Source organism: Psittacula echo (genome assembly GCF_963264785.1).
Source record: "Psittacula echo genome assembly, chromosome: 6".
NCBI lineage: Eukaryota > Metazoa > Chordata > Aves > Psittaciformes > Psittacidae > Psittacula > Psittacula echo.
Genome location: NC_137743.1, coordinates 7942954 through 8068839, shown reverse-complemented (window position 1 = coordinate 8068839; position 125886 = coordinate 7942954). Strand labels below are relative to the sequence as shown.

General features: G+C 40.5%; 2 protein-coding genes across 2 annotated transcripts; one reads left to right on the top strand and one right to left on the bottom strand.

The window, feature by feature from the left end:
* Positions 1 to 33672: 33672 nt before the first annotated feature.
* On the top strand, positions 33673 to 55847 carry ENO4 (enolase 4; the record flags this gene model as incomplete). Its single annotated transcript, XM_080621125.1, has 14 exons — positions 33673 to 33816; positions 36338 to 36466; positions 37361 to 37551; positions 39136 to 39269; positions 41364 to 41533; positions 41835 to 41960; positions 43427 to 43492; positions 44487 to 44549; positions 46455 to 46622; positions 48284 to 48409; positions 50662 to 50857; positions 51787 to 51854; positions 52414 to 52531; positions 55738 to 55847. The coding sequence occupies 14 exons, from the start codon at positions 33673 to 33675 to the stop codon at positions 55845 to 55847; spliced, it is 1809 nt and encodes a 602-aa protein (XP_080477251.1).
* A 2303-nt stretch (positions 55848 to 58150) lies between these two features.
* SHTN1 (shootin 1) lies at positions 58151 to 122522 on the bottom strand (the record flags this gene model as incomplete). The annotated part of the gene is made up of 17 exons (XM_080621183.1): positions 58151 to 58361; positions 66817 to 67000; positions 67883 to 68003; positions 70666 to 70719; positions 71327 to 71436; positions 74919 to 75001; positions 76554 to 76659; positions 78958 to 79111; positions 80389 to 80535; positions 93990 to 94084; positions 95488 to 95569; positions 96531 to 96628; positions 99149 to 99317; positions 101445 to 101539; positions 105922 to 105982; positions 113104 to 113156; positions 122465 to 122522. 17 exons carry the CDS (start codon positions 122520 to 122522, stop codon positions 58151 to 58153), a joined length of 1881 nt encoding a protein of 626 aa, XP_080477309.1.
* Between the last annotated feature and the right edge of the window lie 3364 nt (positions 122523 to 125886).

Here is a 125886-nt window from a genome sequence, read left to right as displayed (position 1 = left end):
CAGGCAAGAGCAAAATGGAAATCAGCTCCTTACAAAACAATTATACATTGGCTTTGAGTTGACAGACAAGGCTGAACCCAGTAACATTTTTGGATAAATGTCACTTTGATTTGCCCCTTCAGGCTCAAACACGTCACATAGATACAGTTAGGAACCAAAACCACAACTGCCAACATGTTGGCAATGAACTGAATACATCTTAAAACCAGAAACAGAGCCATGCACAAAACCCAAATGCAAGAACAAACCACAGAAATCAACAATAAAAGCTAAACTGACCAAGGAAACATAAGACTGTGATCCTGCCCCTACATTTCACAAAAGCAACAACTTACATAGAATCCCAGACTGGTTTGTGTTGGAAGGGATCTTAAAGCTCATCCAGCTCCAACCCCTGCCATGGGCAGGGACACCTTCCACTAGAGCAGCTTGCTCCAAGCCCCTGTGTCCAACCTGGCCTTGAACACTGCCAGGGATGGGGCAGCCACAGCTTCTCTGGGCACCCTGGGCCAGCGCCTCAGCACCCTCACAGGGAACAATTTTCTTCCTAATATCAAATCTAAATCTACTCTCTTTCAGTTTAAAACCATTTACCTTTTCTTCTTCACCTGGAGGCTACATTCAGTGGTCTACAGAACCTCTAAGCACTCAATCACTGGCAAAATATTACTACCTTTCCAGTGTTATTCTCACTCTACCTCTTTTTTGATCATCCCCATGCATGGCATATGATGTACCCAAAAAAATGTTATGACAGGAGCTCCAGAAACAGCCAGTGCTTGCTGCATAGTTAATGACACTGTCCCAGCTGATTAATTTGTGCCTTTCGATGTGACCTTTATCTTCAGCCAAGTTAATATGCAAGCTTAACTGTGTGGAGGAAATCAATCAGGTTCTGCTTACAATTCCAAGAGTGTAAATGTGAAGCAAGCTCATTGTTCTATTCCCAGTGCTACAGGAACACACAGACAATATTTTAGACCTACAGTACCGTGAAATATGATGCATATCTAAAATCAGACAATAGTAATGCAGAAAGATTACATTTTAGATTAGCAACAATGTCCCAGCACCTGGGACAAGGAAAACAAATGCAAGGCAGCTTCAGGAGGAATAATTTGAATATCCTATAAACACTGCTTAATTCTAAATTAACCCCAACCAAAAAAAACTTGCTGTCATGGTGAACACACCGTTCAACAGCTATCAAGAAATGAGAGAAAGTTAAAGTAGTACAAAGGAACAGAACAAAAAATCAGACACGAAGCTATGTTAAACATGATGCTCTCACCTGGAATACTGAATTCAGTTCACACTATTATATAAGGTGTATAAGAACCAAGCAGCATTCAAAGTGCATTATAAGAGTGTTTAGAGACACTTTTCCATAGGAGAAGAATTTGTTAAGATTGGGATTGGACATGAGGACAGCCAACTGTAGGACAAATCTCTGTTGAGAGCTCTGCCTGATTAGACTCACCAGGCAGTGTTCAAAGGCAGAAGACAGAACCTAAATTCCAACCTCTACCAAATGTCTTGAATCAGAAAGAACCCTGAATAATTCTGAATATGCTATGTAAGCAAAGAAACTAGAAGAAAATACATGCTGCAAGAACATCAGACAGTGAGACAGAACATTCCCAAAGAGGAGAGGGCTAGTAAACTGCTAAAATAATCACCTGCCTTTCAATGCCAGCACACGCACCACAATCATGCTACTAGTAATGTCCTTGTGTCTTGAGGATGTCCTAGGTATTTCTGAGGTATTTTTGTGCAGGTAGGAGACACTTTTACTTAGGCCCAAGTGAATAACAGTGAGTTCCCACACTCCAGCTAACAGGTCCACTGCAGCAGCTGAACGGCTCTTGCAGAAAGCTTTGAAATGAGAAGCATCCAGGCATACGAAGCAAAACTGGCTGGGATTCAGGGGTAGCAATCTCACAGACAGCACCTGCCCTGACATCTCCATTGTGTTGATTAGCTTAAAGTTTTCATTTCAAATTCTATAGCTTTTACTATATTTTTTTCTTCTTTTTAATTTTCCACATTAGGAGGTACAACAGCTCTGCGTTGCAGCTGTGCCAGGAGACAAGAATTAGGGCTAGCAGTACAAACACGTCAAAGAAGACACACAGAAGACGTGTCATAGAAGGCATAATATGGTTGAAATTTAAGTTGAAGTGCTACCACACGCCATAGAATTGCTACCTTGTGAAGTACAGTCATTACAGTTTATTTGTAATCTTGCATATTCTTGTGCTAAATCTCAATTGCTTCCATTGCTTCTGATAATAATCCAAATCTGATGTCCTAGTTACACACTCCAGTAGTTTCTAGGACCCTGGGGAGTGAAACAAAGGACACAGCTGCATCATGTCACTGAAACTATTTACCTTCCTACTCAAAACACAAGTGTCAGCTCAAAAATGCACCAGAAAGGTGCCCACTGCTTTTGCCACCTGCAAACTCTCACCAGTCAGAGGCCACGAACAAAGAGTTCCCAAATGGAAGTAGGGAATGAACAGTCTCCAGCTGCATGTGAGTGGGAAAAACCTGACCTTTCCTAAACTGACCCGCAAGATCCCCTGTGTCTAATATATAAATATGTGAATAAACATCAGTTAAAACCTATATCAACAGCTCCTTGTTGCCTTTTCATATAGAAAAGATTTTCAGAAGCACAGGGACAGATGAGCCCCAGATTCTCACCTTATTTTGGAAGGTTCTTTTCTGTTGAAATGTCACTGGAATCCACAGCTAAATATATCTTGTCCTTAACTTTCATCACGTTTTGCATTTCTTATTAACTATCCTGTAGATTTAGTTTGTTGGAAACTCTTAAATGTCATTTTTCTGCTATGAAACACATTAGCACTGGTGTTTTCTCTGGATGGCTCCTTTAAAGGCTTCATAGCTGCCCTTCTGCTTTATTATTTCTAAAAGTTGACAGCCTACTTAGAATCATGCTGCTCTTTCCAACTCTTGCTGAGCCCACTGTTCTCGTGTTATGATGTTATGTCTTGAGCTACATTAAGATAACTTGGAAATGGAGAAACAGGATTAAACCCTTTTTATTATTTACGGCTGTAGCAAAGCCTAATGGGAAATTGGAGGGAGGGAATTCAAAGAGGGAAAATGATTAAGATGCTTCAGTAAGATGCATCTAATTACTTTCAGAAGGCAGTGGCTACCTAACATGGGTGTAACCAGTGCTACCAAACCTTCAACAAGAATCTGATCAATATGGGGGCAGACTCACCATAGTGGTTTTTACTGTTGAAAAAGCTGTAATGGGATGAAAAGGTGAAAAATTGTAAATCTGAAATTCTAAACACATCAGATGGGAAAAATTAGGGCAAAAGAGCAAAAACTATTCCGCAAAGGATTGTATGATGTTGGCAGGAGGAAGGAAATTACCTCATCAGTTATTGCTTTTGTGTGTTCATCTAGGATTTTATCACTCTTCTCTGTTTTTGTGTCAGTGTAAGCCAATTCTCATTAATCTGTGAGTCATTCTTGTGAAAAGAAGAAAGAGATTAACAAGTCTGGAGCTGGTTAGAAACGTTCTTAACTCTATCTACAAAGTGATATGAAATTCAGGTTTTCAGAACACAAAACTTCAATTTTTTCTGGAAGTTTCCTAATCATGTCCCATGTCCTAAGCTGATTTTTGTTCAGAAAATAGGCAAGTGTCCAGAGGGTTCTATAGCTGGAACGTTGATCTTTCTTCAGAATTGGTCACCTGTTGTAGTGTGCAGGCAGAGAACTGAGTTCTCTAGAGAAGATGACCTTATTGGCATCAGACATGCTGGAAACATAGAATCACAGAATAGTTAGGGTTGGAAAGGACCTTAAGATCATCCAGTTCCAACCCCCCTGCCATGGGCAGGGACACCTCACACTAAACCATGCCACCCAAGGCTCTGTCCAACCTGGCCTTGAACACCGCCAGGGATGGAGCATTCACAGCTTCCCTGGGCAACCCATTCCAGTGCCTCACCACTCTCTCAGTAAATAATTTCTTCCTTAGATCCAATCTAAACTTCCCCTGTTTAAGTTTGAACCCATCACTCCTTGTCCTATTACTACAGTCCCTGATGAAGAGTCCCTCCTCAGCATCCTTATAGGCCCCCTTCAGATACTGGAAGGCTGCTATGAGGTCTCCATGCAGCCTTCTCTTCTCCTTCAAGGGACATGTAGAGAAGTCCCTTGGTACTGATACGAGGGAAAGAAGGAATTGAGTATTTTAATTACTAAATGAAAGAAGGGGCCTCAGCTTCATTGCTGCTGAATGCAACCACATTACAGCTTTTTGATGATTAATTCCACCAACTAAACCCACTTCTTGGCAGATAACTCTTAAAGGCCGAGGCCAAATGAGAATGTTTGGGAAGAAAATTTACTGATAAATTCAAAGGATAAATCTCTGCTTAATATAATATGTTTGCGAAAAGGTCCTAAAATGACGGGCAACAATCAAGAGACATAACAAGATAGGCAGAAAATACCTTTCTAGCCTTAGCAAGAGCTTCATGACCTATTCTGATGACTTAGTGTCCAGTCTTTCCAGCTGAACAGATCACATACCTTCTGCCTGTATCACACAGCGTGAGATTGCTACCTGCTGTGACCTTTCTCCTGGCACGTTGTAGCTAAGTATACAGCATCTCCATGCCTCTAGGAAATTCTGGTTCCACTGTACCTGCCTAGGTCTGTAATTGTCCATGGGAACTGAGTCTGCCTGAAGCTGCTCTACGTTTGTATTTACAGAGTTTGGGACAGATGGCAGCAGGGCACTGGTGACAGACTCCATGTAACCCGTTTCTGGCTGTTAGGTTTCTTCAATATCCCTCAGGCTCCAGCACAGAATTACCTGCAGCACACATGAATTATTCCAGTGTGACAGCTTCCTCCCGAAACCATTTCTTCTGGAAGACCCCAAGCTGCTGCACAGCTGACATCCTACTGGATGGAAATCAGCACTTGGCACTCACCATAAGCTATAGCCCATGCAGCTCCTATTGACTGCCACTAAGTTCTTCAGTTAATGTCTGTGTTTCCAAAACTGTCTGTAAACCCACAAAGCTGGGATTTTCCTACAGCTCCTGAAACAAGGCAAGGCTCCAAAACACAACAGGGTATAAAGCTCAAACACTTTACCCACCTTTGAACATCTCAGCCAAAACAGCCAGAAACAGCCCTGCTCTCCTAGCTGTGTACCAGCTAAGACTCAGCAGGCCATAATCTAACAGCTCTTCATGCAGAAGACAGAAAGGAAGGAGTCCTAATTCTGGAATTTTTATTGCCCCTAATCTACCAGAACTCGACTATCAAACCACACTGTGACACTCCTTCCTCACACACTGGAAGAAAGTTAAATTTCAACAAATGTGAGCTGGGAGAGATGGGCTGTCTCCCATGTAAAACCCTGTCCCGCTTTTTGCTGACATTGCTTTACAGTTCTTCATAAACTATGGTGTGGATTATGGATAGGAATATTTCAGAATAATAAATAAATGGGAGAGAGCGATTTTGCTGCATCATTTTTCCCCACACACCCTTTCTTTCACTTTACAGGAACAGCCAGGACCAATGCAGAGAGTGCTTGACTTGGCAGATAATGACCAAGGCAAAGGGTCATGTACAAAAACTTAGCTCCATGAAAGACTCATCTTAGCAGCTATCTCTGACACTGAGGAAAGACCAGACTCAAGCACTCAAAACACTCCATTTCTTCTTATCTGATGGTGAGTTAATTGCTGCCTCTTTCTCCACCTCAAGAGATGACAAAACCAGGGTGTCCAGCTTCAGAAAGAGTCACATGCAGCACTGACACAAACTTTCCCAAATGGCCTTTCAAAGGCTGCTCTGTGGTGCTTCTTATAAAACACATTAGAATTGTGATCTTTCTTTGCTGGCCCTAATGATAAGGCTAATCCAATTCAGACTAAATACAGTCACAGTTTTAATACCGGCTTCAGCAGGAGTGGAAATGCAGAGTTATATTTGGCATCCAGTGATGATCTACTGCTTACAAGGCCATGGAGCCTGGAATCGAGAAGAATCTGCAACTTCAAGTCACTCTCATGCTCTAAGGTTTGTTGGAAAGAAGCTTGTGTTGTTTTTCAAAGAGCTGCTTTGTGGATATATTTAACCAGATCCTTGGGAAAGTCCTTCTTGTGCTAAAATTAGAATCCCATGACCCTAAAAGACAAAAGTTTCTGTAGCACTAGGTAAAAGTACAAGCTGGGAAGCTGGATTTTAGACTCCTTGTCTTTATCCAACAATACACTGCCATCGTGTGGTTCAGTACATCAACGACAATATTAAGATACACTGATGCCATATTCCTAGGATGTTTTCACAGGTTTTATTGCTTTAATTTCTATTATGTTAATAATGTACCGACTTTATGCTTTCAGGGTATTTATTGAAAGTTTAAAAGGAAAGGAAATACTGGAATTCCCTTCTCAAATTAGAAGAGCTAAAAAATGTTCAATAACATTATTTGAAATTAACTGCATTTCATTTGCTTTACTTTAATAGTGGCCTGTTTCTAAATGCATATCACTTCCATCCTTCCATTTGCTTTAATTAATGCAAAAGGGATGAATTCTTGGAATAACTATATTTTATATATACATATATGTGTGTGTTTATGCACGTAACTTTATTGATCTCATGTTCAGTTGCTTCTTTGACTTGAGAAAGAGCAAATGGCTTTCTAGTTGTACCCTCAGTCCTTTGTTTTCTAATAATAACTTGCTGTCTTCAGCCTAAGTATTCAGCTATGGATCCCAATGGGCCAACCTCCTGAAAGCCTCTCATGTTGCTTTGCTCAGAGCTCTGCTCTAAGACAGCGCTGCACTTGAAAAGGTAAGCTCCTTAGAAGCTGAAATTAGGGAAAAGTAGTGCGAAGGAAACATTTCTTATTGCATCTGCTAATTGTTCTTTCAACATACAGAACAGTGAGACCATGCCTTGCCTTCCCTACAAGAGAAAAAAAGCATTACGATCACCATGAACATAACATTCACATGGGGCCAGTCATTTCCTCTGAAAAACTCATGCAAGGTCATGGCTAATCCAGTGATAAGCAGTTGGCAGAAGAAACTCACTGTTTCATTTTCTTCCCTGGAATCTTGTTTTTAGTAGCTAATCCTGCTTTAAAAAAATAAATCCATCTGGCTTCATAGTGTTGGGAAGTCAGTGCTGTCCAGCAAAGTCAAGACTTGTAGGCAGCACTTTATCTGAGATGGTAGAATAGGATAGGACAGGATATGATAGGACAAGACTATTTCAGTTGGAAGCGACCTATAATGATCATCGAGTTCATCACCTGACCGCTTCATGGCTGACCAAAAGTTAAAGTATGCATATTAAGCATATTAAGGACGCTGTCCAAATGCCTCTTAAACACTGACAGATGGGGCACCAACCACCTCTGGGAAGCCTGTTCCAGTGTTTGACCACCCTCTTGGTAATGTTTCCTCATGTCCAATCTGAATCTCTCCTGGTGCAGCTTTGAACCAGTTCCACATGTTCTGTCACTGCATCCCAGAAAAAAGAGATCAGTGCCTTCCTCTCCACATCCCCTCCTCAGGAAGCTGTAGAGAGCAATGGGATCACTCCTCAGGCTCGTTTTCTCCAAACTAGACAACTCCAGAGTCCTCAGTCACTCCTCATAGGAGGCTGCCATGCCTTCCAGCCCCTTCACCAGCTTTCTTGCCCTCCTCTGGGTGCATTCAAGGACCTTCACATCCTTCTTAAATTGTGGGCCCAGCACTGCACACAGTATTCCAGGTGAGGCAGCAGCAGCGCTGAAAACAGTGGGATAGTCCCTCTTTTGACCAGCTGGTTATACTGTGTTTGATGCACCCAGGATGTGGTTTGCCCTCCTGGCTAACAGAGCACACCACCGACTTCTATTGAGTCTGCAATGATCAGCACCATAGATCTCTTTCTGCAGGGCTGCTCTCCAGCCACTCCTCTTCCAGTCTGCACCCAGCATTACTCTGTCCTAGCTGCAGAATCCAGCATTCCGACTTGTTAATTTTCATCCCATTAGTCATTGCCCAGTGCTCCAATACATCTAGATTCCCCTGCAAGGCGCATTGTCCCTCAAGTGAGTCAACAGCACCTTCCAGTTTGGTATCATCAGCAAACTTGCTAATAGTGCATTCCATCCAGATCATTGATAAACACATTGAACAGAACTGGTCCTGAATTGAGCCCTGAGGAACCCCCTGATGAGTATCATGCTGGTGTGGTACTTTTTAAGGATGTACCTCTGATATGTAGGCTGTTACAGATGCAGACTCATAGCTGTGACTGCACACTGAACATGTAATAGCTTGCTTCAAAAGGCTGTCTTTATTGTTATTCAGAAGGATTGCACCGGCATCTCTAAGGGACACTCAGCTGTTGCTTCAACTAAGCAACTTACTTGGAGAAGACAGCATTCAAAGCTCAGACCAGGTATTTGTTATCGTATGTCCATGGAAAAAGGTCTTCCTGACTCAGTTAGTAGTGCAACTACATTATGTCCTGGAATGTAGTAATAAGTAGCTTTCTGATATAAAGTTAATTAAAAAAACAAATCTGCTTTCCTTCTGGCTCTTATATATATAAACCTATATATAAACTTGCAAAACTCATTGTATAAATTTATATATACACAACCATGCAAATTTACATTACCTATTACTAATTACATTCGGTTTCTTTTTTTCATATAGTGTAGCCCTTAGCTGTCATAGTGAGAAGATTGATACACTGGAATATCCCACAGGTTGTTCAGTGTTATGTCATATACTGTATTAAATCACTTTTATGTTTCACATAAAATACAATTTATAAGGAATATATCAAATAAGTTTAGAAATTGTATTAGGTTCCACAAAATACAATTTATTAGAAAGGCTTTCAAAGACCCTCATCCTCTCCATCTCCCTCATTTTGCTGTTTCTGTATCACTGTTTGAATGAAGCGTGTGCAGATGGACACAGCAATCCAGAGGAGGGCGTCCTATGGCTTTGTATAATGACCCGGGCTCCTGGAGTCCAGAGAGCCGTGAGGACGACATGCGGAGAATCAGGGCACTATAGGACAGCGTAAAATCAGGAGTGGATGCAGCACATACATGTAACAGGAGACAGAGGAGAACGCTAAGAGAAGACACCCTGCATCCATCAGGGATGAATGGATTTCCTCCTGGGGAAACCTGAGTGCTCACTACATGCCTCAGCTCTGGAAGATGGCTGCCCCGCTGGAATCTGGGTGCTCCCTAAGTTTGCCTGCAGCCCGCTCCTATGTCCTGGCTCCCAGACACCACTGCACCCCACAGTCTTTCACTCGCTCCTCCCTTGACTTCTCCAAGAAAATCATCCCACAGCTCTTCTAAGAGCTTTGGGGAGTTTTTTTGCAGCATGAAAAGTCTGGAGTGAGTAGTGAAGATTTCAACCCGAGTCAATTGTCCGAGCTGCTGGGCCAGTCTTACTGCAAACTCATATTTAATACTGAAGCTGAGCCAGTGCCTATCAGAAAAAGGATCCTATACCTCTTATGAAAAAGGCTGGTTCAAAGTCGGACACCTTGCAGGTCATGCCGTCATTAAAACCAGCTCTTGTGTGAACAGATACCAAAATGAGTGAGAAGAAGCATCCTAAAATATCACAAAACTTTTGGGACAGCAACCAACATAAAAAGCTGATCAGAGAACCTGAGTTCCAAAGGAAACACCTGCGAACCCCGCCCCTTCTCAACAATTTATGAGCATTACTTTACCAATCCTGTGCCTGGGGAAGCCCTGAATAAATCATGAGTGAAGGAAATCCTGCCTCTGAATAAAGGTTCTCTTTTAATCAGTATCTTTATAACAAGAAATTGTTCTATTCAGTTTAAGATCTTTCCTACAGTCAAAAAATGTTTTTAAAGGAGAAAAGCTAGACGTGAAAAATGCTTTGCTAACTGCTGGGAGGAGCATGTTTGCTTAAAATGGAGCAGATGTATTTCAAATCATTCAGTGATGAAAATAAAAGATCTACCAGAGGAATGGTATATTTAAAGAAAATTATAATGTATCTGAATGTCACACTATTTCGAGTATAAATTATTTATAATGTTATCAACTACCATATAACTATATTACAAAGAAATAATATTAGAGGTATTTTTTAACATTTAAATTCTATTACATTTCAATGGCTTTAGTTGGGATGGATTTTTCCTGAGTGAAAGCTGTGATAGATTTCATGTCTTCTGCATTCTGCTGCTGTATTACTGAAGTCAATGGGAGCTTTTTCACTGACTTGAGTAAGAACAGAACTTTACAGCTCTAATCAAAGGGAAGGATCTTAGATCATCTTGATGAAAGGTAAGCATTTTGAATTGCTAAATACAGTTTTCCACAACTTCTGGTCAAATGAATGTCTCAAGGCAGCTATCAAAAGAGTAAACAGTATCATACTCTGCTGCCCTGGAAACATACACCACTACATTTTCAAGGGGTTTTAAACCTGAATTTCCTGTCTTGATCCATGAACTGTTACTACCGATAGTTAAACAGGTATGACATTTCATTCCTGTGATGTTTCATTCCAGAAGACCTGCATTTCAACATCAGAGATGCTGATGCTGCATCTGCAACAGAGCTTGCAAAGTGCTTCGAGTTCCTTTCACATGAAATACAGCACGGATTTCAGATGATCAAGTTGACTGATGTAACCATGATACACCTGGCATAGTCAGTTACATCTGGCCGATAAAACTCCTCATTCTTCCTACAGTATTCAGTAGGTTCTGCAATTTTTCTCTCTACAGGAGACAAAATGTTAGGTTACAGAACCCTTAAAATTCCCTGCTGGATCTCACAGAATGGGCAAGTCCCACCCTGTGGGGAATGCCACTTTCCAGCAGTCTCCACATATTCCCTGAAAGAGTTCAAATTCTTTACCCCAATTGAACGCATTTCTCGTCTGGTTTGAATGGCAGCCTGAAAGGAGACACTTCAGAGTTCTTGGTCGCAGACATTCTAATTGATCTCTTGGCTGCAGTATACTGTAATTTGTATGGAAATATGCATTTCTTTGTGTAGGCTGTCCTGCAGTGGACTAAGCATAGTCATGTCACCTAACAAGAGCACTTTATGAACCATAATTTTCTCTGTTTAAATTATATCTCTCAACTTAGGAGGTACATGAAGCACCTTTCCATATACACACACACAGGAGAGAACCTGTCAAAACATGTAGCTTTGATAACATTGACTCAAAACCTGAATGTTTAATAAGAGCTCCCTATGAAATATATGGGTAAGAGCCTAAAAAATCATGTTTTCCTACGGCTAACATGCTTTCCACACTATCTGTAAGACAGAATGGGCTGTGGCATCAATGTTGCACATCTCATCAGGTAGGCTGCTAAGTTATGAATGCAGAAACAGGCTTCTAGGAGGAAGAATTGGCAGCACAGAGAGCACTTCTCTTCCTGCTTCCTATGCTGTGGGATCTGGTGCATCCCCAGCTGTGCTATAAAGCAGACCTGTCAAGGCTCATGCACTGCCTCATTCTTTTCTATCACACTCTGTCAGTGCCAGCACTGCACATTTTTATATGGCAGTACCGTGGCTTCTCTCACACTTTTGGATCCCACACATCAGATGCAGGTGGTCAGTCTGCTCTGTGATTATCTGACCAGCTGCATCTGATGTGTGGGTCAAGGAGCACAAGAAAGGTCATGGTACTGGCACTGCAGCTGGGGAATGTGCTGTTTAGCAGGAGCCAGGGCTGACAGGAGCCCTCCTAGAAGGCATGCCCCCCTCTCAAGGCTATGTGCTGCAGGATTCAGCTCCTTAATGACTGGACTTCTGTTTATCACCTAACCTTGCACAGAAATGTGTGCCCCAACACATGGAATCTCACATATCTGAAGACCAGAAAGTTAAGAGGTCTGTCTTTTCAGTCTTAGTTTTCTCATGAAACATATGCAAGAGGAAGAGATAGGATGACAACTCTGAGATATGGCTGATATTTCCTCAAGAAACCTTTTGTTCACCCTATCTCTTCCCTTTAGTTATTATTGGTTTGCTCCTGAAGATACAGAAACAACAACATGAATTCTAATCTTTTTATTTTTCCTCTCCTTGATTTACAAAATATAAAGGCAATAAGGAAGTACTTCTGGTGAAGGTAACACCTGTGAACTGATTTGTGTTTACTTATGAGTCTCTCTTTGTGGCAATCAAAAACTACATTTCATAAGTACACACTTGTATGCAGTTAATTGAAATGAAAAAGGTGAGTATTTCATTCTGAGGTTTTAAATGTCATCCACCCCAAAAAAGCACTGTGAACGTTTTAGCTGCTCTCAGTTGAGAAGGCCAGTGACTGACATTAAAAGCCTTGAGGCTGCAGTTACAAACTCTGGTTTTCTAGATTCTTCCACACATTTAATTCTTTTCCCCATTGTCAACCTTCCCAGGCATGTTAACGACATTCTGGTTATTCCTAACATTTCTTTCTCTAGCCTGATTTCTCATCACTTCTAGAACTGTGCCAAGGACTACCAAGAACTGAGAAATACCTCTATGTAGAGAGCTTCCATACAATCTTGTGTATCATTCATTCCACACTGATGGACGCAGCAGGCTCTCGTTGATGCACATGATCCTCTGTAGGATTCCCATAAAAATAGGAATGGCACTGCATAAACACAGGCATAATAAATTAGCACATTTCAACAATTTTCCTCGCAAATACAGCCCCCCAAAATTGAGTAAAATAAGGCTGAGGAAAAAATTACTCTGTGCCTTTACAACGATTAGGATCTTATGGCTTATCTGACAGAAGAACTCCCTGTGGCACAATCTTCACTGACCACTATTTGCTTAGAGTACCATATTTGTTGGAACACAGACATCTGTTCTTTAAGGCATTTAATCTTTCACTACACATGAAACCCACAGTTCTTACATGTAAAGAGGACTTCTGATCTTAAAGATAGGTCATTCCTGTTATATTGCTTGGCTCTCTATTAGTGCAATTGCATTTATTCTTTATGTACTGAACCCTAAACGTCTGCTAGGGTGGAAAAATCTTTGTGCACTGTTTTTACTTCATTATATCCAGAGATGCAAACACAAAAACACGGAAGAAACAATATGCAGTTTACCCTATCTCAAGTAATCAAATGCAAATAAAATAATAATGTTATTTGGAATATGACTGGATAAATCCAAAGCAGACGTGCTGTTTAAAGCTTAAAATACTAACTCATGTTAAAACCTTTCAAATGGAATGTATATGTTTTGCTGTCCTTCATATAAGGCAGTAAGCAGAGACAACAAAAAGAAGAGTCAAATACTTCAAGGATTCAAAGTATATTTCAGAGACAGGTACGGTTATCAATACCTGCTGCCAGTGTGTAAGAAAACAACATGAGCATTCAGAGAAGCCATGAATTCAGCCCACGCTTAACCTTCTATAGCAGTCTATCAGCAATACTGTTCTGCAGAACATAACATCTATCTGCTTTCTCCAAGTATTTTCCTCTCTAGTTACAGCATTTTCAGCTATGGTTGCTGACTGCCGTTTCTGATGAAAAGTGAAATAAAAATCATCCCCTAAAGATATTGTTCACCCTTTCTTTTTTCCTCTCATCAAATAAACCCAGCATTCACAAGTGAAAACAGCTTTCAAGATTCCACACCAGCTCTAAATCCCTGCTTACCAGTTTCCACCCAAGAACTCGAACATTCCTGATCCCATAATGCCTTGATTTTATTTGCCACATTACACCCATAATATTCCACTCGCTGTTCCAAAGAGCAATGCAAATATTTTCACCTGTGCTACCACCAGCTACAAAAGGGGTTTGCTACACTTATTTCACTGACTCTAAAGGAACTGAACTCAGTCTTTGAAGCGATTATACTAGTGGAGTCTTAGGATGCATCTACCTCCCGCAATGTACCTTCACCAAAACAAAACAGATGGAGCTAGCTTGGTATTTGGCTGTACATAAAGTTGTACCCTGCATACAAGAAAGGCTTAAGAAATGTTAATGAGTTCTCCAGAACAAAACTCCCCTTCTAAAACCATTCCCACCAGTTCACTTCTTTCTTAGTTCTACCAATAGTTGATCTTACACATCTACTATAACATCAGTGGAAGAAAGGGATCCACATTTCCAGTCCACCTTTGAGTAATGCATCCACATTCTTCCATTTAGAAGGTAAAATGTGCTTGGAAATATCTGGCAGATGAGCTGTCTTGTGCAAAAATCGATGCTTTATACATCACATCGCCTTTGTGTTCCCTGCTCTGCACACACTGGAACTAAAACCAAAGCAACACCCTCACTTCCCAGTCCTCAACAATCTCTCCTCTTCCTCCCCTCTCCCCCTGTATTTCTAGTAGCTTAAGCAGTTCTCCCACACCAGCACAGAGGACAGCCATAAGAAAACCTCATTATTACACTGGGCAATAGATTACAATGGCAACAAAAGGGGTAACTCTGACCTAACCTGGCTTCTATATTTGCAGTCATAAACAGCTTAATTTCATGGACCAGATGATTCTTACTACCTTCCCATCATAACAAAGGATTCTGATGTTACATTTCTGCCTTTAATAACTGATAATCTATGTTATTTTGGGCGTCCAGTGCTTTATTTACTTAGCTTCTCCAAGAGAGAATGAAAAATTTAAGTCTTGAAAGGTTTCCGATATTTTCCCTCCACCAATTTATTTGCTTTCATTCTGCTATTGAATGTGAAACAAGAGCAAAAAATGGAGGGACAGGGTGCTCTAATGGCCAGAATTAATTAATTCAAGAAAGAGGATATCCATGCCTCCTCTGGGCAGGTTTGTACCTCTATTTTGCTTCAGAGGATCCTTAGCAAAATCTAGACATAGACACAGGACAGGGAAACAAAAAACCAAGAATGCAGAGGCTGCTCTTTGTTTTGGGGTTGATCCTAGCTTCCTCCTATTCTTTTCTGTCTTTCAAAATAAGGCAAGAAAAGATACACAGCACATGACCAAAATTTATACTTATTATTACACTCATTATATTTATTGCCATTTTAAAAGAAGATTCACTCCTCTTGTTTTTTCAATACTGTAAAGGTTGAACACTCAAGTAACCCACGGTGTTTAGGTTTCTCTGAGTGCTTCACAGAGATTTGTTAAAGATATAACGTAACATAACAAACAACGAAAGAGCTTGTTTCCCCAACCATTTCTGTTGGAAGCTACATTGTATATGTTCCTACGCAACAAAAAATTAAGTTTATGTGTAGGTGTTCCATGTTTTTACAAACTCTACAGTCCTCAGTTGTTATAAGATTAAAACAATTTTCTCCCTCAGTAAATGCTTCCCCTGAAAACCACTGGAAGCACATAATTCATCTGCCCATTTAAAGATTCTATTTTCTTCTAGGCACTGAGAAACTGCTGATTGTGATTGCTGTTTTCCCTTTTAAGAAGCCAATGTTGAACAAGCGACAGATAAGACAATTTAATGTTTCAGTGACCATACAGATCAATTTTTCATTTATTCTGAAGTTTAAAAGAGGGGGGAGAAAAAGGTGAGCAACCAAGGTACGATTGCAGGGATTTTGTTTAGCAAATTATTCTTCTCTACCCAGAAAATTTAACAGGCTGTCTCATTAAACCTGCAGGGAGTTTCAAGGTAGCTTTAGTCCTAATATTTCTCACAAAATGCATTCAAATACTTTTCCCCTGAATCATTTTCTTCTCTATGGAATCTATCAGAAAGGTTTGGAGATACAAGACAAGACTTTAACTGCAAATAAGAGAAAAAAGAAGAAAGAAAAGAAATGTATTACCACAGGCTGTAGAAGATCTCAATAAGAACAAAAGTGAAAAGGCAACATTGCACAGTTTCTGTATTGGATACAGAAATGGAAAAACCACGCATAGTTGGGAAAGTGTTTGTATGGAAAAGGTATGGGACTGGTATCACCTAATAGCACTTACCCATTGTCATTGTAGGGTGTGGAACACCTGATTTGCTTTTTCACTCACTTCATTTCTTCCTGTTTTTTCCCCCTGTAGACCTCTGCCTTCTGTTCCTGCAGGACACACACGTGCCATCTGATGTACAGCCCTATTAAGCCAGCTAGCATTATAGCATTATATGTGGGCTGGCAAAGTGTGTGAACTCAGCCCACTCACGATGGGTCCTAGCTACATGATAGCTGCACACTTTAAACAGGTTCAAACATAAAGACACTAATTCCTGGTGCAATCTGGTGTTCCACACACAAGTGACCCTTCTGGAAAGAGGAGGGGGCCTTAGGTATCTGATCTGGCTGTCCTCAGGAAGGGTAAGGAAGAAGAACATCTAAGTCAGAATCTCCCTCTTTCCATTTATTCAGGAGACTGAACTCAGATGCCAGGACTGTCTACCTGTAGCTGATCCTGCTGCCAAATAAGATGGCACTCACAGGAAGTTATGCAGTCTTCATGCTATCATCCCACAAAAGTAAAAACTGAAAGATAGTTTATCAACAGTGAATAGCCAACAGTGACACCTAAATTGCCATCAGTAATATTCAGTGTTTTCAGCTTCCTGAATGCATGAAAGACACTTAAAACTTATGTCAAGGATTTTACAGCAATCTTACAAAAGTCCTGCAGATACTATGTTGGTTTATATTCCCAGGTCCTACTGGTGTTGCAACTGTAAACATCAGGGAACCACTGTAAAATACCCCAGAATCTTAGCTTCAGAAATGTAAAAAGAAACCCTAGAGATAAGCCTGGTCACTTTTTTATTGTTATTTTATATATATATAACATGAAAGCTACTAAAAATAGCAGAAAATTCCCATCTTTGTACCTTACAAGGCAAAAGATTTTTCTGCTTTTGGGCTAAGTCCTGCTCATTTTACTGATGGGAAGTAGAATTTGAAATCCCAAGGATGGATATCTGTGAGAATAATATAGAACGTGGGTCTATAGGTAGTGGTTTTGTCCAAGTATTCACTATGAGATTTTTCCATGGGCTTAACAGTTATTCTCATGTTTAAAAACATTACAAATCTTACACTGTATGAACGAATGTGTTTCTAGGCAAGTTTTGCAGTATAACATTTACATCACTATCAGTACCCTGTAAATAACATGCTAAACGCTAGAAGTAGATTTTATTGCCTCATATACTACTCTCGACCACTTAATTAACTCCCACAAAAGCTAATTAATTAGACATCACAGTCTCTAATCATTCTGGAATTTGCTCTATTATGTTCAGCTGGAATATCCTCTTTCCTCAACAGACCCCCTAAAGTTTAGATGAACATAATAAAGCACTCTGGGTTTTTCATTCTCATCTTTCCAGATACTCAAGATCAGGGTGGGAATATTTAGGCTGATTCTATTGCAGATTTTCCCTATTTAACTCTGTCTTTACTACAATAGATGTTTTTGTGAGCTTGGAAGGCTTCAACCTGTTTCAGTGCCAGGGTTCTGATATTTAAACTAACACTGTCAAAAAATGTTTCTTAAGAAGTCAAGAAGAATTCCAGCAGCTTAACTCGATGACTGCCTACTGCTGATATATCACAACATGCATATCACATGCACAGGTATTTTATGAAGCAACCTATCACTTAAACTCAAAAGTTGTACCTCCAAGATTATCAACTGTTTTGTCAACAAGATGCAGCCAGTCTGTAAAGTCAGCCTGTCTCGTGCTGGAATGAAAGTCTCAATGAGAAACAAGCTGATAAATTGGTTTGGCTGATCATTAAAACCCATCGAGTATAATCGTTTTAGCTGATCTCGTCTAAGTCATTCTGTGAAGCTGCCAAGAGAGTTCAGGGACAGGTCGATCTTCTGTTCGCATCATACAAGGATCAGGCAGATAAAATCCGATCAGTTACCTGAGCATTCTTGCATTTATATGTAATTATTCCCTGTTGTTTTAAGGCTTCCATCTGGAGGAAGGAAATCTGTTCTGCTCTGACCTTTTCAGGCCTCATGTCATTGTATTTAGCTGTAACAGATGGATTCTACCAAACTGATATGAAGACAGAAATAAAAGACTGAAACGACGAGAAGAGTGGAAAAATATAGAATCATTAAAGCCTCGAATCACTGCTAACAGCAGGTCAGTGGGTGAATCTTCACTGCATTCATGGGTCGTTGATCACGCTTCACGGTTTGTTCCTGTCCTAAACTGCAAAAGAATTAAAAGGGCTCTGTTAAAGAGGTGACTGGCACTACCTTCCTCTAATACACGTGTCGGTGAGAGCAGGAAGAACCGCTAACACACACTGTACCTCCAAGGTCATGACTATTCCTAACAGACAGCTATAGTTTACAATCAGCACCACCCCTGAGCAACACTCTGACCTACCTCGGAGGAGCAAGAGCAACTGCTCTGAGTGGTGCAGATTTCTGCAGAAGAGCGGAATCCTTCCTATCTGTCCATGTTTTTAATTCCTGTTGTCGGTCAGACCAGGTGAATCAACCATAACTTTCTTGCAGATTCATATACAAACCACTTCAATAAAGGGGTTTATTCTTCATTTTAAAAAAGGAAAAATTACAACAATCAATAAGAAACTAAGAACTCAGAACAATACACACATGAACTAGCCAGTCACAAAGAAAGGAAGCAACAGGAATATTCAGCTTGGGCATGCATTAAACTGGTGAAGAAACATTTCTGAATCGTATAAATGGAGAGCAATTGAGAGAAAACCTGATTCTCTGCCCTTGGTTCTGTTCACTTTGTCAACTCTATGAAGATAAACTGCAAGACAGGACGCTTGGATTGATGTATGCTGCTGTTTAACAGAACCGTACACAGTTTGGAGTAAGCTACAGCAGCATGAATTTCTGGGCATATTCCCAGAACTGTACAGAGCACAGGGAAATTGCTTGTAAAACAGCCTTGTCCCCTCCACATACCCATCTTAAGATTCCTGAATTACACATTTTAGGCTATTTGATGTGCTGCAATCTGTGGATATAATAAAACAGGGAGACAAAGACAGATTTCTGTCTAAAAAAACCCCAGCATTACCTTCACGGTGTTCTGCATTTTATAACTTTCCATCATACGAAACTTCTCAACACAGCTTCACCTTTGCAAAACAGCACTTTAAGATGTTAAAAATGTGTGTTTGGTGTGTACATTTCTTCAGTGACTGATACGTATGTTACAATGTGAACACCAAATCAGAGTTTTCAGCATGCAACAGAAACCAAATCACCTTCTTTTTCCAAAACATGCATTCCTGAAACCTGCTGAGGATCTGCATATTTTATGACTGCAGACATCAAATCAAACTACATATGAAGACAAAGGACAGAATGCAGGAAATTATGATCTGGGATAACAAAATAGGTAATTGGCATTTTTGGTAATACCAAAATCATAATGCTCCCATTGGACCCATCTGGCAAAAAGTCTGTGCTACTGTCACTGTCACCAGCTTCCCCAAAACAGTCAACACTACTAAAAGAAGGCTAAAATTCTTTCAGACTGCAGGACACTAGTAATAAAGGCACAGCAAGCATTCTGCTTCATGCTCTTTGACTAGCAACGAAATAGCTTGACATAATACAAGTAAAACTACTTTTCCCAAAGAAATCCTACCAATCAAAAGAAAGAAATATCCCGCCTGGAAATCACCTTGTGGGCTTGCACCGAGCCAGCAACTGTCCTGCATGCCAAGTTCTTTTTAAGATGATAAAACAAGATGTACACTACAGAGCCAGAAAGTAGATCAGGCAGGATATTGACTGATATGATTCATTATGCTTTCTAGTTTAATTTTCTCCTGAAAGAAATGCCTGCCTTGCCATTACCTTCCTATTTCAATATTAATCTCTTTCGAAAGACAGGAATATTGTCTTAATAAACTATGTAACATAACTTTTAGGTCTCCCCATTGGAAACATCTGGCTGTTATAATAGTTGTCCTCACTGAAAAATAACTTTTATTAAAATATTGGAATAGAATTAAACTTCAGTTGTCCTTGCTCTCATAAAGTATAACTGCTCCTCAGCTGAAAGTTCAGATTTTATAGTTCCAGTTCTGGTGAATAGAGCAGAAGAGGATTTGTTTGCTCCAGAGCTGAATTTGAGTTGTTTTTTGGATCAGAGATAAGGTCAAATTAATAAAATAATATTAATTTTTTAAGTGTTTGACATCATTAATAATAATTAATAAGAAAGGATGCAACTGTTTCCTGTTACAGTCTTCCTGTTTAAAAAGCCCCTAACACACTCTGGCTACAGCTATCAAATTATATAATTTCCTTTATTGTTTCCTGTTCTTCATATTATTGAGAGTTATTAACTAGTTGTCTATTATTATCCAACTGCTACCTTTTACTTCAGCAGTGATTTCATTCCACGGAGGCCAAAGCAATTTCTGCACGTAGTGACTTTTTTGTACATAGGGAACAGTTAAATACATCAACTTAAACTGAGAAGTCCAAAATCTGGTTGAGATCTGAAACACAGAACATTGCCTGAAAATTAGATTAATCTTAAAGAAATCTAGTAAATTATTTCGAGCTTGATCAGTCTAATGCTTTCTGCCATTTCTTGGTAAAACATATTGAAATACGGAGTTATTTATGTAATGGTCAGCAAGGGTTTATGTTTTAAGGGCTATTTTCTCAGTTAACATAAACTAGCATAACTCTGCTGAAGTCAAAGTGCTATTGATAAACTAAGTGAAGATATCCATTTTAAAAAGCCAATTCCCCAATATGCTGATGATCTGATTTTACAGACACCAACTGTCAAAACACCTAAACCTGGCCACCAATCAAAAGCATGTGGCCACATATGAATATTGTCAGTGTGCTACTAAGAAACAGGTGAGGACAAGAGAAAACTTCATTTATTCTGGTTTTCTTGTGTTTTTAAGAAAATACCTTTACTACAGTACTGATGAAATAAAATTTTAAACATGTTCTAAACCTTTCTTTGTGATTGTGGAAGCATTTTGTGTTTTTTGAGGGTTACTCAGGGTGCTTTGATTGAGACATTTAACGTATATTAATAATATGGAACAGGTTTGCAACACAGAAGTAGAAAAGATTGTATTTATGGAAGGCTCTGCACTTATTCCTTCTCCTTTTCAGATCTGGACTGCTCAATGCCTGGTTTCTGGAACCAATACTATTTCTGCACCACTGCCTAAGGTTTATTTGGGGAGGGAGGGGGGAAAGACTGCTAATGATCTCCCAGAGATAAACTAAATTGCTGATTTAGTCAAGCTCATTCTTGACCTTGACACAAGATAGGACAGGCAAAGGGAAGAGCTCAAAATAGAGCAAGTGAAAGAAAGGAAGATCAAACGAATGCTCAGGTCTGGCCAAGAACCCCCCTACATTCAGCTAACACCTGGCTGAGTTAGAAAACATGACCAGCCCAACCTTCCTGTTGGAGCCGATTGAAGCTGTCAGCTCCCGGCTTGTCACCCACTGCATCAGGAGGCCCCTGGGCTGCCACAAGAGCCCTAATTAGGCAGAAATGGCACTTGGGCAACTGACCCGCCAGGACCTTTGGCAAAGCATTTAACATCATTAGTTAACATTTTTATTAAAAAAAGTGTGAATGTAAATGAACAGCCAATGCATTTCAATAGGGTCTGTCGGTGGCATCGCCCCCCCCCCCTCCCAACCACACACACACTTTTTTGCATGAATAGTTCACTTGTTTTCTCTAAAGGGGGATGGGGATGTAGAGAATGTTTTTCCAAGGGAACTAGACACGTTCAAAGCAGAAGGAAGGTCTAAAACAATCACACACAAACTCTTGCCTTTTGGGGAGGGTGTTGGGGAGTGAACAAACAACTAAATGCAATCTTACCTGCACCATGCCTAAGGGGACATCTGAAAAGGAAAGCTTACAGACCCCACACTGGAACAGAGATACACAATCACATATTCACCTGATTGTTCTAAGTGTATTCATTGTATTTGTGTTCTTTTCTGCTACATCCAAGAATAGATAACTAATCCAGTAAGGCTGCAACCCTTTGCCAGAGTTATCAAATGGTACAGCAATGTAAAAGGATGAACATCTAAGAATACTCTGTCCTCTTCTTTCAGTATAATTTCTTTAATCTTTGCACAATACCTTTGACAGAAGATTATAAGAAAATACCACTCAGGCATGTTGCTGACTTACCTCAAATAACTCTCCACTGGCAGGAATTTACGTGTGGAAAGGTATTCATTCATACAGAAGAGAATGCAGCCTTGAGACACTTTATTAGTACTCAATTTTTCTGCAGGTACTTTAACTGCGGAGTTTCTGTAATTTATCAGTATTTGACTAAAATCCTGGCACAGGTTTTTGGAGATGAGAGACACAAGAAAACATAATAATTACAAACATACTTTTTAATAAAGAACTGGACAGGACTTGGAAGAGTGTCCTGTCCTCAGCCATTTTATGTCCACTTCCCATGAACATGTCTCAGTCCATGCTCCTTTTATTTCCTTTGAACCCATTAGCTCCTTCTTCCTCCAACGGAAGCCACAAAATACAGCACTGGGGCTGTCTCCCGGATAAAGACTATCTTACCTTAGGTTCTTGAATTTGCTCCCTCAATCTCTAATAGACATATGTTACCAACAATACTTGTTCCACCAAAGAAAAGACTTTTCCTTTGCTAGGAAATCATTCTATTACATTGTAGCTGCACAGACTATCACTTATGCCTTCTAAAATATAGCACAAAAGTACAGATTAAAAGAGATCTTCCACATAAGGTATTTGGGATGAAGGCGATGAAGATGTCAGTTCAAAACCCAACTCATCAGACTTGCTCTGCAGCCAATGGAAGGTTATCCTGTTTCTCAGACCCATGTGTTAGAAACTGAAATAACAGTATTGTCATTTTCTCACACACTGGAATACACAGAGGTTCTGGTCCCTGACTGTTTCCAAGCCACATAAATGCAGTACCAGGAAAGCAAAAGACCAAAACAAAACAAAAAACAACCCCAAACTTGGCTCTGCACCTTTTCCCTGAGTGGTTCAGTTCGTTAAATAAGCCAATCTTCCCTTTCAACCCTGACCTCAGTACAAAGGAAGAAGCACTACATTTCCATACCTCACCTGAGAGGGAAAACCAGAAGACCATACCTTCAGACTACGTCAGACGCCTCACAAATCTCTTGTTCTGTGACTGAGACACAGTAAAGTTTGTGTCCAAAAAGCCTGAATAAGGCCACACCAGGACATAACTCTACCCCACAGTGCAGCTGCAACCAGTGTTAACCTTTTTAGTTTCTTTGCAGGAAACTTCTGTCTTATCTTTGTGCTATGCCTAGCATAAAAAGGTCTGATCGGGACTCCAAGACCTCTGCACTAATAATATGCATACACAGTAAGAAGATTTGTACATGCAGAAAGAATAAAAAGAATGTTACACATGTACATGGTACACATGAATATGTTCACACACAAAAGGACTGCATGTTCACAGGATGGGTAAAACCTTCTCCTTTGCAAACACTCTGGTATCTAGAGGTGATGTCAGGAAAGTTCTTACTCTGTGTGTGTATGTATAAACAAATAAGTGCTTTCATTATCCTTTTAAACAAGTATGTGTAGCCTTTGAGGACACTGTAGAAACAATAAAAGAATATGGGCTTCTAAATACTGATTTTGGCAGTATTCAAATCATTTTTACCAGTGAATTAACAAAACCAAAATCCATGTATTTCTTTCTAGACCAGGAATATGAAAAGATAAATATTTTTTTAATATATTTGCTGACAATATTCATACAGTGATTTGCCTGTCCCCATGATGCAGTGGTTTAGAGGTCATTAGTTTAAAAGCAGTACCAGCAAAAAGAATAAATGCTCTTTAGGAATTGCTCAAAAAGCTGAATCATTCAAGGCTCAGAAAGTTAGTAACAGTAAGGTGTCTGCATCTGACTCCTTTTCTCCATCACATGACTATTTTCCAGTCTAGTTCTTCAGTATGGCTTCTCCTCTCCTGCTGGGAACTAGAGGGGTGGGTGAAGGGAGAGAGAGGTGACAGCTTATTGAAAAGCTTGTGCTCCCTGCCTGGTTTTGGCACATTTTCTGCAGGTGCCTCGCACTATAGCCACAATAGGCTCTGGAAGAGAGGATTCAGACCTGTCAACAGCTACAGGAGGCAACTCCACAGCTTTGTCTTACAGGCTACAACTTCATTGTCTGCTGCTCTGAACCCTGCAGCACAGGCACCCGTTAATGAGATGAGCCCCTTTTTCCTCTAGTTGTTCCTCCCTCTGTTTCTCTTGCCTTTTTGTAATGATTTAACTTGATCGTATTGGTTCCTTTCTAGTGGGGATTGCTCCAACGATCAGATAGATAATTGCCTGCAGAATACTGCTCAGCAACAACTATTACTTCCTTTGCTGAAAATGTCAGAGCAATTGAAAGCTCTTAGTGAAGTTCAAGAACAACCAGGCAAAACCGAAGCACCTCCTATGTATGGATGTACCTGTGTATATATGTTTGCATATAGAGTAGCCAGCTCTCCTGGAAAACCTGGTTTTCTAAGCACCGCTTTCAGCACATTTTATATTTTCAGAACTTTTTTAAGAAGCTAAACAACATAAACATACACACCCCAATTTACATAAAGAAGTATTTATCTCATTCATTTTGGATTTGTATGTCATTTACTTCAGCTTTGGAAGACAATATTGTATAACTGCTTGATTTGCACTTTCCCCACTTCCCATTCCATTTCTTAGAAACCAAAGTAATGCAATTTATTTTAATGTTTAAATATTGTCTGCACACAGGAGATGCTGACAAAAAGCCTGGAACGGCTTGAAGAAATGGGTGGAGTTAATGAATAGTGCTGTGGCTTAATGCTCTTCTGATTTAGTCACTTGCTAGCAACAGTGACTTGCTAAACATTCAAAAAAGGCCATGTTTTGTGTTGCTCTGCTCTGTAGCTTCATGAAGTGATAGCTGATAGGAAAATGCTATACCAAGAAAAGTAATGTAAACATCACACTCTGAACCTCAGCATAATTACATAATTATATAATATAATTATATTATAATTATAACAGAAATAGTTTGTGCCAGTATTTAATTAATTTCTTCACTGGAAACATATGAACTTCTACCAAACACGTGATGTTACACATTGATGATCAATTCAAGAGCACACCCACGGACATAACGCTTTTTACCACTAAGGTAGGTCGGCTCTAGAGATTGTGTATGAAATCAAGATCTACATTTATTTGACTTATAGTACAAATAAGCAAGAAAAAGCCTGCACTTGTAAAAATGTACTCAGAGTAAAAGCAGAAAAACTGCACAAAACCTCATCCCTTTATCATTTTCCAAATCACATTTTTGCTATATGACATATGCACTATCACCAGTAACACACCATCATAAAGTCATATTCATCAAATCTTTGTACCACAAATTCCATAAGGAATAAATAGCTTTTTGAAGCTTCTTAGAGCTTTGTAACAAGGATGGAGAGCTGGAGCAGCAAATGGATCACTACAGGCTATTCATACACTGAGTTAGTGAGGAAGCACCAGAGGGAAATCACTTATTCTTTGAGAAGGAACTCCAACATAGCCAACTACATGATGGTTGTTTTATTACAAGCCCCCAAATCAGTGTGCCTGATATCTGGAGAGACCCAGGTTCCAATCTGGCAATATAACTGAACCAGACTTACACTAGTTTAACTACATGCAGAGAACCAGATGCATACATTGAAAATTTCAGAAACTGAACTACTATTTTAAAACTAATTTCATGGCTACATTTTGATACAGAGCTACATGCAGTAGGGCATGCCCCCTGATCATGTGAATGAATTATAGTATAGGTATCCAACTCAACTAAGCAGTAATTTCTAAAGTCCAACCTATAACTTGTTCAGAATTACTTTAAAGCTTTTGCTGGATGAAGTAAAAGGATTCAGCAGACACATGAAATATTGTTTCCTCTTACTCTTTTGCCAAGTATAGTTTGAAAACTTGATAATTGCAATAGGATCAATTCAAAGAGAGTCCCACAACTTGTCAAAAATAGAGTGGAAATTCTGTCTAAAACTTCAACATCAAGAACTGTGACACAGGAAACTGAGAATAACTGAGCTCTCTTTGTGTCTGAAGCACAGGCTAGCAGCCTGACTCTGGAGCCCTTGACACAAACTCACACTTCTAGAGAAAAGCTGGAAGTGGTAATTGCTACTGATGCTTGTCCTGAAAAAACATGGCCTTTTAATGAACTCCCATTACAGGGCAGACTAGCGCTGTAGCTTCACAAACACTTCATGGCCGTCCTGAAAAAGTGACTATTTACAAGTAGAAACACAAAAGAAAAGCTCTACTATCTTCTGACAAGTAGCCAGGGCATTTATGATGTTCCTGTGCTCTTTTTCTTGCTTGTCATAGTCAATGCTCACAGAATATGGGTAGAATTAAAAGACTAAATTGCTAATTGAGAGCTATGCTGTTTATTAGGATATATTGTTGTAATCAGGCAACAATTCCTCTCAAATTAAAGCCTAAAATATTTCAACTTGTAGATTATATGCACAGAAAACCCCAATGCAGCACTTGGTATACACAGAAGGTCAAGAGTAGATGACCCGATAGCCCTTTGTGAATTTAAGCTTGTAAGTGCTAGGATACCATTCAACTTTGAAATTAAGCAATAGTGAGCACTACTCAAAATAATTTCATTGTGCTATTTACTCAGACACAGCTTGCACTGCCAGAATGCTCTAGGTTGTGTGTGATCAACTGCTTCCCTCTCCATGAATGGAGGAGGAAACAGAATTCATAAACTTGTACAGTCAAAAAATGTGAAGGTTTTACACTCTGACAAATACACTTACATACATTTTGGTTCTTTCCATCAGGTCTTCCCGTTGTGTTGCTCTCATTAGCTGTTTGTAATAAACAGAAACTAGAAAGCAGCTGTCCTCTATCACAGTTAAAGGTATATTCCTATGCAGTGAGTAGGGAACATTTCCAGTGGGTAACATGCATGGGTTTTAATAAATATACAAAACCTGACAGAATTTAAGAGTCTGATGCTGAATTCTATTCTTAGGCACAATTCTAGTTACTCTCCATCAAACCATAATCTTACTTACAGTAATATAATTAAACATGCCATATCAATACACCGTAACCAAATACAGCTATGCAAGTCCATCAGTGCAATTAATGCCAGAAAGGAATGAACTTGCTGGAGTGAGTCCTTTATACAGTAGAAGGATGGCTAAGGAACTGCAGTGCCTTTCCTATTAGGAGAAGCTGAGACAGCTGAAACTCTTCAGCCCAGAGACAAGGCCCAGGGAGCAATCATCAATACATATAGATACCTGATGGGAGGGAAGGAAGAGGAGGAAGCCAGAACATTTCAGTAGTGCCTACTGGCAAAACAAAAGGCAATGGGCATGAATTAAAAAATAGCACATTCGGTATACGACAACAATATAATTTTTGCTGTGAGTGTGGTCAAACACTGGACAGGTGGCCCAGAGACATTATGGAATTTCCCTCTGGGCAGATATTCAAAACCTGGCTGGACATGGTCCTGGGCAAGATGCTCCAGCTGATCCTGCCTGAGCAGGGGAGATGGAATAGATCCTTTCAGAAGGTCCCTTCCCACCTAAATGATTGTGAATCTGTAATTTATATCATAGTATAGCTTCAAGAAATTAAGATAAAGATTTGTGAAAGTTCACTAGAGAGCTGTACCCTTGTGCTGTAGGAATATGAAATATTAGGCTAATATTAAACTGAATTGTTTTCTAAACATCATCATGTTTATTACCTTAAGCACTTGTTACAGTTCTCAATCATTCTGTAGAACCAAAACTAGCTACCAAAACCAAGTCACATTCAGAAGTAGAATATTTGTACCTCTGTCCATATGTATTTGATCCTCGGAACATGTTTCTTAATGTCTGAAGAAGTAAATGAAGGGAGGTTTTGTATTAGAAACAGCCACTATCTCTATGTCTGTATCAACCACTGTTTAATTTTAGAAAAGAGAGATGTTTGAAGTATGAACTAATTCCCTCTTTGCAAATGGGCCACCATTTCTCCAATAATCATAACTTCTCCAAAACACCACAAACCCACCAGACTGACACCATCTTCACACACCTCTTTAATTTCAAGCCATTCTGGAAGAAATGTTATGGATTTACAAGTCTCATTGACTTTCAATGGAAGCCAAAGGTGTTCAAGCTCCTTCAAAATCTGCTGTTTTGAGACAAGCCACACAAACAGCTTTTAATCAAATTCTATCAGTACACAGAATTCATAAAAATAGTATTTAGTGGATGATTGCACTCCCACACAGTAATGCCAGTCAATAAATCCTTTTCTACAAAATAAGGGATATGACACAGCACCAGTTGGATGTTATTTAAATATACATCTTACTCAGAACTGTAAATATTATGTACTCTTCAGAAGTCAGACTCTGACAAACTTCTCAGTTTATAATCACATTTAGCTTGAAATCTGTACATACTTTTTACGAATATGCAGCAGCAATATTTCCTTTCTTATTTTTTTTAACTGAGTCTTGAACTAAAGAAAACTATTAAAGATAAATGGAAATAGGGGAAAACAGAGAATTTTATCTCTACAATTCACACAATATTTTCCTAGTCTCAGGAGAGCGATCTTGTTTATAGCAAAAAATAGAATCAAAATGGTTATAAATGAAATATGACTCATACAAAACCTGAAAATTTGGAGGTATTGTGCAAAAAATATCAGCAAGAGGAGGCAAGTTTTTTTTTTTTTTTTAATAATAACAACATATTTTTTGAATTAAGGAAGTGTAAATCAGCGCAATGGAAAAAATTAAGTCAGTTATAAAATCATATGATCTTATGGGCTTATCCTAAAATGACAGTCAGGCTTTTGCTCCAGATGGTGCAATAGTGTTTGTGACATCCACTTTGAACTGCAATCTAGTTATGTGTCAAGCAGGAGAGTCCATTATTCACAGCATCAGTGCTGGGGGAAGAAGGTTAAAAGTTCAAGACATGCCCCAAGTGATTAAGGTTGTAAAAATCAGGAGATATACCATGGGGGAAAAAAATGCCATTCTGCCTTTTCTTCTATGCTCAGTTTGTCCCAAAAAATGTGTTTAAGTTAAAAAAAGAAACAATCACAGGATGCAGGAAAGCTCCAGTTCTCAATAGTAATATAAAAATTACCTTTGTATTTGAACTCCTTAAACCCCCCTGCTACCACATTTGCTTTTCTTGGAAAGAAAGAGAGGCTTCTCTTAAAATCTGTCAGCAAGTTACAGGACTTAAGAACTCAATTAACTATCTCTCCCTCGTGTTATTCACTTCAGCTGTTACATACATGTAAGTAACTCTGATTTCCAACTTTATTTTTCATGTAGCCCACAGATGACCAGTTCATCTGCCCCTGCGAGGCTTCACTTCTCAGTCATGTAAAATCTGCTAACCAGTAACAAATAACCTAGAGATCACTTCCATCACCCCAAAACTTTCTGTATTTGGAACTGCAAGTGCTGCTTCTCAAATATTTGAGCAAATTTTCGGGATTTCTAAGCCAATACAAAAGGAAAAAAGAAGACATAAAGCGTGAAGGGAGAAGCTAAAAAAACCCTAGATTTAAAAAAATCTTCTGCAAAATTCTTTACTGTGAGAGTAATGAATGGAAAGATTTGTTAAAAAAAAAAAAAAAAAACCAAAAAAAAAAAAAAAAAAAAAAAAACACAACAAAACCAAACAAAACCACACACACACACACAAAAAAAAGTTGCTTTAGTGCTCTGATAAGATTTGATAATTTAAGAAGATATTAAATCATTCTTTTCAGAGGGTATCTCACTTCAACAAACCAGAAAAGTAGAAAAGAGTAATTCCCTTCTAACCAATACATTATTTTTTCTGTCTGCTGTTTGAACTGCAGATTCAAACTAGAACATCAAGAAAACCATTCTGACCATTAAAAATAAGAGCTGATGAACAGGACTAAATTTTGCTGATTTCTGTAAAAGTAAGATTTTCCTTTAGCAGTAATTACTCAGCCTCAGAACTAGAAAACTCAAGTACATGTTCCTGCTTTTCTAACTCTCTGCTCATCTTGGAATTTGATTGCTGGTTGGTATAAATGGCAAATGTATTATGGCCATGTTGCCAGATCATTATTAAAATCATGTAAATACCTCATCTGAATTAACTGATACACGTGCACACATTTTTCTTTTCATGTCATAGAAAGTATTTAACATAGATTTCTCAGAGCCTGGTAGAGCTTCAGACTCTGTATAGATTTGTAAGTGCATTCCCATTTCAGAGAATGATATTGACAATATACTGACAAAATATACAGACAAATATCCCTCTAATCCATCATGCCAGGGGCCCTGAACTAGGTAGGTTTCAATAATGCTCATCATAGTTATTTCAAAACGCATGCATAAGGAAATCATATAGTAAACTTCTGACACCTGAGACTAAACTCAGCATGCATCCATAACCTGTGCATTACATTGCACAAATCTACACACTGAGAAAACAATTGTATCACAGAAATTTGAGAACAATCTTCCATAAACTCAAAAATCAGCTGAAAACCTTTGTCTTTAAATACAAATAAATACGTTCCAAATCACCTTTAGAGTCAGAATGATAAATCAAAGCCTATCAGCTCTCACACTTGAGTTCAGCAAGCTCCTTTGGAGGAGGCTGGGCTTACCCTTGCACAGCAGGAGTCGAACAGACCTACAGAAAGAATCCTCAAACTTTAGAAAGAAATTAGTACTAAAACCCACTCAGCTTGAAGTAACCATTGGAGCGGAGCATGATTACTCAAGGCAAATGAACTCTTATATGGTACTCTGGAAATCAAAATAATAATGCTAGAGAAATTATTAGAAATTTATATATATACATATATATTGCTCAAGTTTTTGTATCTTGACTCAAAGTCCAATCTAAATGTTATGTTCAGTTGTGTCCTAGGACCAAAGCTCTTGTTTACTCTTGTACACAAAGTTCTATTTAGTTTGTACTAGAGTTTATCCTTCTTAGAATACAGAATACTAAGACTGAAAAGAAACACTTACAGAAGCATTTTAGGTGCAAAAAGGAAAAAAAAAAATAAAAAAGACCCTTTTATTTAAGAAATTAAAATGCCTCAAAACCAGTAATATAGTTGTACAAGACTGTTTGTATCACCAAGCTAAATAAAACGGCAATCCTGATTTTACTGGAAATGTCATGCAGGTTTTATGTACTCAGACATGGCTTCTTGAAGCCCCTGTCAGTGGAATGAGCACACATTATTCTCCTGTGGAATCCCACAAGAACACAGGTGGCAATGAGACCATGATCTTAATTGATTTAAGGGTCAAGTTTGTATCTTTAAAACAACATTTTATAACACCAGAAAGCAAATCCTTTATGCGACGCTCAAGCACGCCATGTTATACTTGCTTTTAGAGTGCCCCAGATTAACATCACATATAAATACTCACGTAAGATGCAAAGCATCTTGCAAAAAAAGGGAGGTACACAATACAATTTTATAAATTAGGAATCGTTTATCATAATTTATTTCCTGGCACAAGTTATAGTAAAGGCAAGAGGTGATACGTACAGCTATTTGCAAAAGAAACACAAGACTCATTCCTTTATCCGCCCAAAATACTATATGATCTCAAAGATTCTGGGAGAACATCTATTGAAAAGACATCAAAATACAGTGTTACAGGATACCTCTAGGAAAGTGATGATTGCCAGCTTATACGGCTGGGTTTGTATGTTTTAAATGCACATGTTGATATAAGTAAAGCATCTTTAGTGTTTAAAAACAACAACTACCGTAGGGCATCATTTTTACCTGATCACTTCTCAAAAGCCAGAGCCACACTAGTCACAGGCTTTTCCTCACTGGGTTTTTCCCTAGGGCTTGCAACACATACCTTGATTAGAGTTTTTAAATTACACTTTAGCCTGTTAACACCACAGGGCCAATAGAACTAAAAGAAACAGAACTAAATTCTTTTCATTCAACATAACTGTTAACTAAACACCAATTAATTAAACCCACACAAGCCTAATGAAGATAATGGGGTTGCAGAGAGTTCACCGATGGTATGAAGTGGCTTGCAGCATCCTAACCTTAATCAGTTAACTACTGCATAATAGGTAGCATCACAGGATAAGCCATCCTCTTTCTACATGCTTACAATTAATATTACTGTTAATGGAAATTACATGGCCATACAGATAATTCACGTAACATTCACTTGATCATGTACCAAAAGTGATAAATACTTGAGGGGAATCCTTACTGGTATTTCAAATGGTTTATTAAAAAATAGAGTGCAAAGTTATTAAATAAACCAAGCATCAATCTGTTTCAGCTCACTGCTGTCCTAAAGGCAAAGCTGAGGAGTTGTTTTGTTTTTTTTCCCAGATGGTTAATCAATACCGTCCGGAAAGAAGCTGTTTCTCTATGATGCATTTTATTTAGAGCCCTTTAAAAGGCACAAGGTGGGAAACTGATCTAGAGGCACTTGAAATGTATCAGAAGGCACAGCTCTTGTATTGGGTTGTATTATCTAGCATACTGAGGACGCTCTCGGAGCACACCAGTTAACTCCAGAAGTCTGTTCTTCCAGGAATACTTAATTAAACTGGAGCTTTCCTGACCAAGCATACAGACTGATACAGATCTGGGGCTAGTACACAGTAACGTACCCAAAGGAGCAGCCGTCCATCGTGCTAACGTGGTCTGAAAGAGGGAAACCTAATGAGGTATTCGCTGCCTGCTCTCCTCAAGGAACAGGTAGTGTCAGTTTAGAAACTTACTCTGAGGAAACAGCTTAAAAGAAAAGAGGGTTTAACTCTCTGGAGAGGTACCATATTATTTCTGAAGGATGTGAAAGGAAAAGAAAACGATTCAGTAGGGATTTTTCTTCATTATCACCCCACCCAGAGAAGTGATCACACAATGAGCAAAGGTCTACACATATCGATTTTAGAGCTGAGGAAGTGTGCAGCTAACAGCTTTTTAAGTATCTCCATTTTCAGTTACTTCAACAAAATTACCAATGAACAGTGTAACAAAGTGAAAGTTTTTTCGTAGAAAATTGCAGACTAAAAATGATCATTTAGGTTGTGAAACGTTTCTTTTCATTGAAAGTAAAGGGCTTTTAAACACAGGAGTTACCGGGGCACTTTGCGGCGTTCTCCTCACTAGACATTTCACAAACCATAATCTGTCTCTCTTTCAGGATGATAATTTCACACCATTTTGTTGCTCGGAGACTTTTAAACCTAAAGGGTACCTGCTCCCGGCATTCTGACTTGGATCACCATAGCCAGCCTGAGGGAAGCGCCGACACGCGCGGTATTAAGGAAACCAACCCACCCCACCGCCCAGCTCTGCAGCACCCACCCCAGCCGCACAGTACGGGCAGGGGGTTCATCAGCGGCTCCGCGGCAGCAAAACCCTGTTTACCGACATGTACCCCCTCAGCACCACCGTGAGGAGACACCGGTACCTCCGGAGGGGATGGCGGTACCTGCGCGCAGCTCTCGCGAGAGCTGGGGCAGCCGTCGCCTAGCAGCCCTCCCGGCCTTCACCGCCACAGCCGCGCTATGGAGGCCGAAGTGAGGCAGCGGCTGCGGCTGTTGCGGGTGGAGGCGGCGGAGTACTACCGGAGCCACGGAGTGCCGCAGCGGGTGGAGGACGCGCTCAACACCCTCTTTCCCCAGTGCCCCGCGGATCTCTACGGGGAGCTGGTAGAGCGGGGAGGGGAAGCAGCGCGCAGACTTCACGGAAACCGCGTAGAGCCGCCCCCCGCGCCCGGCTGAGGGGCTGCAGGGCCCGGGGGCTGCGCTCTTCGGCGGGCAGGATCCTCATTTTTCTTCCTGTACTCGCTTCAGGGGCGAGGAGCGGAGGGGAGGACCCCGATGCCCGCCGCACCGGGGCTCTCCATGACTCCCTCCCGGTGACCTGCGGGGTGCCAGGCTCTGTACTTGCCCTCAGGCAAAAGGGATGCTGCTTGCTCCTTGGGTTTGGTCAACCAACAGGTTGATGAGAGGTGTTCAACGTCTATGACTCATAGAGTCACAGAATGGTTTGGGTTAGAGGGAACTTAAAGCTCATCCAGTTTCAACGTCCTGCCACGGGCAGGGACACCTTCCACTAGAGCAGGTTGCTCAAAGCCACATCTAACCTTGGATGGGCTTTGATTCATTGCAGTGTTTTTACCTTTGTGACTGGTGGCACTGTGACACTGGGCCAGGTACATTTCCACAGCAGTGGGGCTTTTGTCCTGTGCTGGTTTTGTGTGCCAACACAAAACCAAAGTAAGGTCCCTTCCAACCCAAACCATTCTATGACTCTGTGTAGGCTTAAGAGGGCACAGATGAATGTCCTTAACAAAGGTGCTGCTCAGGGTGGTGGTGTCTTTGGCCAGTGGCAACAGGACCGTGGGTGCTGTTCATGCTGCATCTGCTCCTGAAAAGCAGATGGGCCTCTGGAGGTGTCAAGAATCACCAATTTTATTGTGCCCAGTTGGCAAAATACTGTAGACAGAAGTTCATTGTTAGTGGTGATACTGGAATTGCCATCGCTGCAATAGTGAGAAACTCTTGAAAAAAGAATAAATTTTGGTATGTTCTCTGATCTGAAAGTGGCTGTGGAAGTGAAATATTTCATTGCATCTTCCACCATTTCCTGTCTCCAAGAGTTTTGCTATCACAAGTGGAAGGGACTAGAACTGGTTACACCTTTGCCTGGTGTTTGGAGTGTCCCTCTTCTATGTAGCTGCAAGTGTTTCCTGGTTTTCCCATTTGGTATATTCAAGGTTTGGTGACTGTCTCTGATACCAGACTAAAGAATGAAACTAGTAAGGAAGTATGTAATAAACCTCAGGTAGCAACTTAATCCTTTTGTTAAAGCAACATCCGTGTTTATTAAATATGGGCAGAGCCCTGAATAAATTCACATAGTTGGATGATGACAGTTCAAAAGGCCCATTAAAGACCATGTTGGAAGCAGCAAGAGAGCTCTGCCTGCCAGAAGTCTAGGTTTGCATCTTTCTCATAGAGCTCAAAGCATCCTAACCTAAAATCCCAGATTTCGTATGGAGTAGTGACCCCTAGTTATATCCGTTGTCTTGAGTTTTGTTGCTAAGTGCAGCATAGCCACAACTCCTTAAAATTGTGCTGGCCTTGTTAGCTCAGTTCTGGCCAACCAAAAACCCAGTTCTAATTAGGAGAGTTGGTCATGGTGATAAATAACCTTAAACCAAGTATACTGTGTAAGAGAGGAATCTACAAAAGAAGGAGTTATCATAGTTATTGAGAAGCTTCCTGACAAGCTGCTCTTCGAGATTAAATCTGCTATGAAGATCTTTAATATTACATTAGTTGAGTGTTGAGACACATGAATATAAGAATGTATGTTCTCATGTACATATGTATTTGATGAAGCAACCTTGAAACATTGTTAGATATGTGGGACATTATGTACTTCCTATAAGCAAGAAGTATATTCTAAATATTGTTTTCCCTTTGTGCAGCATGTACACAATTTTATGCATAACATTTTACATGAGAACTTTCTCTAAGCAGGAGGATTTGGGTTAAAGATTGGTTCTGGTTTTATTGTTAGGGAAAAAATTGTGATAGTAAAGCTTAATAACTACATGTTAATAGATGTTAATAAATAAAAGCATTCTACAAGGATTTTAATATACCAGTAGGATCTAGTAGTGTTCTTTATGGATTTTAAAGAGTTACTCTTGGCCAGGATTTTTTTCTTTCCTTATGAGAGAGAAGAGACATGTATTCTTTCAAGATCTTATCCACAGACAAACCCATTATTTTAGAGCACCTCACTGCACAGGGGAGGTGGAGGCTATGTGAATTCTAATACAAATTAGTTTAATGAGTAGCACAATGACTAATTTTGGTATTCTCTATAAAGCCAAGTAGGCTTTGGATAAATGCCTGGGTTTTAGGAGAGTAAAGGAGATTTGAATACTCATCGCTAACTTTGCTAAATAAAACACATGTTCGTCTAACCTGGATGTGGCTTTGGACTTCCACACGTAGATATGTTGGATCTGTTCCCTGGAATCTCATTCTCAAGGAGATACTACAGAAGTAAATGTTCAGTAGCAGAAATATTTTGAATACTGCAACATATAAATGGATTTGCTCAATGGTGGATTTGATTGAACATACTTAATGTAATAAACCCCTCTTTGCATAGAAATTGACTTTTAACGAAGTTCTTTCTCTTTCATTTAAGGCTAACTACTTATCTAAATTTTCAAAAGCTCCAGTAATATCCAAGTTAGTTGGAAGAAAAGTTCTTGATGGAGTTGGTCAGCCAACATTGGAAGTGGAAACACACTGTACAGTTAAAAACTACGAGAGGGTATGAACTGCTTCTTCCTGGTTGATTTATTTTAATAAGGAATCAAGGGGAGGTACTCTTCTATTCACATCCTAAAGGAAAATATGTACAGGTGAAAAACAGTATAGGTCAAGGCAGGTTTTTACACTGAACTAATAGGCTGATGTGGGTGATAGTTAAGTCAAACATGGTCATCTAGCACCTGCAATGCAAAACTGGTGGTGCATTGCCATCTCTTCCCCAACCACAAATACTCAAGATACTGTGTTTGCAACTCTAGCTATTGTGGAGTAATTATTTCTGCTTTTTCTCAGTTAAACTAGGGTTCACCTCATTCTTGGATTAAATAGCATTTCTTAGCTATTCACACTATGTAAAGTTAATACTGTTAATGCAGGCAGCACTGATATTTGTAATTGATTTCTTCATTAAGCAAATTCTCTTTAAGTATCATTTATTCTTCAACAATACAGAAAGATAACTTTAAATTACTTAAGACAAAATGTAACTTATCATGAGGGATAACGTTAAGCATGAATGCTGATGAATCGTGGTACAACAGGCTACCAACAGCTGCAATAAAACATGGTCTAATGACTGTATAGTCTTTAAGATAACTCGATTCTGTTCTGATAACAAAATATATGTGTAAACCAGCTCTGTCAGGAGGTTTTTACCTAAGTAGTTGTAATTGAGATAAGAAACTTGAATAACGTCTTTGATTACCAGAGACTAGGAAGAAAGGGCCGGGTGAAAAAGTGAAGCAAACAGTAAATTTGGAGAAAAGTCCTTATAGAGTTGATAAGGACAAATACTTCTTAGTCTTTCAAATGCCATTTCCAAGTGAGAAATCAATAAATAGTGTTTTATTAAATCAAATAGTGGTTTAAGCCTTTTAACATTTTTATTTTGCAGAGGATTTGCTCTGTTGTCATGTCTTCTCATTTTCAAGCACTTGTAAATGCTTTACCTGAAACCATTGAAGCTGGTGAGAAAGAAAGGAATAATTCTGTTAACACTGCCATGGAATGGGTCAATGAATCACTGAGCACAATGTTAAGGGATGTGAAGCCTACTGACCAGGGTGAAGTTGATAAGATGCTTGGGTAGGTCTTGCTTATGCAAATTATTGCATCTGAAATATACACCATTAATTTATATTGTAAATTAAAAACATATAAAATATTAAATGTTTTCTACTGTTTTTTAAATATTTTTAGAACATGATGTCTCAGGTACATGCACCGTATTATTTCCTGCTTTTTTCACAATTATGATATAAAAATCATGCTGGTTTTTACAAGGTTTCATACATGGGATACAAAAATTAGAGTCTTTAAGAAAAAAATGCTTGGACATGTTCATGAGTCAAACTTTCCATTTATGAAACTCATTCAGTGCCAGTTTAATTCAGCGGGGATGTTTTTTCAGACTGCTACTCGCCTTCTTCTGTTCATTGTACTGCAAAATAACAGTGATACAAAAGGCCTCTGTGTGTGTCTTCTGCATTGAGGTAATCCACAGAAAACGTGTATGTATACAGTTTTCAAGTTCTGGTGAAGTCTTCCTTATGTGCAGGCTACTGCAAAAGGCTTCTTAGTTGAGGCAATTATTTTCTTTGGAAATATAGTTTCTGTAGTAAACATCCATATTATTTTTTTTCATACAAACATTTCTTATTGGGAGCATCCCAAAGTGAAAAACAATGGCCATGTTTTTCCATCTAAACAAATATGTTTGGATTTTATAAGTAAAAACCAAAAGAGGTAAGGTAAAATTATCACAGATGTATCTGAATGTGTTTTCACAGTAACATTAGAGGAGCTATCAGGCAACATTAGTGGCTTGCTTCACCCTGGAAGCAGTAATACCATCTTTTGTTGTAGTCAGAAGTGTTTCTTTCAGCTATATCACTGAGGGAGATGACACAGCGTTAAAGGTAAGGATTGAGCTGCCACACTTAACACAGTCTCAAGCAAACAGACCTAATTGCCTTCCATGTGGATTAGCTTTGGGGAAACCTTGATGAAGGGAGTAAGGACTCCACTGGGAGGAAATTCTTCCAACTGAAGTGAGTCTAAATAAGATTTTAATGCCTTGTTAACACTACTTTATATATCTTATATACTTCCTTTGCCTGAATTGGGTGAGTGTGACCCATGACTTTGGGCGTGTAATTGAAATTCTGCCACTTCTGAGCTTGGAGCTGCTTAGATAACCAGTATACAGCTGATCTATTGGATTAGCAACCTAGGGCAGGCTGCTGTATGTCATGAAGTTATGACAGGATCTGTTAATACAAAAAGCAAATACATCCCTCATGCCAGAATTGTCTGCTCAAAGTTGACTTTCCAACCACTGTTATTTGGAAAGCATGCTTTAAGGTTTATAATACTTGCTTGTGTTTCTTTTTGTTTAACGAACACTGCAGAAGACTACCAAAAAATGTCATTTATTAACTTCTCTAGCTTCACACAATGAGTCTATGGCAGAAGCTCAAGTAGATGCCCTTTTAATCCACCTCTTAGCATGTTCTTTGGCATGTATTCTGTGTCTGCTTGTCACATATCTAACAATATTTTGTTAATAGTGTAAATATGATATTTTGTTATATTGTTAATATTAACAAAATTAATATTAAAATATAATATTGTTAATAGAGACAATAATCTTTATGTCTCTTCTCTCAGTGAATACTTTACAAAAAAGGTAGAGGAAAAAGAAGAAATCCTAAAGCGAGAAGAAAAGGAAAAAGAAGAAGAGTTCCCTTCATGCATTCCACCAGCAACAGCATTACCTGGGAAAAACAAAGCAGCAAAACAAGGTTCTATTTTACTTGATTTTAATGTTTTCTGCAATACAGATATTGCTAAGGGTGCTAAAATATTTTCTGAAGGGTTCTGTGGACACATGACATGATGTCTCATGTTCAAAGGGTTTGGTTACTCTCTCCTAAATCTTTCTGATCACAGCATTTCTGCAGTTTCTACTGCAGAAATGAGAGGGGGGAAAATACAGTTTTCTCGTCATTCACATGCATTTCTGCCTTTGTTTTACAGTTGGCTTAGACAGGAGGTTATTAATCTTCAGAGTGAGGAATAAGAATGGAGGAGGATGCAAATGAATAATAAAAATGAAAATGATAAGGAAAGAAAAGAAAAGGGAATCACAGCACTGAACAGGGAAATAGAATTAAGATAGAAGTTGAGAAGAATGGAAAGAGGGAGGAAGGGAATTTTCTTGCTAACACGAAGAAAAGGAGGAGATAAGGTGAAAAGCAAAAGAGAAAGAAGGAATGGGATGAGGTGGGATTCATGGGCAGGACATAGTAAAAGCAGTAAACAATCCTACTAAAGGAAAAAATGGTGAGAGAGTAGAGAAGGAGGGGAAGTATAGTAGCCCGAAGAAAAATCCCAAAGGGAAAAAGCACCGTATGTTATCTCCGTATATGCATCACCCTCATAAAAAAAGAAAAGGTTTTTTATCATTTATTGGAAGGGCAGAAAATTTTGGCAAATTATTATTTCTTATCAGTTTAGTTTCCACTCTCATATACTATTAATAAAACCTCCCAATTAATAGGTTAGGTTTGCACACAGTAAATTCACCTTTGAGCTGAAATAGAATCATAGAATCATACAATAGTTAGGGTTGGAAAGAACCTTAAGGTCATCTAGTTCCAATGCCCCTGCCATGGGCGATGTATTATCTGCAGCTGTCAGGACCATCCAGATATCATTATGTTTCATCTTATACTTTTAGCCAAGCTTCTGTTGACATATATATTACTTGTTATCACTGTGTTTTCTTTATACTTGATTGTGACATTGACTGTAATATTATTGTTATTATCAATACCTACTAGTAACAGCCAATGATTATAAAGCTACTTGTTGTTTCAGACCACTAACAGATGGTGACTTCCAGTAGCAGATGCTTTCAGAGCATCTATGGTGTAATTTATGCAGTTTACAAAGTAGTGTAGTGTGAAGGATCTCTGCGAAACCCTGTGCTTTGTCAAAGTTGCTCAGTACTGGATTAGTAGCGTCTGTGTATGTAGCTTTTCATCCTCAATGCAAGAAGTATAGAGTCTGTTTATAGGATGAAAATTATATATTATCTACACAGCATATCTGAATTAAGGTCCTATTAAGAACATTTTATCATAAAATATCGGTTGTATCCTGTAGTATTTATCCTTTATTGAAATAAAAGCTTGTTCTGCACTCCTATTAGGAACCAAAGTAGTTGGTCAGGTTAACAAAAAAGTCCCCAGTGCAAAAGAGTTGAGAATCAGAGTACTTACTGTGGTTTCACATAGGTAGTTACTGTACAAGTTCCTGTAAGCACTGTAGGCAATAAACATGGTAGCGGAGACTGCTAAGTTTCAAGCATTTTGGCAGCAGTTACTCTATCTGAAAGGGAAATAATTCCTTTTGAAAATGTAGAGTATGTAAAAGACCTGTTTTCTCATTGGAAGACCCAAATATAATAGGACTAAATTTGTTTCACATACATTATTTGAAGAAATCAAGTATGGGATCTCCCAAAAATCAAGTTATTATGTCATCTAAGCTGGTTTTGCAAAAGCTGAGCATATAAAGGAGAAGGATAAAGAATACTGAAATCATGGTTATGAAAGGAACCTGAAAAATGGTACAACATTACTGGATATAAACATAGATAAATAAAACCATAAATTTTTGGCTGAACATCTCCAAAAGAAATAGATTTGAAATATATTTGAAACCAGAATGACCTTTGCTATTTATAAGGTCATTTCATATAAAAAAACCTGATTCTTTTGTGATACATTGGATACAACTGAAATGACAATAGCATATTTACATAGAACTGTGATACATAAGCACATGTTTTAAACCAAGAAAATAATTAACTACTAGTCTCTGTCTTGTAGGAAAGAAGGCGTCAGTTCCAGAGAAAATGATCCCACCTGCAGAACCCGTTGAGTCAGTGCTTTGTGGCAGCTTAGCCATTGCTGGAACATCCCTTGCTGTAGCTAAGGCTGGTGCCACCATTAACCGTCTCCCGTTGTACTTACATATCTCACTGCTGAAACATGATCAGGTACATGTGGCTCTTGTCCTTCTTATTTATTTTATCCCAGATATCACAATTACTCTGGACTTCTGAAGCCAGTAGTCCCTCATGACAGTGGTGTTAAATATACCTCATGGAATACACCTTTAAGACCATTGCCTGTAGCAGCCTTTGAACCCTGTGCCATAATTCAAATATACAAATTTTATATATATTTACATTTTATATAATTTTATGTAAATCTGATTTTTAACATTTTATAAACATTAAATATGTTACTTTAATATGTTCAATTAACAATTTCATTAATTGGTACCCCCAATTACAGGATTCCCCTAAAGAAATGACTCTACCACTCCCAATGGTTACTGTATTGAACTGTGAAAAAACTGCAAAACTGAAATTAGTGAAAGAAGTTATGCTTATACCACCAGTTCATTTGTCATTCAAACAGGTACTGTTTCATTTATGTTCATATATATGTATTCTATAGACTTCATATCAACTCTGTATGTACATGAGTACATGGAACTTTGCAGTATAATCCTCACAAACTGTATCTGTCATTTTTTTGTTTGCTTGCAAGGCCAAACTTAACAAATGTTACTGCAGGATTCTAATACTAGGAACACTAAAAGAAGTAAATGGATGAAGACTTAACGTACATGAAGATTTCAATTTAAAAATGTATGTGCTAGAGGAAAAAAAACAGTGCATTGAAGATGGTGTAGGGCAATTGCGTTACACAATCAGGAATTTTAATTTTGTTTCGAATGTGATTTTACATTAGTAGATTATAAAGAGTATCAGTTGGCAGACCACACAAAACAACAAAACTCTTAACAAATTCACAGGAGAGCCTAAAATCTTTGGGAATAAATTGCTTTTAAAATGACATTGTGAAGATAGAAGGGAATACGAAGCAGAACAAAATCTGTTCAAGGGGCAAGAAGAATGGTTGATCCAGTCTATCAGCCTGGATCAACCTTCTCTTTTTGTTTAGCCATGTGTTGCATTAAAGAATGTATCTGCACAAGATGCCTACATTAGGGCTGTGATTTCTACTTTGTATGCTGGTGACCTGAACAAATTGCTGAGCTCGATTTTCTTTTTCCTTTAACTTTATAGAATTGTCACCAAGAGCTCTGAATAAGGTTTCTAATTCTGTACCTTTCAAAGACAGGATGCCTCCTAGTGCTCATGGAAGAGTAGCAAGCTGTTTGCTGCATTGCAAAAACCGTAGCCCTTCGTCCTGTGTTGGTGTGTTGTCAGCTGTGACTGACTTCTGCCCCCTTCAGTATTCCTTTACTGGCACAGTTGAAGAAAATCTGAAATGAGATTTATGAAATTAGCATTAAACTTTTACTAACTAAGCAAAAAAGGGAAAAGGGTCTTACATTAAAAGCAATGGATTAATTTAATCGGAGTGTTCCTCATTCCAGTGTTTAAAAGTAAGACAGCGATTTTTTTTCCCTGCTTCCTGGGAATGTTCTGAAGGTAAATACATTCAATCTTGCCAGAGTTTCCAGTTAGGAAGTCTTAGATAGAGTTACAATTGTGAAAAGTGATTATCTACTTTCCATTCCTCAGGTATTACACAGACTGAGATAACACTACATGTTAGATTTGGGAAGACTTTCTTTTGGAGAAGAAGAGACTACTTTTCTTGCCATCCCATTCAGCAGCATAACCAAATACTCATGTTCATGCCACTGCTACTAACCCTTTCTCATTTGACACTTGTTGCATTTTTTGGGTGGGAAGGATTGCATTTAGGAAGCTTATAATAGTTTGGGGGGGGGGTTTAAGACTTTATATTAAGATCTACATTTAGAATAAGTGTTGTCTCTCATCTGATTTAACCTGCTAAAAAGGAAATAATTTATCTTCCTTTTGAAGATTACTGTTGTTTAATTTCAGGGCTTAGAAAGAGCTCTGGATATTCAGAAAGAATTTATGAGACTGTTGGATCCTCCAAGCAAAGAGGTACAATAAGAATGTGTAATAATAATGTGGTGTACTTCATTTGGTCTTTCTATTTCTATTCTCTTTTTAAGATTAAACATGGAACGTTTTGCCTGTTATCAGGCTTCATCTTATGGCACAGGTTAGAAGATGTGTTTCTCTGACAGATGAATAAGCATTGGCCATTTGGTGATACTAAATTAACAAAGATAAAATAAAACAATGTTCTAAGCATAGTAGGACTTGCTGGTTGCCTGAAAAAATATCCTGGGAGTGAACGGTATCATAGTGAATATACAATATGTGGTTCTGATCTTGCTAAGTCACACATAGCTACACACAACATGCATTATTCAAGGTGCTGTTACTGTTAGAGTCTAGATTATAATTTCTGAGATCCCCTGTATTTTTGATAGTCTTGGTGAGAATCTTTTGAAACAATGGATGGAGTGATGCCCATGTAGAAATGAACATTTCTATACAGGTTTAGGGGAGACCTTATCACCATGTTTCAGTATTGAAAGGGTGGCTGCAAAGAAGATGGAGACTCCCTTTTTACAAGGGGTCACATGCAAAAGACAAGGGGTCATGGGTACAGTTAATCCCAGGGAGATTTAAATTCAACACAGGAGGAAAATTTTTCACAATGAGAACAATCAACCAGTGGAATAATCTCCCCAGGGAAGTAGTGGATTCCCAGCCATTGGGCACTTCTTAGATTCAGCTGGACAGGGTGTTGGGACAACCAGTCTAGGTCATGGTTTTTCCAGAAAGGTTGGCCCAGATGATCCTTGAGGTCCCTTCCAACCTGGTACTCCATGGTTCTGAGATTTGAAATGAGTTACCACCACAAAATAAAAGTGGATAGCTGCTGATAGTATTCAAGACAAAACAGAAGCTACATCCTAACTTAAATATTTGCAATCTCTTTAGGCCAAAATTCAGCCACTTTATTTGTCTGACATTTTTGGACTTTTCCATGGAATTGATTTCTTTCTTATTTTACTCCCACCAGCCCAGTCCTCAAGCAGCAGACAGTAAGAAAGGCAAAGCACAAAATACAGGGAAGAAATCTGCGGTAAGAAAAGAGACTTTCATTTTAAGCCTTCATCATAGTAATAACAACAGCAGGGAACCAAAATGTTCTAAGGAAATGAAGCATTAATCTACATTACTCTTTTGGAAAGCTCAAGGCAACACTTTTATTAAATATTCCAAATGCTCATATCTTACATAGTAATTTGGATTCATCTGGCCATACCTTCCCTTCCTGTGGAACAATAACAGAAAGGGGAAATTCTTCTGGAATCTGGTCATTTTTTTCATATAGAAATCCTGGTAAATTATCCAAACAAGCATTTTTCAGGCCTATAGTGCCAGCAGAGAATGTGCCTTTTTGACCATGTAGGCCATAAAACTGTAACCTGTAAGATTTGCATATTGTGCTGTTTTCTGACTCAGGGAGCATAACTCCTCTCTTAATCATGCTGCATTAAGGTCTCAGTTCCTGTTTCAGGTTATAGATAGTGGCAGATACAAACCAGGAGCTAAAGGGCAGCACTCCCAGTGTGCACAGGACATTATTTTATATGACTCAGATCACTTCAAAGCCTGTAGTTTATAGATGAGTTTTGCATTTAATGGAATCGAAACACCATGTGGGTTTTGCTCTCCATTCTGAGATGATTAAAACATTATGAGGTGAGAATTGTTGGTCTTGTGGAGTACGAGCAAAAGAGAGGATGAACTAAAGTTTTCCTATTCTTTTGCTTAAACACAAAATTCATCATCATTAAGCAGTGGGTAATTTCCACATTCTTATCACAATATATACTGAAGTCACAAGTTAAAATAATTCCATAAGATCTGCATAGGGAAACAATGCATTAGATTCTCTGGAAAAAAATCCATTTATTTCCATAGGAGAAAGCCCAAGGAGATAGAAGTGAAACTGAATTTTAAACTGATAAAAGCACCATGTTGGTTTGAACTTTTTTTTTTTTGGGGGGGGAAGGAAAAATGACAAAGTAGGCAGTGAAAAAGAACTTGTTTAGGTTGTAGAAGGTTATAGTATAGACGGAAAGTACTATATGCTATAGTATGGACCAGAAATGGTTTTATAAAGATTATGCTTTTAATACGATGAACAAGGGTACCTAAGGGTACCTATGGAACATATGGGTACCTTGAAACTCACATGAAAATGCGGACTTAACCTCTGTAGTTCATTCTCTAATTCTCTTCAAAACTGATGCTTTCCAATTGTCATCTCCAGTCTAACCTAGGATTATATCCTGCTGCTTTCTGGGCAACTTAGGGTTATTCTTTATAATCCAAAATTCACAGGCTTTAAAGTCAAAAATCAATGTTTGAAAAACCTACAAAAAACTTGACAATAGAAGGACGCATGAAATATTTTCTTGATACAACTCTGCTTGCAGATCATGTCCAGGAACACTGTTCCTGAGGCAGACAACTCCATGCAGCTGTGCTTGAGGTATTTCCCCTCTATGAAATTTGTTCCCTCTAGAAGTCCAGGAAGATTCTAGTGTTTCTTGAACACTCCATAGAGGTAGTATCAAAGTTGTAGTTGAGGATAAACGAGTAAAAGCTGTTTAAAAGTAGAGATTATGTTTTTGTTGCAAAGAGATCGTCCACAGCACTGTCAACTTTTACATAGCATCCACAGCAATTCAGTGGTTGATAAAAGTGTGTTTAAAGTCTTTTTGTAAGCCAGTATTGGCCATGTAAGTACAAGAACTACATGACTAGGCGTATTTCCAGATATTCTCTCTCAGCTTATTAGCACTTGATCATCCCTAATTCATAGAGAATTGTCCTTAAAGTTGCCACTGCAATCTCTGAGAACAAATTTATGTTTTGATGACTGAATGGAGGCTGAAATGACAATGAAAATATATATACAAGTATAATATATATACATGTGTGTACATAAAAGTGATTATTTTTGCTTTACTTGCAGCAACAAGCCTCGAAAAGCATATCACACTTAGGATGCCCAGTAACAGGATGTGATAATCTAGAACAACTGCTATTCCTAATGCAAACGGCTTGCAACAATATAAGTCTGGAGCTAGGAAAAGATATGTACTTAGCAATAAATTGTGCTGCTCATGAATTAATGGATTATGTAAGTTATTTTCAACGTCTATTTTGTTGTTCTTTCAAAGAAATATAGCCATTTGTTAACATTATTTAGCACTACATTGCAAACTCACCTTGAAGCTTCTAACTCCATTTTTTAAGGTAGCAATCAAGCAAACCAAAAGAATTGCCTCTGCGTTTAAATCAGTCCTACAAGTGTAGCAAATGTGTTATCGGCTTGTGAGTGCAAGGGGATGAGACATGCAGACATCCTTCTGGTAGCCTGATGCGTTGGGAGCAGGAAGAATGGATGTATTCCTCCTTCCCAGCTGCACCAGCATACTGGTGGCATGGAACAAGGCTCACTGGACCAAGGCAAACCCCCGTTATAGCTTTGTCCTACGTGCATAAATCTCTGTTCCTTTCATGATTTAACTTTAATCATTGAAATGGTATAAGCCTGACTGCACCAGCCAGGTTTAGTCCTTTTCTTTGTTTAATTACTCATTCAGATTTTTCAGATCAGCCTGGGTCAAACATAGCAAACTCTTTAATGGGCGAACACCTCTGTTTACAAGCTCTGTTTCACAAATCAGCTTCATCTCACATCACATCTTAGACAATTTTGAATTCAAGTATTAAGCAGCAAATCCTGTTTTGATGTTTGTTGGGTTTTTTCATTTCACCACAAGGTATAAATGAAATAATTCTCTCCTATCCACCTTAAAGGATGAAGAACAAGAAACTGTTTACATGAGTGTACTTCTGCAATTCCTTAACACCCCTACATGCTTATTTCTCCATTGTACTACACTACATCTGTTGTTTAATTCAAACTACCTTAACCTTCTTCCTGTCATAGTATGATTCGGTACCCACTAAGATTCATCTCATTGTGTATCAACATTAACCTTTTAATTCTGATTTTTATTTGATAGTTTTTTTATCTGCAGCTGAAGTCTTAAAGTTCTTGCCCCTTGTTCCAAAATTAATCAGGTTTCTCTCTAAGCAGAAAAACAAAACTTCCTATTCCATTTAATGTCTAAAGAGATTAATTTGGGTGTACTGTAGTGACTAATACCTTTTGTCAAAGCAGTAGCTTTCCTGACAGTCTGGTGTCTGTATCCAATATACGGTCTGACAGTCTTCTCTTAATAATCCTGCAGTTTATGCTTCCCATAATGATGACACTCGTTTTAAACTAGCCTTTTTGAGAGGGGTAAGGGACAAGGAAAGGCAGCACCAATGTTTTGAGCACTAGGGGTGCACTCTTTTCCCCTAGCAATATTTTCTTTATGAACTAAGGACCCAAAGTTAGCTCTGGGGGCAAGTGATTAATGAAATTTTTCATGCAAGATTCAATAAAAATGTCAAAGATTGATAATTATCATAAAGTAGTGTAAAATGGGCAGCATTCCCTAAAAATGCTGAAATAGATCTCCTTTGGTTTAGGACTGGCATGGCTCAGAGATTTTGGCAGGAGCTCCCTGGCACCCACTGTTAGTTTAGGCAGAGTTTTCTATAACAATGTGCTGGGCACTTACATACGGAGTAAAGCAGACAAGTGAATGTGGGCTTACTGGAAGAGCACACAACCACTGCCTTGATAGGGATCCTAGTGTCACAAGAAGTGTGTGCTTACATTAGCACTCTGATTTTTAAAGCATTACCTTCCTTACGTTTTATGCTTTTTACTTTACTTTCTAGAGTAAAGGAAAATATGAAATACTCACTGGAACATTCAAAAGCCCTGATGAAATGATTAACATGTATGTGGAGCTGACTGACAAATTCCCTTTTATTATTGCATTAATAGACCCCTTAAGAAAAGAGGTAAGATACCACAGTGCAGTCCTTGGGAAGCTGCTAATACTGTTCAGTGGCAAATCACTGAACTTTTCACATGTTTACAGAAAAGAAAATACAAAGCTTCTGCTTTTGGAGTCATTAGCATAAAAATATCACTGGAAAAATTATCAATTCATTTGCTATTTGTAACTGACAATAACTCTAAATCTTTCTATACTTTTGACACAACTCCTCATAGAAAATAATCCTGGCATGAACAGAAGATGATCAGTACACACATTTTAAAGAATTACAAGAAAATGCTTTTTTTCCCCCTGATCCTATTTGCTAAACCACTATGCCATTTTTATTACGTTTTCCTTACATTTATTACATTTTGTTACATTATTTCCATAATTCAAATTATAAAATCAAATTATAAAATTCAAGTTATATTTTGCTATGTATATTATATTATAGCTAACTTTAGACATAGCTGTATATTCCTTAAAATCCCTCAAAAAAAAAAAGATTGCTGCTCTTCTTCATGACCGAGATTTATTCCCAAAGCCTGACCAAGCCTGTCACTGACAGCATTGTGTGATAGGGATTAAAGTGATTGTAAGGTCTCATGTATTTACCATTGTGATCAAAGTTAGAGGAGTTAATTTAGTGTGGCTAATAGATTATAACAATAAAGTAGAATACTGTTAAGCATGTTATCAAGTTAGAAATGGGTGAAAGAAACAGATTGCATAACTTTATTATCATTTCTACATAGCTAAGATTGTTTCCATGTATTACACAATAGATCAGAATTTAATTGTAGCAGAACCTACAATTGCAGACCTGGATTCTGCAGATGCAGAACTTCATTAAAATTGCTCTTGCTGTCGAATTTTACATGTTATCTTCTTTAAAATAAATATGAGGGTGTTGTTTTAATAGGCAAAACATAAGGGCTGTGATTAAAGGAGAAGCAGAGTTAGGTTGCCTTTGTGAATCTGCCCAGTGAATAAATAATGCTAAACCAGATGAACTGCAAAATCCATCTGATTTTATTCTTAACTGGAACTTTAGAAGTTCATTTTTCAAATATCTGTGTTAATTGTTACCTCACTGTAGTTAGCCCTGTCTTCCTGCACTGCTTCACTCTGACCCTGAATTACCCATGTTCCAAAACAGCAGCTTATTCCCCACTCCTGCCAGGGCTGCAAACTTCCGTGATAATCCTTATGAAGGAACATTTGCAATATGAAAATCCGCAGAAGAACTTCAACAGATAGTGAAGTGCAGTTGGGATTAGAATATTGCTAGACAACATGCTTCTCCTCCTCCTCCTCCCCTCACTCCCAAATCTATAAGGTTTGCCAATGCCACAGCTTTGCCTCAGATCAAGTCCTTGAGGCTTAGTTCTGGTACCAGTTCAGCAATTCATTGCCAGACAGCAGAGTGCTTGAGTTTTAATGTTTGTTCAAGTGTCAAAAGCTTCATTTTCACTTATGTGTGGGCTTGAAATCCTGAGAGGAATGGACCCTTACACAGATTGCAACTACATAGGTACAAAAGTCTGTCTGATCTGCAGATAAAGAATTATTACTGGCAGAATTATTAACTAGAATAGTAATGTTTTTCATGTGATAACTCTATGTTAATTGATAAATTTCTGCTTTAAAATTATTTACATATCCTTGTCCTTTATTTATCCTTAAATCTCAGTACCACGTTGGCAGGGCATTAAAAACCAAGAAACAAAACCCCTAAAACCCCAGGGCTTTGCTGAAAGCGAGCGTTGCATTCTGCTGTTCCCTCTGGGTCAGCCTTGCAGCTCTGGTCATCCAGTCTCTATACATGTCACTGAGTCTGTGACTGCCTTCAGTTTCAGTATTTTATATCCAAACAAATATTAGGACACTTAAAATATTAACATAAAAATGAGTCCTCTGAATAAAACAGTAAAAAAATTATTTGATACTCCATTAAAATGGAATAAATTTCAGGAAGGAAACCAAAATAGCAAACTCCTGGAGTTAATTTAAATGGAAATATTTTGAACTATGCTTGTATGCAGCAAGCTTTGAGTCATTCCAGATCAGCATTTATGTTTTCTAGCAAGATCTTAAAATCCAAGCAAAATTCCAGTAGCATGTTTTTCATAGCTGGACAGATTTAAAATACAGTATAAAATACATTTATATGAAGAGTATCTTTACGATTAAATCCAACTTTATTCTTTATTTTTATCTCCTTCAGTTTAGTTTTATAAACTCCAGTTATTTACCTGACTCTTTATGCAGGACAGACAACAATGGAGTAACATATGTTGTGCTCTTGGTTCCAAATGTTTCCTGATTGCTGAAGACGCTGCCACACATATTTCCAAACTTAAAATTGACCGAAACTTAAATGTACCAACATGCAGTGGTGTTGTCCTAAAGTATATTAACCAAACTAAGGTCTCAGACCTCATAGAACTTACTGGACTTCTAGATGGTGAGTAGAGTCAGGGGGGGAAGGCTATCTGTCAAAGCTACAATAAATAGCATGGAAATACTACATCATTTTGTGTAATTATTGCCACTTCTAATTTAGAAACTAAAGAAGAAACTAACATTCATGTATTGATTCACAAATCTCTGTTCAGGAGCTTAAACCAGCATTCAGTGCTTAACTACAGTAAATGAATACACTGATGTTTTCAGTGTGGGTGCCCTTTGACACTGCAGCCAAGTGACATACACTAGATTCAGAATTCAACAAAATAAAGACCTAGTTGAGTAATCTGAATTTTAACTACCACTAGTATTAATGATTAAGGAATCCAAACGAGTATAAAGTGTTTAAAACTGCAGTTTACTACGTTACTGACTACATATTACTGAGCCTGTGTGATAACAGTACTACGAACTTGTGCAGTTTCAATAGGGATTTCTCTTTCTATCCATTTTTCTTTATTCATTTTCATACAATAGATGGACAAATTTAATATATCTATTTGTTCCAAAAGCCCAGAATCGCTATGTCAGAGCAAGTAAATAGCAACTTAAATCTTTCATTCACTCAGGATGGTAAACTCCTTTTTTATAGTGAATAAAAATCATTACTGTAGTAAGGAGCACACTTCAAATGAACAGAGCAGCCTCCTAGCCTGTAAGAATACATTACCACACAGATCAGTGAGAGACAGGAATCAGGCTGAAATGTCAGAGGTGCCCTTCTCCATGCTGGAAATAAACCACAGTGTTAATGCAGCAAACTTACAGAGTTTACGTTTAGATGAGCTGGGTTTCGGTGGGTTTACTCCTGTTTGCATTTAAGCTTTGGTAGCCCAAGGGTAAAAAAGAATGCAAAGTCCAAACAATTTCTATGTCAGATATGTAAAATATACTCTAATGAAGGTTTTCCACTCCTGTTATGTGCAGGTCAGAGACAAATTACCATATTAGGAAGCCCAGATGGAGAATCTTCTGATGATAGCCTTGTGGATCTGGTACGTATAGAAAGCTGTTCAATTGCAGAATTGCCAAAACACTGCTTTTAACATGAACTGGTTTTTAAAGGGAAAGCCTCTTTCTGCTTGAGAAAGAAACAACGTTTTACAAAATGGGCTTTTTCTTGAGAGTTGCTTTTTTTTCTCCCCCCACGGAGTGTTAATCTTTGAGCTTAAAGAGAGCACACAGGAAATTTGCCAAAGCAGGGAGGATATTCAGAAGTGTGTGTGATCTGTTCGGTTGCGTAAAAACCCCTGAGTTACTTCAAACATTTCTGAGTAGTAATAATATTTTAGGCAAAAAACTCCTTCACGCCAATATATCGAGTCTTTTTGGATCAAAGCTACATTTGCAAATACAGTTTCATCCCATACGCCACTGAAAATTATTGTTTGCATACGACCAGTCTTTCACGAAGGGATTTTATTTCTCCTTAGAGGAGGGGTTTTATCTGTAGAAAGCTGTGAGTGTTAAATTAGGAGCAGGATACCATGTTTAATCAGGGAGAATGCCTTCACTTCCCCAACTGTAGTTTTAAACTGCACTTTCTCATTTAAGGCTGTCGGACTGGGTGCCAGGTTCATCAAGTTGGGAGGTCTTTCCCGCGGAGAAAGGGTGACCAAATACAACCGCCTTCTTGCTATAGAGGAAGAACTGGCCGAGAATAGAACGCTACGTATGAGCTTCTTTCTTACTTTGTTTTCAGCTTGCAATGAATACGGGAACAAAGATTGGAGGGAGAATGATTGAAACTGCACCACAGGAGGGAAGTGAAATCAAAAGACTATAAATAAGCGCTGACAAAAAAAAGTAGGATAGCACTTGCCACAATGTATATTGTTGTCCTAATGGATTATCTGTTTACTGAATGTTAAAATAGACCCCTTCTTGAGGAGTAGCCTACATTAAGCTTTTCTCCAGAATTAATTGGTTGGAGTCTTGAAGCCCACAGTGCAAAAAGGAACAAAACAAAACCCATGCATGTAACACGCCGAAAAGCTGCCAAAATGGAATTTTAGGCCAAATACCCCACCTCCCTGGAGCCCCTAAACAGATATTGCTAACAAAACTTCATTTCACAACCCTCCTTTGTGCGTTACATTTCCAGCAGAATGTGTTTGGAAAGCTCCAATTGCATAGGGAAGCAGGAAATAAAACCCAAGAAAACCCGAAGCTGGCAAGGCACATTCAGCCTGAGCCACTCGTACGCATCTGCCTGCGTTTCAGCATCTGCATCTTCTTTTTACACCCTTAGCTACCCTGTTAAACGCTTAACAGTTCATTAGAGGCACTGCTCACTTGCTCAGGTATCAATCAAGGCAGAATAAAGGCGTACAGGCTGAAGGGGAGGCAGAGACAAGGGGTGGAAGAAAGGAAGGAAAGGGTTTGCAGGAATTGCATTGTGCCAAAGAAAGACACATGAAGGAGAATTAAGTCATTTTACCCTCTTATTTCTCATCATTTTCAATGTGCTATACGCGGGGTAGCAGCACTTGACATGCACACTATAGAACAAAGTTTTTATGTCAAAAGAATTTGTATTGAAATCTGAGTTGCTGAAATCTCCCCCTTGCTCATATATAACCTGATAAAGAAATAGAAGAGCAGAAATTCTTCTTTTTGCTAAGAAAGTGGTTTCACAGAATGCACTTCTCAAAAAACAAGACAGATTTCAAAACAGAACTATAAATCTGAACTGCCTCAGGCGTAGTAATGTGTTCCCTATTCAAATGGTATAGTCTAAACAAAAGAGCTTGAGTTTGACAAATATTTAGACCTATATCTCATAAAATGAAAGAGCAACAATTCCCCATGCCGTTAATCGCTTGGCAGCAATAAAATCAGTAACTAAATCAACAGCAGGGAAATATTGAGATAGCGCGTCTGAGCTGCATACCAAGCTCTTCATTTGGCTGCTCTGCGAGCCGTGGAATACACCGGAGAGCTGGGAAGTTGAGGGCTCTGTAAGTGGCTCATGGATGGGAGGTTACACTGACCCATCAGGAGTCCCCACCCTCGTGTGGCTGCAGGGGGCCTGCAGCTGGGCCAGGGAGTGCCCCCCACAATGGGCAAGCTCAGCTCTCCACTGCCTGGTCCCTGCTCCCTACAGGTCAGTCCAAGCCTTAGCCTCAGTGCAGCCTTCTCAGTGCAGCCCCTCTGCTGGCGTGTGTTTCAGCCACTGGGTTCACGTGGCTGTTGCGTGTGAGCTGCTCGCAAGTGGAATCATAGAATCCCAGACTGGTTTGGGTTAGAAGGGACCTTAAAGCTCATCCAGTTTCAACCCCCTGCCACGGGCAGGGACACCTTCCACTAGAGCAGGTTGTTCAAAGCCATGAATCACATACTAAAATGTAGTCTGTAGTCTGTACTAAAAGGTAAGATACAGCTGAGCCATGGCGGGGTGAGCACTTGTGCCTGTGGCAAAGCAGGGAGTGAGGTGGTGAGGTAAGGGGAAGGAGTCTCACAGAATTGGAGAAAATGGCAGTGAGAAGAGGATGAAGTCTTAGTTTCAGGAGCAATGGCTGAGTGTGGGCTTATGTCCTGGGTTCAGCAGTAGCAGTCATTTTTTCTCCTTCTTAGTAGCTGTTGCAGCACTGTGTTTTTGACTTTCAGCCTGGGAACAAAGCTGATAACACTGATGTTTAGCCTGACCAAGGACTTTGTGAGTCTCATGCTCTGCCAGGGAGGAGGGGAAGCCGGGAGGAAGCAGAGACAGGACACCTGAGAGTGACACCTGAGAGGTATTCCATACCATAGCATGTCATGCCCAGGATGTAGAATGGAGAGTGTCCAGAAGGGCTGGATTGCTATGGGGTAGGGGGTGAGGTACCAGTCAGTGAGGTGTTGCATTCTCTTCCCTTGTTATTTTCCCGTATCATTATTATTATTGGTGGTAGCAGTAGTGATTTGTGTTACACCTTAGTTATTAAACTGTTCTTATCTCAACCCGTGGGAGCTGCATTCTTTTGATTCTCCTCCCCGTCCCTCCAGAAGCAGAGGGAAGAAAGGTGGTGGTGGTGGGGGGGGATGAAGTAGACTGCGTGGTTCTAATTTATGGCCTGCGCTTAAACCATGACAGCTTACATGAGGTTGTGACAGCCAGGGCAGAGAAATGGCATGGTCAGCTGAGGGGAACTTTTCACAAGCAGCATTGCAGAGCAAGATGGGTGTTCAAAAAGAGGGAAGCAAGATGATTAGTGAAGGGAATAAACACCTCGGCTCAGGCTGCTGTTCACCATGCCTTGTAATCAAAGTGCAGGACTGGTGCTTCTTTATTTCTAAGGACCATGAGGAGGGCCACAAAGATGCTGCGAGGGCTGGAGCAGCTCTGCTCTGGAGCCAGGCTGAGAGAGCTGGGCTGGGTCAGCCTGGAGAAGAGAAGGCTCCTGAAGGGGAGACCTGAGAGCAGCTCCAGTGCCTAAAGGGGCTGCAGGAAACCTGGAGAGGGGCTTGGGACAAGGGCCTGTAGGGACAGGCCAAGGGGAATGGCTTTAACCTGCCAGAGGGGAGACTGAGATGAGCTCTTAGGCAGAAGCTCTTCCCTGTGAGGGTGCTGAGGCGCTGGCCCAGGGTGCCCAGAGAAGCTGTGGCTGCCCCATCCCTGGCAGTGTTCAAGGCCAGGTTGGACACAGGGGCTTGGAGCAACCTGCTCTAGTGGAAGATGTCCCTGCCCATGGCGGAGGTTGGAACTGGATGGGCTTTAAGGTCCCTTCCAACCCAAACCAGTCTGTGGTTCTGTGATTCTATGACCAGCTTGTAAAGGTGTTTCCGGGCTCTCATAAGCATCACATACCCATGGTGAAAAAATCCGAGTGCACCAGAGAACATTACAGGAAACCAGATTCCAGCAAACATTAATTTCTTTTTTCTCTTCTATTTCAGGTGAAGCAACTCTTGAATTTATTGCTTTTCCTTATGAATCACAGCCAGAAGAACCTTCTGATGAACTCACTTCCTCCACAGCTCTCCCAGACAGCCCCACAGGTTCATAGCTTGTCTGCACAGCCCCTGGCAAGCAGCACACTGACTGACCCAGGTTGTCAACATTCACTTCTCCATAAATTCCTAAAGAAAACCCTGTTCTAGTAAGAAACTCGTATATTAACTCTTCTTTAATCCATTTTAAAGGCATTCAAATGGCAGCTTCCCTTTTCCACTGCTTTCAGCTGAAACGAAGTTAACTGAGCAGTGGCTGTAGTCTGAAAACACCCCCAAATTCTGTGCTGTATTTACAAACTGACCAAACAAATACCTCTGTGTTAAGTCCAAAACTAAATGTTTGTTTTGGGAAAGTGGAAATCTCTCTCCATACAAAGAGCAAGCTATTGACAAACAGTAAAAAAACAACAACAAAGCCCTTGACTGTTATCCTGCTCCATTCCCCCCCGCTCCGGCACTCTCAATGCTGCTCTTAGATGGAGCCTACATGGGGAGTTGTGCTCCAGTTCTAGTCACCATCAGCACAAGTGCATCTGTGCAAACCCCAAATGTAGGGCACAAAGCTGTAATTGGCATCACCAGGAAGCCTCAGCCACAGACAGGGAGTAACAAGTCAACTGCACAAGGTTTGGGAAACTTGTCAGGAGTCTTTTTAATAAGCACCAGAGATAAATAAGTAATTGATGTCCGAGGTAACAAACAGCTCAAGTGAAAGAAAGAGTTCTTAAAAAACTTGTGGGTTTGGTACCATTTGAAAATTAGAACATATATAATACAGAAGCAGTAATTCCAGGGAAAAAATACATATATAAAATGTTGCATTTTAAATTCAGTGTAACAGATACCCGAGAGAAAAATGAACCCCCAGACCCAATCCCCAACCCCCCAAATGAGGATATCAATGAGAGACAAATTTCCCCAAGTTTAGGAATTCTATGTAGTCCTGTAATTAGACCAAGTCCAAGATTTCCTCAGCAAACATGCAAAAAGCACCAAAGAAGATGTGAAACTACCACACTCATTACTATCATTTTATTGGTAAGGAAAGCACCAGACAGTTGCATGCAGAGCCAAACCACCGAACTCGGAACATTCACCCATCATTACTATCACTGTTTCAAATCATGAAATAAAAAAGAATCCAAGTGCATTCAAATACTTGACCACCCAATTTCAGTTACACCCACCTTTAGGTAAATCCCTGATTACATTTGTTTGTTCATTATAAAAGGCTGAGATACCGTGCTGGATTTAAGAGACTATAATGGAACGTGAGTTGGCAGTGGAGGAAGTGGGTTACACACCCATCTCACTGCCTTCACAGGAAGTAAGGGCTAAGGGAAACGGGGATTTGTGTTATTAAATACAGACATCTAAAGTGTTACCTCATCAAGTAATTAATGCCACCAATGTGTACCAGCTGCAAAGCAAAGGCTGATCTGTTAGTGCTGCAGCTTTCAGCTGAAAGCTCTCAAAATGCTGATGCCAAATAACTTGGTCTCAGAATGAGTGAATCCCAAATGTGCTCAGTGCTCAGGGAGCCTGGGATACGTTGTTCTTTTGCAGTAGCAAGTGCAGACTGCACTTGCAGCAGTTCCAACTTTGCTATGTACATTGAAACAAAACTCATGATGTAAATTATCCTTTGAAAAGCTTTTCATCCAAATGAGAGCACCAGCTTCAAGTCACACACTTCTGGCTTACCATCACCAGAAGTCTCGGTACCAAAATGACATGCTGCACTGCCTCTGCCTTTCAGTCCCTGACCTGGCTGGCCACTGGGGAGTCTGAAACAGACATGGTGTGCTTGTGCTTTGAGCTTCCTCACAACAGCCTCTGTGGAGAGGGCAGCAAGGAGACCTACAAGGTCTTGGTTTAAGTAGATACCAAAATACTTTCAAACCAATGTGTCCAAACGCTAATTTTTTTACTAATGAGTAACCCCCATTGTACAGCTGATATGTGTGTTATCACCTTCATAAGGTCTAACCCAGACCTGTGCAGTTCAGGAGGGCTGCAAGGGGCTTCTGGCAAGCTTTGGAATGGACAAGGCATCTTCTCAGTAAAAGAATGATTTTAAAAGCCTTTTCAAGTACAGTTTAAAGTAAAGGTAACCGATCCTATCTAAGAAAATAATAACCATACCTGCAAAATTAAAATGGAAATGGGATTTTGAGGGATACATCGTTATGGAACACTTTAAAGCATGTAACAAAACTGCAATACAAAAGACCATTTCAATGTCTTATTACTGAAAACCAGTTGAAGAACAGACCGCAGCCCCTAGTAACACACCTAAGCAATCCACATGTCCTGATAATGATTCCCAAAAAGTTACAGCCCTTCCAAACAACAACTAACAGTTAGAGCTGTCTGTTTCTTTGATTTTCCCAACAGCAGTTTCTTTATGCAGGGGCTTGCTTTTTCCTTCTCTCATTTTGTTCTGGCTCAGCGTGGCTTCAGACATCTGCTCCCCACTGGTGGAAACGGGATCTAAAACCACCACGGATTCTGTCTCTTTTTCACTGCTAGAAGCTTTTCTTGTGAATTCTGGATGACTAGTTGATCTAAAGGGAAAAGAACATACATACTTATACTTACATAAATATATATACTTATATAATACAGAAAACAGTTCACATATTTAGAAGAATATAAGGTCTACTCAACTAGTAAACAGATTTGTAGATTTAACAGCTGTTTCATAGAGAGTGTAGTGCACTAAATACAAGTCACATTAACCCCTTCTGAACCATGGAAGGTACTGAACAGGAAAAATGAACTCACAAGGCACTGAGTAAATCCTTACACTATGAAAGAATCAGTTTAAAGATAGTCTTTAAGAATTCATTTTCTCTCTGCTCATGGGTTTAGGTTCCCCCATGTCCAACAGAGCAGCTGCTCTGGGGGGAAACACTACCAGTTCCTAATAGTCCTGCACCCCAAAGCACGGCTGCTTCTCCACACCTCCATCCAGAGCAGCTCACACAGGGCTTTCACTACTATGCTCTTCCATACCGCAGGGAGTAGCAGCAGTGTAACCAGATCTTCCATGTGGCTCGGCACCAGCAGGCTGCTAGTGGTCTCAGTGGGAGCAAGTGCAAGTGATTTCTGAACATTCACCTGCTGCATTTGCTGGAACAGAAGGTGCAAGACCTGCGTTCTGTACTGCACAAACAGGGCTACACCTCGGTGCCTTGCCAGGCAGGGATTCATGCAGATTAAAAACTCTCAGAGCACGCAGAAGAAGGAAAGGTCAGAGACACCAGCGTTTGTTGTCGAGGCTAGCATCATGCTATAAATACTAAAAGCACTTGTCTGTATTCAAAAGCTTTGTACTAAGTGTTGAAAATATGCAGGCAAATCCTTACATTAGCTAAAACACACCAGCAGAGAATCAGAACGGTTTGGGTTGGAAGGGACTTTAAAGCTCATCCAGTTCCAACCCCATTGTCATGGGCAGGGACACCCTTACATCAAATACTGACCAAGCCACAGATGGGAGGGATCTCCATTGCAGGAGGCATGTGCTCCCCACACCACCACATCGCGCTTCCTGAGCCTGCTGGTCTCAGTGCCAAGGGTGTGCAACCGAGCACAGTTAGAGCGGTGCCACAGTGTGCCCTCCTGCTTGTCCTTGGGCAGGGCCACGCACACCACAGTGTAGGTGTCCATACTGACAGCCACTCAATGGGCAGGGGCAAGGACGCTTTAAGCAGGAAAGTCAAACTCACACCAGTGGGTGTGTGGCTCTGCTCTCCCCAGCAGCCTCACTGCAGAGCTGCCAAATACAACTGCATCTGCTAGTCCAGAGCCTTTTGTTTTTCTTTTTGCTGTTCTATTTATTCTTTACATTTTCCATGCTTACTGCTATGGAACATCCTTCCACACTGCTACAATAACACCCTCAAAAGGAAAAGCAGTAGAATCAACTGGAGGGCAGAGAAAGAAATTCAGCTACAGGATCCATCTGCCATGAACCGCCCTTTATTGTGACAGTCTTTGTCCTAGAGAAAATGACAAAGGAAAAAGAGGTCACCCCATGCCACAGCGCATGGGGCGGGGAATGTGCTGGCTCCCACCTGATGGAAGAAGGGAAAGGCACAGGTTAAAAACCAAGCGCATAATCACACAAACAACAGTTGTTGCCCTTTCCATTGCAGACAGGATTTACTCAGCTTGCTGCTGGATAGAGCAAGTGAAATTCCATGTTCAAGCTTTAATGACAAGAATTGTCTCCAACACTAGAACTTTGGTATCAGTTAATTAATGCGGAAATGGGTGCTAATAGACACAGTTTCACGCTCATTTGATTATCCTCAGAAGGCAGTGATTTCATAAGGAAAATAATGCTTATTTTATGCAGAAGTTGCCAATCATTCCAGAAAATACAAGCCGGGGTATTGGGAACCTTACAGCAAATTAAACTTTTTAAAGCAGTGTAACCAGAAGAGGGTTATTTTTAAAAGTGCTACCCTCTGAAAAGCTGATTGCCCAACACCATCAAAATGGTCAAAGCCATAAATGCCAAGTTCATTTTTATTTCACTTTGGAGGTAACTATCTTTCAAATCCCAACAGCTGGACTATTTAATACAATCTGGTGAATCAAAGTATAATTCTTCAGTGGGCTCACAGCGGGGAGTCTGCATTAGTGTATGGCAGCATTCCAACAACTGATGCACAGCCAAGCGCGCTCAAGTCTGTTTCATTTCTAAAAAAAATGGATAAAACTGCAATCATATTTACCACCTTCAAAGGACAGAAAAATGAAAGATTCCGATATAAAGTAGTTTAATGCAGAAAACCAGTGATTAAATCAGCGTTTCCAGCGTAAAAATAAGAATTACTATTCAGACTTTGTTGTACTACCATTCCCTTCTTCAAATCCCTTAGGGCACCCGCCTGATGGTGGTGCTGTTACAGCTGAGGTGCTGTTAAAATCATTAACCCTGTGTACCAGGTGTTCCCAGCTCCTTTTCAACAGACAGTCACAAGCAGAATGCAGGTAGAGTGAAGTTTCAGTGCACGAATGAGCATCATCTTGGTGCTCCCTTTCAATAACTGGGTTTTACTGCTAGAAATGAAGCTGGGGAAAGCAATTCATGCAAATACAGTGAACCACAGCTTTGAACAGTTACAGATCTGTCCAGCCAAGGTATCTGCATTTAGTTCTATATAAAACTCTTCCCTCATTACGACTCTTAATGCTGTTATCAGTATTCCTGTTATTTGTCCAACTATGTATGTAAGCCAGAAATGGAGAATGTCGCTCTACTGTACTCATACATCAATGTTTGCAAGTCTGCACATATTTTTATGACTAAACACATAAAATCTGTACTGATTTAGATGTTAAATGTGTTTTAGGTTAATTATCTGAGATATGCAAAGTCCCATGCAGTGCAGAGGACTGCTTGTGATACAAGAGTACCAAACTATTCTATTTCTATAGTTACAGAAGCTACAGAAGGGATGAAAATAAAGGGTTACGCCTGACGGGCCATCCATGCGCTGGTACTGCTGTGCCCTTAGTAAATAATTTACAGCAGGAGTACAAAAGGACAAACTAGGGCTTGGATTGTCAACTGAGACTTCGAGTTTCTTTGTTTCCTCTGGTTAATGTTATAATCTTGGTATGATTTAACCTTGCTCAGTGCACTATGCCCGAAACCACTGTACTATGGTTCCATTAGAAAACAGAATTTTGTGTAAATATTATGGAACATGTGATTGGATCAAGTCCCATCCCATTTTTAACTATATGTAAAAGCAGAAAGCTAAAGGAAACCATTCAAGGAAAACACTGTAGGAAAATCCATAGGATTTACAGCATATTCAGAAAATACCAGCAAAAATCTATTTCGGCAAGGGTGGTTTTGTAAGTACGTAGTACAAGCATGGGAGACCCCATGCAGGTGGCTCTGCCCAGAATCCGAGGTGGCAGGAATGAAGGCATTTCTGCTGCAGGAGCCAGTGCCAACAGGGCATCAAATCAGCTCCCTGATCTGGGACACTGAAATAGCTGTCATCTGCCTGCAAACAAAACTGCCTTCAAAAACCAAGCAACACTGAACCCTTAGTGCCCAAAAGGTGAAATATGAAGTATTAAGCTAATCTGACAGCTGCTCACCACCAATTGCTTCTTTATAACACCTAAAAACCAGGCTGGCACATCACTCACAGAATCATAGAACTCCCAGACTGGTTTGGGTTGGAAGGACCTTAAAGCTCATCCAGCTCCAACCCCTGCCACGGGCAGGGACACCTTCCACTAGAGCAGGGTGCTCCAAGCCCCTGTGTCCAACCTGGCCTTGAACACTGCCAGGGATGGGGCAGCCACAGCTTCTCTGGGCACCCTGGGCCAGCGCCTCAGCACCCTCACAGGGAAGAGCTTCTGCCTAAGAGCTCATCTCAGTCTCTCCTCTTCCGACCCAGCCCAACCAGCCCATGGAGCCGGGTGAACTCCAGTGCAGAACAGTGGGTCCCAGCACGCAGGATGACACCACGTCTGTCTGTGCCATGCCAGACAACAGGACTGGTGGCTCCATTTTATCCTATATCAAAAACCTGCACTGAGAATAGAAGTGAAACTGCAGATGTGTTTACTAAATATCCCAGAATTCTTAACAAGGCAGGGTAATCCAACAGACAGGACCAAAGCCTAACACCAAACAGTAGTAAAATACCCACTAACTCTTAAGTCTTCATTGAACAAAAAACTCCATCACACTGCAGTATCTGCCAACAGGAAATTACAGGGAATACAAAAGGTGAAGCTACTGAATGAGTCTGTTGGTTCTCTTCCCTGATTTTTAGGTGCTGTTTTGAAAATGCCCAAACAAAAAGACTGGCAAATTCATTGAAATGAAGAGGCTCGGAAAGCTTCTGCCTGCACTGAGAGAGCATTGAAGAAATACGCTTATAACATAAGGAAAACATCTCACAGTATCTTTTCAACCAGTGAAAACTGAAGAGACCTGAAACTTCCAGAACATCCCATTGTTTCTTTCATCTGTTGTTCACACTAAATTGCCCATGCTCAAGCTGCAATGGCAAACCTCTGCAATGGTGTCTGGCTGGGGCTGAGCTGCCTCCTGCAGAGCTGGTGGATGATGCAGGGCTACTAAGATTACAGCCAGGAGAAGGAGGACAAATCCTTTAATTGTATAAAATCATCAGATTAAGACTAACCCTCTCTGTGGTTCACTGTGAACAGGGAGCTCTGCTGCCCAGGAACTGAATGTTTAGAAAGTGCTGGGAAGAAACTAAACCCAAACCCCCCAAAGCACCAGGGCAGAGCCAGACACACCTTCCCCTTCGGGTCTGCACACCGCAGGGGGCACAGGAACTCTCCTTGCTCACAAGGGAAGTAAATTGTCACCTATTCTCCTTTAAGCAATTGTCACCAAATTGCACTCCTGCTGGATTAAACATTTGGGAAGAAATCTGCAGATTACCTGAATGCTGAGGTAAGGCCTCAATTTCCCTACAGGATACACACCATTGATGTCTTCCCCCTCAGCATCACCTTCCACACGTGTCACACATTCATCATCTGCTGAATGGCTTCAGACCTTTCTTCTAACAGCCTCCTGCACTGAAATAACACCTCACCTGGGGGTTCAACCCCAAAATTTCTCACCTGAATTAATTTCTCTGAGCTATTATCACTTAGTTTGATTAAAAGAATATTTCAGAATCCACCTGATTCACCATGGCCAGGTTGGATGGGGCTTGGAACAACCTGCTCTAGTGGAAGGTGTTCCTGCCCATGGCAGGGGGTTGGAACTGGATGAGCTTTAAGGTCCTTTCCAACCTAAACTATTGTGTGATTCCATGAACCTGTGTTTATGGATGTTACAGCCCTTTTCCACAACCCCTCTTTAGGCAACTCACAGGAGCAGCCCAGGAGTAATCACACCACGTGTGGAGTCTTACTCCAACCAACGACTGAAATTGCTTACCCCATGTGTGTGTATTTGGGTTGGATTGTCACCGATTTGGGGGTGGGGAGGATCCAGGGTTTTACTCAATGAGCTGACTCCTCTCTGGGCATTGTTCACAGATACATTTTCAAGACTGGGTCTTTTTCAAAGGCACAACCTTCTTTCCCTGTCACAATGGGTGTGCTCAACTGTTACTCACCATGAATAAAGAATGATGACTAGGGCTGTTCACACTTAAATGTATTATCTCCTCCTTCACATCACTAACCTTAGGAAATTGATGGTGCAGCAAAGAGAAATAGCTCATGCACACCTATTCCTCAGGTTTTCTGTAGGAAGCTGTACATTAAGATCCGGGTGAAGAAAGAGGAATAAACATGCACAGTATGCATAGTATGGGACCTGCAATCCTCTGCTGTGCTATAAACTGGCTGCTGCAAACAGTCAAAGCGGGTCACACCTCTGTCAGATTGCTAGGAATTGCAATTTGAGGCAGCTGCATCCTCTTACCTCAGGTATGAATAAGGAGAAGGGCTACAATAAAGCTTTTGTATGCCTTTGGCACTTAGGGTACCTGTTTGTTTAGTTAACAGGGCCTATCTGGGGAAATAGCGGTTCAAGAGAAGCAGGCATGTAGAGGGAAACAGCCTGTGCTTCAGACCAGTGTCCTCATAACACATGTTGCAGGGGGGGTTATTCACTGAACTAGCTCTGGTATGGCCCCTGGGCCAGCCACTACAGGCTGGATCACATCTTGTGGCTTAGTTTCAGTCTTCCAATGAGTCCAGGGATCCAGTTTACACACTAAAAGCACTCCAGGATACAAATCAAAGCATGGCAAATGGAGACAATGAAGAGATGTGATTAGAAATGCTCTGCTGATCCAGACTGGACCGCAGGTAGAGATGGACCCAGGGAAGCCCAGAACACTGCCTAACCACAGAGCCATGCTGTCAGACGAATGAACTTCCCTCTGATGTCTGCATCACATCAGCCCTGTTTCAAAACAGCACTTGCACACCTTGGAGTCCAGAGGCTGCTTCTACTGACCTCTGCTGCAGACAGTACCCAGGAGAAAGTAATTGCACTTCCACATGGTACAAAGCATCTGGGTTATCTCTGCTCCTCTCTGCCAGCCTAGCAGCAGAGTAGGAGAGCCCCAGCCCCTTCTCTCTTGTTGGAAAACCATCCTCAAGGATGAGCCTTTCCAATTAAGCAGGCTTACACCAGTGGCTGGCTGCAAAGAAGCTCCGCAGCGCTTCGGAATCTGGCCCACCACATTTGTTTTAATGCTTTAAACAGATAAATTAAAGTGAAATGTGTCTTTCAGGATGTCACTGAATAGGCAAGCTGAGAAATAAATTGAGCTTCACATATGCTTTTATAACACATAACAACTGTGACTGTCAACACAAGATCCTTTTCACTGTCAATTCATCACGCATTCTGCAAGACCTTGGGGCCTGCAATTATTTAATTTCCTTTCTTGTAAATGCAATTTCCACTTAGTTTGGTGGAATAAAGGTAGACAAAGGGGGTAGGAGTTGCTGTTTTTCTGATTAAGGTTATCTGCTCAAAACTGAAGAAATCCACAAACTACAAACACAGTATTTTTCAGGAACAGCCTCACCTTTTCTGTCAGGGTAGCAGTTCAAGAAAACACAATGGCATTACTCCTGTCAAATTAACTGTTGAACCAATCGTCATCTTTCTGATTAAATTAAAATGAAGATCGCCTTTCTTTTAAGAATACTCAGATGAAATCAAAAGGAAAAATACACAATTGGAAACGGCATTCTGCTTTTAAAACTTGGTGTGAATGAAATAAAACTGCAGAGCACAAAAGGAAATTGAGCTCTTTATCTATCCAAAACTAAATGATACAAGTACCTGCAGGAGAGGGAAGTAAACACCAGCTCATAAAAATAGATGGGAACCGAATTTCCAGCTCATTTGTCATGACTTGCTCCTTTGATCCAAGCAATGGAGACTTGCTACAATTGGTACCGGTGGTATTTTCTTACTGACAGAGCAGGAAACCAGAGGTTTAATTAACCACGATTACAATATTCTGCCAATCTGATTCATCTCATCCATTCCCTTTTCTTGCAGTGACAAACTGACAAACAACCTGACAAGGGACCTGAAGCAAGTGCACAGCCCAATTTCAAAAGGAGCTTGGTATTGTAAAACAAACCAGCCCTCCAGGGGTATGTCTGAAATAAGTATTCCTGACGCAGGTTTAACTCTTTGATGCTTTACTGGCACCTTGGGTCTTCAGGCTGTCACGACAGAAGATTCTGCTGCCCATCTGTGCAAATGCAGCACCAACTGTATGTTGGTTTGGGGTTTCTTGAAGAATTCATCTTGAGATTTCAGGCTAATTCAGAGCTTTTACCAACAAACATTTAAGAGTAATAGTCAGGACTTGTTTGGGTCCAACAGGATCTGCCCTGCGCAAGGACCAGAATGACTTGCATGATTCTAGTTTTTAACAAATTGTGGTAGAACTGCCTTTTTTAAATCAAGAGTTAACTGTATAACTATCATCCCTCTTCAGGACATGAAAAGAACCCTCAACCTTGCTATTCCTCTTAAAACCCTGAGCTGGTTTTTTTTTGGCAGAGAAGATGAATGGGTTTTTAAAGAATATTCACATATTTCACAGGGAAAGAACTTCATCTCAGAGAATTCAATTTCTGCCTCCATGTGACACTTCAGATTCTTCGAGGAGTCGGTGGTAACCAGCTGCAGACTGTACGTGTATCCTCTTAACCAAAACTGGTATTAAATTTATGTTAAGTTAAAAACATAATAGGGTGTATTTCCTAATAATAAATACATAATGAAGTGGCTGCCCCATCCCTGGCAGTGTTCAAGGCCAGGCTGAATGGAGCTTGAAGCAACCTGCTCTAGTGGAAAGTGTCCCTGCCCGTGGCAGGCAGTTGGAACTGGATGAGCATTAAGGTCCCTTCTAACCTAACCATTCCATGATTTGATGAAGTTATATTCAAAATTAACCAATTAAACAGATCTGATACTAAACCACATCTAGAGATCCACATTCTACTTACTGTAGCGTAGGCCTGGAGCCTGTTACACCCTTAAGCTGGTTAGAGGCAGGACCTGAGTCAGGAACTTGGGAACTGAATTGTGCCTCCAGGTCTTTCTTGTTCAAGGCGGTTTGTGCAGCACTGGTTCCAGAACCTAGCACAGGCAGAGATTTTGATTCTGATGTGGCCAAGATTCCAGTGGGACCTAAAACCCAAAGAAATGTTTAATGCTTCTGTTATCCTGGTCTAGAAACAACACATAAGCACAGTAGAATTGAAGCTAACTGCAGAAATCAGTTAACAAACAGCATTCAGTGAATGGAGAAGATCAAAACACCATATTTGCAGCTTCTGCTCTCCCCACCAAGATTAGCCCTGTCTTGCACCACAAGCAGGGCTTGGTACATTGAGTTGTGCACTCAACCCCTTTACCTTCTGGGATGGTAAGTCCCATTGCTCACACAGCACTAACAAATCACAGCTTGGCAGTGCTCTCCCAGCAGATGTGCAGCTGGAGCAGGAGCCAGCCCAACAGCACAAAAGCCTCTTCTCATACTAGTGAGTACTCAGCGAACTCTCTATCTGTGAAGTCCAAGCTAAAACCATACAGTGACATTGAAACTAGCCACACCTGCATCAACTGTGGCATGGGCTTACACTTGCACTGACCGTTTCTAATCAGGCAGAAGGTCAATAAATGATAGTAAAGCATAGCTTAAAAACTGCAGAACCTTGCCCTGCAGAAGAGACAGATGCAAAATCAGTCTTAAACCCTCATTTTTCTGGTTACCATTACTTGTTTCACAGTAGGCTCAGACTAGTAACTCCAGTAACAGTGTCTGAGCTCCAGGCAGGACAGGGTAACCTGAGTCTATATGGCTGCGTGCGCAGGAAATCCTGACAGAGGCATCTCTTGGAGAAAATGGGGATGGAAAGCGGCAGGAGCGATGGGGAAGTGAGTCACTGCAGAGGTAAGCAGAGTTCTCCAGAATGGCTGAAATGGCAATGGTCTGGAAGAGAAAGTAAAGCTTCAAGAGTCACTTAATGCAGGGAGAGGAAGAGGACTACAAAGAGTCCAGCCACTTACTGCCACTGTCCTGGTCCGTGGTCACTTTCCGGCGCCGCAGCACTCGCTCCAGCTCTGTTTCACTGCTGTCAGTTTCGAGGGACTTCAAGCTTCGGGAACTAGTGGATTTATTCAGTGTTTCCTACAGCAAGAAACAGGCATGAGAAGCTGAGGACTACTGTGCCTCGCCAAACATCCCGCATGCACCTTTTAAACAGTATAAAAGCAACTGCAGTTCTAGACCAGGGTGCAAAGCTCTTCCTTTAGTGCAACAGTGAGCATCTGGGGACTGGCTTACCAGTTCTCCTCTTACTTGGATTTCCTGATGTAGGGATTAACCACACTTACCTACATATTAGAAGATTGACATCAGGCTTTAGAAAGATGCTCTGGATCATTAATGAACAAATTCTGATGTTTGCAGGGAATTGTCAACTGCCTCTATCTTAACATTTAAAGGATCTTATAAAAAACCTGCTACAGCTTTAGCATGCCCAGAATTAACCTTCTGGCAAAAAGCCAAAGATCCATATTTTACATGACGTATGTTTTAGCATGATCCTGTGTTGCTGCATCCTGGTGCGTACACGTATCTGCAGAAGTCAGTACATATTAGCTGCAAATGCAGCACGTTATTATATCCTGTATCTAGCTCATTTGCCGTAACCCTCACCCTGTGCCCTTGTACTTCATGTGGACAGAGCTAGATCTCAAACTGAAAGTTTTTTAAACATAGAATAATCAAGTGGTTTGGGTTGCAAGGAACCTTAAAGCTCATACAGTTCCAACCCACTAGAGCAGGTTGCTCCAAGCCCCTGTGTCCAACCTGGCCTTGAACACTGCCAGGGATGGGGCAGCCACAGCTTCTCTGGGCACCCTGTGCCAGCGTCTCAGCACCCTCAGGGGGAAGAACTTGTTCCTGAGATGTAATCTAAATCTACCCCTACATACAGAATACATGTTCCAAAACACGTTATGTGACTCATATAGTGGTTTTCCAGGGACTAAATGACATATTCTTAAAATCTTTTGTTGACAAGCACGTAACTGCTGAGCAGAAATAGCAACTGACAACACGAAATGGCATCACAAGCTGCTAAAGCTGTGCTGCCTTAGGATCCCAGCAAAGTAACTCGTTCTTTATCCCTGCCCCAAAAATTCAAGTGTTCTCTTTGGCAACTATTAGAACTTGAACTGAGCAGGGACATTAATAATCAGCAGCATGCTCCAGATCCCTACAAACGTACACATACCAGAGCAACTTGAGCAACGGAGTCCCTCAAACTCCGCAATTTACAGAGCATAAATGAGGTTTGTGTGTAACAATTAGATGGAGGCCTATGTGAAATGCATAATTAGCAGAGTAACAACAAATGTTTACTCCATCACATCCCACCCCCATGTTTGTTGTCTGACTGTGCGTAATGATCGGTCTCGAGAACAGACTGGAATTGGATTTTATACAGTTTGTCTCACACTGCGAATATCCTGAAGGGCTCAAAAGCAACGAGCCAGATACAGAAGGGCAGTGACTGCAGGTTTCTCTCTGCTCCCTCTTAAGTACATAATCGATCAAGTCTCCCCTGATGTCTGTGGTACAGTGTCAAAGACATTAAACAGCTATTAGAAAAGGAAAGGACCTTCAGCAGGACCCTTCAGCCCAACCCTCTCTGGTCCAAACAGCTCACCACATCAAATCAAACTACTCCTGTAATTACAGAGTTCCATTTTAAACATAATCTCCGTGTGGCATTTTATTCTTTTTCTATTTACCTTCACATTTAATTATGTGCCCCTCTAATTAGTGCTCAGCATTAAGGTCTGGTGGCTCTCTAGATCATTTCTTCCCTTCCTCCCCTGCTTTCATGTGACTGGCGAACTGTGAGTTTAACAACGTTGGTGCACACTCATGATTTTAACTCACAGCACAGGCTGTGGCTACACTCTTTACTCCACCACCCAACACAACACTGAAGTTATTTCTATAAGGGCTGTTTAGGTATTTCACCTTAAAAAGGCAAAATTTCACCTGATGTGCTGAAGTTGCACTTCAAATTCAAAAGCCTCAGGGTCAGGGAGCAAGAACTACAGCTCCTTCTGACTGATACAATTTTAGCACTTGTGCAAATGAAGCCAACAGTTAAATAAGCAATGCAGTGTATGAGTAAAGGACAGAACAGGAGCAACCTTAGCACATTGCTCTGAACAGGACCAAACACATGCCTGATGTTTTTATTTAGTGATAAATGGGTATATGGACAGCTATTCAGAATCAATGTTTTCTACAGATTCACATGCAGACAGACTAGAGGACTTTTGCTCTATTTAGACTATGTCTACCCTATCAAGAAATTGGGTGACTCAGGAGACAGCAGGAGTTCAGAGCAGTTGATGAGAAGAATCCCACATCTACTGTATGTGCAGTTCAAGGGCTTCACTTCGGACTAGATAGATACTTTGCTGCCTCTCCCTCCCTAAGCATCCCCACTGTGAGTACTTGGAATGTCTCCAGAGGATCCATGGCAGGTGCAGGCTGTAACATTCCCTCCAGTGGCAGGAACATATACATCCAGAGCAGTTAGCAGGCTAGTTTTCTCCCACATAAATTCTGTTAGCAAGGCAAAAATCCAATCCTTCAGTCAGACCAAAGTCAAAAGTGGAATTGGTGGATTCACTCCAAACCTGCTCTACAGCTTCAAACCAGAACACTAATGGAGCAGTTTCCAATACTCAGCTATTTTGCACAGAAGGCCCTGTCAGCTCAACGAGAAGAAACTGAAATACAAACTCTTAAGTTTTCTTACCAGAATCCCTTTTAATTCTTTCATTGCACTTTCGGAGGGCTTTGGTGTTTCTGGCTGTAAACAAACACAACATGTTAAAAACCATGCGAAATGGACCATGACAGACTTTGTACTTGAAGACAGACATGGCATGTACTTGAACACAAACAGGCATACAGTTGTGTTGTCCTCCTTTGCTTTCTCTTCTCATGGGCTAACATCCAAAACACTATCTTATGTGGATGAGGGGAAGAGTCTTAGCAGGCTGTGAGTCACCCTTAACTCTCTGAATCACAGCCTATCCATAAAGAGTATGCTTTTGTGAACATGGTAAGCAATATTTTATAGTAGCCCCACTCAGGTATTAGTCTACAGTACTGTGTAACAGTAATAAATACTGCTAAATACTGTCTACTTCTTAATCACCCCTTTACTCAACTCAGTTATTCTGTCCGTGCTTTTTACTTCTCGGTACCTGTTTGCTTTCAGTTCCTTTCTGTGTCAAAGAAACTGGGATTCTTTTTACTTACTGTTGGCCTCACTTCTTCTGTTCTTCTAGATATACGCTGCTCTAGTTAATTTTGTTCAAAATCAAGGTGAGGCAAATGCATTCTTTTGACTGTTTTACAGAAAGCCTGATTTATTTTCAGCTAGTATCACTGCTCTGCTGTTTATTCCAAACCTTTGTTTTAGGCCTGATTGACTGGTTCACTGGTCTCAGATGAACTCCCTTTTTAATTCTGTCCATCATTTCTTCAACAGCTTGTCTCTTCAGATCTGTAACTTCTTCACCTGCTTCAGAAATCAAAGACGATTATCACATTCTAGACATGAACTACAGAGAAATATCACAAAGGAATAAAAGTGTTAAAAGCCTCTTGAACAGTTGGTTGTCATATACAGCCAGTTACCATAACATAAATTAGTTTTACTGATGAAACAGCATTTATATACACAATGTACTTGGTTATACTTGGTGCAGTAGGTCTTCCTGCCTGCATAATACACAGTCAAGGCCAGGTTGGACAGGGCTTGGAGCAACCTGGTGTAGTGGAAGGTGTCCCTGCCCATGGCAGGGGGTTGAAACTGGATGATCTTAAGGTCCCTTCCAACCCAAACCATTCTTGGATTCTTTATGGTAGCAGAAACAAGCAACCTCATCTGTAGTTATCAGGAACTCTAGTTTCTGGACACAGCATCACAGAAGTGATCTTTGCTATCAGCTAAAGTGTCTCAAGCTCTTCAAGGATAAAATGCTAATCTACACACATCGAGGATCATGCCATGGACTTCACAAACAACAAACCACAGTGTCTGCAGAAGCTGAGACAGAAGCAGGGCCCACATCCTGAAAAACATAGAGCTCCTCTAAGTGGGAATTGCACAAGTTCAGTGCTATTGGCTGAAGCACCAAAGACTGAAGAACACAAGCCCCACTTCCACTGTGGCTCAGCAGAAATCTCCACAGCTTCACTGACATGGGACAAGTTGATAATGCCTCATGCAACCCATCACAAAGTGACCATATGTCTCCTATTTCTCATGGGTTTCAGAACCTTGCTGAAACAACACCCAGTTGAACCCAGCTGAACTAAGCCCACACATTTAAGGAACCCTGCATTGAGTTAAAAGGCAAAACCTAAATACCATGAAAGGGAATGGTTGCTTCTTCAAGAAATTCAGTATGAGGACTGAAAAAGATTCAGATGAAACAGGAAGCTGCGTGACGAACCTAAACAATACCTGTGAACTTCTCAGTGTTCTGGGTAATGTAACAAAAGACTTTTAACACGCCAAAAGGTGGGGGGGGAAAGAATACTTACAGCAAGTACATGGAGAAATAGGGTTGACACTATTCAAAGCTGCAACATTGTACCTTATGTAAGAGGAATTTTAAATAGACTTTCCCTCGCTCACTTGTCAGGGTACTATTGATGATTCATAGAAATGCAGTTTCTGTATTCCAAGGTAATTTCATGTCAGGCTTTAATTTCACAAACAGGCTGTTTCAAATATAAAAGCTTAATTGGTGGTATGGGATAGAAACCACTCATTCTAAGTCCTTAACAAGGGTCAAAACAAGCTTCAAGTTGGATATAATAACTAGATCAAGAAAGAACTTTCCCCCTTTTTTATCTTTATTTTAAGAACAGCTCAACTATTAAGAGAAAAAGCAGTTTAGATGTGATTGAAGAAAGGTCAGAATTGTTACAGTTTGCTAATAAATAATGAAAGAATGGGGTGTAGAGAATTCCACAACATTTCCTGCAATCACTGTTTGTAACAGTCTCAACAAAGAGGTGCAATCAAAACACTAAGGATGCTCCAAGGTAAGGAAACGTGGTAAATGAAGGCAAAAGAACTGAACTTACTGAAAGATAAGACTGACTCTTCATAAGAGATCTCAATATGTAGGCTCACTTCTCCAATTATTTTACACAGACCAACAATCTTACTTCTCTCAGCCTGGTAACCAGGTCCCAAAGATTCCCCAAGGGACCTGCCCATGTCACCCCATTCCTCAGTGAGGTGAGGAACTGAAGAATTCTGCATGTTGGTCCCCCCACCAATCCAGCCATGCTTGCATACCACTGCAGTCTGCTGTTTTTTTCTCTAACAGTTATATCCTACACCCATAATTTTAGCAGGTTCCCTTCTGCAGCCCCCTTCTTTGTTTAAGTGGCAGCAAATGAGTTAAGCAATTCACTACAAACAAACTCCTGCTGTTTCAGAAGAAAGAGGGAAACAGCAAGAAAAGCTTTGTTTATTTAACTGGCAATGCTTGTCTAACTAGCTCCGACTCTTCAGGCACTCATGATCATTTGTAAATCTCTACTTAACTCCTGTTCTCAACCTACTAAGTTTCTAGCTTCCATTAAGAACAAAAAAAAGCAATTTCAGCTGTTACTTCACATGCAGAGCCACCTCTGTGCAAGGTTCTGTTTTGTTTTAGGGCTTCCAGTATTATTAAAGGATTAGCATTACAGTCAACTCCGAAAGGTGATTCTGCAAGGTATGAATTGAGGGATGAAAACTGAAGCATTTAACAAACTAGCTCTGTGGAGAGGCCCTGGACAGAAGAAATCACAAAGAAGCAGCTATTTGGAAGTTGGAAGCTTCCCTGTATTATGCTGTATATAACCTGCTCTCTGCCTAATGCTTGTTGGGTTTGTCCTTCTGCCTCTTCCAGGTAGCCTGTGGAAGGCCAAAGCCCTGTACACACTATAGCTGCAGCTACATGCTGTAATGTCTCCAGTTTAGAGGCACAGGTTGAGACCTTAATGCTGCAACTACTACAGGCAGTACCAAACTGCCAGGGTACAACTCAACAAGCTGCACAGCATCACTGTAACGGCATGGGGCCTAAACTGAACCATTCTGCTTTACCCATCCATCTCACCCAGCTTATCACCATACCCAACAAAGTGCTTATCGTCTCAGGGCCTTCTGTGAGCCTGTTAAGAAACACAACCACCCTCTCCCTAAGGGAAAAAGAGGTATTTTTCTGCCACATCTGTAAATGAAACCAACTCAGTGACATATCTGATAAACATCAGAGCCAGAAGCTGGAAGATCAGAAGCTTCCTTCAGTTACAGCAAGTGCTAGGTCTTCCCTTAAGGTTTTTGATCCTCAGCATCAAAAACTGTTCATACCAAAATCCATTTGGAAAAAGCAAATTGGATGCTTATCACCAGCTCAGTTGTGGAGGCATACATGACTACAAAGGCTACACAAATTTACCTGAGATCTCAAGAGGTTTGCAGTAGAATAGCACAGACTATTTCAGTTGGAAGGGACTCTGACAGGCTTGGGGCACCAACCACCTTTGGGAAGCCTGTTCCAACATTTGACCACCTTCTGTCAAGAAATGCTTCCCCATGTCCAGTGTGAACCTCCCCTGGTGCAACTTCGAACCATTCCTACACATCCTGTCACTGGATCCCAGGAAAAAGATATCAGCACCTCGTTCTCCATGTACCTGCCTTGGGAAGCTGTGGACAGCAATAAAGTCTCCTCTTAGCCTCCTTTTCTCCAAACTAGACAACTCCAGAGAAACCAAAGCTTCAGTGCCAGAGACACCACTTCCTATCTCAGAGCATGTATACCTGGGCTGCAGTCACATTTCTGGACTGCAAGGTAGATGAATACACTGGGACATGGACACCAGTAGTTAATGTTGACAATTCTATCTGTACCCACAGCTCATTTTCAAGAGCTTTATCTGCATTATCCAGTGAATAATGTGCATGACTTGAGAAAGGATGAGCCATACCAGACTCTTGCTGAGGAGGTTTCTCCTTCTTGCTCACGTTGGTGTTGGAGTGAGATCTCTTGCGAATCATTGACATGAGAGACCTGTGGGGGAAATGAAACTGCAGATTGACATTCTGTCCTGTGTTACACACTGTTAGAATGAACTTGAACATGACACAAAAACAGCTTGCTTATACCTGATTATACAGCTGCTTACAAAAGACTCATTTAACAGTTCTTGAATGCAGATGTATGTACTGAATTACCCCCCACAATGCCTCCCATCAAAATGCATCAGAGAAATTTATTTCTTTTTAACAGCCATTAGGCACAAATCAAAACACTCCAGATTTGAATATTAAAAGGCAGTGTCTCATTGTGACACATGACAAATTGAAGCTGCTCTGGCATAATAAACGGAAAGTAGAGCTGTAGATATTGAAGTATTATTCTCCAGAGGACACTTAAATATGGTGATCAGTATCTTCTCACCAACTCCAAGTTTGTAATCTTCTTACAGTGTCAAATAATTATCCCTTCACTACAGTCAAAACGCAGAAGTCCAGGCAAGGGAATGATTCATCTCAAAGCCCAAGTACGCACATAAACATCACGGTGCATGAAGGAAACACTCTGATTTAAGTTACTACAGGGCTGAAAATGAATAGTGTTCTCTATTTCAAATAGTAAAGGGCACAAACTTAAACAAAACAAAAATCCACCACATCCCCACACAGTTAATTCATGCTACACATTAGCAAGAAAGCAGCAAGAAGCCAAATGAGTTAATGGATCTAAAAAGAGAAAAGCCCAAATATAATTGTTCAGAACATGTTTAGTTTATATTTCTAAAAACAAAGCAAGACTCACAAAGGGATGTATTCTCCTTACTGATCATCTCCATTCATATACTTAACACAGTGCTTAAGACTCCTGTATGTAATTTCCATTACAGAAGGTTAGAAAGTGTCATGGAAGTCCATTTATGTTTAAAACCAAGCAGACAACATGAACATTAGCTGAGTTCCTAAAATTAACTAACCCTAAAGCATACTTCAGGGCTTTGTTAATTCATTTGGGTCTAATGCCTGATACAGCATATATTGGGCAACATCTTTTACTGTTCTTTGCAAAAAAACAGGCTTGGTTTTGATAATTTCACCCCAAACTGCTTGATGATGGGGTGATGATTTTATGTGGGGTTTTAACTTATGAAAGCAATTGTGCAGACTCAATGGAGTCTGCATTTTCATATGAGTAGCTGACAGGAAGTGGCATACAGTAATCCAACGTATCCTTTGGTTCAAAGGGGTTTTCTTAGCAGTGGATTCAGACAAGCATTTCACAAGTCTATAATTACAGCTATCAGGTGAACAGAAAAAATATAATCTCCTAAATTTCAAGCAGACAGGTATCCCTCCTCCTCCAAAGTCACAGTCTAGACTATTTGTCAGGCTTGGCACTGTTCAGAATTGGTCAGGGTGTTAGTCTGTTGGCAGGTGGAACACAGAGCATGTCCTGCTGGTAAAGAGCCCAAGACAGATGGAGGAAGCCTTTTTTCTTTAAAGACACTCTTCCTGCTTGAATGCAAGCTCATGTAATGTGTTCTGCTTCAGCAAAGCATTGACGCTGTGATCCTTATTTAAGCACTTACCGTATAGGGTTAGGAGGAGGGGGAGGAGGGAGAGGAGGAGGTGGTGGTGGTGGAGGAGGTGGTGCAGGATTTTCTGACTGCTGTACTCGTTTCTGAAGTTCATCAACTGCACAAGAGCAATAAAACAAACTAGAGTGAGTTCTGGGTTCTCGCATCTGCTCTAAAAGCCAATTCTGAGGGTATAAGCAAAGTAGCTCCTAATTAACTGAAAAACAAACAAGACTAAACTACACAACTGCTAGCAAGCCCTATTTTTGAGTACATTTTCTACCGAGAACAATGTCTTAGGCACACAGGATTCTCGTTAAACCAGTTATCTCCAACGTGAGTTACTTTTGAAACTAAAATGACACTCTGCCTCACACAGGATTCTTCTTATTAAATAACAGAGCAGGGAAAAAAACATCACATTCCTGTGATGGTCTATCTTAGGTGCATTTGAAAATGAATCATGGAATCTCAGACTGGTTTGGGTTGGAAGGGACCTTAATTAAAGCTCCTCCAGTTCCAACCCCCTGTCACGGGCACCTTCCACTAGACCAGGTTGCTCCAAGCCCTGGGCAACCTGAACTAACCAGAATTAACAAGAACCAACAACAATAATGAACTAACCAGAGATGAAAGAAATGAACAATTTCAGCTTCCAGACTTATCTCTGTCTTGATGATGGTATGGGTTTGCCCCATAAAAATGGTCAAAACTGGGCAGTGGGCTGAACGCATTCTTTCTCTCCTGTTTTCCTGTCAGATCTAAGATGTGGATATTACTTTTCTGCACTTGAAATGTTTTCAAATACAATTAATAGAGGAAGGGCAAAAACAGAGGAAAAGAAGTTAAATTTCTTTTAGTTACAAAAATTCTTAGCAATTGCCCTAAATACAGTAGGAATTATGCAGAAGGACAGAACATGATTTCCAAAGGGCACATAGTTCTTTGTTGTCGTAACGATGGATTCTAATTAAATCTACAAACTTTAACATTTACTTCTAAATTTTAAAAGGAAAAAAAAAAAATCAATAGAGTCACTTTAAATTCCAGGTACAATCTTTGTGCTGATAAATCCCTTCAGAAGAACAAATAAGCCTGGAAGGAAAGAACCTGCTGTGAAGGTCAGATCTTTTCCAAGGCAGCTGAGAAAAACTCATATACTGCCTGGGCATATTTTTAAGGCTGGGTAATGTAAAACTCTAACACAAAGCAGTTCTTCCAAGCAAGACTGCAACCAGCTTAAAGATAATCCTGCTCTCGAGGATCTGTTTCAGAAAAGCATGGCTGTATGTGGTGTCTTAACTAAGGAGATGGACTTTGGCTTCCTCTGATAGGGGCTCAAATGCTTCTCTGAGCAGGTGTCATATTTAAAACTAGCACCTGCTTAGGCCTTGAAATGAACAAGGACTGAAAGCAAAGGCACAATCAAATACTTAACAGCCATAGCTCTGCATTCCCTATTGCAAGGCTACACACACCAGGGCCCTTTTTAAACCCAATTTTAAATAAAGAACAGTAGGTCCATAATTTCCTCATTCAATAGACAGGATGCTTCAGGCAAGCCAGGCACCATCCTGATAGCAATAACTGTATGAACATCTGCACTGCCACAGTTCTCCCCTTCCAAATATCCCACGAATCTTCTCTGCCTGTATTCGTTGGGCAGAAACAAGACACACACAGTAGCTAGCAAGACTTTCTTGCCTTTCAGTCACTTGACATAGAACAAAATATTTGACTATAAGAAACAGATTTAGATGTAGCACTCTCATGGATATGGGCCATAAAAGCCCACTGGATTTGTCTGGTTAACTCCCTTTGTAGAGTTTTGAAGGCAGCATTTACCTTTAAAATATCTGCCTGAAAACAAAGAAAGAAAAGAAACACCCCTCAGGCCCTCTCACATCAGCAGAAGTTGTTTTCTCACATGTCAATATGAAGGGCTAAATCGTGTTTATTTTCACTGGTGCCCTCTACTGCAAAACTATTAAATAGTTGGGCAGCTTGATAATTATGTGATGGTTTCCTACAATTCATTCAATGTAGACTCCACAGTCTGTTTATGTGGGGGTTTATCTACTTTTAAAACTAGGTGAGAGGATTTTGACTGAATATGAAAGATTGTGTCTTTCACACAGAAACCCATTCACATGTATAAATCCATCTCTAAGACTCAGGGCAATCTAACAACAGTATTTTTACAGCTTACAGGAGTTTTACAGGGCTATTCTTTCACACACATTGTGGACATGACTGTTCCATGGTTGAAGGCAGCTGCTGTACTTTGCCTTGTGAAGCACAGGCTGGATCTCAGCTACACAAAGGCTTCTGGGGTCTCAAACATAGCATGCATAATTCTATTTTACACCACTCACACCTCTGTACCTCTAAAATGAAAGTTATTAGATGTTTTTACCTGAATGCTTTAGGTCTCTAGCTTTTTCTTCTGAGTGCTGACACTTGAGCTCTAGTTCCTTTTTATCTTCTTCCAAGAGTTCTAGTTGCTGTTTAAGACGACTAATCTCTTTATGCAGAGCTTGATTCTCTAGCTGCTCTTCCAGTTCTTTGATCTGGAATTGGCAAACAATAGCATTCGTTACAGTAAGAGGTACTTTCTGTCCTTCCTTTTGATAAATTAACCCATTAGGTATGATTATTCCTGAAAACATGATTTTATAGTATAGAAGTGAACTACAAGTCCCAGAAAGGGGACCATTTTTGAATGGGAGCTGGACAGATTTTTCTAAGAGATGTCAGAATTTCCTATTACGATCCCAACTTGTTTCATTTCTTCTTTAGAATACATCTTTAGTTCCAAAGTACTTAAGCTATAAGAATGTTCCCTTTTATTTTTTATAGAGTTTTTATCACATACTTAATTTCAGAACGTTTCTTCATTTGAAGCACAAGAACACTGACATGTTTGTTCTCATACTGACTGCTTCTGACAGGTTGGTTATTTAAACTCCCTTGTCTCAACTCATGCAGATGCCAGCGGGTGAATTACAGAACATCCAGTTTAAAGGCAGCATTCAGGTGCAGAGTATCAATCACTTCCCAAGTCCCAGATATATACATTTTTCTCTAGACTTCAAGGAGCCAAAGATGCAGAGGTTTTCTATGAACTGGCAATTATTCTTCCAAAACACTCATTCAGAAGCATGTGAGATTATACATAGTTTTATTATTGCTCCAGTGATGAAAGCACAGGAACTGTCTACCTATTCCCTGCATTACTGTTACCAGAGCTTTAAGAACAGGCCTCACAGCTAAGGGAAAACTTGTCTTCAGGCTTTCAAGTGAAGCAATGGTGATTTTTCCCAGTTAGAGATTGATTTAGTCCAGTTTCAAAGAATATATTTGTTTAGATCCTAGTTCTATAAATACCACTTTGCAGCATTCACCTAACATTTCCCTACTCCAGTATATCTGGCTCTTCCCCATGCATTTCTTTAGCAAGTGACCAGATTACTATAGTGAACTGTCTGCCTCTCATCTCTTTGTCTTCTTGGCTTACCCCCCCAAAATACCCTTTATATTACTCTATGTCCAAAATACTCTCCTGCCATCTCTTCTTCTCTTAATGGAACTTGACTTAATGCACTTCACTGGCATCCAGAGTGAAACACTTAGGTAAACCAGAGCCTTGAGCCTGAAAAACCTTCAGATTTTGTTCTCAGGTCTTACCAGTTACTCAGAGGAAGGGAATCACAATCTCCTCTGAAATTTTGTTTTCAGATGGTGAACTCTTATGGGTACAAGATCTCAAGTAATTCTTAACATAACAAATACATGACACTGCTTACATTCAGAAGGCTTTCAAAGACTTCTGCATGAGATGTTTTACCTTTTGTTGGTGTTGAAGCCTTTCTTCTTCTAATGTGTGGGTTAGCTTAGCATTGTCATCCAGAGCCTTCAAAAGCTGTTGATCAGGAGCAGAATTCTGCAGAAGCAACTGACTTTGCCTTTTCATCTTATTTTGTTCAATAAACATCTGCCAAAACAAAACCCACCCCCAAAAAAAGCAACAGTTAAGCACATGCTATTGCTATCCTGAGGGAAAAGCAATTGGAAAGAAAATGAAGAAATTAACATCGTGTTAATAGGGATAGTGAGGAAGAAGGTGGGAAGGAAGGGAAAAGGATGTTTGAGAGTAGAATTTACAAGAGCTAAGCTCACACTGAAAGGAACTGGGTGTTTGCCAAAAACCACCCAGTGCTACACCTTCATCACCCACATGTTGGCAACATTCAGAATTTAAACATATCTCTGGAAACAGGAACAATCTGATCCCTATTCTGGGAGCTCTAGAGAGATTAAAAGAACTCTAGATGGAATTCACAGGCTATCTCCTCAAACCCATCTGCAAGCCTTGCATAAACCCCATTTATTTGGGTTACCTGGGTATGGGAATGATGGGGAGTCTTTGGGAGATGAATTTCAGTCCATGTTTGTGTAATCAGTGTATGCACTAATTACAAGAAAAGACATTTCAGGGCAATTTCAGCCTTTTCGTTCTGATCCTTGTGTTCTTTCCTCTTCCCCAGTTATACTTTTGATGTGGAGAATGGATACATCGGGTGTGTGTGTCAAATAGTCAAAATTCCCAGTGAATTTATTCTGAGTCTTGATATCTCCTTCAGGTAGAGGGTTGTCCCCCCAGGCAATAAGGGCTTCCACTCCTGACAAACTCAGCTGTGCCTGTTCTTACAGCAGAAATAGGGATTGGGTCATGCTGAGGTTTCAGATGAGCGTGCACAAGTCAGCAAAGCAATGCCGCTTATGGCAAGAGAAAAGGGAACAGCCTGAGAATGCAGATTCTCCCTCAGACTGTAAAAACACTGTTGTATAGCACAGCAAAAGCAAGAAGATACTGTAAGAATGAAGTATTACAAATACAAGAGTTCAATGCGATCTTTTCAGGTTCCCATACTACTTATTTACAAACCAAAGTTACAGATAAACATATGATTTCTTCCCATCCACTGCTACCACAGTGGTATCTATCTTTTTATTTATTATTATCTTTTTACTTATTATATATCTTTTTAATACAATTGGATTTTAAAGAAACATCAGCTGATGCAGATTTATGGCAAGCATTCCACCCAGAGCTCTGCATGGACACTTCAACTGAGGCTTCGTAGCAACCAACTCTCTCCAGTTGTCCATGCAGACTGAGAAGCTGGCCGACTATGCTGAACTTTTAACTCACAAGGTAGCCTGCTCGACCCTGTGTGCCAAGCAGCATCAATTGATGCAGTCCTAATACTAATAAAACCTACAATGAACACTTCATTGGGCAACACTGTGCCTTGAGGGTAGGCAATAAAGCTCTGGAGTAGTCAATAAAGAGGAAACAATGCATACAGGCTCTAGTACTACACTTTGTTGTAAAACAGAGACAAATACAGATCACTGTGGTGCAGTGCAAATATGCACTGTACATCAGACCTCTGTCACAGAATTACTCCTGGGGAGATTCTGGCTGGACACAAGAGGAAAATTTTATCAGTGAGAACAGTCAGCCATTGGAATAATCTCCCCAGGGCAGTGATGGATTCCCCGGCGTTGGACACTTCCAAGATTCAGCTGGACAGGTTGTTGGGACATCCAGTCTAGGTCTTGGTTTGCCCAGAAAGGTTGGACCAGATGATCCTTGAGTTCCCATCCAACCTGGGATTCCACGATCCTATGAAATTCTGCTAGTCAACCCAATTATGCTTGCATTATCTTACACTAGTAGTGCTGTGGCAAAAGCAACTCAAAGGCAAGAGAAGGTCAGAATCAAAACTACCCACTCCAACCCATAAAGGTTTGCAAGTCATCTATTTAACATTTTATCTTCTTAAAACAAACAGCACCTTTGAAACACCATATTTTAGAAACGTCTCTAAATCACTGCTAAAGAACTTAATGCTGTCTCAAAGCCTCCTGCTTTCCTTTTAAGTCAGTCAAAAGTTATCTAACCCTGACAGAAACAACATCTCTCTAAAGCCATCTTTAGCAAACATCACAGTTTGCCTACTGTGAACTTCCAGAGAAAAGTGAAAACTTGGGCTTCATTTTTTTTTGGAATCTGACAACTAATTTGAAGTGCTTTTTCTAGATTTGTGTTCCCTGTGTTTCATCACTGAACCCAACGGAACTGAGTCGTTGCAGCCTGAGAGGGCAGAAAGCTGACAAAACCAGAAGAAATCAAGTAGTGCAACCTGATCTCTTCACCTTGAGCAGATATTTCACCAAATGTAGAAAATCCATAGATTTGTAGAAATTTCACTTTGTAGAAATAGAAATGTAGAAAACTCACTTCGTTTTATGCTCTTCTGCAACAAAATGAAAAGGATCATTTTGAAGACCTGGGTGAAAACCTTTTCATTCAGAAGTTTGCACATGAAGTGTTGCATTTTCTATTAGCTTCATAAATTGCTTTCATGATATTGCAAATACATTCCTGCTCACAGCATATCCAAAAGTGCCTTTACCACCACAGAAAGTTTTGTTGCTTGTAATTTAATGCTGCAACCAGACACATGGGAATCAATTTCTCATGGGGAGCCCCATCCGTTTCAGAAGTTACTTACACACGTCCTTGAAGTACAAGCATATTCCAAATGGAAGGGACAAAACTAGACAAGAGGGTCATGGCAGATATAGCAGAAAGCAAGCTGCTGATGAGCTGACGGCAAGTTTTTGAGAGGTTGCTCTGAGTGTTTGACATGGGACAAAAGAGACCCTTAGCAGTTAATTCTAATTTAATAAATACAATTCCTGCTTCAGCAGGGCAGAAACCTGACTGCCTGCACAGCCTTGAATATTAATTAAAGTGACTGCTGAAAGGGCAAAACAGCTACTAACAGGATTATCTGGACTAGGTGGAATTTAACCAAGTGATGGATTAGCTCCGACTTTGCCACCTGCTAAACAATTACCTGCAGAGCATCCCGATCGATGCTAGAACCATAAGCTGATGCTGGAGGAATCTACTGAAATCATGACTGCAACTAAAGAGAGATCACAAAGGACAGCAGTTTGCTTACACCTACCATTTTAACAATCTCCAAGCATTGTGCAAACCAGCTATGTATCTTTTCCCCCTGAGTTTTCATAGAGAAGCTGCAAGGTGCAGGAAATCTGGGACTCCACCACTTTCCACTAAAGCTTGCACAAGAATTGGAGGTGAAATACTGAAAATAACAGATGCTTTTCCCTTGACCTGAATGGGGCCACACCTCATTCTCAGACCCGTGCTCCAACCATTATCCTACAGAGCGTTCACTGCAGCTGTTACTTCTTTACACCAGAGCTGAATTAGGAATTCTTCCTCATTAAAAAAGTTAGAAAGCAACTCTGTTAGTGTCAAGTCCCTGGGAACTCCAGTCCTTGTTCCAATAACGTTCAGGGTATAACTCCATGCTCTCCAACTAACTCTTCTCCCAGGAGCAAAATGAAGCTGTGCGAAATGCTTTAATATCCATCTGTTGCTACATTTACATCTATACGTCATTTGGGTACTCTATATGGAGCAACTGTTTTTGTCTTAGCTAAAGCATGAAGGGAGAATAAGGTCTCAATACAGCAGCGCTGTTATAATAATTGATGGTTGCATAAAGTAAATTAAGCATCAGTGGCAAACACTATACCCACTATGAACAGAATAACAAAAGGTATGTAGCAAGGCAGAGTCAAGGAGGTCTGAAGCAGAGAAGAGAAGATCAGTCAGCTGAGCAGTTGGCTCTGGCTACAGCCCTGGGCAGCACTCCTTCATCCCATCCACATCCTAGTAAGAAATCAGTAAGTCATCCTCATGGAATCGCTCATTCACATTGGTCACGGTCTACAGGAGCTGATGTTTTTTCAATTATGTGCATCCTGAAGCCTTGTGTTCAGACCTGAATTAAGCCCTAAGAGAGGTACGGTCAAGGTACTTGTATTTTATGTCGGGGGGGGGGAGAGAGTGATCTCCAAATATAGCTTGACAGGGCACTATGTGGCTCTGAATTGAGGAGGTACTCAGTCTAACATATAACTCCAGGTATGGATTTTAGTTACGTGGCTAATTAAGAATATATATCTCCCTCTATATATATAGATATATATATGAACTCACACTTTGTAACTGCTTAACTGTACTCAATTACCAAGGACACCTGGGCTTGTGAGGTTCACTGCTTATGATTACAGCATGAAACGATGGCTAGTGGGTTTTTCTGACAGAAGAGTTGAGAAGCAGATGTATCTTATTAAAACACATTAATAAACATGCCAATAGTTTGGACATTGACCTTGAAATGCTCTCTCTCCACTCAGGCTCAATCCTGCACATCAAGAAATCATATCAGCCTTGTATGAATTATGAAATTTAGTGTTCATCCCAGGTGTCTGAAGCCCTACTCACGAAAAAAGCTACAGCAAACAAATAGGTTCTGCACTTAGGACACAATCCAGAAAACTTAAGTCAGCACATGCTTAATTTGAAGTGCATGGGGTGTTATTTCACTCTGAAAATTCTGAATCTGGTGCTTTTATTTTTCCTTGCCTAGGAACTACTTCTATGGAAAATAACCACCAAATAATGGCAGACAGAAAGAGATTACCCAAATGGCTAAACAGCAAGGGCAAGGAGGGCACAGGACAAGATTCTCTTTAACAAAAAAAATACCCTAGTGTGAAGTATGGAAACCCAGACTGATGCATTTCTGGCAATGTGCTGTGACCTTCACAGATTTCCTCCTTCAGAGGAGCCAAAGGCTAACTTAGCTGGATTGTCAAACTGCCATAGAAAACTGAGGAACGTGATCACAACAAAGGACATATGCATAGTAATGGGGGCAGCCAAGAATCATTCCTCTAGATGACCCATAATACTTTAATGGCTAACAGCTTTATGTTAAGACCTGCATCAATTTTAGACTAACAAAGACACAACACACTTGTTTTAGTTATTTCGCTGATTGTCAGACAACTTCTGAAGGAACTATTCAGAGCTACAAGCTGTCACATTAATATGTTTTATGGCTCAAAAGAAGAGGCCTAATTTACTCAGAATATGGAAACTGGAGTAGATGAGTTAACCCTATTTCTTGTCCATCATTTACTTCTCACCATAGAGGTGCCTGGAGCATGGATTTTGTGTGAGAGAAAACTGAATCCCCATCAGCATCACGACTTCCTTCAAAACAGGGTATTATTTATTTTGCCAGCCTGGTCTGTACTAAAGGGTTTGTCAAACTCATTCTTCACTTATGAGGCACAAGTGCCCAAGGCCCAGAATAAAGGGGCAAAAATAATCCTTATTGTTACTTATTTCTTCATTTCCTGCAGTTAATGGCTTTCTTTTTGCCATGGTGCAAGTATGGAGATCAGGTCTATAATGCTCAGTCTTACAGCATTTAGACACCATCCAATATTTTCAGAAACAGATCATATACCACATGAAAAAGGAGGAAACATCTTCACAGTTTTTTCCCCCAATAGATTAACTGCCTGAACTAAAAAGAGAAAGGGGCAGGGGGAGAGACAGAGACCAAAGAGATAGCTTCCTAGAGCATACATCTGTTACCATTTCACAAGCCTGTTCTTGGGAAAAAGCTCAATGAAACATATTAGTGTTACATCATGCTTCAAAAGTGGTAACATTCAAGCTCAAGAGAATTCAAGTACTAACCACTTATCATGTCTCTTTAATTATTATTTCCAGTTCAATCAGCTGGATGGCAAATTAATTATCTTCAGATACCAGTTGCTGTTGAACTAGCCTTGGTAATGCACAGAGCATCCTACGTGTAAGCAGAGTTGCTCTGTGAGTGCTGGTTTTGCAGTACACACTCCCAGATGTAGCATGTTAATGCAAGAGACCTCACAAATGAACCCAAAAGGTCAAATGCATCTGAGGAAGCATTCTTTGGGAGCTCATGTCATCGAGATAACCAAATCCATTGCACGCAACCTCATGAGCAGCGCAGACATCTGTTGAGAATGACAATTTTCCTAAGTCTTATAAAATGATAGCCACCTTTTATCTTTCTGTAAAGGAAGATTCAGTCCCAGATTAAGTAATGCCAGCTGGACACTGACCTAGGTAAGAGGTGCAGGCATTTTGAGGTAAACAAGTTAAATGCAAACATGTTGTTGTGTAATGATTCCTTAAGAGTATAGTGTGCTGGTTTAATGCATCCGTAAGTATTGAGAACTGGAGGGAAAATCAATGCCCATTAAGATTCACTTTGTATTTTTTAATCCATCGGGATCACAGTTCCTTTGAACACAGCCTTCCAGCCTCTCAAAAGTGAGGGTGCTGAGGCACTGGCACAGGTTGCCCAAAGAAGTGGCAAATGCTCCATCTCTGGCAGTGCTCAAGGCCAGGCTGGGCAGAGCCTTGGGCGACATGGTCTAGTGTGAGGCATCCCTACCCATGGCAGAGGGGTTGGAACTGGTTGAGCTTAAGGTCTTTGCCAACCCAAGCCGTTTTATGATTCTATGACAAACTAGAAACTATTTTACAGGTAATCATAAGCACTTGGGAAACCCCTTCTCCCTCCTCAGTTGTGTATTTTGGGAAACAGCTTGCGCTAGCCTCAAAAGTGAGAGGAATCCCAACAAAGTGCTCAGCAGTTTGACACTTCATTTCTATTGTTCCCAGAGTCAGAGGACAGAAAACAATAGCTCAGTGCTAACTTTGAGAGTACGCTGCCTCTTCCTTGGGAGTTTTCCAAAGTAATTGATGCCAGCATACATGACAGTAATAAACTGTTCACTTGTGTTGGTTTCGGTTGGGATAGAGTTCATTTTCTCCATAGTAGCTGGTATGGGGCTATGATTTGGATTTGTGATAAAACAGTGTTCATAATGTTTTGTCATTGCAGAGCTGCACTTACAGAAAAGTCAAGGCCTTTTCTGCTCCTCACCCCACCAGCAAGCAGCATGGGGGTGCACAAGGAGTTGGTAGTGGACACAGCTGGGACAGCTGATCCCATATGGATATCCCATATGATATGGAATCGTGCTCAGCATGTAAACCTGGGGGAAGAGGAAAAAAGGGACATTGGGAGTGATGGCATTTGTCCTTCCAAGTAACTGCAGTGTGTGGCGGAGCTCTGCTTTCCTGGAGATGGCTGAACATCTGTGTGCAATGGGAAGTGGTGAATGAATCCCTTGTTTTGCTCTGCTTGCATGCATGGCTTTTGCTTTGCCTATTAAACTGTCTTCATCTCAACCCACGAGTTTTCTCACTTTTACCCTTCTGATTCTCTCCCCCAACCCACCAGGGTGGAGTGAGTGAGTGGCTGTGTGGGGCTGAGTTGCCAGCTGGGGTTAAACCACAAGATCACTTTACAAAATATTGTTGCAAGGCAGGATGTATGGGACTTTTACCTTCAATTTATTTCTCCCTGTATTCCTCCCCTTTTGGCTTGCTTTGGCTGTGTGTATTGTGTTTTGCTCATCTTTGTAGAACAGCACTTTTCAGGGCTAGCCTCTGTATTATTGTGATGGCCTTCAAGATACTCTCTGCCTTCCTTTGCTTTCTTATAAACTGCTCCACAAACAGCTGAGAGATCTTAAAGTGTCTCTTAAAACATGACACTAGAATACTGGTTAAACTTGCCAAGATTCCTGTGTTAACAACCCTGTTTTATTCAGGTAGGTGCAGATTCTTCCATGCTCCCGCCCCTTACACACTCTATTTATTTAGTTCTTTTATGCAGATTCCTGTACCTTTCACAATGGATTGTGACTCACTTCAAACCCGCTTTCTTTTTTCTTCCCCCTCTCCACACCACGACTGACAATATTTACTCAGCTTCTTTAGAAGCTCTAAAGAACATGAATTCTAATGTTTGAAGTTGGACCATTTTTGATTAATTAAATATATATTATGGTGGTGCCAGCAGCATGACTATAATTACAGCTGTATTAGACTTTTTTTTAATCAAAAGCTCTGATTTTCAAGTGCTTGCTCACTCCTATATGTGCTTCTCCCCCTCTTCCTCTCTCCTTGTTGCTCCTCTCCCCTCATCCGTGTTCGCCTCTACACACACGCTCACCCACCCATTACCTCTCAACACCTGCACTCCCAATTGCTCATGTTCTGTGGCAAATCCTCCTTGCTTGCCAGAAGGGCAGGATGCAAAGGGCAGGATGTAAAGGGCATCCTTTCGACAAGCAGCCGGCAACAGCCGCTCATCTGCTCTCCTCCCATCACAGCTGCAATGCAACCCCAGGAGGGTAAAGCTAAAAGGTGAAGCCACGCTATGGAGAAAGGTTTTAATGTGAATACACGGGCCAACTCCCCCCATGAAGGCAAGATTCAGATCCTTCAGACCCTTAGACAACACGCCCATGACCCTCTACAGGCAGTAAGTCTATAACTCAGTGAGTTACAAGACTGAGAAGTCACAAACACTAAGATGTGCCATCCTGATGTCATGGTGCTGTGGTGACATCCACATTACTCTGTTCTTATTTCCTTCCTCAAAGTGCTCAAAACAAGTAAAACACAAAGCACTGAACATCCAGTGCTGCTCTTTACTCAAAGCTACTTCTCTCAACCCTGCACAGCTTATCACAACCAACAACTCTGGCTTCTGCCAAATGCAAGCAAAAATCCAGCTGGATTTTTGTTTTGGATTTTTTTCCCCAAGAAACATTTTATAGGGACAGAGAAAACGTGGCTGATGAAAGCAAGCACAAAATTCCTGTACATCCTTAGTATAATCGAAACAGCTCCTGTAAGCACATCCGAGAAACCTCAGCTCTCAAAACACAGCTGCGACTGCAGCACAATCCATGTGAGAGGAGGCTCAGCCACCCTCCCCAGTGCATAAAGCTTTGCTGTTGTGGATATAGCTGTGGGCCAGAGCCCATCTCTCTAATGTCTCAGGTCACTTAAGGGACACCATCAGTGTGAAACTAGGCCAAAGATAACAGATTTTTAGAGTAATTTGAAATGCTCTTCATTGCCCAAACACAAATGAGCAATGTCTTTGTTGTCTCAGGCTCTTCTATTTTAGAAAACTTCCCCAAAATTTTTCTGAATAGTGTGATACTAAAGGAAGAGAAGCAGATACGCAAACAGAAGATTAACACAGGCCTGAAGTTCACTGTTGTAGTGACTCCTTCTCGGATGGGACAACTTCATGGAGTGAAAAGCCTCAACTGGGCTGTCAATCTGCAACAACAGGGACCCGTATTTTTGGAAGAGACAACAACTAAATAATGACAACAACCAGCTAATAAGTACTTGCTTGCAAATAATCAGCATTTCTTTGGCATTGTGCTTAACAGTTTGCCTGTCACTTTGTTATTCAAATACAAAAAGCACTTTCAATATCATCTTTCAAAAGTATAGGTGTCTGAATATGACATGTATGAATCTAAGCAGAAGCAACATTCTAGGCCCAGAGTATCAGATTATACGCTTCCACGATGTGAAAACCAGCTTCACTATGCATTTAGAAATCCCTCATTTCTGAGACATGCAAGGTCTTTACATACATTCTTCTGTTGCTAATGAACAGAAGCACATAATTGCTCTGTACTTTAGAAGATAAAACAAAGCAGCAGCAGGAGACTCAGGATAGATACTGTAATAATGAATAAATGAACATGCATAACACTTAGAGGTTTGCTTTCTTAAAATAACGATTCTGCAGCCATTACAGACAACAAACACCACTAATACAACAATAATGTCTGCACAATCTCACGAGGTTTAATGCAATTCACATTATAAAAATAGTTATCATGAAAGGATAGGTAATGAACAAATCCAGGTTTCCTAAAATTTAAAAGTACTTGCATGAAGGTAATATTTTATAGCACAGACTAATAACAGGCTTGAAAAAATCCAAATTAATACTTCAAAAACATAGGCAATACTTTGGTTTACAATCATAGAATAGTTAGGGTTGGAAAGGACCTGAAGATTGTCTAGTTCCAACCCCCCTGCCATGGGCAGGGACACCTCACACTAAACCATGGCACCCGAGGCTCTGTCCAACCTGGCCTTGAACACCGCTAGGGATGGAGCATTCACAACCTCCCTGGGCAACCCATTCCAGTGCCTCACCACCCTCTCAGTAAAGAATTTCTTCCTTAGATCCAATCTAAACTTCAACTGTTTAAGTTTTAACCCGTTACCCCTTGTCCTATCACTGCAGTCCTTAATGAAGAGTCCCTCCCCAGCATCCTTATAGGCCCCCTTCAGATACTGGAAGGCTGCTATGAGGTCTCCACACAGCCTTCTCTTCTCCAGGCTCAACAGCCCCAACTTTCTCAGCCTGTCTTCACATGGGAGGTGCTCCAGTCCCCTGATCATCCTCGTGGCCTCCTCTGGACTTGTTCCAACAGTTCCATGTCCTTTTTATGTTGAGGACACCAGAACTGTACACAGTACTCCAAAGTGAGGTCTCACGAGAGCAGAGTAGAGGGGCAGGATCACCTCCTTCGACCTGCTGGTCACGCACCTCTTAATGCAGCCCAGGATACGGTTGGCTTTCTTGGCTGCAAGCGCACACTGCTGGCTTATGTTCATTTTCTCATCGACCAACACCCCCAAGTCCTTCTCTGCAGGGCTGCTCTGAATCTCTAATCTGTTCTTACAATCTTTTGGCTAATAAATGCCTCTATCTTTTATAAATTTGACTGGGATTTGCACATCTCATTTTATTTCTGAAAAATCACAGTAAGCCTTTGACCAAATGGTAAATGGCCCAGTGGCACTAAAGATGTGGCAAAAGGAGGTATACAGTTCTGCTCAGCAGAAGAGTTCAGGCTCCATCCCATGAAACTCTATAAAAGTGGGATTTGAGGAGGCTGCACATGCAGTCTCTCTGATTTCAGCAACAACTCCAGTGGACTGATTGCTCTTCCACATCTCTTTACTCTAGCAACATCCTGAAAAGTCCATCTCTATACATAAAATTTGAGAGTTAACAGGACATTTTAATCATTTGTGAACAATTCTCATTTCTAGCATTTCTTATTCCTGGAGGAATAAGAGAAATGTGAAGAAATGTGTCATCTGCTTTAGCTTTGCCTGCAGCAACATTTTCAACAGGTGGCAGAGATACTGACAACTATAGACAGCAGACTGCAGGTATGTGTGTGTATGTATTTTTATATATATATATGTGTATATATATATATGTATGTATACTATGGAGGTGATCCTGCCCCTCTACTCTGCTCTCGTGAGACCTCACTTTGGAGTACTGTGTACAGTTCTGGTGTCCTTGACATAAGAAGTACATAAGGAGCTGTTAGAGAACGTCCAGAGGAACGCCATGAGGATGATCAGGGGACTGGAGCATCTCCTGTATGAAGATAGGCTGAGATAGTTGGGGCTGTTGAGCCTGGAGAAGAGAAGGCTGCGTGGAGACCTCATAAGCAGCCTTCCAGTATATCTGAAGGGGGCCTATAAGGATGCTGGGGAGGGACTCTTCATTAAGGACTGCAGTGATAGGACAAGGGGTAACGGGTTAAAACTTAAACAGTTGAAGTTTAGATTGGATCTAAGGAAGAAATTCTTTACTGTGAGGGTGGTGAGGCACTGGAATGGGTTGCCCAGGGAGGTTGTGAATGCTCCATCCCTAGCGGTGTTCAAGGCTAGGTTGGACAGAGCCTCGGGTGACATGGTTTAGTGTGAGTTGTCCCTGCCCATGGCATGGGGGTTGGAACTAGATGATCTTAAGGTCCTTTCCAACCCTAACTATTCTATGATTTTATAAAGTCACATTAAATTTAAATTTACTTCAACTACAAGGTGACTCATCAAACGACTGAAGCTTCAGTAGTGGACCTGATACACAGTAGTCCATCTAAAGCTAGGTTATATCACATACCTGTGTGAATGAAAGAGAATGTGTCAAAGCTTTATACACTTGAATTTGCAAATACCCGTCTCCTTTGGGATGAGCACCCAGCCCTGTTACACAAATACAGATCTTCCTGTTTACAGAAATTGATCTATACCCAGAAGTTACTAGGTTCCTGCCAAGTTAGCTCCTTGAACAGGTTTCCCAAAGGGTCCACAGGGTGACCTTGCAAAGGAGAGAACAGGAAAGAAAACCAGTCCCCTTGGTCAAGATGCTGTGAAGACCTCCAACTTCTACACACGGCACAGAGACGGAAGGCAACTGCAAAGAACATCTGTCAGCTTCCTCCCCCTTAGCTTCCAGATTTTCAAATGTACTTACAGTTTATCTCAAATCCCAAAGATCTGTTTTGTTACTATATGATTCTGTTCGTATCCAAAATACTCAAATACCCCACAAACAGAACACAGAAAACCTCTTCACTGTTTTCTATGCAGGTTCAAAATGTATATATGCCCTTGTTTAAAATCAGTGACTGAATGCAGTAGCTGTACAGGAGTTATCAAATATATTTTTAAGGGGATTTTGAAAGAGAAACAGCAGCAGCAAAAACAAAAAGCAAAGAGTTCTACTCAAAGCTGACCTTCAGAAGGCTAAATACCTGCTTGCTGGCAACCACAGTATCAAAATATAAAAATCCACTTCATGTCAGATGTTTCTTTTATTTACAATACCCCAGTACTGATGACTCATGTCATTTTGCTATAGAATGGCTTTAAACCTGAGCAACCTGAAAAACGATTACTCAGGAAGCCCAACTTTTATTAAAAAAAATATCAATGCATGGGTTGGGATAGAAAAGCTTGAAAATATAATCCAAGTGCAGAGCTCTCAATATCCAGAGTGCAAACAGAAAAAGCCCATGAGGAAAAAACCCCCCTCATACACACATCCCATCCACCCCCAAAAAGAACCCCAAACAAACCTCATGATTTTATGGGGCTTCAGTCTATTAACAGATTGAAAGAGTTTGTTGTGTTTTGTAAGGCAAACATCGCCAGTTTCAAGCCAGCAGAACAACCACCAGCCATTCCATAATGCTCCCCAGTAACTCATACTCCCCCTTGGGAGTTTATACCTTTTCTAGAATATGGAAACAATTTTTTTTGGCTTGAATGGTGCCTGCAATAGGTCACTTGAAAGGCCTATGTTAAATAGCAGCCAAACTTGCACAGGCCTAAACTAATATTGTATTTTGCAACTCTTTTTTTGTGAATTCACATATTTTTCAGGAAAAACACAGCACTTCAAATTATATCACTAGAAAGGCAGCTGATCCTTCCCAGATCAAACAACTACATATACCACACTGAAATGTCACGGCTAACTAAGCCTGTTATAAATTCAAAGCCTCATTTAAAAGGGGAAGGAGGTAAGGCTGCATGGACAATTATGAAATGCTTTATAAATGCTGTTTAAACAGTAAACTCATTTTACAGATGAAGTACAGATGTTAACTAAGTAGTATGTGGCCATTCAAAGACATCTTTTGTATGAGATCTAGTCACCTAGACTGGTAAGTTTTTGCTCAGTTGTCTTCATTTTACAAGATCTCTTTTTCTTGACCACTCACCTCTTGTGCAAATGACTCTGCTTTCTTCCGCAGGTTCTTTTCCAGCTCAAAGTTTACATGGAGCTCTTCATATTCTTCTACTGCCAGCACAGACACTGTTTTACAAGAATAAAATGAGATCAGAAGTAGTATGGATCAAAAGAAGAAAGTACTGCTCGATTTACCCAGATAGCCTGTTATTCCCTAGTAGCATGAATTCTCGAATGAAGGTGTAACCTAGTTTTACACTTCCATACACAGCCCATTTTGCAATATCTATCCTGTTTGCTGTAAACCTCGCTACATATATATGCACAATTACTGTTCTTCTGAACAGAGTAATACTCCTCCCATCCAGACTTCAAATCTCCAGTAACAGGCAGCATGTAGCACAGATCACATTTTGCCTCTTTGGCTCTAAGTGACCAAAGTATCGAGAGAGCCTTGCTGAATCAAAGATTGCTATGTTATTTTGGAGGCAGCTATATTTGCTCACCTGATTTCAGTGAGACTTGACGTGTCCCTTCACAACAGAGTTTTAAAGACACCTCAAGAAGAAAATGGTGCATTTTGCGTTGCCTGTATTTAATCTGTGCTCACAAAAGCCAAGCTCATACGCGTGGCTAAAGCTAACCATGGGGCATGCCTTGGTGTTTTAAGAGTATTCAAGTCCTATCAGTCACAGGCTTAAGCAATGCAGACACACGGAAGAGTAAGAAATGAATACATGATGGAAGCTTACAGCATATGCCCTGCTATATCTTGGCCAGATCCATTGTCTTCCACTTCAAGAAAATGTGAAACAGCCAAGGAGACTTTTAAACAAACAATTTTTAAGTTTATAAGGCTAAATAGGAATCTAGAGAAAAGGGCACAGTAATCCAAGGCACTAAAGTCTTTCTCCTCTCTGAACTTCTTTTGGGTCAACTATTTCTCATCTGAAGCACTAACATTCATTATGAAAAAGATTTCCTTTTCTGAGCTTTTAGACTTGCCCTGCTCTGGTTTTCTCTCATCTCTTTCCAGGAAAGAAAAGTCCCCACTTTCCTTTTGTAACTTGGAAATCCTACTTATCTCATTCCTAGCACTCTTGCCTTTTTCTCATAATCCTCTGAACATACAAGAAGTTGCTCTCAATTCTTCAGATAATTCAGCTGTTTCCCAACTAATAGGAAGGCTGATGTAATGATTTAGGAAAATAGGAAATGAAGATTCAAACTCCATCTCTCTGAAGGACTGCCTTAGCTTGCCTCTTACACCACAGAGCAAAGTATTTCTCTATTCACACGTACAACCAGCTATTTACACTGTCACATTTTCCTGCAGTAAAGACAGTCCAGAATAATCCATGTGTTTATGCAGTCCATGTGTTTATGTAGTGCCAGTTCCAATGAGGCTAAACTGTCAGATCTGGACCACAGTCACCCTTGTGTAACCTACTCTGTGCTACAACACAAAAGCTCTGAAGCTTCTGCAAAGGATGTAGCAAGCTATTAAAGAACCTGCTGAGATCACACACCTCTGTTACACTTCTCCAACAGTTTTTGCTGCTTATTAACTTCTGATGTCAAAGCAGCCTTTTCATCTTTCACTCTATTTACCTAGAAAAATATAAAGAACAAATAAAAGAGTATTTTAGTTAGTGGCATAAGACATATGGCACATACATAGTGCAAGCAATATTTTGCTTGATGTAATTCTGTTTCTTAGATTTGGCTTGTTGTTAGGGTTTCCAGTGGGATGGAAAGGATTTTTACCCCAACCCACAGACTTTACAACAGATGTCATAAAAGGGTTATGGACTAAACCTCCTATGGCCCACTCACATGGCACGTACCACTCACAGCTGCAAATACAACATCTTTGGAACCTTTCAGGATCAAGCACCACAGCACCTGTTTGAAAAGTTATTAGCTTGTCCTTGACTGTTTGTGTTTTAATATAGTGAGACTGCTGTTTTGGATTTTTTCCTGTGCTCTGTTCATTGTCCAAGAGCCATCAGCTGTGTCTTTCTGAATGCAAGTGTTGCATAGACAGGAAGAAGCACTAAGTCCTGATTTGCATCAGTACATGGCTTATCCAGTTTTCAAGCAGGAATGAAACTCTCCTGGCTCAAAAAGCTAATTTGCTGGTCTAATTACCATGACAGGGCATTGCTGATGGCTAAACTCAAGGATATGCTCAATGAAGTAGCACCAATGATTAAACTGGACATCCTCCAAAAGTATTTCTTGCACATCTACAGGTTTAACAAAATTCAAAAACCCCCTGCAGGCTGCATGGGAGAGGGGCTGTGAGGAAAAGGAGATGAGAGTTATAATATGGGTGTTAGAACAGATCATGAGAAGTCACAAGCCAGCAACTGCAGCACAGAGGACTCTTGACATAGAAGGCCCCTTCTAGGTGTATGCCTTAAGTGGTCCATCATATGGGAAGGCTGGCAGGACTTGCGATTAGATAGTATTCAATTAACTTCACAACTGAGTGTTTTTAGCAAAATTAGATACAAAAAGTACTGACTACACGCTAACGCGATCTCGCCTTCCATGGTACAATACATACTTCTTCAATTACTTCTACAAGTTTGCACCTCAGGTTTTCCAGTTCAATGGCCAAGGTCTTCTTTTCCTCATGAACAGATACGATTTGATCTCGCAGCTCTACAGTTTGGGGAAGGAAATGAAAGATATATCTTACTCTTAGAAGAAAACAACAAAGGAAATGTCAGCAATGCAAGTAGAATCAACAATGAAACACCCTAACTGCATACAAAGCATCAGCTGTATTCAAGGCATGTCCTCAATAATTTTGGAATTTTGCATAAGCGTCAAGTAACAGATCTACAACTGGGCCCCAGTTTCAGATTTACGCTATTGAGGTAAGCTGCCCTGTTCAGTATTGCTGTGTTTATTTGCATTCTGAATGATTTATTTCCTGCTACAACAGGGCCAAACCTGCCACCACAGTGTGTCCTCAGCACTACTCAGGAGACTGGCACATCTCAGAGATTCTGGTACGGAGATAGCAGAAAGCAATTTTTAATAGGCATCCTTTAAAACAAATTAATGCACTTCAGTTCTTTTTGGATCATGAGTTCTTGTCACAAGGGAAATAAACAAAACAACAGGCAGTTAATACTTGGGAGGTTTTCACTGAAGAAATTGTCCTGAACAGCTGCCAATTCATAGTCTTTGTAACATTCTGTGAGCAGAGGCAGAATAGAACCTTTACTGATGGAAGAGCTAATGCTTGTAATTTTCCCCTCAGAATTGTTTGTTCCTTAATTATCAAAATATGAAATAAATTAAATTCACAATAGAATAAAACATTTGATTATAATCGCTTCTTAACAGGAGATCAGCTTGCATACATAATATATCAAGGTTTAGGTTAACATAAAATCACCACAAAAAATATAAATGTATTGATATATATTAGCTTCCAGTAAGTGCTCTGATTCCCCACCTGCTTCCAGGATTTCATAGTACTGCTGTTCATTGAATAGCAGCCATAAGTTGAGACAATCGTTGCTAATCAATTGCAGATGATGATGACCTACTGGATGTCATTCTGTTTGGTCTCACATCTTGAAAATGTGGATTCAACCCCAGCCCCCTTCTCCCAGTTCAGGAGCCTCAGACTTACTTTCCTCCAATTACAGGCATATACACTTTAAAGTAAATAGGAAGACCTGTTTTCCCAGAAGATTCTTGAACCAAATTGTCTGGTCTATGGATTTGTGCTTTCCAGTGAAATTAACAGGGGAAAAAGTCTCACTGACATTTATAGTAACTGGATTAAGTCAGGTCTTACAATACACATATCAACCTCATTATCTAGAAAAAGCAGCATATCCATACAGCACAAAGAACCTCACACTGTACAACCTTATTTGTATATGTTAAAGAAAAGTGGTGGGAGGGAAGGAATCATTCCAAGAAACATGCAGTATTTTGTTGAATGGTGAGAAGGCTAAAAGAATTCCAAGATCCCCAACATGTCACATTCTGCTCTTTGATGAATTCTTCAAGACAGGGAACATGTGCATCAGAGCCTTTCTCAAATATTTTTCCACTTTGACCCTGCTACTCTCCTAACCATGCTCTCCTCTGATCTGCAGCCAGAGTCTCTGCTCTATTTAAATGTATTCTTGACATCTTTCTCCAATAAAAGACAGGAGGAACTCCAGAGTCTTATTTCAGATTCAGATGGGTTGTATGGTGCGGATCACACCCTTCTCTGCCTCTTTTCCTTCATCTATAGGATGGAAATATGCTTAATATAGAAGTGTACTATGACATCTTATTTCTTAGGTGGGATTTCTTTAAAGCATTTTTACAACACTCCTTTTTGTCTCAGTGATACTTAGTACCACTTCACTGAGGCTGCTGCATTCAAACAGAAAACAATTAACAAGGTCAGGCTGAAAGTTCAGGAACACTGTTCTCAGACATCATTTGCTATTGTCACTTATTAGCAGAAAGTAGTGAAAGTAAAAATAAAAATTAACCATTTCTCTCTGTCACCAAATGTGGACATTCCCCTTTTTTGGATACTGTGATGTAACAAGACACAGAATCGTGTTAGTTTCATTACAGAGTTAGACAAGAAAGGAAGGCAGATTTGGGGTTATAGAAATATGATTTGCCTTTCAAAAAAGAACCAGAAATTTCTGTATAAAGTACAGATTTTTCTTATCAATGTATTTCCATGTATGCCCAGTACAACAGCTCCTTTTCAAGCTGCTTGTTTTGTAACAGCTCTAGAATACGAATGAAGTTCCTGCATATGAAAGTACATAATGGAAATAGAAGTGGAGACTGCTATATTATAAGCTTTGCAATACCGACATTGCAGTTGAAGCAATACCAAGGTGACCTTGTCCTTCTGTTGAACATTTACTTTGTTAAGGATCTGAGGAAATACTTCTTTTACCAACTCTGTAACACTGAACTCGGCTGTAATCTCATTTTCCTATTGCATTGTAACCTACTTTTCAGGCTGCATACCCACCATATACAGTACACAGTATCACTACAAGCCTACCACGCTCTTACAGTCCCCTGGAAATCCTTTGATGACCACTCTCAGCAGCATGAATTGGAGCCAAAAGGATCTCTGGTCCAAACCAAGGCAACTTTTGCCTTGTATGGTGGCAAAGGCTCAGCAACAACACTCACCTTTTATTTGCTGCTGACAGTGCACAGAATTGCATGATCCAGAGTTAGCTTCTGTATCTGTGGATGAATCATCCTCATCAATGTTAATCTCTTCAGTGATAATATCTGGGCCCAGTTTTGCCATATAAAGCATACTAATTCTTTTCAAGGTCTTATTTTCTTTGTTCAGCTGGAAGTTGAGAAGCACAAACAGAGGAAGCTAGTTAGGCTGTCTTTAAGCTGCTGTGCAAGAAAAAAAAAGTCAACTGTATTTTTTTTTCTCCTTTGTCATAAAAAAAATCTATCAAAAACACAACAAAGTAACACTAGATTAAATGCTTCATTCAAAATTAAAATTGTCTGAAGATGGAAAGCTTGTTCACTTTCTTCTCTGAGAAGGCTTGAATTCAACAGGATGTTTCATCCATGCACTTCTTTTCTCTGGTACTTCTGATTAAGTAAATACCTTGTGCAGATTCAAACCAAATCAACTATCAAGCTCACTTACTGCTACACATTCTTTGTGATAGCTGCTTCAGCTCCTTACCTTTAAGCAAGTATCAGCACCACAGGAGCCCCAACTGAATGACCACAAGAAGGGCTAGGGCTCTTGAAAGCTTGCCTGGTTTTGCCAGCTATAGCAATTGGTCAAACAAAAACTCTGACCTCCTCCTATGCCTTTATCTTGCTCACAGACTACAAACACCACAACTACTATACTCCCAGTCATAACAGAATTACCTCAAAATTCTTCTGAATTATTTTCAATTCTCAGGAATTATTACTGTAGAGTCAATGTATGCAAGATGCCACATCATAAACCAATTCTTTATGGGTCAAACCACAAGTCAGAAACCACTCTGGGCTGGATGCTTCAACACATGGATGATACAGAAGAGGTTCTTCACGCATCTCCATCTTGATTAAGGTGTCAGAAAGAACTGAACAGTGATTGCTGCAAATGTTTCACTCTCAATTTCTTTCACTGTCCTGCAAATAGACACCCCATGCCAGCAGCTCTTGGTAAGCTCTGCACAGTCTCAGGGTGTTGAGGCATATGTTGAGCTGACTGCTCACCCACCAGCCAAGCAATCCCTGTATTCAGGTCTAAGAATGAGACTCCATTTTCTGCTAATGACATACAACATGCCAAAGTCAATATGCACCTTAGAAGTTCAATATTTACCTTCAAATCAAACACACCGTACAGTTAGCCTGACCCTGCATTTATATTACCTTTGATCCCCCTCTTCCTCAGCCCCCAACTACAGGAGCTTTACTTGAGAACTTCTTCAGCTCATTCCCAATGCATGAAACTGAGGAAGTGGGAAGGGTGATGTGAGGAACGTTACATAGTTTAGTCAGCTCACAGCAACAAACACATGAGCTTTGACAAAGCAGCCCCATAGGGTAAACCTAGTCTTTGAGCTGCCCCTATACGTGCATTACAGGAAAAGTGCAGAGAAGAAGAAAAGTTGCATAAATATGTTCATTTTCTTACTTATATGCTGATTGTCTATCTTATGAATTCTAATATAGTGTCATTATGCAAACAATTAAGTAAATACCTCCACAAAGTACATTGCTAATGCATCTAAATTAAAGTGATTTCTTGCTGGTGTGATTTTTACCATTTCTAAAGATGTACTTTGGGCAGGGGATGGGGAGCGGGGAGGGGGGAAAGAAGGGGAAAAAAAAAAAGCAGTCAGCATTGCTAATGAAATTTGGTTCAAAATTGCTGTAATCCATTTTCTGATGAAGTGGCTCAGATGCATTTTACACAACCAAAAATATATAAGAGAGATAAAAACATTCTTTAATAATAATGCACTTCTGATGAGATGGAATATAGAAAATTACACACTTGCTAAATTCATCAGACTAGACGCAATCAACAGAGCAGTGGAGGTCACCTTTCCCCTGCCCTCGCTTTGCTTTCACAAACAATCACCTGAAATGTAATGCAGTGGTTGACTTTTTCCATTTGATTTAGACATTGAAATGCTCATTATGTTTTTATATCTCACACAGGACAGTTCTAAAACTTGTTTTCCATTTAACCTAAATGCATATAAAAACTAGACCATCAAGATGCTGGTCCCTGACTTACTGTTCCAAAATAGAAAGTAAATTAAAACAGGTATTTTTTGGTTTCTTTAAAGGCAGGAATTGTATTTTGCATCTTGCTTATGGGTTTTGCCACTTCAAAACCATATCAGAGATCCGAAAGATTATACAAAAATATATATGGCACATGCATACAATCTCAAGTTAGTAAAGAAATAAGATGAAACAGAATCACCATAATTCTTCTCACCTTAGAAGCCAAAGCCTCAGCACTTTCACGGCACGTCTTCTCGATTTCAAGATGGTTCTGAATACAGTTTACTTCCTCAATAACCATGTGAGAAACTAGGGGAAGAGTTTAGGAATTAGTCAGTATTTTCCTGCCTTTGACACATGCATCCCATGATCAGAAATACTACATCTTTTTCTGTTAACTTTCTATGTAAGCATTGCAAATACAGGGAAGTACATACTTAGATAATCTCCATGGATGGGAACTATTTTGAACAATGAATATATGGTTCATTGCTTTAAGGAACTCTTTCTAGCCATGTCTGCAGCATTAGGAGTGGAACTGGAGAATTGAGCATAAACTTATGGAAGTAGAAGGGCAGCAGGAGCCTCCCTGACCATTGTCATTCATTATCATTATTTCATTAACACTTGAGGAATCAGAGTGAGATCATTAGGATTGTCCCTGAAGATTGCCACTATAACCCACTTCAAAGTTTGGTATAGTTGTCAAAGAAGATTGGAACTTTTATATTTTTAAACAGCAAGATTAACTCAGGTGTGTTACAGAGATTATTTTCATTTTCTAGTCTTTGGCTTTATATAGTGTTTACATATCATCACACTTGCTAAACATACTGTACCAGAAGAGCTGCAGGACGGACACATAGCACAGGCCTGGGGCAAGTTTACTAAGAAATGGAGAAATGAGCTAAGTGACTGCAGCCTCCATATTCACAAAGCCTCCTACAGGATGTGCTCCAATGAAGTCAAATCATCACCACAGCACAATTCCTTCATCTCTGCCTTCTGCCCCATCAGCTTTGAAGCTACCTGCAGCAGCTGGGATAGACCCTAATGGATGCAATCCTGATGGAAGCTCAACACTGCTTACACTGCCTGACTTCTGACAACCTCATCTAAACAACCTAAGTTCTATATTACCATATGGCTGTAGTGTCTGAACTGTTTCTTATTTGAAGCCTCTCTGTCCTCGCACATGCCCTAAAATCAGCACTGCACCTGAAATACACAGCTGTGGTACTACGTTTGATGTACAGATGGAAGAGCAAGAGAGCACATCTGTCCTTTGCACTTACGATCCCTATTACTGCAGAGGGTACCCATCACTATGTCGAAGATACACAATATTGTTAAAAGTGACCAAAAAGTTCTGGAACAGATCTTATTTTGTAGCATAGCACATCAGTGAGATTTAACAGGAAATGTAAAAGCACAGATAGGTTTTGGTTTGCAGTTCCCCTCAACTTCCAGCAGTACACAGGTACTTTATTAGTGAAAGTCTTCCAAGTGACAAGCTTCAGGTTGCGCAGAGAAATTAGAGCAAAGCAGAAAACCTAACAGTAGTTCCCATTTCCCAGGCTAGAACCTCGCTCATTGATGCAATTCCTCCTTGGTTCCTGGCACCCTGGATCCATCCTAAGCAGCAGCCAGGTCCCTAATTCTGCAAGTTATTTCATGGCGTAGATTCCTTCTCAGCCCAGTGTCAGGATTTCGATGTTCAGAAAAGACTATTTGTAGCTGAACAATACTTTGGAGTGGGAATAAGGCTGGAAGAATATAGGGTAAATATGGAGGACTTTTGCTATCATCTTTCATTTTCATGAAGATAAGCTTTAAAACCTAGTGAATTTGTACCACTGGGTAGAATATCTCCCTAGCCCTCTTCCAAGACTTCTGCCTAGACACTGAAGAGAGATACTCAAGTCCTCTTTGGTATCCAGAGGTCATCTTAATGGCTACAAAACTCAACTTCAAGAAGGAAAAAGCAGGCCATTAACAAGGGTTATTTATGCAGCTTTACAGATACTTAGCCAATATTATCTAGCATTTTTGTTAGCAACATGGGAAACTAGCACTATATTGGAGTTTGCTATTAAATCAGTAGCTGCATGCAAGAAATAAGTTCTACAAAATAAAAGCAGACAAAAAAAAGCAGGGCAGAGTACTGGGAAACCTTGGTCCAAACAATACATTCACATGAGGTCTTCTAACAGCAGAACAACCACAACTCTTCAGCTGTGTTCTTATTCCCACCTTTTCTGATGCTGGAGAAAATACCTGTTCCAAGCATGCAGTACCAGCTGCTACATTAAACCGCATTAAGGAAGAGCTTCAGGTAGCTTGTGCCCATACCTCTTTTGGGTTTAGTCTACCTATCTCGGGGAATCTGGAGCAAAGAAATGCTTCAAGCAGGATGAGGAAGCAATGGAGATACAGAGCTTTTCCCTTTTTACAGACAGGAATCTAACGGCCTCAAGCAAGGCTAAAGTTAGGAAACCAGGATTGGGCTCACATGGCAGAACTAGGGATTACTTTTGCTTCATTTAAACTTAATTAACCTGCAATTATGATTAACTCAGGGGGGAAAAAAACTTTCCAAATTAAATACAAAAAAATATATTATTTCCTAAGTCTGTCCAAAGTTCTTATTATGTCAATATTAATATTCATAAAGCAGCACTAAGTGGCCTGAAACATCTCTAACCTTGACAGTTTTTTTCAGGGGTAATAATACTGCACAGCAAATGCAGGCCAACCAAAAACCACTTAACTAATTAGTAGTTGCAGTCACCGAGAAAACATGAATCAACACTGTTATTACAAGTGGCACATTTGAGTGGCATCTAATTATGACTTGATGAGCACGATACTTGCATTATCAACATTACTACTGCATCCCATCAGGGACTAAAAGCCGCTGATGGCATTGACTGCGAGAAACTCCCACTCAATGGTACTGCAGCACCCAACAATCTCCTTGGCAGGGGCACCCTCACTAAATGACATGTTAAGCGTAATTACTGGTAGACATTGTAAATAAACAGGATTGGAAGTGAAAATTGTACCAAGTGCATAAGACACAATCTGACACATTGGAAGTGGCAGCCTTAATTGAGAGTTTCTTTGACTGCTCAAGATCATTTCAACTGCATTTCTCGGAGGACAGTGATTATAACTGTGGAGACAGACGGCATAATGGTATCAGCACTGCTGACAGAGCAGTGAATTAAATTGTATCTGCTGTTGTGTGAAAGCCTTGATGAGAGGTACAGATCCTTAGTGGTCTTATCATTATAACACAATGGTCATGTTGTCATCAACCTTGCTGGCTCCAATTGAAAAGAAATGATTGTGTGTTGAAGCTTTCCCCCCCACCACCACCTTCTATCTCTTGTGCTCAATAGAACCAATTTTCAGAGAGCTATGAAATCACGCAATAGTGCCTAAAATGCAGCTGCTTGGCATACAAACGGGGCCCCATTAAACTGGAATCACACACAATATGTGTTTATGCCAGGAGAACAAATAGAAGCTGAGTACAGGCCAAGTTTATTCACAGACACAAAGCCAATGTAGCTCTTCATCAATATAATTGCCTTTTATATTGTCGTTTAAATAATGGGCTCTATTATTGCCTTAAAATCCTAATATTCCTGGCATTTTATCACTATGTTTACAAGGTATGTCCTTTAAAAAATGTGAAAGGAAGATAAAAGAAACCTATAAAATTTTACAACATCAAATATAACTTCAAATTTTAAGTCTTAACTACTTGACATTTTCTGCCACACTCTCGTATTCCTCCTATCATAACAAAAACAAAACAGGCTGCAGTTTTTTCCAGAGGAATTAGACTTCTTGGAGAACATTCTTGCCTCACAGAACAGTTATCCAAGATCACAGATGATTCCTGTTGATTTTAGACTCTTTTCCATAATTGTATCAGATGAACAATTATAAAATAGAAGTGAGCAAATTCCTCTATTAACACAGTCACACAAAAATACAGACCACGTGATTTCCTTCTCCTGCATTAACTTCATCCATATTTCTGATGCTTCACGGTGCAGTTCACAGTATTGGCACACACCAGACATCACAGACCGCAATCCCATTGTAATTGCCTCTTCTAAGGAGCTATTCCACTAGGATACTTCCACTCCCATTAGATGTGCTTTGTTGCTTCCAGACACCATACCGTTGCAACAGAACCATTACTATAAAAGTGTAAAACTGAATATCGAAATTCTCACAGCCCAGACAAGACATAACTTGCACTGAAAACTATCAAGAGACAGCGGTTCATCCTTAATACCTTTATTGGTATTTTGGATGAAATCCTTCATGAAAAAAAAACATCATTACTATTATTATTATTAGCAATCTCAGCAATGGGTCAAATCCCACTCCACTCAAACATGTCATTTGCAGAATGCAGGTGAGATAGATATGCATTTGTAGCTGTATTTTCACCACTCTGCAGCCCAAGAATGACCACATGGCTCCCCGTGTCACAGCATATAAATGCTGGGAAAGCAGTTCACCTGACAATGGTTAAAGTCTCACTGGATTAGCTCCTTAATACAAGGCTTTGAAGGAGAAACAGCACATGGACCTGAATCTCAGCCTTCTTAACACCGCTGTAGAGTACCCTCTATACCAAAATAACCCCACTAACATGATCAGCTTACTTTTCTGAAACTCCTCCAGTTTTTTGACAGCTTCATCTCGTTCTTGCTTGATTTTGTGACACTGCAGAAAAAGAGAAAATTGAAATGAAACACTGATCCCAGTTATTTCATTAGCAGTCAGTCACAACATGCAAAAGCAGCAAAGATCAACTGCTGGCATGGTAACGTACAGAAGCTTATCAAAGCATTGTTTCTTCTTGCTCTCAGTCATGTAGGATCAATGGAAACTATGTATAAAAAATTCATTACCCAGAGTATTTCCTAATGAAATTGGCAAGTTGCACTTGATTTTAGGTTCCAATTCAGAGCTACTCTGGAAATATTTTAGAACCACATTATCCATATTGATACAAACACTCATCCATCTTCCACACAACAGTAAAAGCAATACTTTCTTAACATGCAAAACTGCATGTCAAGAATATGCATTGTCTGGTTTCATTAATGCAACTAGACTTGGAAGAGAGGCTTACGTTTCTATACCTACCATGTGCAAAGAAAACCTCAAAGCCAATAAACAGGGACACGCTGTTCAGCTTCCCAATCTCACGAGCAAAACTTCAGCCTTGAAGAAGGGAGAACAGCCACCTTCATACTCTAAGGATTTCCTGTCACCCCAGCTTTATTACTTTGGGGGTTAATACTAATACTACACAGGACTGCAATCACTGATCTTGAGATAGAAAGTCTCCCCAACAAAAAATAAAACAAACATTAAATAGACTTCTCTAAGAAAACCACTTCCATAAGCCAATGACAGAACTCACAAAGAAATAAGTAAAGTTCCCAAGTGCCACAGTCAGTGATTAATCACACTGTGAAAAACACATGACCCAGGGGGAAGTATGACTGGCACACAATGTGTCTTACACACATGGCATAGCAGACATCCTTCCTCACATGTGGCTGTCTATGCTCACAGTAATAAATCAATGTAAGACCATGAGTTAAGTTTTGGAAGAGATCTGTGTGACTGAGCTCTTTACAGTGTAACTGCAAGAACAAGGACACTGGTCAGTGGAAGAGAACTGGAAAAAAAAACCCAACTGAACTGATTTTGCTTGATTTTCAGTTTTTCCACATGAGAACCCACTTTCAGTTAGCCGGGAAAGGAGCCTGCTGTTAAGTAACAAGAAGGGGAAGAGCCGGATTCAAAGGCAGCCAAATTCAAGAGAGAGCCCTTCCATCAGCTCCAGAGGAGCTTGGATGAGACCCAAAGAAGGATCTGCTCCTGGGCAAGCAGAGGATGCCACTGATGTTGCTTCAGGGGCAGCCTCCATGCAGACTTTGGAAGCTGCTACTGATGGCTGTCTGTGGGAGCAAAAGGAGCTGCACTCAACAAGCAATCCCTCTTTTCCATAATTGCATCAGATGAACAATTATAAAACAGAAGTGAGCACGTTTTCTCTTGGCACTGGGGTGATGAGGTGAGGGCAGCGGCTGAGATGGGGACACAGGTTAGTCACCAGCTCCTGTAAAGGCCTGTGAAACAAGGCAGAGCTGCAGAAGTAACACGAAGCGCTAAGAAGCAGCAAGAAGTACTAAGCAAGCAGCACCGGACAAGGACTCACCGTTCATCTGGCCCTGTTAACAAAGGAGCTGTTTAGAGAATCCTGCACAGGAGAGGTGGGGAAGGAAAATCTGTGCACAAATCTTGCTGTCGTTCCTCTCAGGTTTTCTCAGCGTTACCTTACTGGCAGAAGTGCAGTCTAAAACAGAAAGTATTGCTGATTGTTCTGGCAGAACACAGCCCGGCTGCAGAAGGGGGATGACTGTGAGCTGCTGCCTCTTTGTACTCTACAAAAGAGACACTGTAACCACACTGGCGTACTTCACCCACAGATTTTTCTGCACGCTGCAAGCTTTCAGCCCACTGCATATTAAGTAAGAAAGAGATTTTTAATGCTCAGTTTAAAAAACAGGAAGATTGGGCTCTTTAAGGATCTGATCTATTGCCTGCAGAAGTCAAGAAGACACTTTCCTACTGATGGAAACCTTGACGTAGAGGATGCTGTACACTCCCTATCCCAATGATAGGAAAAACTCCTTTTGAAATCCTCCAGCAACACGCTGTAAGGCATAAAACAGCTTTCCCGGTGCAGCAAAAGGGGAAGTTCAGTGACCTATTCCACTTCACCTTGAGTGCTGTTTGCAGAGAGAGAGCTCCATCTGGACCACAGCAAGCTGACTATTCTCCCAATAGCGACGCATGTTTCTCTGCACAATCAGGGTCTGTAAGTTTAGGTCTCTGCAGAGTAATTCCTGCTCCCAGTTGCAGCTTCCTCAATATTTTCCTTTCTCTGCTACTGTGCTTCAGAATGAAAGAACAGAAAGAAAAGGAGAGCGGGAGATTGTTGCCCCTGCTGAAACAATCAATGGGAAGCACTTTGATTTTTGTCTTGCAATCAAACCTGTGCAAGCAGAGCTGCTGCAAGTCCCACCAAAAAAACTAGTTTAGCTCCAATTTTCCTAAGAATTAGATAAAGCTGAGATTGTCTTTAACTACTTCTTACGTTTCAAACTGGAAAGTTTAGCAAACAAAATATTCCTATTATGTTTCATCATAAAAAACTATTGTTATGCCTAAAAATAAACTGACCTTACCTTTAAAACAGGAAAATTAAAAGAGCAAAACTTAGAAGAGAGATCTGCTCTCAAAAATTCGCAACCAGCTCACTTTTCAAAAAGGTAGTTTAATGTATATACATTAGGATTGTTAATTAACAAAAAATATCACTAATCCTAAATATTACAAGATGAATAGCATAACGTTGCTATAAAATCTACTGTTCATGTTTCCCATTCAAGCACTTGCAACTGTTGAGGAGAAAAGACTTTCACGTATTTACTAAGTCTCCCCTTGTCGGTATTAACAGACAGCTCTATACTCCAAAGCACCCTCAAATAAAAAATATAATAATAAAAAGGTTGATAGCTCCTGGATTTATCAATATATTTTCCATTTTAAACTTTATTTTGTTAAGAGTTTCAGCTTCTCAGCAGAGGAAAATAAGCATTTGTATCATTTTACTTACTATATTTTTAATCTAATATTTATCACACCATTATCCCAATAAAAAATAAAAGGTGATAGACAATTTTCCCATTCCAGTCCTCAACTAACCATAGAAGTCAATGATAATTTTTTGGCAATAAAAATAAGTTGCATCTGTCTTTTTAGAAGCAAACTAACAATTCAGTTGCCAAAATTCATTTTGTGAATAACTCCATTGAATTCCTCATCTCTGCAGGAGCAAGTTGAGGAGCTTTGCTGATCCCACTCAGTTTCAGATTTTTGCCTTCTAGGTACACAAGGCAACACTTTCATTTCTAGCACAGAGAACTGGTATGCTGACTACAAGTCTATCATATACATGTCACTGGTGTTCAAACCAAATGCTGCATATATATTGAGGCAAATAGCAGTGCATGAACTTGACCTGTACTTGGAGCTAGCACAATCCCAGGACAGTTGGGAAGTTGGTGCATACAACCTGCTGGAAGCCTGCGGATACATCATCTCCTTGCCACTAACTCCAGGGAACTTCTTGTCTATTCTCTTCTAACAGGCTTCTTTATTACCAACTGTTCTGCACATAAGCTCCTACTCACTTCAAGTAAAAGACCTTCAAAGGGCAAAAACAAGGAGGAGATTGTTCAGTCTAGATATTAAGATGCAAGAAGTTCACGTAGTAGCCGTGTAGTCAATCAAGCCATTGCTAAGCAACACAATATGCATTCTTTCCCATTTACACAGACGGCGAAATTTATGCAGATTTAATGCTTGTTGTAAAATTATGAGTTTGGTACAGTGCTCACAAGTGTCATCTGACGTTTGCTATACTCTACTTACAGAAGAATAAGCATGTCATCAAGGCAGAATCCCTTCCCCATTCCCATTTGGTGACAAAACATATAATCCACTCTATACATTTGCTTTAACAGAGCAAACACCGTGAATGATGTATCAGAGATACAGTATTACACCTACTGTTTTGGATAGCTGTCTCGCCTTCCTTTTTTCTTTTCCCTACTGGCAGCATGACAAAACACTGTCAAAACCAGCGTTCAGAGTAATTTCTGTCTGATTAGCAAGTAGTCAAATATTTATTCATGATCTGTCTCTGAATACGTCAGAACTGCATATTAAGTGATCTACATTTGTGTGCAACTGAACGTTAGTTATCTGTTTTGGGGGGACTGGCATGTGTGTTTAGTCGGCTATTTCAATTAAAAGGATGACCTAAGAGAAGTAATCTGATAATATCATTTTTGCTCTGGTTTTTCAAAGGCTTTAAAAATATTAATTAAAAAAATGCCTGTCAGAGACCCCACCAAATGGCAGTTTCGGAAAACAATGAGGAAGAGACACTATGGATCAAAGATCTTACATTTTGCTGCTGAATTTTCATGCCTTAAAGCCTTTTAAGTAGCAGGGCTTTGAACAAAGTAACCTACATAAAAGTCAATTTTACATATAATGGTTTGGGTTGGAAGAGACCTTACAGATCCTCCAGTTCCAACCCCCTGTCATGGGCAGGGACACCTTCACTAGACCATGTTGCTCAAAGCCCCCAGCTTTGGATGCCTTGAATTGGAGAATCTGCCATACAAACTGGAGACTCAGGACACATTTTAAGTTAGCTGCCCATTATACACCAAGTCCCGTGTTTCTAATGCAAACTAAGATCATTTCTCCATGGCAAAGCTAATCTCTCAGAGCCATACAAGTGTAGTGGTGACTTAGAAAAAAAAACTCCATCGAATGTGTCAAAAGCACACAGATACAGACTCCTGTCTAACTCTTGTGTGTTACTGCCACAAATAGCATCCAAGTCCTTTGCTGAAAAGTAGTTTCACTTCTCTTCCTCCTATCAATGCAATTATGTGACCACAATTGATAGAGAGGAAGCCATCTGCTTACACTTATACTCACAGACAGTGGCAGAAACTGGAACTGAATGCACCCACAACTTCCCAGACCCACAGGCAAAGATAACCTCTGCTATACTTCCTCCAATATCAAATTTGATCCTGCAAAGCATAAACTAAGATACAAAGTTAAAGACATTAATGAGCTTTCAGGATTACCCAACTCTGCAATAACACAAGGAATAGTTTCTTCCAGTACTGGCACTGTAAGCAAATAAAACCAAGAACTCTGTATCAGCAGATTTTGTAGAAGAAATGCACTCAGGGCCTCACACTGAGCCACTTGAGTCCAAGCACTTAAACAACTAAGCAGGGCTGCTTACACAAGCACCCCAATTTGCAGGATGGAGGTTCTTGGATGGAAAACACTTGTGTAAGAACCAAAAATCCTCCAACCCTGAGCACGTGCTTAATTTGTGACTGTAATCCCCATGTGCTCAGAAGTGGAGGATTTTCACTTGTTATGCAAGTATTCTGAAAACCATCATACCAATCTTCAAAAGAAACCCAAGGAGCGGCTAGAGAGATGCACTTATAGGAAAGAAGTCTTGTGAGAGAGACGAGCAAGGAAGAAAGAAGAGCAGTGGACAGGCCTGGTGTGAAACTCCACACACGATTGAAACCAGCCATCAGCACAGGCTTGGGGGACAGGACAAATTCAAGGGAGAGAGCTCTGGAGGGCAGAACACGCTGAAACCACATGCAGCTGAGGAAGTCCCCAAGCTGCAAGTGTTTTGGAGATTAGAAGAGTACTCTGTGGAGGTGCTATAGAGGCTTTCACTCTACTCCCTCTCTGTTGCTGTCAGAGACAGGATACTGGGCTAGATGGGCTCTTGGTCTAACTCAGTTTCATTCTCCTTTCCTTCTGAGTACCCCGACATGAACTGCCACAGTCTTCCAAACTGCAAAAATAGAGGATGTATTTCCCAGGATATCTAAGGCTCTGGTGTAGGACAGCAGAACAGAAATGCAGCAACAAGCACAGTAAAAAAGATGAGGAGGCCAGTGGGCATGAGGGAGTGAAGCACAATATGCTGAGCTCAGTAGAAATAGACAATCACTGCTGAAGCATAACATGAAGAAAAGCTTCAAATTTTCTTCAAGAATGATACAGTAAGGACAAGATCTTCCCAATACCTTGAGTTGCAACCTTTATAACAACTGGACTAAAACTGACCCTTCAGAAATGACTTCATAAAAAGCTAAAATAACCTACATGCTTTGGCAGCTAACAGGGATCTGAAAACAAACATTTCTTGCATCTTCAGCTCAGTAATACTGGAGAACGGAGTATTATTTTGTGTTTACAATACAGTGCAGCAACCAACTCCTCTGCCTTCTTCACTATCTAGAACTGATAAGAGGCTTTTAGTAGCTACAGTTTCTTTTGGCAAGTATCTGCTAAAAACCTTTTGCACATTGACATGGATTTATGCAACATAACGCTGCCATCAAATCTGAGTTCTCTGTTCCTGTTGGCTTCCTTGCAGAAAGCAGGTATAGTGAATGAACACGAGTCCTGAGTGAAAAAAGATACTGAATGCGCTTAATTTTACTCCTATAAAGACAGTTCATTGTAATTACAAGGAACAATCTAGAAACTGGTCATTATTTCTTACTCCAGTATCTCTAAACACTAAAACAAATAAGCTTGTAGTAATGTGTGAAGTTCAGCCCATACATTTAAATCTTCTTTTCAAGTTATACAGGCACCAGACTTCACAGAAGAAAGCTGAGAATCCATTTTACACTGCAGTACCATCCTGCAAGTAAAAACATTTTGCTCTCCTATTAAAAATTAAAAATTGGGTTGGAGACTTCAAATACCTTCAGAAACCATATTCCAAACCTAGGGTTGGGTAAGGGGAATTGTTTTGTTTTCTTTTCAGGAAGTCTGACTGTGCAAATCAAGTTGTAATAAACATTTTTCAGATCCAAGAGAAACATTTTCCTAAAAATATCTAAACAACTTACTTGGTCTGTGCTCACACTGTAACCATAGGCAAACTGGCTATAGCATCAATCATATATATATATATATATATCTATCTCAACTTTTCTGGAGTGGAACAGATAAAATAGCTGCTGGAAGTTGTATTCATTGCTCCTTAATACATATAGGTAAAACTAATACTCACTACTTGCAAACAATCAGCTGAGCTCATAAAAGCAGACAACAACCTGCCATAGCCAATAGAGTATTCTGATATTCAGCATTTCAGTATTAAATAAGAATCAGGAGATACAAACCTCTTCTTTCGTTTTCTTATTTTCTGCTCTAAGCTCTTCATATTCGCCAATAGCTATATAGGGAAAAAAGAAAAAGAATAAAGTTAATGTTGCAGCACCTCCTCTGGTTAAATCAGCTCTCCATTTCATTTATTGTAAAGCTCTTCAGGCTATCTACACAGACTTCTTACATAACATGGGTCATAAACTTCATTAATAGTCTATGGATGAACTGGATGTACTTCTACAATTGAAGTGATTGGAAAGTGTCTGAGTAAGATGGTGGCTCCTCAAGCAATCAATTTCTGATCAATGGAGAGTTAAACAATCTTATTGATAGAGTTCAAAAATTACAAGGTGAATGTACTGGCTTGCAGTCACCATTTTAAAGCCACACTGGCTCAGGTTACAGATCAATGCTAGAAAGCATGGTTAATGCAATACTGACACACATGTACATCCAGACCAGCTGAGTACCTTCATTTATTAGCATTTCCTTCCAACAAGAGTCCTAGGACAGTTTTTTTTTCTTTAAACTCCACAGTGTAGACATGAAAAGATCGAACGATTTATCCAAGATCACAGAAGAACTGAGCTGCAGAGATCAGCAGGGAAGGGATCAACCTCCAGGATACTGGAGGTCCATTGTTTCAACCAGTAATAATATGCAGAACAATCTATCAGCCACCAATTCAACTTCCACTACTGCATATTTTTGTGTGTCTTTCTTAAACCTTTTATTTTACTACCTTAGGGATGTGCCATTATTGCCACAACTTCCCAATTCTATTCTTTCAAGTGTGTCCCATGTGGGCTGTTTGGTCTTTGAGATCATAGACATTTTACTGCCACTAGACAGAAGCTGAAAACACTGCCAAACCTTAGAGAAACCAACCTTGACAGGAAAGAACACTGTTCAGTCTTCAAGATTCATACTGCAAGAATAAAATGAGAGGGCTGCTCACATCACTATGCATCTTATTCCAGCCCCTTGGTATCTCCTCAGATTTTCCCTTCTACCTGAGAAAAGCTATACTAGCATACAGGTTTTATTTCAAGCCAATTTCATTAAAACCAGATATATATAGTTTTCAGCTAATGACAGCAGAGATGTTGTAGTTTAATCGTAAAACTTAACATGTCTTACCCTACATCTGAAGGCATGAACATGTAGAGGGGTAGATTAGCCACCTGAAAAACTGCTAGCTCCTTCTAGCTTTAGATAACTGAACTTTTTCCAATGAGAATCTCTTACAAATGTAGCTATACTCTGCACTGTTGTTATGTCCCTTTTCTCCCTCCTCCCTAGTATTTCAAAACCCATTGAAATAAAACTAACTCAACTCACTCCTAGAAGCTAGGTCCACAGCACCACTGTTTTGTTTGCCTTTAGCATACCTCAGCATGCCTTCATGCTCTCAGCAGCAGAAGTACCTTAGATGTAAAAACCTCATGTTATCCTCTTTTCTCCAAGATCACTTCAGTTTAGAGATGCATGACTGAGGTACATGAAGGATGGGATACAGACAGCAGTATTAGCTCCTGGGTTACTAACTCTAAACGCTGCTGATCCTTCTGTGCCTGCACCAGCACCAGGGAAATGGCAAGACCCTGCTAACTATATTAACTAGAAAGCAAAATGAAGGAATGCTAGAAATCTCTTAGCCAGAATCTAAGCTCAGCTGGGATCAGCAACCCAGGGCCCTCAAATTAAAAACATTAAATAAACCTACTGAAAACAAAAGTTGCAGTCCACATACAAACTCACATGAAATCTGATCATTTCAACATGTGGGAAAACTCCTTCCTCCTGCTCATCCAACTAAAAGTGGATCTATAAAGTGGAAATGAACAAAACCAGGCTTCTTAAAAATGTGCCCTGCATCCCCACACCAGTATAACTAATGTCTCCCACCCATCCCTTTACTTTGCCACCAAGACCCCTGCCATCTCCCCTATTCAAGAAGCAGGAAAAAAAAAAAACCAACAGGTAGATAAACAGGAAAGAAACCATGCTGATGCAGTTACCCTAATAAAGAGCACCTTAAGTGAAACATCATTTCCTACACAGGAACTCAAAAGCTCTATCTATGCCTCTTCATCATTGTTCCACTTCTAAGCCATTTCCTTGTCTCCTTTGGGAAAACAAGGGAAGAGATTTCTAGCATCCAGATGAAAAAAAAAGGAAAGGAAAAAAAAATGAAAAAAAGGATAGGAAACAGATACACTCAAGCTTCTTCATACTTGAAAACTGGTGGTGTTTGCTCGCCTTTAAGGCAAACTCATACTTGTTATTCAATACTTTATAAACGACCAAAAAATGTAAATATAGGTTTGCTCCACCCTTGACAGCTCTCCTCCCATGCCCAGAGAACTGAGAACTCTGAATCACCAGCCCTTAAGGCATGGATACAAGAACAAGCTCCTGAAAAACAAGGACAAGAACTTACTGGGAATTGCTGGCATGTTGCGTAAGGGCGCACCTGCGCAAGACTGGAATTAAACTGCCTGCTCAGGGCAGCCCTTCCCATTTTACTGTGCATGGCTCCTTATGGAGCAAACACAAAAAAATCAGCTATTTTATGCTGCACTCACACAGCAACTTTCTTCAGAGCCTTTTTACTATACCATTAATGCAAAACCATTAGTTCTTCCTTGAATACAGCTAACGCACAGGAAGGATCTGGTATCTTAAAATAAGAATGTTCTTTGTGGATGGCAGTCTCTAGATGATGATCCCATAAAAATCCATCATTCATATTTTCAGTGATGGATTTATTAAACAGTAAATCTAACAAAGAAACTGCAGTTTTTATCAGGCCTGGAAACAAGTAAGATTTCTAAATGACTACACACATTTTCTGCTCTGTATCAGATTCTCTGGAAAGGCAGAAGATGCAAGTTGGTGGATGTTTTTCCTTTTTTTAATATTGTGGGGCTTATTGGGATGCTTTTGCACAAAGTTTTTCAAGTGTTTTATGTACAACGAAGTTCTGAGGCCATCCACAAAAAAAGTCAAGAGTCTACATAACCTTGACTGAAGCATAAATAGCATAAAGGTGACAATGATTTCTGTGCTCTAAAACTACTCTACAACAATTAATACCAGCAGCACTAGGCAACATGTCACATGTTCCAAATCTCATGTTGATTATAGCCTTAAAACACTCCTTGGTATATTAAAAGGCATCACTATTCCTTATTTATAGATTGACAAGCAATAAATCCTGTTATACAAAGACTTTCCCAAACCTTCTCTGAGAGGTTTCCCAGTGGGGGAAATTAGTGATGAATGAAACAAACAAGATGCTTTACTGAAGGTGCTACTGAAATTCCAGAACTACACATAATTTTCTCAAAGAATCAATAATGTAGCATATATTGATAGTAAACCACCTACACTGTACTCATCAGCCTCCAATGAATCCTGAAGAAATGTAATAAATATGTGTAAGAGGCCTCTTAAGATACTGTTCCTGTCTGATCCCAACTTAAGTTTATCCTTAGTAAAATTATTCCTGATACACAGCAGTATTACGTAAACAATTTATCAGGACACAAATCCCATTTCTTTGCCTCAGGGTAACTTCATGCAGTATGAGGGCAACACTATGCCTTCATTTCAAGACTAAGGAGAGAGAAAAGATGGGAAAAAAGAGACAGGAACAGACTATTTTGGGCTAACCAAACATCCTTAATGCACCCAAAACATAATCCCTGCTCTTACTGCAAAACACTCAAACCATGGAAAAGCCAACGTGAGTCAACACAGAGTGCTCCTTCGTAACATGAGCAGGCATATTCACCAACTACTCACTCCACAGCTCATCTGGCCAGAAGGGACTGTCCTGTCAACATCTATCAAAGCTCTTGATCTGTATTAAATTAAACAGGGACCTTTGTGTACAGAAACTCTTTAATTATAAGAGTCTTGATTTTTAGTTGTGAACCTGTGTCTCCTGAACCTGGATTTGCTAACAGAAAATATCTGTTATCTGAATTAGATGTTTTATATATTAGATACTTATTATGGCTAAAAAAAACACTTGTTAGTGAAACAAGGTCATAAAAATATTACTATAATTCATAGTGAATAATCAAAAAGACACTTTCATTTCCAGAGTGATGTGGTGAGAGTCTTCCTAGTCTTTTTATTAAATAATTCATCAATCCCTTTTCTAAAGCTGAATACCAAAAAATAGAGATTAAAAAAAAAATAAAATCAAAACCACCTTAAAAATGCTACATTTGTGTACTTTAGCACTTATATTTAAACCAGGGTGGCCTTTGAGTAGGCTCAGAGCCCTTCCATGCCAAAGCAACAAGTAATGCCACTTCAGCATTTCAAACCTACTTATTTAATCAAAATAGTAAGTAGAGCTGTCAAAGGAAGAAAAGTGTCATCCCACTATTTATTTTTCTTAACTATAGACCAGACATGTCTTTGCTGGTGCAGGCAAGAAAAGAGCTTAGAGTGCAAGAAGTCCTTCACTTCAGATGAACCAAGCTATCCTAATGAAGTCATTTTTTGCTGTAGAAGTAAACTTAACGCCTGGCTTTTTGCAGGTTTGGATGTATCATTAGAGAAAGAATAACCCCTGACAGCAACACTGAACCAAAAGCCTTATTGGGAGTGCTGCCACCACACTCCTCATCCCAGTGCACTTGGAAGAGGAAAAGGCAGGCCAGGGCTGTTGTACAAACCCTCTCTCAAGTAGCAGTAGTCTTCCTACAAGCACATTATCTCCTGGGCCTCCACGAAAAAGAGATGGAGCTAAGGAATGAGCACTTATGGGCTTGTATAAACATGAACGTGTACGATGGCATTATATCCATTACCTTACAATAACTCCAAATCTTGAGTCAGAATATATGAACCCTTTATTAGGCCTAAAGCTTACACAGCCAAACCAGGTCACATATCAGTTGCACCAGCTGATATCTACAAGACTCTGTTACCAAACAGCTCTTGAAAAATACACTTGAGAAAGAATATACTTGAAAAATAAACAAATAAAAATCATAGGTGTAAGTATACAAAGGTAAGCAGTGAGTACAAATACTGTCAGTTCCCACATGCTTTGATTTTATTCAAATCTGTAAAAGTATATACAAAGAAATGCTTTAATGAGACCCCAAATTTGCATCCTGCAGCCTTGCAGCTTCCTGCAAACTGGACAGGGAAATTAAACATACCACTGCTTGATAAAGCCCAGCCACTAAGCTCACACCTGAAGGTTGGTCTTCACAAGGTCCTGAAAAACACATACAGTTCAATACGAGAAAGTGAAATGGGAAACACTTTTAAACTGTAATAAATGAAGTAAACATTCAAGCAGAATGGATTCTGTTGGGGAATGATGACTGCTGTGTATGAACACCAACATACAGAAGCACATAGGGAAAAAGAAATCATCTATAGAGCCAATGACCTCAAAACAGAATACAGCAGCCAGCAGGATACCCTTCCCTAAACACAGTAATTCCTCTGGCTATAAAAAGTTACCCATCTGCCACAAAGCATATATTTGTCAAACCACATTAAGAGCTTGTCAATAGCATATACTTTAAAAGTACTACTCTGAGATACTGCTGTCAGATTGGCAGTCTGTTCCTTAGAAGATATATGGTATTCCCTTATTCAAAGGTTCTGACATTTTTTATTAAGAGATCAAATAGAGCCACAGTGCTTGCGACTAGACACTGGATATCATCACACTTAAAATCCAGCCAACAAACACAGAGCAAGATAAGACCTTTAAAACTCATCAAGAAAAGCCAGGCAATACAAACATGTTCAGTATATGTGTATTTAACAGTAGTTGTTAATCACTGCAATTTAGCAAAGTGACCAGAAATGTGACTATGACAGTGGCAGCTGAAGTAATTTTACTTAGTTTGCAACTCATGCATTCTAGTTGCTGACTCCTGTTTTCAACTGAACAAAGAAGTGACCACAGCAGATGACTCTGTCTTTAAGGGCAAAGTACTAGCAGTGACAATTAAACCAAAGACAAACAAGGCAACTTTCCAGGCAAGTAATCAAATACTGTTACAATGCAGCTGTTAGTAAGTTTGCTACAGGTTTGCTCAGGTTTTACAGCCAACCATTAATAACACAAGGTTTTGACTACTTGATTTGTTTTTGTTTCAGTTTTAAGTCTTAGCCATAGGAATTATAAGGGGCAGTTGAACAGAAATGTGGAAATATCACTTAGTTAGGTAATGCTAGTATTTTATAGTGGAGCTGTTTTATCAAACCAAGCCATCTCAGAAAGCCAGTCACAGGATTAAAACTCAAACAACACTTTTAAGTCCTAAATATCAATACAGAGATCATGTTTCTGCATAATGCTCACCTTAAACTTGGTAAAGAAACCAGCCAGAGAATGATCAGTATCAGGTATCTGAGTCTAACACACAGGACTTGGAAAATTCAGCATGGGTAAAAGATAAGCATATCTTGCACACAGACAGCTTCAGTGTCCTTGTCGCTGTTCAGAGCTCTGCCAAACAGCGAAGTGAATTTGTCCAGACACGAGTCAGTGTCACAGCTGCCACTGAGAATTGAGCAGAGAGCTGCAGAACACCTGCCTCAGGTTCAGTCTTGCTTAGGAAAAGGACAAGCAGCAGTTGAGACATGACAGCAATCAGCCACATATGCTGAGACTTGCCTTCCCCTCCACCTTTCACATGGCTTCTCAGAGTTTAGCTACCTGGTGTCAGGCAAGTTTCTCAAGACTAGAAAAACTCACCCAGAAAGAGAAACCAAACAAGGGCTACTGAACCATGTTCTCTGCAGCCACCCCCCCACACCCCCCCCCAGTCAATGAGTGTTTCACAGAAATCTGACTATAGACCATAACGTGATGGTAATCTGAATCCACATACCACTCTGAATGCAATAAAGGTAAGACAAGATAAGTGTGTACATCCATTACCCCAAATATTCAGAGACAGCAGGTTCTTCCACCAACTGCATTTACTTCGAAACTAATACCATTATCTACATCTGGAAGCAGTAAAGACGAAAATCTAAAGACTTTTCTTTCTCTTTTCATGCTGCCTCTGTTTAACGGAGCATCCCTAAAATTCCTTGAGGAACGCTGTTAGTGTCTACAATAGCCTTATTTTGTTTTCAGTAAGAATGGAGGGGAAACTTATCTACTCAAACTTACAGTATACACAGAGGAAGAAAATTTACTTTCCTACAGTAACAATATTGAGGTCATTACTGTTAGGATAATTTTATGCACCTTTTCCTCACTTGGAATCATTACTCTGGGCACCTCAGATTCGTCAGTTAACATAATTTAACTACTAACTTAACTATAGTGTGCTGCCATAGCTTTGCACTGGTTTAGATACAAAACAGCACACAGAAGAGTATTTTCTGAAGTTTTCCACTGAGTAACTTTTCACCTATATAAAGCAATTTCCTCACCAGTAATACACTTACAAAAACAATTGTTAGCCTCACAACAATATATAAACATCCACCAAGAACAGTGCCTCACAGGACAGGGCTGCCAAGTACAGCTTCTATTTCAACAGCTCAAGTGGATCTGGGACAGCCAGTCCTCAAGTTACAGAAGCTTTCCCTTGAACTAATTCCTGTAGTCCCAGGAAATTTCATTAGGCATTAAAGGATACTCAGACCACTGGAGCAGAAGACTCAAAGACATCGGAACTGAAGCCCCAGTATAACCAATTTCAACAGGGTAGGATTTCTCTAAAGAATAACCCAAACTTGCCTTTTTTTGCAATTTATTGTCATTTTAGCAACCATCCTTTTGGCACAGACAACTCCTCCGGAGCCAACAGTACTGGAGGGAAACAGTCAGAAAGAAAACTCAGATTTTTAGCATTATTTTTCGCTCCCATATTATTAAAACACACATCTATAAGATTACCATGAATTTTACACCCACTGATATCCTTCTAAGTCACAATCTACTCAGTGCAGCTGGTAATCATGAATTTACAACGCTGAGTATATGGGAACAACCAATAAAAATAAGTGCCAAAGCAGATCATAAATAGCTTGCAAATATCCAGCTGTAACGTGGTTGAGAAAAGCTTTGGCTGTATAGCAAAAGCGACCAAGTGCATTAATGGTCAGAATGAATGGGGCGCTACCCACACTCCCATAATTCCACTTTTACACAACTTCGTCCAACATGTCCTTTCCAAACAGCTCCTCCCAGGCTATGGGAGATCAGGAGAATGTAGCTGAGGGAACTACCAGCTGCAAATTAAAGTGCTGGTACACTGCACCTACTGTGTATGAAACTGTGAGACAGGAGGCACACCAATCCCTTGATGCACACTCACAAGCAGATGTTCACAATCCAAACAGCCAGTAATGCTGGTTCTTCTGATGTTGCCTACACACTTAACCAGGGTAGAAACTTTGCTGGAACCACTTGGTTTGGGGGTAGACTGATCAGGGAAGTTAAAAAATGGGCTACGCTTTGAGTATCCAGGGTCGTTTCCATGCCCTTTCTTATAGAGTACAGACTATCACGGTGGTTAGTTTGTAAGCCAAGCCACCCACTCATGAAGCTGAACACTTACACCGCTAAAGTACTGGACTTTCCAACTAAAGCACCAAGAGTGATTCACATGGGGAACCAAACCAGCCCACAACAAGCACTTCCTTTCATTTACACCCTAACTACACCTACACTACTAACTCTGCAGAAATTCATGGCATATCAAGGCAAGCCTCAAGCTATCAGCGGGAAGTTTGCACACTGATGGGGAGCAGGTAGAAGGTGATGGGTTGGGTTAGTATCAGATCCTGCAACTGGGAGCAGGAGACAGGACGTGATACCATGCCAGGTAAAGCCTAAAGTGCACTCATTCCACATGGAGCTCTACTCCACAGACAACGAGGCACATGGACTTCACCCCTGAAGCTGGCGAGTCAACCAAGCTCACCAGTACCACCAGCCCAGGGTATCAACACCAGCCGCCAACCTGATCATGGGCAGAAGGTTGGGATGACAGCAACGACAGCCCATGTGTTGCAGCCCTCACCCTGCTCACCATCACCCACCACGATGCCCACGCTCACCCGGCCACAGCCCAGAGCAACTGCGGGGAAGCGAGGCAGCAGATTCATTCCCTTGAGGCTTTTTTATCCCCTCTGCATGGAGGGAGAAGGGGGCCTGGCTTCGAGAGGGAGTCGGGGGACGCCCAAGGCCCGGCCGCCCCCTGCGCAGGCCGCGCCGCCCTGACGCCCCCCGGCCCCTCTCACTGCCTCACACCGCCCCGCGGGGGCCGCGCTCCCGCCGGGCGAGCACCGGGCCCGCGGCGGCGGAGGGAAGGGGATGTAGAAGAGGGGGTGGGGAAGAGCCGCGGCACCGCCCGCCCCTACCTTGGTCCTTGAGGCTGGCGAGCAGCTCCAGCTGCTTCTCCTCATCGGAGCTGTTCATCCTGCGCGGCCGCCCCACTTCACCTCACCTAGCGCGGCTTCACCTGGCAGCGGGCGGGCGGCGGCCGGAGCCCCGGGGCGCGGCGGGCGCGGCGAGCAGCCCGGCCCGCTCTGCACATGCCCAGACTCCCGCGGCGCCCCAGTGAGCATGTGCGGGGGTGCGGGTACGCCGGCACCTCGGCCCGCGGGCGGGCACCGGTAACAGGACCGCGCACCGCGACACCTTCCCTTCCACTGCTGCTCCTCAGGCTGGACAGGGCATCGGAGGGCGCTTAACAAGGGGGTAGGAGGGGAAGACCCATCAACAGGCCACCGGTGAGGGGAGACCCAAGTCTTTGTAGAGCCCCGTTGGCACAGTCAACACACCAGCCCCCCTCATGCTGGCACACACGGGCAGTGAAGGCCTTAACCTCCAGACCCAGGGCAAGACCCACCTATGGATGCCCTAAAAGCTGAGAGGAAGCCCTCCTGCACTGCTGCGGGTGCCTGTGGGTTTAGTAAGCCGCTTTGCACAGTTTGCATGGGGCAGCTTTCCACTTGGGATCCGTGCACTGGCCAGAGGAGCGTTGGGGGGACATAAAGTGGTGGTATGGAGGACATTGAGTGCTGTGGTATGAAGAAAGCTAAAAGGCTTTAAAAGAAAACGAATTGGAGGGTTGCAGTATTGTTCATGCGAATCGACTGCGTGGCAGTTCCAGTGTCCAGCACTTAAGGGCAGCTTTGGAACAACATGAGGACAGAGGGCTTTGACAGGGACCCTGCTGTGTGCATCTCAGAAGAACACATTTCTCTGCTGTTCTTCCTTGCCTGTCTTACCTTCCTTACATACTCGTCTTCACTACTTCTTCCAGTGCCTAAAGGGTCCTACAGGAAGGCTGGAGAGTGACTTTTGACAAGGACCTGTAGGGACAGGACAAGGGGGAATGGCTTTAACCTGCCAGAGGGGAGACTGAGCTGAGCTCTTAGGCAGAAGCTCTTCCCTGTGAGGGTGCTGAGGCGCTGGCCCAGGGTGCCCAGAGGAGCTGTGGCTGCCCCATCCCTGGCAGTGTTCAAGGCCAGGTTGGACACAGGGGCTTGGAGCAACCTGCTCTAGTGGAAGGTGTCCCTGCATGTGGGAGGGGGTTGGAGCTGGATGACTTTTAAGGTTCTTTCCAACCCAAACCAGTCTGTTTCTATGACAATCTACTGATCCCTGTGTGAAAAAGAAGGGGATCCAGTGTTGATCTGTCTATTAAAATGATTACCTTACCCGGCTTATCCCAAGGCTGACACAGAGAGCACTGCAGAAATTGTTTCTGCCTCTGTTTCTGGTTGAGCTTCAGTAGCAGTCAGCTGAGTGGCAACTATCTTAAGAATTGCATGAATGAAGGTACAATTCATACACCTCCCTCTCTCCTGGGCAAATACCTGTGGTTCACCTTGGCAGGCAGGTCAGAAAACAGCATTGCCATAGACGTGGCAACATTAGTTAGAAATATCTGGGAAGGAAAGGAAAAAGACCTCACTACAAAGAGTTGCTCAGTCCTCCTGCCTCCTTCCTCCCAGAACACATCCTTTAGTCTTCTCGTGCTGACCTAGTAAACCTTTAAAATGTGAAGAGATTCCATATTGATGCTTTACAGCATTATCTGTCCTAGAGGTAGTGGATAACACGTGTAGCATCCTGTAAAGAAGCCAGGAGATCCATGTGAGCTATACTGGTGTCTCATGAGTGTGGTATGCTCATGTAAGGCAAAGGAGTTCTTATGCTAGTCAGCTCATTTTGAACTAGTCAGCACAAAATGCATTTAACTGTACCAAATGGAAAGTTATAAATTCATCCTTCAGGAGGTGGAGTCATACGTAAAGGATGGGAAATCATCTTGGAAAAACAAAGGCTCTGTAGAGGAAGTGGGAGGCAAAGTGCAAGTAATTACAAGTAAGGTACTGCAGGGAAAGAATGGGATATACACTGACAGCAGGGGAAAAAAAATCCTCTATGACATTGACAAGGCCAAAATAAAGTTACTATATCCAGTTCTTCAAGAGATGATAAAGAGACATGTATGGAGAAAGCACAAGAGGAATAAAATAACCTCAGGTTTGAGGGGAATTCTTTGCAATGAGACACATCAAACCCTTGATCTTTTTAACTGAGCGAAAAGGAAAAAAATGTGGTTACATTTATTTCACAGGAGAAAATCCTCAGTACTTGAGGGTTTTCCAGCCTAGTGAAAAAGAGTCAACCAGAATCTGTGTCTGTAACCAGAAGCTGAACATAAGAACTACAAATAAAGTCACACATCAGTAAACACCTCCATTTGAAGGAACAGAGGTCCTATTTAGGTTCTTAGAGTCCTGGGCTGACCTTGGCTTCAAATAGCCCCCACATAAAGTCAGAGCAGCTTTACCAGTGTTTTACTTTTTCATGTCCTTTCTTGGGCTGCCTGTTGGCTTCCCTTCAACCATAGGTCTCATTCCAAGTCCCTCTTCCCATTGCTGATATCATCCCCCTCCGTTTCCAAACCAATTTCTTTTGCGCAGTGCAATGGCACAGTTTGCAAAGGAGTCATTGTAGGGTTGCTTATCCCTGCACCGTGCCAAGGCACCGGACATTTTCATCTTGCAACAATGTTCTGTCTGTTGTACACAGCCAGAACAGGGCATAAAATCTCTTTGATATCTGCAGAGACAGTAAGCTGATTCTTCCATTATTTTATTTATTTATTCTCATAAAAGCATTATGGCTCTCTCAAAAGAATCCCCTTCCATGGTGCCTATGTTACAGCTTTGTCATTGTTCTTATTCACTTAGACCTACGTCGAGTTACAGTACCTTGAAAAGTATTTAAAACAACAACGTCATTGTTGCAGACCCATTTGGTTGCAATAGTAGGATGGGTGCCACTACATTATTCCGTAAATACATTAATCAGTCAGGTATTAAGTGTTGCTTTTCTTTTTCTAAGTTAGCAGACAACTGAAAAATTACCTCCATATTAATTTGCTAATAGATTCCCATATGCTCTAAGGACTTAATGCCTCCAGAAGTCTTTCTATGGATCATGAATTCAGTTCCTTGTTTCAGGGTTATTTTAAATGAGACTTAGCCTGTAATGTAGCATGAGTATGAGAGTTAGTCTGTAATATAACATCTACATTGTGATTTGATAACTGATGCTGTAAACCATTAAGATCATAAAAGGCCTGAGCAGGTGATACAAGCACCTGATGTGGGATTTCACAATGTTTAAATAGGCACTGTGTAGTAATTGCTTCCTCTGTCAGAGAAAAGCAACACTGTACTTTGAACACACATAACCAGTTTCTAGTGACAGCATTTCAAGAACACTATTATTCCTTTGTTAAATGGGAAAGCTGAGACTA